This window comes from Oncorhynchus mykiss, chromosome 6, assembly GCF_013265735.2.
Source record: "Oncorhynchus mykiss isolate Arlee chromosome 6, USDA_OmykA_1.1, whole genome shotgun sequence".
NCBI lineage: Eukaryota > Metazoa > Chordata > Actinopteri > Salmoniformes > Salmonidae > Oncorhynchus > Oncorhynchus mykiss.
In genome coordinates, this window is record NC_048570.1 from 80,292,068 (window position 1) to 80,412,067 (window position 120,000).

Genomic DNA, 120,000 nt, shown 5'->3' on the forward strand with positions numbered 1-120,000 from the left:
CTTCAGTCATTTTGTTAATTAACCAAAAATCTATGGCAATCTATCGTAACTTTGGTCATTTATACTTGAATAACTTTAGAATGGTTACAGAGGAAATAGCCTCATTAATGACAAAAAGCATCTCTACATTTAGTATATTATTTTACAGCTTTGTCATTCTATTTTTTCTAATCATCTTATTTAATTATTTCATATGTTTTACATTTGATAAGGCCACACAGAGAGCCAGAGATAATTACAGTACCCAAAAGGGCCACTAGATGTCTTGTGATAGATTACATAAAATCCTTGAAAGATACCAACATTTTGGTAGTTTAGTGGTAAACTTAGAATGTTTCCAGTAATATACCATCCCTTTGCAACCCTAACACACACACACACACACACACACACACACACGCACGCGCACGCACGCACGCACGCACACACACACACACACACACACACACACACACACACACACACACACACACACACACACACACACACACACACACACACACACACACACATACTCTGTATGTTTATAGAGTGAGAGTGGTGAAGTACAGAGCTCTTTCTATTCCACTCCATGCACTGTAGTTCCAAGATGTCACTGGTGTTGTGTTTAGTTAGTAACAGGATCAGTTGGTAAGAGTAGTGGGCTGTAGAGGTCATTTTAGACCAACAGTAGAAACATACATTAGACTAGAGCACAACTCACTATTCTGTGTGGTTATTACAGTTATTGATCTGTGTGTTCTATCTCTATGTTCTAGATGTTGATGAGTGTTCTCTCTCTGTGTTCTAGATGTTGATGAGTGTTCTATCTCTCTATCTCTATGTTCTAGATGTTGATGACTGTTCTCTCTCTGTGTTCTAGATGTTGATGAGTGTTTTCTCTCTGTGTTCTAGATATTGATGAGTGTTCTATCTCTGTGTTCTAGATTGTGATGAGTTTGCTATCTGTGTTCTAGATGTTGATGAGTGTTCTATCTCTGTGTTCTAGATGTTGATGAGTGTTCTATCTCTGTGTTCTAGATATTGATGAGTGTTCTATCTCTGTGTTCTAGATATTGATGAGTGTTCTATCTCTGTGTCCTAGATATTGATTAGTGTTCTATCTTTGTGTTCTAGTTATTGATGAGTTATATATCTGTGGTCTAGATATTGATGAGTGTTCTATCTCTGTGTTGTAGATATTAATGTGTGTTCTCTCTGTGTTCTAGATATTGATGTGTGTTCCCTCTGTTCTAGATATTGATGAGTGCTCTCTCTGTGTTCTAGATATTGATGAGTGTTCTATCTTTGTGCTCTAGATATTGATGTGTGTTCTCTCTGTTCTAGATATTGATGAGTTATATCTCTGTGTTGTAGATATTGATGAGTGTTCTCTCTGTGTTGTAGATATTGATGAGTGTTCTCTCTGTGTTGTAGATATTGATTAGTTATATCTCTGTGTTGTAGATATTGATGAGTTCTATCTCAGTGTTGTAGATATTGATAAGTTATATCTCTGTGTTCCAGATGTTGACGAGTGTTCTCTCTGTGTTGTAGATATTGATGAGTTCTATCTCTGTGTTGTAGATATTGATGAGTTCTATCTCTGTGTTGTAGATATTGATGAGGTCTATCTCTGTGTTGTAGATATTGATGAGGTCTATCTCTGTGTTGTAGATATTGATGAGTGTTCTCAGACCCCAGACATCTGTCTGTTTGGGACCTGCTCCAACACTGAGGGCAGCTTCACCTGTGTGTGTCCTGCCGGCTTTCAGCTGTCCTCGTCAGGACGCAGATGCGTGGGTGAGTTGTGTGTGTGTGTGTTGGTTGCGGCTGAGTTTACTTCTGAACTCAAAACCATTGTCCTGAAATAACAAAGTGACAGGTAAAACATAAAGAAACACACTCAGTCCCTAAGAAATAGTTCACTCAAATTACAACATTACACATTGTTTTATTTACCCTGTAAGCAGTCTATGGCAATCCATGCTTTAGTTTAGTTTCCCTTTTCCCAAACACTAATGTTTTAGCATTTGTGGCACAAATCCCATTCAAGTCATGGTAACGACATTAGCATTTTTCGTGAGGCCTATGGGGGGATTAGAGGAGTACAATAGAGTAACAGATCCCTCTCAGAAGTCTCTCCAACAACACACTCAATTATCTACATCTCAATTCCACTGGAACCACAATCCTTCTTTTCACAGTCCATCATTCTACCTCTTTCCCTCTCTCTCTCTCTCTCTCTCTCTCTCTCTCTCACTTCTCTCTCTCTCTCTCTCTCTCTCTCTCTCTCTCTCTCTCCCTCTCTCTCTCCCCCCCCTCTCTCTCTCCCGCTCCCCCCTCTCTCTCTCTTTCTCTCCCTCCCCCTCTCTCTCTCTCTCTCTCTCTCTCCCTCTCTCTCTCTCTCTCTCTCCCCGCCCCCTCTCTCTCTCTCTCTCTCTCTCTCTCTCTCTCTCTCTCTCTCTCCCCCTCTCTCTCTCTCTCTCTCTCTCTCTCTCTCTATCTCTCTCCCTCCCTCTCTCTCTCCTCTCTCTCTCTCCCTCTCCCCATCTCTCTCTCTCTCTCTCTGTCCTCTCTCTCTCTCTCCCTCTCTCTCTCTCTCCCCCCCTCTCTCTCTCTCCCTCCCCCCTCTCTCTCTCCCTCCCTCTCTCTCTCCCTCTTTCTCACTCACTCACTCACTCACTCACTCACTCACTCACACACACACACACACACACACACACACACACACACACACACACACACACACACAGCTGTGAGCAGGGCAGGGGGATCAGGGCACATAAATATCTCTGTTTCAGAAAAGCTGACAAATCAGTTTCATGGAGAAATGTAACGAGACACTCCTTGACATGTCTGTCATAGTGCCAGGTGTGTGTGTGTTTGATCTATGGGGTTCAGATAGCTTTCTTGTGTAGCGCTTGCAGCAGGCCAGTACTGGTGATGGCAGGTAGCCTAGCGGTTAAAAGTGTTGGGCCAGTAACCAAAAGGTTGTTGGTTTAAATCCTGTACCGACTAGGAGCCAAATCTGCCAATGTGCCCTTGCGCAAGGCACCTAACCCTAGTTGCTCCTATAAGTAGCTCTGGATAAGAGCATCTGCTAAATGCCTACAATGTAAACTAACAGTACAGAGCAGGGAGAGGCACCATCATGTGTTTCTAGTTACAGACAGAGGCCCAACAGACTGATCTATACAACCAGAGAGACTGGCAGCTGCTTGGCCCTGTCTACCACTGGGCACCGTATAACATCTCTCTATTTTCTCTCCTCCCACTCCTTTTCTCTCTCTCTCTCTCCCTCTCCTGCCACTCTCTTTCTTTCTTTCTCTCTCTCCTCCAACTCTATCTCTCTTTCTCCCCCCCTAGATGTCCGTGTGAACTACTGTTATACTAAGTTTGAGAGTGGTCGCTGCCTGGCCCCTAAGCCTCTGAACACCACTAAAGGGGACTGCTGCTGTAGTGCCATGCCTGGTCAGGGCTGGGGAGACCCCTGTGAGATCTGCCCAGGCAAGAATGAGGGTAGGTACACACACTGCTAGGCCCTCAAAAGCCTAAACCACTACATTACTGACTCACTTAATATAAATACATAAATAAATACATAAATCATTCATTCATTCTACTATCTATTGGTATTTTCTCCAGGTGACCAGAGCCAGGTGTTTTTATTTCGTATTTTTATTTGTTTATGTTTACATTGTGTTTGTTTGTGTTCCAGAGGCATTTACATCTCTCTGCCATGCGGTTGGACAGGTGTTTGGCCCTGATGACCAGCCCATGGGTATGTTGACCTTATATGGGCAATACGTCCTGTCATCACTTTATTCAGAGTAGTCCAAGAGTAGTGGAAACTAGCCCTGTGTGTCTTGTAACTAGTGTGCAGCTATGTTGGACAGGTCTCTTCTGAGAAATAAAACTAGATCTGGTCAAGAGGTGAATGAGATGGTTTGCTGACTGTGTGTGTGTGCGCGTGCGCGTGTGCATGCGCGTGTGTGTGCGTGTGTGTGTGTGTGTGTGTGTGTGCGTGTGTGTGATATTCCAGACATTGATGAGTGCACCGCCAACCCCAACATCTGCAACAACGGTCAGTGTATCAACACGGACGGGTCGTTCCGATGTGAGTGTCCCTTTGGCTTCCGACTCGACACCTCAGGGATCAACTGTGAAGGTAGGTGTTAACCTTACACACACACACACGCACGCACACACACGCACGCACGCACACACACACACACACACACACACACGCACGCGTGCACGCGCACGCACGCGCACACGCACACACACACACACACTCTCTACCAGTAATGGAGTAATTGTGAAACATATGGTATTTGTGTTTCGTAGATACTAATGAGTGTGACCTGGGGAACCCGTGTGGAAATGGAACGTGCACTAACGTGATTGGAGCGTTTGAGTGTGCATGTGACGAAGGCTTCGAACCCGGACCCATGATGTCTTGTGAAGGTATGCTCACTCTGACACACTTTCTAGCATACTAGGAAGAACCCTATGTAGCATACTAGGAATAACCCTATGTAGCATACTAGGAAGAACCCTATGTAGCATACTAGGAAGAACCCTATGTAGCATACTAGGAAGAACCCTATGTAACATACTAGGAAGAACCCTATGTAGCATACTAGGAAGAACCCTATGTAGCATACTAGGAAGAACCCTATGTAGCATACTAGGAAGAACCCTATGTAGCATACTAGCACACTATATTATACATTTCTGTTCCGTCCCCACAACCTGACCTTTCTCTTATCTTCTCCCTCACCCCCCTCCTCTCTCTCTCCCTCGCTCTTTCACTCTTCACACCCCCCCCTCTCGTCTCCAGATGTGAATGAGTGTTCCCAGAATCTTTTGCTGTGTGCGTTCCGCTGCGTGAACGTGATTGGTTCCTACGAGTGTAAATGTCCAACAGGCTACGTGCTGCGAGAGGACAAGAGGATGTGCAGAGGTAAAGCTAACGCAGGGACTGGAATCTGCTATAGATATCTACTATAGGCCTGTAGGGACTGGAATCTGCTATAGATATCTACTATAGCCTGTAGGGACTGGAATCTGCTATAGATATCTACTATAGGCCTGTAGGGACTGGAATCTGCTATAGATATCTACTATAGGCCTGTAGGGACTGGAATCTGCTATAGATATCTACTATAGGTCTGTAGGGACTGGAATCTGCTATAGATATCTACTATAGGCCTGTAGGGACTGGAATCTGCTATAGATATCTACTATAGGCCTGTAGGGACTGGAATCTGCTATAGATATCTACTATAGGGACTGGAATCTGCTATAGATATCTACTATAGGCCTGTAGGGACTGGAATATGCTATAGATATCTACTATAGGCCTGTAGGGACTGGAATCTGCTATAGATATCTACTATAGGTCTGTAGGGACTGGAATCTGCTATAGATATCTACTATAGGCCTGTAGGGACTGGAATATGCTATAGATATCTTACTATAAGTCTGTAGGGACTGGAATCTGCTATAGATATCTACTATAGGCCGTAGGGACTGGAATCTGCTATAGATATCTACTATAGGCCTGTAGGGACTGGAATCTGCTATAGATATCTACTATAGGCCTGTAGGGACTGGAATCTGCTATAGATATCTACTATAGGTCTGTAGGGACTGGAATCTGCTATAGATATCTACTATAGGCCTGTAGGGACTGGAATCTGCTATAGATATCTACTATAGGCCTGTAGGGACTGGAATCTGCTATAGATATCTACTATAGGCCTGTAGGGATTGGAATCTCCTATAGATATCTACTATAGGCCTGTAGGGACTGGAATCTGCTATAGATATCTACTATAGGGACTGGAATCTGCTATAGATATCTACTATAGGCCTGTAGGGACTGGAATCTGCTATAGATATCTACTATAGGGACTGGAATCTGCTATAGATATCTACTATAGGCCTGTAGGGACTGGAATCTGCTATAGATATCTACTATAGGCCTGTAGGGACTGGAATCTGCTATAGATATCTACTATAGGCCTGTAGGGACTGGAATCTGCTATAGATATCTACTATAGGCCTGTAGGGACTGGAATCTGCTCTAGATATCTACTATAGGTCTGTAGGGACTGGAATCTGCTATAGATATCTACTATAGGCCTGTAGGGACTGGAATCTGCTATAGATATCTACTACAGGCCTGTAGGGACTGGAATCTGCTATAGATATATACTATAGGCCGTAGGGACTGGAATCTGCTATAGATATCTACTATAGGCCTGTAGGGACTGGAATATGCTATAGATATCTACTATAGGCCTGTAGGGACTGGAATCTGCTATAGATATCTACTATAGGTCTGTAGGGACTGGAATCTGCTATAGATATCTACTATAGGCCTGTAGGGACTGGAATCTGCTATAGATATCTACTATAGGCCTGTAGGGACTGGAATCTGCTCTAGATATCTACTATAGGTCTGTAGGGACTGGAATCTGCTATAGATATCTACTATAGGCCTGTAGGGACTGGAATCTGCTATAGATATCTACTATAGGGACTGGAATCTGCTCTAGATATCTACTATAGGCCTGTAGGGACTGGAATCTGCTCTAGATATCTACTATAGGTCTGTAGGGACTGGAATCTGCTATAGATATCTACTTTAGGCCTGTAGGGACTGGAATCTGCTATAGATATCTACTATAGGTCTGTAGGGACTGGAATCTCCTATAGATATCTACTATAGGCCTGTAGGGACTGGAATCTGCTATAGATATCTACTATAGGCCTGTAGGGACTGGAATCTGCTATAGATATCTACTATAGGCCTGTAGGGACTGGAATCTGCTATAGATATCTACTATAGGCCTGTAGGGACTGGAATCTGCTATAGATATCTACTATAGGCCTGTAGGGACTGGAATCTGCTATATATATCTACTATAGGTCTGTAGGGACTGGAATCTGCTATAGATATCTACTATAGGCCGTAGGGACTGGAATCTGCTATAGATATCTACTATAGGCCTGTAGGGACTGGAATCTGCTATAGATATATACTATAGGCCGTAGGGACTGGAATCTGCTATAGATATCTACTATAGGCCTGTAGGGACTGGAATCTGCTATAGATATCTACTATAGGCCTGTAGGGACTGGAATCTGCTATAGATATCTACTATAGGCCGTAGGGACTGGAATCTGCTATAGATATCTACTATAGGCCTGTAGGGACTGGAATCTGCTCTAGATATCTACTATAGGTCTGTAGGGACTGGAATCTGCTATAGATATCTACTATAGGCCTGTAGGGACTGGAATCTGCTATAGATATCTACTATAGGTCTGTAGGGACTGGAATCTGCTATAGATATCTACTATAGGTCTGTAGGGACTGGAATCTGCTATAGATATCTACTATAGGCCTGTAGGGACTGGAATCTGCTATAGATATCTACTATAGGTCTGTAGGGACTGGAATCTGCTATAGATATCTACTATAGGTCTGTAGGGACTGGAATCTGCTATAGATATATACTATAGGTCTGTAGGGACTGGAATCTGCTATAGATATCTACTATAGGCCTGTAGGGACTGGAATCTGCTATAGATATCTACTATAGGGACTGGAATCTGCTATAGATATATACTATAGGCCTGTAGGGACTGGAATCTGCTATAGATATCTACTATAGGCCTGTAGGGACTGGAATCTGCTATAGATATCTACTATAGGCCTGTAGGGACTGGAATCTGCTATAGATATCTACTATAGGTCTGTAGGGACTGGAATCTCCTATAGATATCTACTATAGGCCTGTAGGGACTGGAATCTGCTATAGATATCTACTATAGGCCAATAGGGACTGGATTTAAGCAATAAGGCCCAAGGGGTGTAGCATAGGGCCAATGTACCACGGCTAAGGGCTGTTCTTAAGCACAACGCACAGAGTGCCTTTTGCTATTAGAAACTGGTTACCAATGTAATTAGAGCAGTAAACATTTGTTTGTTATTGTCACGTTCGTCATAACAAGGAGACCAATGCACAGCGTGATAAGAATACATACTTCTTATAATGAAGAATAAACACTGAACAATGTATACAAAACAACACAGACGCAATGATACACACGTACTGACAGGCAACTACACATAGACAATAACCCACAAACCCAAAATGGAAAATGGCAACCTAAATAGGATCCCCAATCAGAGACAACGATAAACAGCTGTCTCTGATTGGGAACCAATTCAGGCCACCATAGACCTACATATACCTAGACATACTAAAACCCCATAGATATACAAAAAACCCTAGACAGGGCAAACACCTAGACAATACAAAAACTAAACCAACCACCCTTGTCACACCCTGACATAGCCAAAATAATAAAGAAAACTAACGAATAACAAATCAAATCAAATCAAATCAAAATCAGGGACTGGAATCTGCTATAGATATCTACTAAGGTCAGGGCGTGAAAGTTATACCCATGGTATACGGTCTGATATACCATGTCTGTCAGCCAATCAGCATTCAGGGTTTGAATCACCTGGTTTATAATATACTATAGATATCTTACTTTAGGGCCTGTAGGTATGGCAGTGACTGGAATCTGCTATAGATACTAAATAGACTGTAGAGACTGTAGGTACAGCAGGGACTGGAATCTGCAATAGATACTAAATCTACTGTAGAGACTAGGTACAGCAGGGACTGGAATCTGCTATAGATACTAAATGGACTGTAGAGACTAGGTACAGCAGGGACTGGAATCTGCTATAGATACTAAATGGACTGTAGAGACTGTAGGTACAGCAGGGACTGGAATCTGCTATAGATACTAAATGGACTGTAGACTGTAGGTACAGCAGGGACTGGAATCTGCTATAGATACTAAATGGACTGTAGAGACTGTAGGTACAGCAGGGACTGGAATCTGCTATAGATACTAAATGGACTGTAGAGACTGTAGGTACAGCAGGGACTGGAATCTTCTATAGATACTAAATGGACTGTAGAGACTAGGTACAGCAGGGACTGGAATCTGCTATAGATACTAAATGGACTGTAGAGACTGTAGGTACAGCAGGGACTGGAATCTGCTATAGATACTAAATGGACTGTAGAGACTAGGTACAGCAGGGACTGGAATCTGCTATAGATACTAAATGGACTGTAGAGACTGTAGGTACAGCCCGGACTGGAATCTGCTATAGATACTAAATGGACTGTAGACTGTAGGTACAGCAGGGACTGGAATCTGCTATAGATACTAAATGGACTGTAGAGACTGTAGGTACAGCAGGGAATGGAATCTGCTATAGATACTACATGGACTGTAGAGACTGTAGGTACAGCTCGGACTGGAATCTGCTATAGATACTAAATGGACTGTAGAGACTGTAGGTACAGCAGGGACTGGAATCTGCTACAGATACTAAATGGACTGTAGAGACTGTAGGTACAGCAGGGACTGGAATCTTCTATAGATACTAAATGGACTGTAGAGACTAGGTACAGCAGGGACTGGAATCTGCTATAGATACTAAATGGACTGTAGAGACTGTAGGTACAGCAGGGACTGGAATCTGCTATAGATACTAAATGGACTGTAGAGACTGTAGGTACAGCAGGGACTGGAATCTGCTATAGATACTAAATGGACTGTAGAGACTAGGTACAGCAGGGACTGGAATCTGCTATAGATACTAAATGGACTGTAGAGACTGTAGGTACAGCAGGGACTGGAATCTGCTATAGATACTAAATGGACTGTAGAGACTGTAGGTACAGCAGGGACTGGAATCTGCTATAGATACTAAATGGACTGTAGAGACTGTAGGTACAGCAGGGACTGGAATCTGCTATAGATACTAAATGGACTGTAGAGACTGTAGGTACAGCAGGGACTATGGGAATGTAGAGAAACATTCAACATTCCATAGTCTGTCGTCAGTACAGCGCAGTTAAACCAGAAATGTCTTTTAGGATTCTGAGGTGACAGTTACTTCTCATCCCCGGTGACGTCACTGTATGAGGCTTCAGCTATCTACCATCTTACATAAGGCTTGGAGTCTCCACCTCACCCCTGCCTCAACTCTCTGTATCGGAATAAGACTTTATAAACACTGTGTGGGAGAGAGAGAGCATAACAAGGGTTTTACAAGGGGAGGAGAGGGAACCAGTGTTGAGTCAGAGACAGGAGGAAGATGTCAGTGTGTGGACTATAGGCTGGTATTTACATGACTATTATAAACAGACCTTTATATACTCAGGGAGGGCTGGAAACACACATCCTCTGTTACCCAGGAAAGCACTTTGTCACACACATACACACATGCACACGCGCACACACACACACACACAAGCTTCGACACACACTCATGCACAAATTCACGCACGTACGCACGCTCACACACACACACTCAGATACAAGCACACACATTATTGTACACACACTCACGGTGTGTGTCCCCTCCCCTGCAGACCAGAATGAGTGTGAGGATGGGCTGGATGACTGTGAGAGCAGAGGGATGCGCTGTAAGAACCTCATCGGGACCTACATGTGTATCTGTAACCCTGGTTACACACGGGCCCCTAACGGAGAGGGCTGCATAGGTAAGACACACACACTAACACATACAATTCTGGTTTTATCACCAGTTCATGGCTGGTCTATGTTATGGGGTTATTCAATTCACATATACACCAAACTTACCAAGACACCAAAGAGGAGTATGATCCCATACAATGTACACACATACAATATTCCTATCATCTACTTGTAGTAGCAAACAATACATGTGCTAATGGATCTGTAGTTCATGTAGGGTTCCATTGAGGTTAGAACCATCATACTTCATGGGGATTTGTCCATCTGGTGAACTACTGCAATAAACTGACATTCATCTCACAATATCTGATATAGTTTTATTCAGACTACCCTGCAGATCTGTTCTGGATTTAATCACTATATCTCCACCGTGTGTGTGTGTGTGTGTGTGTGTGTGTGTGTGTGTGTGTGTGTGTGTGTGTGTGTGTGTGTGTGTGTGTGTGTGTGTGTGTGTGTGTGTGTGTGTGTGTGTGTGTGTGTGTGTGTGTGTGTGTGTGTGTAGATCTGAACGAATGCTCTGCTAAGCCAGGTATCTGTGAGAACGGTCGTTGTGAGAACACGGTTGGAAGCTATCGCTGCAGGTGTGACCAAGGCTTCAGCGCCAACCCTACACAGACTGAATGTATAGGTAAATACACCCCTTTCCCTACATCTCTCTCACTCACACTCTCACTCTATCTCTATCTCTCACTCACTCTCTCTCTCTCCCTCTCATCTAGATAACCGCCAGGGACTGTGTTTCACGGAGGTGTTGACTACACTGTGCCAGATGCAGTCCAGTAGCAGGAACAGTGTGACTAAGTCTGAGTGTTGCTGTGATGGAGGACGAGGCTGGGGCTCTAACTGTGAGCTGTGTCCTCTACCTGGGACCACACACTACAAGAAGATGTGTCCACTGGGGCCCGGATACACAACAGACGGCAAAGGTAGAAATACTCACTCATATCTATACACAACCCTGCACCATGGATGGTACACAATCACTAGTCCACTGAGCTAAAGCCGAGGCAATAGCTCTGTGACATCACATTGTCTTCAGGTCTAACCAAACTACCTCCACTTTATGGACGGTTGGGATCTACCTGAGGACTACTCAGGCAAATGCAGATGAGTGTGTGTTTATTATGATAATGTTGTAGTTGACAGGACGCTCTCTCCCCCAGACATTGATAAGTGTGTATTTATTATGATAATGTTGTAGTTGACAGGACTCTCTCTCCCTCAGACATTGATAAGTGTGTGTTTATTATGATAATGTTGTAGTTGACAGGACTCTCTCTCCCCCAGACATTGATAAGTGTGTGTATATTATGATAATGTTGTAGTTGACAGGACTCTCTCTCCCTCAGACATTGATGAGTGTGTGTTTATGATGATAATGTTGTAGTTGACAGGACTCTCTCTCCCTCAGACATTGATAAGTGTGTGTTTATTATGATAATGTTGTAGTTGACAGGACTCTCTCTCCCTCAGACATATATGAGTGTGTGTTTATTGTGATAATGTTGTAGTTGACAGGACTCTCTCTCCCTCAGACATTGATAAGTGTGTGTTTATTATGATAATGTTGTAGTTGACAGGACTCTCTCTCCCTCAGACATTGATAAGTGTGTATTTATTATGATAATGTTGTAGTTGACAGGACTCTCTCTCCCTCAGACATTGATAAGTGTGTGTTTATTATGATAATGTTGTAGTTGACAGGACTCTCTCTCCCTCAGACATTGATAAGTGTGTGTTTATGATGATAATGTTGTAGTTGACAGGACTCTCTCTCCCTCAGACATTGATAAGTGTTTGTTTATTATGATAATGTTGTAGTTGACAGGACTCTCTCTCCCTCAAACATAGATGAGTGTGTGTTTATGATGATAATGTTGTAGTTGACAGGACTCTCTCTCCCTCAGACATTGATAAGCGTGTATTTATTATGATAATGTTGTAGTTGACAGGACTCTCTCTCCCTCAAACATAGATGAGTGTGTGTTTATGATGATAATGTTGTAGTTGACAGGACTCTCTCTCCCTCAGACATTGATAAGTGTGTGTTTATTATGATAATGTTGTAGTTGACAGGACTCTCTCTCCCTCAGACATTGATGAGTGTGTGTTTATGATGATAATGTTGTAGTTGACAGGACTCTCTCTCCCTCAGACATAGATGAGTGTCGTGTGATGGGGAACCTGTGTGTGAACGGACAGTGTGTCAACAGCCTGGGCTCCTACAGCTGTGTGTGTAAAACTGGGTACACCACAGATATCACTGGCACCCTGTGTGTGGGTAAGACTACGACACTCTAACACTGTCTAAGGTCCAGCCCCAAATCACACTCTATTTCCCACTACCTTTGACCAGGCTTTCTCCTCCCTCTCTCCTGTGTAGATATGGATGAGTGTAACTTCTCTCTCTCCTGTGTAGATGTGGATGAGTGTAACTTGTCTCTCTCCTGTGTAGATATGGATGAGTGTAACTTGTCTCTCTCCTGTGTAGATATGGATGAGTGTAACTTCTCTCTCTCCTGTGTAGATGTGGATGAGTGTAACTTGTCTCTCTCCTGTGTAGATATGGATGAGTGTAACTTGTCTCTCTCCTGTGTAGATATGGATGATTGTAACTTGTCTCTTTCCTGTGTAGATATGGATGATTGTAACTTCTCTCTCTCCTGTGTAGATGTGGATGAGTGTAACTTGTCTCTCTCCTGTGTAGATATGGATGAGTGTAACTTCTCTCTCTCCTCTCTAGATGTGGATGAGTGTAACTTCTCTCTCCTCTAGATGTGGATGAGTGTAACTTCTCTCTCCTCTAGATGTGGATGAGTGTAACTTCTCTCTCGCTTGTGTAGATGTGGATGAATGTGACTTCTCTCTCTCCTGTGTAGATATGGATGAGTGTAACTTGTCTCTCTCCTGTGTAGATATGGATGAGTGTAACTTGTCTCTCCTGTGTAGATATGGATGAGGGTAGCTTCTCTCTCTCCTCTCTAGATGTGGATGAGTGTAACTTCTCTCTCCTCTAGATGTGGATGAGTGTAACTTCTCTCTCGCTTGTGTAGATGTGGATGAATGTGACTTCTCTCTCTCCTGTGTAGATATGGATGAGTGTAACTTGTCTCTCTCCTGTGCAGATGTGGATGAGTGTAACTTCTCTTTCTCATGTGTAGATGTGGATGAGTGTAACTTATCTCTCTCCTGTGTAGATGTGGATGAGTGTAACTTATCTCTCTCCTGTGTAGATATGGATGAGTGTAACTTGTCTCTCTCCTGTGTAGATATGGATGAGTGTAAGTTGTCTCTCCTGTGTAGATATGGATGAGTGTAACTTGTCTCTCCTGTGTAGATATGGATGAGTAACGTGTCTCTCCTGTGTAGATATGGATGAGTGTAACTTGTCTCTCCTGTGTAGATATGGATGAGTGTGTGCAGGCTCCTAAGCCGTGTAACTTCCTCTGTAAGAACACAGAGGGAAGCTACCTCTGCTCCTGTCCCAGAGGATACATCCTGCAGGAGGACGGCAAGAGCTGCCGAGGTGAGACATGCACAGACACACACACAACAACACACACACACACAGTCACAGTGCCAGCCTCACACACACAGTGTGTGCATTTCCGTGTATGTGGTGAGCAGAGATTGTGATCTGTTGCGTCTGGTAGGTCATGTGTTTATCAGTGTGTATGGTCAGTTTGGGGAGTTTATACAAACATAATTGGTCCATATTGCTCATTACCACTCTTGGCGACAGCTATGTTTACCCTAGGGCAGTATCTACACATGCTCACGCACACAGACATGCACACACACTCACACACTCAGACACACATACACACTCACTCACTCACTCACACAGACACATACACACAAACACTCTCAGACACACACATTCAGACACACGCACAAACTTTCCGCCTGGTTTCCACCATGTTTCCGGGGTCTGGTTCTGTGGCAGTTCATCAACAGGTCACTGACAGGAGAAGGACTGGAAACTAACTCTATACAGTTGTGGAGCTGGAATCTAACCTTTACTCTCTCTCTCTATCCCCCTCTCTCTCTACCCCCCTCTCTCTCTCTATCCCCCTCTCCCTCTATCCCCCTCTCTCTCTATCCCCCTCTCTCTCTATCCCCCTCTCTCTCTCTATCCCCCTCTCCCTCTATCCCCCTCTCTCTCTATCCCCCTCTCTCTCTATCCCCCTCTCTCTATCCCCCTCTTTCTCTATCCCCCTCTCTCTCTATCCCCCTCTCTCTCTCTCCCCCTCTCTCTCTCTATCCCCCTCTCCCTCTATCCCCCGCTCTCTTTATCCCCCTCTCTCTCTCTCTATCCCCCTCTCTCTCTCTCTATCCCCCCCTCTCTCTATCCCCCCTATCTCTATCCCCTCTCTCTCTATCCCCCCCCTCTCTCTCTATCCCCCTCTCTCTATCCCCCCTATCTCTATCTCCCTCTCTCTCTATCCCCTCTCTCCCTGTCCCCCTCTCTCTCTATCCCCTCTCTCCCTGTCCCCCTCTCTCTCCCTCTCTCTCTATCCCCTCTCTCCCTGTCCCCCTCTCTCTCCCTCTCTCTCTATCCCCTCTCTCTCTATCCCCCCCTCTCTCTATCCCCCCTATCTCTATCTCCCTCTCTCCCTATCCCCTCTCTCCCTGTCCCCCTCTCTCTCTCCCTCTCTCTCTCTATCCCCCCCTCTCTCTATCCCCCCTCTCTCTATCCCCCCTATCTCTATCTCCCTCTCTCTCTCTCTCCCTCTCTCTCTCTCTCCCCCTCCTCTCAGATCTGGATGAGTGTCAGAGCAAACAGCACAACTGTCAGTTCCTGTGTGTGAACACCATTGGAGGATTCACCTGCAAATGTCCTCCAGGCTTCACCCAGCACCATACTGCCTGCATAGGTAACACACACACACACACACACACACACACAAACTCCTCCCTCCTCCACTCGACTAGGCTTTACAAACATAACCAAATGTAGCCACTTATCTTCCATCTCTCCCCATAAAAAGTCTCTTTAATGTTCTCCGTCTGCTATCACACATCAGATTGGGCTCAACTGAACTGTCGCCATGGCAACTTAACAATGACTTGTTGTGGAATTTTGCAGTCTGTTGCCATGGTTACAACAGGGGTTTTCCATTCCGCACTTCAGCTCCCATGACTTTGTGGCTAGACAGCCTCCCTCCGTTCATTGGTCAATCAGCCAGTCAGTCTGTGGTGAATTATTTTTGCCTAGCCCGAGTAACAAGGTGGGTGAAGGTTGCATATTTGAGACCATTCCATTGGTCCTGCACTGGCCAAGGTCAAACAGATGCACCCAGTCAGTCAGTCAGTCAGTAAATCAGTCGGTAAGTCACTCAGACAGTCTGTTGTTGACCAATGGTCTTTCTCTCTCTACCTCTCGCTCACCCCCCACTCTCCCCTCTCTCCTCCTCTCTTCTCCCGCTCTCCTTCCAGATAGTAATGTCTCTCTCTGGGGCCTCCCGGGTGGCGCAGTGGTTAAGGGCGCTGTACTGCAGCGCCAGCTGTGCCATCAGAGTCCTGGGTTCGCGCCCAGGCTAACCGGCCGCGACCGGGAGGTCCGTGGGGCGACGCACAATTGGCCTAGCGTCGCCCCGGTTAGGGAGGGCTTGGTCGGTAGGGGTGTCCTTGTCTCATCGCGCACCAGCGACTCATGTGGCGGGCTGGGCGCAGTGTACGCTAGCCAAGGTGGCCAGGTGCACGGTGTTTCCTCCGGCGCATTGGTGCGGCTGGCTTCCGGGTTGGATGTGCCCTGTGTTAAAGAAGCAGCGGCTTGGTTGGTTGGTTGGTTGTGTATCGGAGGACTTTCAACCTTCGTCTCTCCCGAGCCCGTACGGGAGTTGTAGCGATGAGACAAGATAGTAGCTACTACAACAATTGGATACTACGAAATTGGGGAGAAAAAGGGGTAAAAAAATAAATAAAAAATTTAAAAAAAAAAAAAAGTAATGTAATCTCTCTGTAGATAGTAATGAATGTCTCTCTCTCTCTCTGTAGATAGTAGTGAGTGTCTCTCTCTCTGTAGATAGTAATGAATGTCTCTCTCTCTCTCTGTAGATAGTAGTGAGTGTCTCTCTCTCTGTAGATAGTAATGAATGTCTCTCTCTCTCTCTGTAGATAGTAGTGAGTGTCTCTCTCTCTGTAGATAGTAATGAGTGTCTTTCTCTCTCTGTAGATAGTAATGAGTGTCTTTCTCTCTCTGTAGATAGTAATGAGTGTCTCTCTCTGTGTATATAGTAATGAGTGTCTCTCTCTCTCTGTAGATAGTAAAGAGTGTCTCTCTCTCTGTAGATAGTAATGAGTATCTCTCTCTGTAGATAATAATGTCTCTCTCTCTGTGTAGATAGTAATGAATGTCTCTCTCTCTCTGTAGATAGTAATAAGTGTCTCTCTGTAGATAGTAATGAGTCTCTCTCTCTCTCTGTAGATAGTAATAAGTGTCTCTCTGTAGATAGTAATGAGTCTCTCTCTGTAGATAGTAATGAGTGTCTCTCTCTGTGTAGATAGTAATGTCTCTCTCTCTGTAAATAGTAATGAGTGTCTCTCTCTGTGTAGATAGTAATGTCTCTCTCTCTGTAAATAGTAATGAGTGTCTCTCTCTGTAGATAGTAATGAGTCTCTCTCTGTAGATAGTAATGAGTATCTCTCTCTGTAAATAGTAATGAGTGTCTCTCTCTGTAGATAGTAATGAGTCTCTCTCTGTAGATAGTAATGAGTGTCTCTCTCTGTAGATAGTAATGAGTGTCTCTCTCTCTCTGTAGATAGTAATGAGTGTCTCTCTCTGTGTATATAGTAATGAGTGTCTCTCTCTCTCTGTAGATAGTAAAGAGTGTCTCTCTCTCTGTAGATAGTAATGAGTATCTCTCTCTGTAGATAATAATGTCTCTCTCTCTGTGTAGATAGTAATGAATGTCTCTCTCTCTCTGTAGATAGTAATAAGTGTCTCTCTGTAGATAGTAATGAGTCTCTCTCTCTGTAGATAGTAATAAGTGTCTCTCTGTAGATAGTAATGAGTCTCTCTCTCTGTAGATAGTAATGAGTGTCTCTCTCTGTGTAGATAGTAATGAATGTCTCTCTCTCTCTCTGTAGATAATAATGAATGTGGGTCGGACCCTGCTCTGTGTGGCTCTAATGGTGTGTGTCAGAACAGCCCAGGCAGCTTCAACTGCGAGTGTACTAGAGGATTCTCAATGGACCCCAATGGACAGAGCTGTGAAGGTCAGCCAATCACTGCCTCTCTCGGGATCAGCTGACTCCATACCCCTAGGCACTTTATATGGATCTGAAATTATCAGATAGGTATAGGCAATATGGCAATAACTCCACTATAAACAGGGATTTGGTAGAAACTTCACCTTTTTGCTTGTACCTATCCAGTACAGTTAGATAACTGTATGGCCACATAACTATTGTAATGCTGTGTGTGTGGGTGTTTGTTTGTGTGTGTATGTGGTTTCCCTGACAGATATGGATGAGTGTGATGGTAACCACCGTTGTCAACATGGCTGTCAGAACCTGGTGGGAGGGTACCGGTGTAGCTGTCCTCAGGGATACCTACAACACTATCAATGGAACCAGTGTGTCGGTGAGTGGTACAGACTCTCTCTCTCTTTCTCTCAATCCTTCTCCCCCCCTGTCTGTCTGTCTTCTGTCTTTCTCTCCCCCTGTCTGTCTGTCTTCTGTCTTTCTCTCCCCCCTGTCTGTCTGTCTTCTGTCTTTCTCTCCCCCCCTGTCTGTCTGTCTTCTGTCTTCCCCCCCCCCCCTGTCTGTCTTCTGTCTTCCCCCCCCTGTCTGTCTGTCTTCTGTCTTTCTCCCCCTCTGTATGTCTGTATTCTGTCTTTCTCTCCCCCCTTGTCTGTCTGTCTTCTGTCTTTCTCTCCCCTGTCTGTCTGTCTTCTGTCTTTCTCTCCCCCCTTGTCTGTCTGTCTTCTGTCTTTCTCTCCCCTGTCTGTCTGTCTTCTGTCTTTCTCTCCCCCCCTGTATGTCTGTCTTCTGTCTTTCTCTCCCCCTGTCTGTCTGTCTTCTGTCTTTCTCTCCCCCCTTGTCTGTCTGTCTTCTGTCTTTCTCTCCCCATGTCTGTTTGTCTTCTGTCTTTCTCTCCCCCCTTGTCTGTCTGTCTTCTGTCTTTCTCCCCCCCTGTCTGTCTGTCTGTCTTCTGTCTTTCTCCCCCCCTGTCTGTCTGTCTTCTGTCTTTCTCTCCCCATGTCTGTCTGTCTTCTGTCTTTCTCTCCCCATGTCTGTCTGTCTTCTGTCTTTCTCTCCCCCCTTGTCTGTCTGTCTTCTGTCTTTCTCTCTCCCTCAACATCAAATCTACATCCCTTTCCTGGAAGTTGAACTTGTTCCTCTCTAGATTACTGGAAGCGCTCCCTCCCTGAGTCACTGTCCTACATGAACACTGTTGTTATAACTGAGTCGCTGGCACTTTAACTTGACTCTACTGATGGGAATTACAGCATTGATATTCAGTGGCCTTTCCCAAAAAGAACACGGCCAATGTTTATCAGCTGAACCGGTACTACAGATGGTTTCCTCATTCCCTTCAAGAGTTTCTCAGTATTGTTTGTGTTCTCTGGCCGAGGTTTGACCCATATTTGACATCTGTTTGTTTTGTTGACTTCCTGTCTGTGTTGTTTGTTTCCTGTGGTCAGATGAGAACGAGTGCCAGAACACTCAGATCTGTGGGGGAGCGTCGTGCCATAACACCCTGGGGAGCTTCCGTTGCCTCTGTCCCACTGGGTTCAACTATGGAGACCAGGGGGGGTGCAGTGACATCAACGAGTGCTCCTCCTCCTCTAATCCATGTAACTACGGCTGTTCCAACACAGACGGAGGGTATCTCTGTGGCTGTCCACCTGGATACTACCGTGCTGGACAGGGGTGAGTGATTGAGACTGTGTGTGTGTGTGTGTGTGTGTGTGTGTGTGTGTGTGTGTGTGTGTGTGTGTGTGTGTGTGTGTGTGTGTGTGTGTGTGTGTGTGTGTGTGTGTGTGTGTGTGTGTTGGAGCAATATCATTATCAATTTTGATGGATAGACGGGTTTGTTGTTTAGCAACAAAACCAACACGTGCGTAACTATGGGACAAAACAGACAGGGTTGGCTTAGATTGTTGACAACATGTAAACTACATTTTGTCTCCGATATTTATTGAAAACATATATAAATGTGCACAATGTCTCTCAAATACATCGTTACAGTTGTTGGTTAGCTAGCTAGCGAATTTTAGCCATATTAGCATTGTAATGAAATCAGTCAAAACCCCTAAAAAAGACATGGTATCAAGAACAAGATGAAACTAGCTGAAACGAGTCACTTTATTGTCATTGTTGGTAGCTATTTGGCCATCCACAATCACAACAACACATAGACCCCTGTCCCATTGAAGTGTGCACATTGTTTTGGTGATGTTGTCAGCTAGCCCATGGATAGGCAAGATGGTGTTTGGGTATGATTTTATGCCCTGTGTGTGTGTGATTGACTCCTTTCTGTGTGTTCCAGGCACTGTGTGTCAGGCGTGGGCTTTGGTAGTGGTGTGAGTCTGGGCCAGGGAGGAGGAGGAGGAGGAGGAGGAGGAGGAGGGGCAGCAGAGGTGGGTGACAACGATCTGTCTCCTGAGGCCTGCTACGAGTGTAAGATCAACGGTTACCCCAAGAAGGGGCGCAAACGCCGCGACACCAACTCAACGCTGGAGCAACCTCTGGACAATGCACAGGTAATGTCTGTCTGTCTTGGTCTGGTGGCCCCTAGAATGGTCATGCTATCATGTCTTGCCTGCTCTTCACTGAATCCGTAGTACATATTAACTGTGTGGTCCTGTGTTGTGTCATCAGGATCCGGAGTGTTGAGTGTTGTCAGTGTTTACATAATCCACCTACTACATGGTCCTGTGTCCTCAGCATCAGGAGACAGTGAACCTGGACAGTGTTACACATCATATATCTGTATATCTGTATGTAACCTGTCCTGTGTCCTCAGCATCAGGAGACAGTGAGTCTGGAGAGTGTTACACAACATATATCTGTATAATACTGTATATCTGTATGTAACCTGTCCTGTGTCCTCAGCATCAGGAGACAGTGAACCTGGACAGTGTTACACATCATATATCTGTATAATACTGTATATCTGTATGTAACCTGTCCTGTGTCCTCAGCATCAGGAGACAGTGAACCTGGACAGTGTTACACATCATATATCTGTATAATACTGTATATCTGTATGTAACCTGTCCTGTGTCCTCAGCATCAGGAGACAGTGAGTCTGGACAGTGTTACACATCATATATCTGTATAATACTGTATGTAACCTGTCCTGTGTCCTCAGCATCAGGAGACAGTGAGTCTGGACAGTGTTACACATCATATATCTGTATAATACTGTATATCTGTATGTAACCTGTCCTGTGTCCTCAGCATCAGGAGACAGTGAACCTGGACAGTGTTACACATCATATATCTGTATAATACTGTATGTAACCTGTCCTGTGTCCTCAGCATCAGGAGACAGTGAGTCTGGACAGTGTTACACATCATATATCTGTATAATACTGTATGTAACCTGTCCTGTGTCCTCAGCATCAGGAGACAGTGAGTCTGGACAGTGTTACACATAATATATCTGTATAATACTGTATGTAACCTGTCCTGTGTCCTCAGCATCAGGAGACAGTGAGTCTGGACAGTGTTACACATCATATATCTGTATAATACTGTATATCTGTATGTAACCTGTCCTGTGTCCTCAGCATCAGGAGACAGTGAACCTGGACAGTGTTACACATCATATATCTGTATAATACTGTATGTAACCTGTCCTGTGTCCTCAGCATCAGGAGACAGTGAGTCTGGACAGTGTTACACATCATATATCTGTATAATACTGTATGTAACCTGTCCTGTGTCCTCAGCATCAGGAGACAGTGAGTCTGGACAGTGTTACACATAATATATCTGTATAATACTGTATGTAACCTGTCCTGTGTCCTCAGCATCAGGAGACAGTGAACCTGGACAGTGTTACACATAATATATCTGTATAATACTGTATGTAACCTGTCCTGTGTCCTCAGCATCAGGAGACAGTGAACCTGGACAGTGTTACACATCATATATCTGTATAATACTGTATGTAACCTGTCTTGTGTCCTCAGCATCAGGAGACAGTTAGTCTGGACAGTGTTACACATCATATATCTGTATAATACTGTATGTAACCTGTCCTGTGTCCTCAGCATCAGGAGACAGTGAACCTGGACAGTGTTACACATAATATATCTGTATAATACTGTATGTAACCTGTCCTGTGTCCTCAGCATCAGGAGACAGTGAGTCTGGACAGTGTTACACATCATATATCTGTATAATACTGTATGTAACCTGTCCTGTGTCCTCAGCATCAGGAGACAGTGAACCTGGACAGTGTTACACATAATATATCTGTATAATACTGTATGTAACCTGTCCTGTGTCCTCAGCATCAGGAGACAGTGAGTCTGGACAGTGTTACACATCATATATCTGTATAATACTGTATGTAACCTGTCCTGTGTCCTCAGCATCAGGAGACAGTGAACCTGGACAGTGTTACACATCATATATCTGTATAATACTGTATGTAACCTGTCCTGTGTCCTCAGCATCAGGAGACAGTGAGTCTGGACAGTGTTACACATCATATATCTGTATAATACTGTATGTAACCTGTCCTGTGTCCTCAGCATCAGGAGACAGTGAGTCTGGACAGTGTTACACATAATATATCTGTATAATACTGTATGTAACCTGTCCTGTGTCCTCAGCATCAGGAGACAGTGAGTCTGGACAGTGTTACACATCATATATCTGTATAATACTGTATATCTGTATGTAACCTGTCCTGTGTCCTCAGCATCAGGAGACAGTGAACCTGGACAGTGTTACACATCATATATCTGTATAATACTGTATGTAACCTGTCCTGTGTCCTCAGCATCAGGAGACAGTGAGTCTGGACAGTGTTACACATCATATATCTGTATAATACTGTATGTAACCTGTCCTGTGTCCTCAGCATCAGGAGACAGTGAGTCTGGACAGTGTTACACATAATATATCTGTATAATACTGTATGTAACCTGTCCTGTGTCCTCAGCATCAGGAGACAGTGAACCTGGACAGTGTTACACATAATATATCTGTATAATACTGTATGTAACCTGTCCTGTGTCCTCAGCATCAGGAGACAGTGAACCTGGACAGTGTTACACATCATATATCTGTATAATACTGTATGTAACCTGTCTTGTGTCCTCAGCATCAGGAGACAGTTAGTCTGGACAGTGTTACACATCATATATCTGTATAATACTGTATGTAACCTGTCCTGTGTCCTCAGCATCAGGAGACAGTGAACCTGGACAGTGTTACACATAATATATCTGTATAATACTGTATGTAACCTGTCCTGTGTCCTCAGCATCAGGAGACAGTGAGTCTGGACAGTGTTACACATCATATATCTGTATAATACTGTATGTAACCTGTCCTGTGTCCTCAGCATCAGGAGACAGTGAACCTGGACAGTGTTACACATAATATATCTGTATAATACTGTATGTAACCTGTCCTGTGTCCTCAGCATCAGGAGACAGTGAGTCTGGACAGTGTTACACATCATATATCTGTATAATACTGTATGTAACCTGTCCTGTGTCCTCAGCATCAGGAGACAGTGAACCTGGACAGTGTTACACATAATATATCTGTATAATACTGTATGTAACCTGTCCTGTGTCCTCAGCATCAGGAGACAGTGAGTCTGGACAGTGTTACACATCATATATCTGTATAATACTGTATGTAACCTGTCTTGTGTCCTCAGCATCAGGAGACAGTGAGTCTGGAGAGTGTGGACATTGAGGACACCCTGCTGTTCAACCTGAACATGTCTGGCCTGTCCAGCCGAGACCACATCCTGGAGTTCACCCCGGCCCTGTCCACGCTCAACAACCACGTGCGCTACTCCATCGACTACGGCAACGAACTGGGCTACTTCAAGATCAGCCAGAGGGAGGGGCTTAGCTACCTGCACCTGTCCAAGAGGAAGTCCCTCCCCCCTGGAGCCTACTTCCTTCAGATCAGTAGCGTGGCCGTGTACAGGAAGAAGGAGCTGGCAGCGCTGGAGGACAGCAACGATAAAGACTACCTCACAGGCCAGCTGGGAGACACACTCACCATGAGGGTGCAGATAGTCCTGCATTAACCTACACTACAGGACTGACTGGGGTGGCTGGTCTGGGCTGGGTGGGGAGTGTATGCCTGTAAACACTGGTCTAGGAACAGATTCATTTACCCTTGATCCATATCTCAACCATTAGGATGGGGAGAGAAGATCTGACCCTGGGTCAGTGGTTATGGGCAACTTCTACCTACTCTGAGAGAGAGCTTGGGACAATCTCAACGCCAAAGAGACTAATGGGTGGGTGGGGGGAGGGGGGATTGCGATGTTTGATTCCCAAAGATGATTCTACATATCATAGATACAACCTTTAGTGCTACAGTGTAGGCCTAACCCACTGGCTACAGTATGGCTGGCTGTCTGAAGAAAGGCTTAGAGAATGAGAATGACATGGAGGGAAGACATGACAATGACACAACAATAACCACTCTAAACTGCTCTGTGCAGGAAGCTCTGGTTTGAATGTTTTTTTTTTTTAAATTTATGAAAAAGGTTTATATGAAATAGGTTTTGTATGATGATATGTGGAATCTGCCACTCTTTTGTGGGACATGTAAGGCAAAAGCCATATCCACCCATAGCCCCTACCCCCAAGACCATGAGGGTAGCTAGGGAGTATGGGGTAGGAGGTAGGGGCTAGCGGTGGATTTGGACTGAGTAGCAGAGTGCAGAAGTCACTGATGCTGAGTGTTCACAGCTTGGCAGAGGTGGAAGTGAAAGGCAGCGTTCAGATTCTCCACCCTTCTCCCTGAAGTGTGCACTTGCTCATTCCCCCTTCATGGTTCACAAAGCATTGGCTGCTAAGGAGAGTTTCCACCATATTAGGTAAACCAGTCCATTCCTTTCAAATCCCTGAGGGGAGAAGGGTAGGGAATCGAACCGTAGCTAAAGTCTTTAGCTAGAAGGACCCCTCTTCCTCATCATAACTATGCTTCTTCATCTTCCCCACTGACTAGACTTCAGCATTACACATATTTACTGGTGCTAGTAACAAATCCACATAGACGTATGAATGCACTGTAATACTCAACACACAGTAGCTGTCTGTCTACTGTCCTTTTAATAAGATGTCAGACGTCTTCTTTTCAACCAAAACCAAAGTAACAGCCTGTCTGCTCTCTATACCACATGTAAATGAAGTGTGTTTATACTGTAATCAATGCCATGTTTAGAATGTTAATCTATGAAGCCTTTTGTAAACTAGAGAACGCCCCTGAGAGGAGGGGGTGTAATGGTGCTTATAATGACCTACTACTTCCTTTGATAAACTGTATACACACACACTCGCAAACACACAACACAAATACACACACACGCCCTCAAACACTCAAAACATACACCGTTCTGATGATGCCAAACCTGTGCCTTCATGATTATGCACTGAGGTCGACGCGGCCACACACTTTTCGTTCGTACAATCAGTGCGCCGTAGCGAAGTCAATCAGACCAGCCGCAGACTCATCCGTCTGTCGCTCTGTCACATCAGTGCTCCGTAGCGAAGTCAATCAGACCAGCCGCAGACTCATCCGTCTGTCACATCAGTGCTCCGTAGCGAAGTCAATCAGACCAGCCGCAGACTCATCCGTCTGTCGCTCTGTCACATCAGTGAGGGTTTAGTTGTAAAGTCACAATAAAAACTTGTTTTTTTGTTTAAAAGGTTTCGTTGTTGTCCCTGTCTCCCTACTTCACTTCCTCTCTTTGCAGATTATGCTATTTATGGGATGTATTTTAACCACTTTAAGGGCCAAAATCCCAGACACAGATTAAGCCTAATCCTGGACTAAAAAGCACTTCTAATGCACATTCATTGAACATTATTTTTAGTGTATGCTTAAATTACATTTCTCATTTAGCAGACGCAATCACCTTGCTCTAGGATACAGACATGGTTGAATTTATTTTTTCACCTAGTCCACTCAGAGATTTGAACCATTGATTAACCTTTCGTTTACTGGCCCAATGCTCTTAACCGCTAGGCTACCTGCTGCCCTAAGAGTCTACCTTTCCTTGGTTCCTTTCATTACTGACAGCTGAAAGGACTGGTGAAATCTCCTCTCCACAATGCTTCCTGCTTCTACCTAGCATCATCTCGGCCTAATGAAAGGATGAGGGAAGGAAGCTATTGTAATTCCAGAGACGATATAAAATGAAGACTACTGAACCACAGCCACCATATCCAGTTCCAACACAACCCAATGACTGCATCTAGAAGGCAAGGGTCCCGTTCCCCTTCTCAGACATTGCATGCATCAACCAATGGTTGCGTACCACGTCACCGACAGTGCTATCGACAGATTGCTATAACATGGTTAGCTGAGACATAAAATACCTATCCAGGCATTGTAAGATCTGGCATGCATCTGCAAGTTAGTCAGCCTGGAACTCTACCCATTTCTCAGTGAAACTCCTCCCTGGTGTGGTTCACATTAGCCTTCTGATTCTACAGTCAACAGATCTAAAATGTAACAGTACAGTGGAATGTTTTGGTTGCTGACATGCTGCCCGAATATGAGCCTATGTGAAGGGTTTGGTCCCTAAGACAGGGAAACTCCCTCGAACTATGAAAATAAATGGTTTAACAGCATCACTTAGTGGTCATTCAGGGTACAGACTTACATAGAATTCTATCCAAACGCCGATATACATAAGTGGGCATAGCCGACATTTTCATATAGGTTTCCCCAATTGGAATTGAACCTGCAACACTGGCATCTCTAGAACCATGCTCTTGCAAACCGAGCCACACAGACAAGAAAATCAGTGATGTTTCATTGCCATAAATGGCCAAATCAGCAGGCATAGACAGTGAAGCAAAGGGATAATAACAATCTTTAATGTAATTATTGTACAACCTCATAACATGTAACAGAACTAAACTAATAAGCTGGTTTATTTACAACGTTGATGTATCAGTTGCTGCCTGTGGAGCCAAATCCTCCAGCCCCACGCTCGGTCTCATCCAGAGTCTGAAACACAGAGGGAAGACACGGTTAATACTACAGCACTGGAGCGAAGGCTATTTTAGTGACCTTCTATGCGAACGAGCCCAGTTTTCCCAAACACAGATTTAGCCTAGTCCAGGACAAAAAGTATGTTCAATGGAAATTGTTAAAGTGAAGAGGTTAAGTCCAGGACGATCAGAGTCGAGAAAAACAGCCCTAAGGGCTGAAGGCTCATTCTCACAGAAATAAGATGCACTTAAAATCGACATTTCAGTCTCAAGTTTAAATGAAATGAGACTGCTTGACAAGGTGTGTCCATTTAAGGTTTGTGTGAAATGGATCGTAAAGCTGTGATCAGCAATTCACTACTAGGTCTGCGCTTGTATGGTAATACTATAAATGGTCATATTCAGTCTATAGAGAAGCGTGAAGTACCTTTAGCTCCTGTAGGTCTGGGTAGCAGATCCTCTCGCACACCAGCTGAGCCACACGGTCCCCTTTTTTCACTGGGACACAGAAAGAAACACCATCACTCCACAGGTCACCCAGTTTCCCAACACTACAATGTTTCACTGGAAAACAGATCTCAATGTGAAATGCATTTGGATTGAGCAATCAGTAAAACAAGTTATTTCAGTTTCTGATGAGGCATTTTAAGTTATTTTTTTCAAAGAGCAAAGGGTATATAATTAACGTAAAAGTAAAAAAAATAATAATGGATGTACCAATTGCAGATGGTCCCTTTAAACATGGATACAAAGTGCTTTCAATGCTTTGAGTTTGGAAAGGTGGTATGTGAATGATTAATGATTATTTTTAAAGCTCACCGTCAAAGGTTTCCTTGCTGAAGTTGAACAGCACCACCCCCACATTACCTCTATAGTCCTCATCCACTACTCCAGCTGGGGGGAGACAGGCACTCCAGTTAGCCTAGCTGTCATGAATGTACCCTGTCAGTTCTATGTTCTAGACTCTGGTTAGAACAGCCAAAGAGTGACTTGGGTTCATGAAATCTCCATCAGAATTATGATTACCACTTTCCTGCCATTTTTATAACCCTATAACCCATCTCTTAGGAAAAATGTTTCATTCATATCTGAAGGTCAAAAAGTAAACTCACCCCCAACATCGATGAAGTGTTTTGCAGCCAGGCCAGACCGTGGTGCTGTGAAAAAAGAGAAATGCATCAAATATGACTAAACTCCTTAACTTTTTATGCTGGAGAAAAGTGAAGGGGAGATGAGAAAGAGGGGTTGAACGAGATGAGTCTGAAAGCAGTCTCCATTGACCGTGTTGGAGAATCACATATGTGATGCATTGTGGGTAAATTGTGACTGACTGATCTACCAATAACAATGAGAAGTTATTTATGTTGCAAGGTGATTTGTCAGTAGGCAGTCAGTCGCCTGCACTTTCAGTTGCAATGAGGGGGTTTGATTAATCTTGGCCGGATGCCTGTGTAGGCATGTATTACACCAGCTGAAAGTTGATTGCATTAGATTTGGAACTGGGCTGCCTCCCAGGCGTCCAGCTCTGGCTGACTGCAATGTTTGCTCAAAACAAAAGTGACATAATTAAGCATGTAGTAATTAGTAGGATTCTGTGTTGCCATGCAAAAGTGATCACTTTCTGGTTCAACCCAGGTCAAAGTAAAATAACTCCCTCACTGTCAAATCAAACAATACCCAGAGAGACCTACCCCCACATACCCGTAGGCCAGGGTGCAATTACATTTTTTCTTTAAAAACATTTAAGTTTGTGTTCTGGTACCCTACTCACCCACTCTGCCATAGCAGCCTGAAGGAACTGCTATCTGGATGTCAGTCTTCACGATAGCCTTGTCCATAGGACCAATACTGTAGTCATAGGCACTGTTAGAAAAAACATCAACAGGTGGCTTACAGTCACTAACTTACAAAGGCAGTGACCTACATCTAACTCCCCTCCCATCCAATCGTTAGTAGGAGAAGCAGGCTAGCACTACCGTTAGCCAACTTTTATCCTGTTAAAGTTGGTCGTATAAACATGAAGCAAGACTAGGCTACCTAGTTAGGTAGCTTGATATGAAGACAACATTATGCATGGTCGTTTGCTAACTACAGTTTTACTTTTGATTGATAGCAGAAAAACAAAAGCCACATGCAGGATACACTCACTGCAACGTTTTGAATTCAAGTAACGTTATCTTGCTTATGTGAATAGCAAGCTAGCTAAGTAAATACAAGCCAGTAAAATGTACAGCGTTCTAATCACTTCCAGTGACCATGTCCCGGACTCTGACCCACCTGAACAGGTCGTAGCCTGCAGCTTTAGCAGAGCCCCGGGTAGGAGCAGTGGCATGTTCAGACAACTTGGAGAACTTCAGCACCGATATCACATTCTCTGCCACTGCATGTGGCTTTGTCCTCTTCAGTGGAGAAACTTCTGCGGCGTCTATCACTTCTGAGCAAGGCATGTTTACAAAGTTTGTGGTAAGAAAGTTGAGTTAATTCCAAAATAATAAGATGGCTATGGTTAGTTTAACGTTAGCTAACTAGTTGAAATATGGCTTGAGTTGTTGCTACTTCTCTGAATCGTCTTAGGAAGGACACATTCCCGCCAATTTCAATTGAATCTGCCTCGCCGTCGTTGAAAAAAATTAGAAAATCTCGCGAGAGTTCTGACAATTTGACGAGCTGTGAGCTGAATGACAGGGAAGCTTTAGTTTACTAATCCTTGAATGATGCATCTTGATTTCGGTAAAATACTCGACTACAAATCTGACAACAGTACAATTACCGGTACCTACAAATGTATTGACTACACATCATGTTAATACTAAAGTTGATAATACAACAACCAGTTAGCATAGCAAAGTAGCTAGCTGCTAGTGCTAGCAAACATGAGCTATTACTGAAAAGCAATGTAGCTAGCCAACGAGCTACCTGCATTCTCGCATCCTTTTCTCCTGGCCAGAGTGGGAGAATACAGATAAAATGTTCTGTGTGAGAGTACTGAAGACTGGGCAGCGATAATCGAAGAACAACACCGCCAGTAGAGCCTCTGCTTTGCAACGAAGTGCTCCATCTTGTTAAAGATACAGTCCTCCCCGGCTGCGGCATCAGCTACAGCGCCTTCAGAAAGTATTCATACCCCTTGACTTATTCCACATGTTGTGTTACAGACCGAATTAGAAATTGATTTTTAAAAAAATCTCTCCCATCTATACACAATATCCCATAACTACAAAGTGAAAATGTTTTTATACATTTTTGCTAATGTATTGACAATTAAATACAGGCAGAGTGAGTATTGGTTGCTGTTAACATACAATACATATATTTGATTATAAACTGGATTAAACACACAGTCCTAATGAGAGGTGTGTGGGTGTTTGAAGTTTTCAACAAGCATGTCTATTCTGGGTTACATTTTTGACAGTGCAACCCTGAGGTCATGCTCAGCATTGAGTCTGTTTCTGTACTTGTTTTTTAAGTATGCCAGGGTTGAGAACCCTGACTCGCATAGGTATGTGGTGCCAAACTAGCTTAGAACATCTACTGCTTTCAGTCTAGACAGGAGACTGCTTCCTGCTGTAGATGAGCAACCCAGAACTGAATGTTTGCCTCAAAAAGCATCTTGCTTCAATTAGTTTATTCCAGAATAAAATGTTAGTATTTTACTAGCAACAGTTCCAACCTAAACTCAATTAACAATATTTCTAGAGTAATATGTACAGTATAGTAGGCCTGATAATGTTTAATCTTCACCTGTACTGTTTCTTAGGGTTGCACTATCAGTAGCTAGCTAGCTTGCTTTGGCTAATATCAGCTAGCTATTAGCTGAAAACAAGGGTGTTGTTTGAAAGAGAAACTCACATCTACTACTATGAGAGATAGCACTCCCTTATTTCTGCTTATCATCATCACCTGTTATAAAATGACAACAATGCCGTGCTAATTGACTTACTTTCCCACTGTCGAAGCACTGTTTCCTGACGCATTCTGCCCTGTTCTGGGTTTACCGTCGTGCTGTGGGTGTTTGGTCAAGACCTGTCGTTTTAATTTGTTCGTTTTGAACATTACTAAGCACTTCCCTGCACAAAACACATTTTGGGCGCTCCTCGTTATTTATCAAAGTTTGTATTAAACCAAGCTAGAGAAACGCATCGCTGTATTTTCGTTTCATGACGATTGAGTTCGTCAGAATTTGTGGCTAGTTTGAGTCCATTTGATGATGGCGAGTGGGAATGACATGTTGACAGGCTGTCAGGTTAGGAAGGCTACGAGTTTCAAAACACTTGCAAGTGAAAATGTGTAATTACTTTTTTCAAGTGTCAAATGTCATTTTTTGTACACATGATTTTTTCACATGTCCTGTGTGTGGTTTGATTTGATCGCCTGTTATGGGCATTTTTACACGCGTTCTTCACATCTGTCCAGAGGGCATTTACAGGTGATTAGAACGTTTGAATATTGTAATTTCAGACGCGTGAAATTGTGCCACGAACGAAGCCAGGCCAAGAGAATGCTCGGCGGAAATGGAGTCCCTAGAGAAAGAACGAGATGGGTGTCAGGAGTGGGGCAGCAGTATTATCATAAGGAGACGTATACTTGGAAACGGGAGGAGGAATGGAGGGAAGAAGGGTGTAAGCTTGAGTCGGATAAAAATGGTGGAAAAAAGGGAGATGGTTTGTTAAAGTAGAATGGTAGAAAGTGTAAGCAGATGGAGCTGGAGAAATTGAAGTGAATGAGGGTGAAGTTATCCAGAGACCGAGGTATGCTCCCAGAATCAGGAAAAACACATGTCTGTGAGACAGTGTTGCCAACTCCTCAGTAAGGAAAGTAGCTATTGGCTGTCCTAAAGTAGCTAGAAGTCGCTAAATGACGTCATCACCAAATGTGCATAATTGGTCATGTAATTGTGATGGATGCTGTAGGAGAGACAAAAAGTGAGTAAAAAAACTAAATATGTTTAGAACTACAAATTAACTTTCTTCTGTCGATTCTTGTTTTTTGTAATGTCCCAATTCCAACCCTCCTCCTTTATCTGGGCTTGGGACCCGGCAAAAGCGACCTAAAAGATACACTCTGGCAGAGTTACTTAGTTTTTTATTTTTCTTAATTTGTTTGGTTTTTAACCTTATGGTCCACTTAGGAGCCTACAACAAGTCACAGTAAAACATGAACATCTTTAACCATTCCATAAAAATAAAAAAAAGTTTTGTATACAATCAACATTAACAATCTAAATGGACCAAAAAGAGACAATAGAAAAAACTGTTAATGGCAATGTGAGAAAATGATGGTAACTAGTCTGGCCCTAATTCAGGTTTTTTATTTTTTTAATGTAACCCAGTGCGGGATCAGTCAGCGGCAGCTTCCAGCATGCGCGCGCGATTCATTTGCAGTCTGGATGCAGAGGGGTGAACATCTCCTGCTCTGACTGCATCTGGGAGGAACCGCTGCGCGAGGACTGTGGGTGCTTTGGGACGGGGGTGGGGCCCACGGGTGGGGCCCACGGCAGCACCCGCTCCTCGTTGATAAGAGTAAGAACGATATGTGGCTTTCACGTCAGAGTCTCCAAAAGTCTCAAATAACACCAGAAAAAGTCGCTAGATTTGTTGCTAGTCGCTTTTTTGAAAAATGTGACGCTAGAGGGGTATGAATACTCGCTAAATATAGCTACAAAGTCGCTAAGTTGGCAACACTGCTGTGACAGTAGGAGTGAAGTTTATTGAAAAAGTGGACTCTTGCCCTTTGGCTGATCCATTTGTGGTTGCGCGGTGTGTGAAAAAAAGAGTTGGGTCATGTGGAATCAGTGAGGGTAACCAGAAGTGGTCTAGTGATAAGTGTGTTTCTGTTGGGTAGAGGGAGAATGCGCTCGGAGTAAAACGAATGGTGGCAAGAAAAGTTCATTGTTTTGTTCTCAAGAAAAGGGCACCAATGAAAGGAGTGATAAACTGGGGTAGCATTGAATATAACAGTTGACCAGCTGAGGGATAAGATTTGCAGTGTATCTGATGTTAGTCGTTTGATGCGGAAAGAGTGGGGAAACAGAAGATACATTGTGTCTGTTCTTTTGAGTTTTGATGTTGAGTCTTTGCCCGACAAAGTGAAGTTAGGATATGTTATCCTGTATGTGCCGAATACATTACGATGTTACGGGTGTCAAGCTTATGGGCATGTGCAGCAGTGTGTAGGAGTTCAAGGTGTGAGAAATGTTCAGAAGGGCATGAGACAAAGGAATGTGTACTATTGGGGAACGTGTTAATTGTAGGGGTACCCATGGAGCTGGGGATCAGAAATGTCCCGAGCGAGAGAGGCAGGTTGAGGTTTCTAGGTTAGAGTAGAGCCATACCAGTCCAGAGTAAGATTGGATTTTTAACATTTATAAAAATGGTTACCAATTGTACTGCAGGGATGGATCGGAAGTCACGTAAAATTGAGTTTGTGGTGGCAGCTGCAGAGAGGCATTTGGGTGTGCGACACTTGACATCAGAAGAGTTACAAGATGTGTTAGGTGGCGATGTCCCATTATTTCAGGATAATGGCATGAGGTAGAAATAAATGCATTTAATTAGTGGAGTAGGGTAGTGTTCATTTTTATTTTATATAATTTTGAATTAGTGAGTAGTGTTAGATGGTAGGGTATTTATTTAGAACCTTTTTATTTTTCAAGCAAAGAATAAAGGGTGTTGTACTACAGTCTAGTAGGTGGCGGTAATGCAACAAATTGGATGCAAACCGATGTTAAACCCCAGAAGAAGAAGAAATTGTGCCTTTGCACACGTTCTGAACGTCTGTGTAGTAACAGGTACATTTCATGTGTCTGAAAGTAGCACATTGAGTTTGACTTCCGGCATGTTGCGATGAATCGCTTTCCCAGGTAGGGAGGAGATGTTTCTAAATATGGATCAAATTGTTACAATTAGTCATTTACAGAATGCAAGGCGTTGGTGAGAAAAATTTAGAGAGAAATTAAAACTACTTTTTCCACATAGCATTATAACTACAAAGCTGACGCTGGCTAGCTAGCTTATTTTCATTGAAATAGCATGGCTAGTTGGCTAGCTAGCAATAGTATTTTGTCTAGCCTGGTATATGGACAATATACCACGGATAAGGGCTGTTATGCTCAATGCGGAGTGCCTGGATACAGCCCTTAGCCGTGGTATATTGGCCATATACCACAAACCCCCAAGGTGCCTTATTGCTATATAACTGGTTACCAACGTAATTACAACAGTAAACAAGTAATATTGACTCACCCGTAGTATACGGTCTGATATACCATGGCTTGCTATCTGTCTCATGTTGTACCGGTCATCAACATGAACAAGATTGAATTCTGTTGAATTGGCAACTGACTAAATTCTTGTTAAGAAGATGTTGCTGTTCAGAATGACATGTGTATGACTGTTGATGTTCACAGGAATCTCCAAATACTATGTTGAATGAGCACCGCGGATGAAAGAGGGGGAGGAAAATAGACAACTTCCTTCTACCACACCTTCACCAAGTCATACAATGTTTGCTTCATAAACAATTGTTACATCAGAAATAAATACAAAATTATTTTAGTTTATTCTGTTTCAGTTTTTTTTAAATGCTGGATGTGAGTAATTTAGCAGGTCCATAGTATAATGTATTGTTTTGAAACTTTTATTTAAATATATATTCAGTCAAAACTCACTTTTTGCTAAAGTAATGTGTTTTCTACTGTTACTTTTTACATACTGATACAGTCTCATTAGTTTTGAGCTAGACTATGATTGGGTAATGTCTACTGTAAATGTCTACTACCCTTTTTTAAATGTTTATGATTGAAATTAGCACCGTTTTTTAATAGTTTGTTTCTACTGTCTGGTGAGGAAGTGGGCAATATGGATACATTGGAGGAGGAAGGGAGAGTTAATGACAAATCAGAACTTGGACAATGTCAGGGAATAAATAGGAAAATGTCCAGCCTATCAATGACAAAATAAACAGCTTCAGAGGTAGCTGTCATGTCTTTGGCATCATTAAAGTTAACTGTTATTTTATCAAATCAATTCTCTGTAATTATTATTACGTGATTAAACGAATCATGTAAATGTAATTAACTAGGAAGTCGGGGCACCAAGGAAAATCTTCAGATTACAAAGTTATAATTTTCCTAATTTAACTCTTCAGATATTATTATATCTGATCAATTAGTCTTCTAATGAATTATTCTTTGCCTCACATTAGTCTCATTCCAAACGTCGTAAATTGTTGGTTATCTGCACGAACCCAGATTTTACTATGAATCATCCATACACCAATTGTCTTAATAATTTATTTACTAACTAACTAAATAATCACAGAAATACATAAACAAACAAGGTGATATGGTTACAAGGAAATGATAGGGGAGGTTCCCTTGTGGGCTAAGCCGATATGATGGCTTGGTGGACAAAGGGAAGTGGGTGTGGACTGAGAAGGGGGCGAAAGACAAAAGAGACACTACGCAGTTGATAATTGAAATGCTAATCCTTTGCACATGAACGCTCACTCATTCGGGAATAATTGGGATCAATTATATATTTACGCCTAGTGTGTTGTCGTGATCTCTGTTGGAATCGTCAGTCCTTCTGTTGGAATGTTCATCAGAGCATCTCCGCTTCCCTGAAGTATTTTGCGGTTAGAATGGATACTTCAGAGTACCATTCAGAAATGTTCTTATAGTATAGATGTTTCGGCGGTTGTCGGTCTCCGCATCTCAGGTTGACATAATTTCTAGCTGCAGACTAATAATTTGTATCTAAGATTTGCTCTTATTCTGTCGTGATCGATAGACTCAGAGTTGAACCATTTCCTGACGTGTAGCCAATGCTCTACGTGGTATGGTTAGGAATTCAACAACCATTACAACCTTAGCTTAGACTGAGGTTTCTGTGGTCTCTACTCAAACCTTTGCCCCCTCAACTGACCGAGGTATGCATGGTCTGAAGAGGATTTCTTCAGGTGGGTTTTTTTATTCATAACAGTAGAAAAGGGCTGTTCCATGATGCCAGATCATGTCTGTGCTCATGGGGGCGGGCCAATGACTTGGTTAAATTTTAAAGGGAATACAATTCTCTTTCATTAAAAGGTTTAACATCACCTTACATATTTTCACAAATAGTTTAATCTTTACTCATTCATTTTATACAATAATTAGATGCAAACCTCATAACGGAGGCACCTGTATAAAGAGAGTTATGGTAATGTGGCTGTATTGTCTTTCATGAGTTCACAAACATGAAACAAAACTGACCGGGTCGTAGCTGGCTTCTCCACCGACCGTTTACACATTCTCCAAAACATGGATATTGTTCAGTTCTCAAGTTCTGTGATGTAGAAGAAGTTCCTTTGTTCTACTGTGAAACTCTCTCTCTATCTCTATACTGCATGGCCAGGAGGAGAGAGTCTCCTCCAGGAAATTACGACCTGAGATAACAGAACCTGGGTGTAGGAGAGGGGGATGCCACGATCTATACCCAGAAAGGGCCATGCCATGACATAGCCTTAACATGCAAAAATCTAATGTTATCTTATGTACTGGACAGAGGCTAGCCAGCTATTCTCAAAACATTGGATTACCAACTTGAGCAGTGACATATCAGTTTGCAGCACATTTTCACATGGACATATATACACGGAATAAAAATATAAATGCATCATGTAAAGTGATTGGTTTCATGAGCTGAAATAAACGATGCCAGACAGTTTCCATATGCACAAAAAACGTATTTCTCTCAAATGTTGCACCCTGGTCCTTCCTCCACTGCCTCCATAACAGTTCATCAATTCCTTTTTAGAAAACATTTTAATTCGGTCTTTGTGGTTTGGAAAGAATAGTGACTATTATTATTATTATTTATCAAACAAATTGAGTTTTGGAAAAGTAGGTACTTTTCACCAGACAATCCCATCTGGTGGATGGAAAGTGTTGTATATAGTGTTGTATAAAGTGTTGTATATAGTGTTGTATATAGTGTTGTATATAGTGTTGTATAAAGTGTTGTATATAGTGTTGTATATAGTGTTGTATATAGTGTTGTATATAGTGTTGTATATAGTGTTGTATACAGTGTTGTATATAGTGTTGTATATAGTGTTGTATATAGTGTTGTATATAGTGTTGTATAAAGTGTTGTATAAAGTGTTGTATAAAGTGTTGTATATAGTGTTGTATAAAGTGTTGTATAAAGTGTTGTATATAGTGTTGTATATAGTGTTGTATATAGTGTTGTATATAGTGTTGTATATAGTGTTGTATATAGTGTTGTATATAGTGTTGTATATAGTGTTGTATAAAGTGTTGTATACAGTGTTGTATAAAGTGTTGTATATAGTGTTGTATATAGTGTTGTATACAGTGTTGTATAAAGTGTTGTATATAGTGTTGTATATAGTGTTGTATATAGTGTTGTATATAGTGTTGTATAAAGTGTTGTATAAAGTGTTGTATAAAGTGTTGTATAAAGTGTTGTATAAAGTGTTGTATAAAGTGTTGTATACAGTGTTGTATAAAGTGTTGTATATAGTGTTGTATATAGTGTTGTATACAGTGTTGTATATAGTGTTGTATATAGTGTTGTATATAGTGTTGTATAAAGTGTTGTATAAAGTGTTGTATACAGTGTTGTATAAAGTGTTGTATATAGTGTTGTATATAGTGTTGTATATAGTGTTGTATAAAGTGTTGTATATAGTGTTGTATATAGTGTTGTATATAGTGTTGTATACAGTGTTGTATATAGTGTTGTATATAGTGTTGTATATAGTGTTGTATACAGTGTTGTATATAGTGTTGTATATAGTGTTGTATATAGTGTTGTATATAGTGTTGTATAAAGTGTTGTATATAGTGTTGTATATAGTGTTGTATATAGTGTTGTATACAGTGTTGTATAAAGTGTTGTATAAAGTGTTGTATAAAGTGTTGTATATAGTGTTGTATATAGTGTTGTATACAGTGTTGTATAAAGTGTTGTATATAGTGTTGTATATAGTGTTGTATACAGTGTTGTATAAAGTGTTGTATATAGTGTTGTATATAGTGTTGTATAAAGTGTTGTATAAAGTGTTGTATATATTTTTTTCACATGGACTTAGAGCTTGATACCTCAGATGATGAAAAATGATGGATAGCTAATTCAAATAAATACCTTTATGAATTATGAAGCCTTTATGTGCTTTTTTCAATACATCAATGCTTTAAAAAATCACAAAATGTGACGTTATCTACCAAATAAGTTGTTTTCTGAAATTATTAAAAAGCTAACTACAAAAACACAATTCCTTACCCAATAGGCTAAACAGGTGTAATGAACATGTGTAAATATGTGCCCATAACAAGCGTTCTAATCACCTGTAAATGCACACTGGACAGGTGTAATGCACAATGACAGTAAAACAGTCATTGAAATTGTTGAGGGGTGATGTCTTTCTGGTTTCATTCTACAAAATGTTCTTTAGGGTCGAGTCTGAAGCTGCTGTACAAACCCAAAAAGTAGAAGATGCAAAAACAAAACTTAAGAACGGGAAGCATAGAAATAGCATACATAGAATGGATCTACCACTTCTTAGACTTGCTTTCAAGTCGAAGGATAGAAAAGTGAGTTAAAGATCTATGTTAATTTGGTCAGGTTGCCCAAAAAGTTACATAATGCCACTTTAATGTTCCACAAAAGTATCATAAAAATATTGAAATTATGCATATACTCTCTAATTTATCCTTCTTTACAATAAAGTAGTAAGTGTTCCACTTTGCCAATCAAGGTGTCCCAATTTGTCAGTATCGACTGAAAAAATGTGGTCTCAGGACAATGTGTTTGAAAAAGTCATCCATCCTGTATTTAATATTGATTTATTTTGTATAAGTTAATAATGGAGTTCTTAAGCTATTTAGAATGGTATCATGTTGAGGGTTAAGACATTGGGATGATTCTGTAAAGTGTTCGGAAAAGCAAATTACAGAAAGTGTCCCACTTTACCAATACTCACCCTATATCATTTACAGTTGAAGTCGGAAGTTTACATACACTTAGGTTGGAGTCATTAAAACTCGTTTTTCAACTACTCCACAAATTTCTTGTTAACAAACTATAGTTTTGGCAAGTCGGTTAGAACATCTAATTTGTGGTTGACACAAGTCATTTTTCCAACAAATGTTTACAGACAGATTATTTCACTTATAATTCACTGTATCACAATTCCAGTGGGTCAGAAATGTACATACACTATGTTGACTGTGCCTTTAAACAGCTTGGAAAATTCCAGAAAATTATGTCATGGTTTTAGAAGCTTCTGATAGGCCAATTCACATTATTTGAGTGTGACCTGTGGATATATTTCAAGGCCTACCTTCAAACTCAGTGCCACTTTGCTTGACATCATGGGAAAATCAAAGGAGCAATTTCCAAACGCCTGAAGGTACCACGTTCATCTGTACAAACAATAGTACGTAAGTATAAACACCATGGGACCACGCAGCCGTCATACCACTCAGGAAGGAGACACATTCTATCTTCTAGAGATGAACGTACTTTAGTGCGAAAAGTGCAAATCAATCCCAGAACAACAGCAAAGGACCTTGTGAAGATGCTGGAGGAAATGGGTACAAAGAATATCTCTATCCACAGTAAATAGATGATACTTCTGATGAAACAAAAGTAGAACTGTTTGGCCATAATGACCATCGTTTTGTTTGGAGGAAAAAGGGGGAGGCTTGCAAGCATAATAACACCATCCCAACTGTGAAGCATGGGAGTGGCAGCATCATGTTGTGGGGGTACTTTGCTGCAGGAGGGACTGGTGCACTTCACAAAATAGATGGCATCATGAGGGTGGAAAATTATGTGGATACATTGAAGCAACATCTCAAGACATCACTCAGGATGTTAAAGCTTGGTCACAAATGGGTCTTCCAAATGGACAATGACCCCAAGCTTACTTCCAAAGTTGTGGCAAAATGGCTTAAGGACAACAAAGTCAAGGTATTGGAGTGGCCATCACAAAGCACTGACCTCAATCTTATAGAAAATTTGTGGGCAAAACTGAAAAAGCGTGTGCGAGCAGGAAGGCCTACAAACCTGACTCAGTTACACCAGTTCTGTCAGGAGGAATGGGCCAAAATTCACCCAACTTATTGTGGGAAACTTGTGGAAGGCTACCCAAAACATTTGACCCAAGTTAAGCAATTTAAAGGCAATGCTACCAAATACTAATTGAGTGCACGTATGTAAACTTCTGATCCACTGGGAATGTGATGAAAGAAATAAAAGCTGAAATAAATCATTCTCTCTACCATTAATTTGACATTTCACATTCTTTAAATAAAGTGTTGATTCTAACTGACCTAAGACAGGGAATTTTTACTAGGATTAAATGTCAGGAATTGTGAAAAACTGAGTTTAAATGTATTTGGCTAAGGTGTAAACGTGTAAACTTCAGACTTCAACTGCACAATTAAATGTGGAGAGTGGAGGCTGTTATAGCAGCAAAGGGGGGACCAACTCCATATTCATTCCCATGATTTTGGTAGTGTATTTCATTTAAGACATTTTCAAAAAATTCTAAAAACATGTTTTCACTTTGTAATTATGGGGTATTGTGTGTAGATGGGTGAGAATTAGTTTTATTTAATCTATTTTGAATTCAGGCTGTAACACAACAAAATGGAATAAGTCACGGGTATGATTACTTTCTGAAGGCACAGGATAACCCACTAATAGACCTTATAACCAGAGAGGAAGAGGCGATAGATCATCTTTTTTGCCAAATAGCTAGATGCTACTTTATCACGTCATGCATGGTTTGTTTGTGGCCCTGGTAACAATAACTAATGGTAGCTAGCTGGAGTGATGTGTGCATCATTCTCCTCCTAAAATGCATTGCATGGTCAATCTGATGTCTGCATTGGCCTGCAGCATTTACGGTGATATGGTCTCTGCCATATGCGCTTCATGGAGCAGCGCAGAGCTGTTGTGAAGGAAGTTGTCAAGGAAGTGAGTGTGTATTTATACAGGACCTCCCGCCCTCACCTACCGTCAACCAATCATGTCAATGCAGAGCTATACAGAGCCCTGCATTGTTACATCATTTGGGAGGCACAATGCAGTGCAGAGCTCAATTTGGCCTCTGCATGCCTCTGGAGGCTCCGCAATTCCATCACACATATGGAGCCTCTGACCACATTTTCGGATCAAGCATAAATTGTCTTTTACCCCCCATGTGTGTCTGTCCCAGGCCAGGTAGCTCCCTCATGCTCCTCTGTTGTGTAATGGAAGACTTGTAGCTTGGGGCTAATAACCAATGATATATATAAACTCTGGATTGCTGATGCTATGAATTGGCCATTAAGAGGCTTTGAAGCCACTGGTCGGCCATATTGTCATTACCCAGTAGGCACAGTCCTCCCTCCATAGCAGTGTTTCTCAACTCTGGTCCTCGTACACCGCCAACAGCACATATTTATGTTGTAGCCCTGGACAAAAGCATCTGATTCAATGTGTCAAGGTCTTGATGATTAGTTGAGTGGTAGAATCAGGTGTACTTGTCCAGGGGGCCATAACAAAAATATGTACTGTTGGGGGGTACTGGAGGACTGAAACACTGCTCCATAGGAATTCATGGATTTCTACAGTATTTCAATTGAATGTTTCAAGGACAAAATGACATGTATTTAAGTATGATTTCTTTGTAATGGGGACACTATCGTTAGTAATCTCAAACATATACTATAAGGAAAATATTTTTTTATATTTTTTTATGTTTGGCTCACATAATATAATTTAAAATTATGCATTAAGGTGTCTATAATATTCTAAATGTGGCAAAAATAAATGTAGACATTAATAAATCCCAAATATTTTTTACTACCGTGTTGGCGTGCCAAGATGGAGGTTCAGTGGCTTCAACACAGCGCCCCCTATCTGTCATCAAGTGTATATATAAATCATTGCCAATAACCAAGGACTGAACACAAGAAAGGTTGGCGTACCCAACTATTGTATTATTCTGCATTATGTTCTACATTTCTACATTTGAGAATAATGTAACCAACCTATTGACTTCTAATGTAATGTGTCTGACCGTCTTGATGGACACAAATTATGAGGAAAAATAAGAGTAACTCAACATTTTATTCCTTCTTCATAATACAGTAATTAAAATATGACAGTTAAATATGATAAGGACTGAGTCTTATAAAAGACAATGGTTAAAACACAGAAATAAATCAAGCATTTCTATATTGAAAATATACAGCACATAAGTTGATTTACATTTTCCTGTTCTGTTTGATAGATTTTCATCACAGTGTGTGTGTGTGTGTGTGCGTGCGTGCGTGTGCATTAAGGTAGTAAGTGATCCCTTCATTATTTCCCGAGACACTCAACTAGTAGCTACTTGTGTGGAATATACACATCTATACAAAGTAGTATACAGTATTTTTCAATGGATATCAAACTAATCTTATTTTTTTTAAATCAAGTTATCAACGCCGCTAGTAGCATTTGAATATATATATATATATATATATTTTTTTATTTATATATTGATCACTTTTTGCATAGGTCATTTGTTTGCTATAATGTTCATTTCCTAGAACACCATCATATTTGTGCATACTAGCCTACATACACAGTGTACAAAACATTAAGGACACCTTGAGTTGCTCGCAGAACAGCCTCAATTAGCGTTCCACAGGAATGCTGGCCCATGTTGACTCCAATGTTTTCCACAGTTGTGTCAAGTTGGCTGGATGTCCTTAGGGTGGTGGACCTTTCTTGATACACATGGGAAACTGTTGAGTGTGAAAAACCCAACAGCATTACAGTTCTTGACACAAACTGGTGCACCTGACACCTACTACCATACCCCGTTCAAAGGCACTTAAATATTTTGTCTTGGTCATTCACCCTCTGAATGGCACTCATACACAATACATGTCTCAATTGTCACAAGGCTTAAAAATCCTTCTTTAACCTGTCTCCTCCCGTTCATCTATACTGATCGAAGTGGATTTAACAAGTGACATCAATAAGGGATCATAGCTTTCACCTGGTCAGTCTATGTCATGGAAAGAGCAGGTGTTCTTAATGTTTTGTGTACAGTGTGTATCATCTGTTGTTCCCCCAAAAGAAGAATTATACATATAGGCTAGCTGCAAGCAGCAATGACCTGGGCCCAAGCCTTTTGACTCTTCCTCAAATATTTTGCCCTTATTTAAGTCATCAAATTTAGCCACAACACCAACTCAGTGTTTAGGGATGTCTATCTGAAAGCAGCAGTGGTGGGATTTGAACCTGGGCCGCCATGGGTTGGCATGTACAAGACGAAGGGACTAGCCCATGCCGGCCTCAGGGTTGAGAACTATGGAGGAGTCTGTATGTATGAACTACAGGTTCTGGTCTTGACTCAATCTTTTGCTCTTAGACTAATCTCATAATATAGAATAATATCATTTATGCCATTTATCAGACACTTATATCTAAAGAAACTTACTGTCATGCTTGCCAAAAATGTTTTACATATGAATGGTCCCAGGTATCAAACCCACTATCCTGGCATTGCAAGCACCATGCTCTACCAACTGTGCTACAGAGGACCACTATCTGGGTAGTGGACAAGTGCACATTTAAGGAAAAAGTATACCGTGTTGAGATGCATAGCCAGCAGGGGGCTCCAACTAGCCTGGGACCAGTCTGTTATCTAACATCCCAGTCCCACTCTGTGTCAAATACCAAAGATTTACCAGATGTATTGGGTCACCAATTTACACCATCCCTCCAAGTTTGGTCTCTATAGGTCGAACTATTTAAGCACTATAGCTCTCTTAAAATTGGAATAATAATAATAATATGTCAGAATAATAATATCCTTAACAAGAACACTAACTGTAAGTTGCTCTGGATAAGAGCATCTGTTACATGACTAATATATATAATAATACGAGTTTTCCGGCCCGATTCAGGGTTTGGACCCCTAATTATGCACCACATGTACAATTCCAACGGGGGGCAGCATAGGCATTGGCAGTGTAATTGACCCATCCCAGGCAGTGTAATTGACCCATCCCAGGCAGTGTCCGGTCCTTGTGCCCATATATCCCTGAGTCCATATGTCTGTGTTGTGTCATCACTATTTGGTCATGCTAGACAAGACGGAAGAGCCTCACTTTCTAACCTTTAACCTTTCCCATAACCTTATCTCTAACCATCACCTTTTCATTTAAACTGATAGCAACTAACTCCTGGATATTGATGAAAGTGCCTTGGTTGTCCCTTGTGGCCATCTAGTGACTGCTGAGAGGGTCGGTCTATGAGTAGAAGGTGAGGACGCTCTTGTGGTTGCCTCTGATCAACATGGTGGGAGGGAGGTTCTTGGTGAGGATGTCCAACCAGGCCATGTAGAGGTGGTCAGAGACTGAGCCTAGACGGGCGATGGGCATACTCCTGCAAAGAGGGAAGTACAGTATTAAACCTAAGTTATCTAAACAGTTGGCTATTAGCAGCAGGGTCACCACTATATGGCCGTAGGTGTCTCAGGGGGATTTCACACATGCGTCTAATACATAGTTGAAACAGGACAGATATAAGCACCAACCAAATGATTATTATTGTTGTTATTATTGTTATATACCTCAGGTAGCTTCATCGTTTTGTGACGCATTGGACTATCATATTTATGTCTTTTTTACAGAGAGATTGATAGATGATGATATGGCTCTTGTTGGTGTCTCTTATAATTAGGGCCTAGAGTTTTTCCTGAACACGTGGTGACCTGACCAGGAAAAACTCTACAGTATATTGTACTTACACTATGATGAGGTTGGCAGCTCGGGAGTTCTCCTGCAGTAGTTCATTCAGCCTGACCTGGAGGTTGGTCTGGAGGAGAGAGGACACAAAGTGGTGGTGGGCCACATGGTTGGTATGACAACCATGTAAGGCTTCAGTGAAAACACAGCTGTCTACTTCTGTTGCTACTGCATCATGGGACTGTTGGATTCTATTGTCCAGATGAATACATTACATTCTACTACAAGAAGATAGAGTTGAGCACAGTGCTTGACTTGGACTGAAAAAGGTTCCGGTACTCATTTTGGGTGCAGGGACTGTTTATATTTAGGTGCAGGAGTTCCACAATACTTTGGAGCTAATATTCTATAAGGGGAAAAGGAGCTCAAGCAATGGAACATTTGAGGTGCTGGTACTCAGCCCCGGTGAGCTGCCCAACTCAAGCACTGGTTGAGCATGTTCATTCATGTTGTACTGCAATGAGCACAGTATGTGGTTGTTAATCAGTAGAAGTTATTGGTCTCTGTGGTGAGCACTGTGCAGTGTTCTGGCTCTACAAGTCTCTATGGTGAGCAGTCACTGGTCTGTCTCTAGACTCCACCTTTTCCTCGAAGGTGTCCAGCTCGGCGTCAGAGATCTTCCAGGGGTTGTCTTTCCTCAGAGCCTCGGCCAGAGTGGTGCTCTTTGACCCCTCGTGAAGACGGAACGGCTCAATCATGTCCTCAAACATCTTCCAGCTGGGGGACGAACACAGACAGCAGTTAGCTGGGTTAATCAGGTATTATTCATTGATCCTATGACTTTATATTTTACCTGTGCATGTTATCATTCATCTTGGCACAGAATGAAATCGACTACTCTGACAACAGAGATGGAGCAGTTTGAAGCTGAGTTGTCTTTTCTTGTGTAAATACTGAATGAGACAAAGTTCTGCGTCTGTTTTATATGGTCATTAACTATCTCACTATAATAGAGCCTTTATCCATTTCCTGACTGGTGTTGCTTTCGGCTGACTGCTGATCACATCCCTGACGTGTGGTTGGTCAGCTGAGAGTGACCTCATGGCTACAGTACAGAATGTCTGGAATCTCTCCCACCACAGCATGTGAGCGACAGTGTGTGTGTGTGAGCAGTCACATCTCCCCAAGGTTGTGTGTGTGTGTGTGTGTGTGTGTGTGTGTGTGTGTGTGTGTGTGTGTGTGTGTGTGTGTGTGTGTGTGTGTGTGTGTGTGTGTGTGTGTGTGTGTGTGTGTGTGTGTGTGTGTGTGTGTGTGTGTGTGTGTGTGTGTGTGTCTGTGTTTATATTACCTGTTAGAGTTGGGGTTTTGGGTGATGTCGTCGATGACGTGGATGTCTGCATATTTGATCCTGAACTTCTCCAGCAGAGACTTCATCCTATAAACACAGACACACACAGAGGCACACACTGATCACCACTGCTATGAGCTGCGATATAACAGGTCTTATTTCCAAAGATGTGCTTGTTTAGCCAGTCTGTTTCTACTCTCTTGCCAACTCCTTATGGAATTGTAATGTGTGGCATGACCATGGCAGAAAAGGATTAGTGACAAGTACAAACAGATCTGGGACCAGGCTAGTGGTTGTTGATGATTAGACTGTATTATCTTCCTCTATTCATAAATTATTGAAATTGATTATACGTACTCATGCCTGTCCTGCTCGACACGTCCCGGCTGGCCAGCGATGAAGATCCTCATCTTGCAGTCCTTGAACTTCTTACGGGTTGTCAGGATGTAGGGCAGCAGTAGGGTTAGACCTGACACACAGACACACAGACAGAGATACAGGCAGAGAAAGAGAGAGCGTGAGGGAGGAAGGTAGGTAGCTATTTCAATCTATAAGCCTATTATGTGAAGATGTTGTGGTCTATAGTGAAGAGAGTGATATAGACATGCTGTGGTCTATAATGAAGAGAGACTTATAGACATGCTGTGGTCTATAATGAAGAGAGGGATATAGCCATGCTGTGGTCTATAGTGAAGAGTATGATATAGACATGCTGTGGTCTATAATGAAGAGAGTGATATAGCCATGCTGTGGTCTATAATGAAGAGAGTGATATAGCCATGCTGTGGTCTAGAATGAAGAGAGACTTAAAGACATGATGGGGTCTATAATGAAGAGAGTGATATAGACATGCTGTGGTCTATAATGAAGAGAGTGATATAGACATGCTGTGGTCTATAATGTTGGAGAGTGATATCGACATGCTGTGGTCTATAATGAAGAGAGTGATATACACATTCTGTGGTCTATAATGAAGAGAGTGATATAGACATGCTGTGGTCTATAATGAAGAGAGACTTATAGACATGCTGTGGTCTATAATGAAGAGAGGGATATATCCATGCTGTGGTCTATAGTGAAGAGTATGATATAGACATGCTGTGGTCTATAATGAAGAGAGACTTATAGACATGCTGTGGTCTATAATGAAGAGTGATATAGACCTGCTGGGGTCTATAATGAAGAGTGATATAGACCTGCTGGGGTCTATAATGAAGAGTGATATAGACATGCTGGGGTCTATAATGAAGAGAGTGATATAGACATGATGTGGTCTATAGTGAAGAGAGTGATATAGACATGCTTTGGTCTATAATGAAGAGTGATATAGCCATGTTGTGGTCTATAATGAAGAGAGTGACATAGACATGCTGTGGTCTATAATGAAGAGAGTGATATAGACATGCTGTGGTCTATAGTGAAGAGAGTGATATAGACATGCTGTGGTCTATAATGAAGAGTGATATAGACATGCTGTGGTCTATAATGAAGAGAGTGATATAGACATGCTGTGGTCTATAATGAAGAGAGTGATATAGACATGCTGTGGTCTATAATGAAGAGTGATATAGACATGCTGTGGTCTATAAGGAAGAGAGTGATATAGACATGCTGTGGTCTATAGTGAAGAGAGTGATATAGACATGCTGTGGTCTATAGTGAAGAGAGTGATATAGACATGCTGGGGTCTATAATGAAGAGAGTGATATAGACATGTTGTGGTCTATAATGAAGAGAGTGATATAGACATGCTGTGGTCTATAGTGAAGAGAGTGATATAGACATGCTGTGGTCTATAATGAAGAGAGTGATATAGACATGCTGTGGTCTATAGTGAAGAGAGTGATATAGACATGCTGGGGTCTATAATGAAGAGTGATATAGACATGCTGTGGTCTATAATGAAGAGAGTGATATATACATGCTGGGGTCTATAATGAAGAGTGATATAGACATGCTGTGGTCTATAATGGAGAGAGTGATATAGACATGCTGTGGTCTATAATGAAGAGTGACATAGACATGCTGTGGTCTATAATGAAGAGAGTGATATAGGCATGCTGTGGTCTATAGTGAAGAGAGTGATATAGACATGCTGTGGTCTATAGTGAAGAGAGTGATATAGACATGCTGGGGTCTATAATGAAGAGAGTGATATAAACATGCTGTGGTCTATAATGAAGAGAGTGATATAGACATGCTGTGGTCTATAATGAAGAGAGTGATATATACATGCTGTGGTCTATAATGAAGAGAGTGATATAGACATGCTGTGGTCTATAATGAAGAGTGACATAGACATGCTGTGGTCTATAATGAAGAGAGTGATATAGACATGCTGTGGTCTATAATGAAGAGAGTGATATAGACATGCTTTGGTCTATAGTGAAGAGAGTGATAGAGACATGCTGTGGTCTATAATGAAGAGTGATATAGACATGCTGTGGTCTATAATGAAGAGAGTGATATATACATGCTGTGGTCTATAATGAAGAGAGTGATATAGACATGCTGTTGTCTATAATGAAGAGAGTGATATAGACATGCTGTGGTCTATAATGAAGAGTGACAGACATGCTGGGGTCTATAATGAAGAGAGTGATATATACATGCTGTGGTCTATAATGAAGAGAGTGATATAGACATGCTGTTGTCTATAATGAAGAGAGTGATATAGACATGCTGTGGTCTATAATGAAGAGTGACAGACATGCTGGGGTCTATAATGAAGAGAGTGATATAGACATGCTGTGGTCTATAATGAAGAGAGTGATATAGACATGCTGGGGTCTATAATGAAGAGAGTGATATAGACATGCTGTGGTCTATAATGAAGAGAGTGATATAGACATGCTGTGGTCTATAATGTTGGAGAGTGATATAGACATGCTGGGGTCTATAATGAAGAGAGTGATATAGACATGCTGTGGTCTATAATGAAGAGAGTGATATAGACATGCTGTGGTCTATAATGAAGAGAGTGATATAGACATGCTTTGGTCTATAGTGAAGAGAGTGATATAGACATGCTGTGGTCTATAATGAAGAGTGATATAGACATGCTGTGGTCTATAATGAAGAGAGTGATATATACATGCTGTGGTCTATAATGAAGAGAGTGATATAGACATGCTGTTGTCTATAATGAAGAGAGTGATATAGACATGCTGTGGTCTATAATGAAGAGTGACAGACATGCTGGGGTCTATAATGAAGAGAGTGATATAGACATGCTGTGGTCTATAATGAAGAGAGTGATATAGACATGCTGTGGTCTATAATGAAGAGAGTGATATAGACATGCTGTGGTCTATAATGAAGAGAGTGATATAGACATGCTGTGGTCTATAATGTTGGAGAGTGATATAGACATGCTGGGGTCTATAATGAAGAGAGTGATATAGACATGCTGTGGTCTATAATGAAGAGAGTGATATAGACATGCTGTGGTCTATAATGAAGAGTGATATAGACATGCTGTGGTCTATAAGGAAGAGAGTGATATAGACATGCTGTGGTCTATAATGTGTCACCGTTGTGTGATGTGTAAAGAGAGGTCGCCTACCTCCGTCATCAAACATCCACCAGACATCGATGGTTCCTTTGCCCTGTTTCCTCTGGAACTGAGTGCTGTTGGACACCAGCCTTTCATTCACTACCACTACCTGGGGAGACTGGGGGGTCGTCACTGATGCTGGGGGAGAGAAAAGAAAAGAGAACACATTAGTAATGTGTTTAATAATACAGTAATAGGCATTTACGACCAAGTATGCTCAGTTCCTATGATCATTCATCTCTCTCTGTGCCTCTCTCTCTGTATGTCTCTTATCTCTTCCCCTCTCTTTTTCCCCAAGGTTGGTGTGTGTGTGTGTGTGTGTGTGTGTGTGTGTGTGTGTGTATGTGTGTGTGTGTGTGTGTGTGTGTGTGTGTGAGTGTGTGAGTGAGTGAGTGATCTGGTACCTCTGGAAGTGAGGCCTTGTGTAGATAAGTTCCGTGACTTCCTGAAGATGGATTTCCCCTTATTCTCCTCAGCCAGCTCTTCTTTCTCCAGATCCTTCTGCTCCTGGGCTTCTCTCTCCATCTCCTCTGGGGGGCGGTAGAGAGACACGTTACAACAGGGTTCTACTCATCATTACATCATTAGTGTACATCGTAGCCATAGCAAAACGTTTTGCGATGGAAAACCAAAATGAAGTTTAGCTCGTCCCTCCCTGTTTCAGTCCATTTCCCCCTGGGTTGTCCCTAGTGAATACAACCCATCACATTAGACCACTGTGTCTCAAACCTCTCCTGGGTTGTCCCTAGTGAATACAACCCATCACATTAGACCACTGTGTCTCAAACCTCTCCTGGGATGTCCCTAGTGAATACAACCCATCACATTAGACCACTGTGTCTCAAACCTCTCCTGGGTTGTCCCTAGTGAATACAACCCATCACATTAGACCACTGTGTCTCAAACCTCTCCTGGGTTGTCCCTAGTGAATACAACCCATCACATTAGACCACTGTGTCTCAAACCTCTCCTGGGTTGTCCCTAGTGAATACAACCCATCACATTAGACCACTGTGTCTCAAACCTCTCCTGGGTTGTCCCTAGTGAATACAACCCATCACATTAGACCACTGTGTCTCAAACCTCTCCTGGGTTGTCCCTAGTGAATACAACCCATCACATTAGACCACTGTGTCTCAAACCTCTCCTGGGGGACCACCACAGAGTTTCAAAAATATATATAATATAATTAGAATTAATTTAACCTTTATTTAACTAGGCAAGTCAGTTAAGAACAAATTCTTATTTATAATGATGGCCTACACCGGCAAAACCCAGATAATGCTGGGCCAATTGTGCGCCGCCCTAATGGAATCCCAATCACGGCCGGTTGTGATACAGCCTGGATTTGATCCCGGGTGTCTGTAATGACGCCTCAAGCACTGAGATGCAGTGCCTTAGACCGCTGCGCCACTTGGTAGCCTACATGTTTGTTCTAACCCTGCACTAACACATCCATCAACTAATCTACTAATTCTCGAGCCCTGGAGTGGTTGAATAAGGTGTGTTAGTGCTGGGCTGGAACTAAAGCCAGCAAACCCTGTATCTCTCCAGGACAGGAGTAACTACTAGATTAGTGCATCTATGACTCCTGGGGAGTGTCTCAAATTGCACTCTATTGCCTATATAGTGCACTACTTCTGACTAGGGCCCATAGCCCTGCAGTGGCTCTGTTGGTAACAGTTTATTCAGTAGATGTTATTGCTAGGAGCTGATTAGATGTGACCTTCATCTACTGCCTCTGATCTATGGACCAAAGAGCTCTCCTTATCAACTCGATCAATGTTGTCAATGTTATCAATAGTCATTGTATGATTGGGGTTGTTATATGGAAACAGCCACACAACAAACCATGAGGAGATGACTTGTGGTGTTTTTCTGACAAAGTGGGTGTACTTTAACCAGTACTATATCTATACAACAGCTCTATTTACATCACAGGCCCCGAGGCTGGAGTATTCTGACTGCTTCTGTTTTATACATTGGTGTGTGTGTGTGTGTGTGTGTGTGTGTGTGTGTGTGTGTGTGTGCGTGCGTGCGTGCGTGCGTGCGTGCGTGCGTGCGTGCGTGCGTGCGTGTGTGTGCATGCATGCGTGTGTGTGTGTGTACTCACCCTGAGCCTTTATGATGTGTGAGACGTCCAGTCCCTGGTTCATCCTTAGTACCACGGTTCCGTACTCAAAGTCAAATGCATCGCTAAAAACACACACCCGGCACAGAACATACACTTTAATAACACACAGTTAGCACTTATCTTGCTTATTTTGTGTGTGTGTGTGTACACTGAGTGTACCAAACATTAGGAACACCTTCCTAACATTGAGTTGCACCCCCCTCCCCACTTTCCCCTCAGAACAGCCTCAATTCATCGGGGCATGGACTCTGCAAGGTGTGGAAAGCGTTCCACATGGATGGTGTCCCATGTCGACTCCAATGCTTCCCACAGTTGTGTCAAGTTGTCTGGATGTCCTTTGGTTGGTGGACCATTCTTGATACACATGGGAAACTGTTGAGTGTTACAGTTTTTTTCGATTGCTAAACGACAGTGGACACAACTGGAGTCTCATGTGCAAAACTCTAACTACAGTCTGCACAGCAGCAGTTCATGTGGACCAAATACTAGTTCGTTTTTCATTGCTTGAACACAGTTTTCAAAACTCTACACACTTATCCCATGACTTTAACCACAACCTGCACAACACTGTGGATTTACAGCACTTTGTTCAAATGCTAACACACTGCTGTCAAAACTGTGAACCACACATTCAAAACGGAATAGATTTCAGCCTTGTGCCTTTCAAACACTGCTGATTGCAATTTCAGCTGAAAGGCTAAGCAGGTGTCTTGTTTTAGACTTGTTAGTGAACACACACACATATTACAGTATATATAGGTAGAGCTCAGAAAGACTCATTTTGGAAATGGAACAAGGAAGATGGGTTCGTGGAGGGAGAAGGGTGGCAGGGAGAGGGCGGATGCGTGGAGGAAGACAAAGAAGACAAAGAGCTGTTATTTCAGATGAAAAAAGGGCTACACTTATAGACCATGTCGTGAACCATGGTCTGTCATTGAGAGAGGCAGGGTTGAGGGTGCAACCCAATCTGCAAAGATCCACAGTGGCATCTGTAATGCGAATTTTCCATCATGCAAACAGGTGAGAGTTACATCCTTACAGTAAATGAAAACATTACAGGAATCTATTTTGTATTGCAATTATAGAATATTTACACAGATATATATTACAGTAAGTTTGACTGTAAAATATATTATTTTACAACAGGACCCATAGGCTGCCCCCAACAGGGGGAAGAGGAAAAATATTTTCAGATGCGCAGGAAAATGCTATTGTTGACATGGTTGTTGTCAACAATGCAATAAAACTGCGGGAGATTCAAGATAGAGTGCTGGCTGATAATGATATATTTGAAAATGTTAATTCTGTCAGCACAACAACTATTGCTCGAGTCTTAAAGAAACACCAAGTTACAATGAAACAGTTATACACTGTACCGTTCGAGAGAAACAGTGAACGGGTAAAAGAGCAAAGATACCAATATGTCCAGGTAAGACGTCTGAGGTTACGTACACAGCTATACAAAATATTTACAATAAAAAAAAACACTAGCATTTCTACAGTAAAACTGTGCACTTACTGTTTTTCAGAGAGTAATGGAGGTGGAAGCACTGGAAAGACCACATTCATTTGTATTTATCGATGAAGCTGGATTTAACCTTGCCAAAACACGGCGCAGAGGAAGGAATGTTATAGGTCAAAGGGCCACTGTGGAGGTTCCAGGCCAAAGGGGGGGAAATATCACCATGTGTGCTGCAATGGCCAATGATGGTTTGCTTCTCAACACACCACTCATTGGCCCATACAACACAGAAAGGCTTATAGCTTTCCTAGAACAGCTCTATGCTCAGCTAGTGCCAGCAGAATAGGGGGAGCCAGTAAGAAACCCCCAAGTTTTTGTCATAGTTTGCGATAACGTTGCTTTTCACCACTCTGCAGCTGTCACAGATTGGTTTGCAGCACATCACAGATTTATGGTTTTGTACCTGCCTGCATATTCACCCTTCCTCAACCCAATAGAGGAGTTTTTCTCTGCCTGGAGGTGGAAAGTGTTTGGTCACCACCCACATGACCAAATGTCTCTTTTGGAAGCCATGCGTGCCGGATGTGAGGACACGAGTCCAGAGGACTACCAGGGATGGATAAGGCACTCCAGAAGGTTCTTCCCCAGGTGCATGGCAAGAGAAAACATTAGATGTGATGTTGAAGAAAACCTGTGGCCTGATGCTAGAGAGAGGCAGGATTAGCCCCTCAATTATTTGTTCGAATTACAGTATGTACTTTTAGTTTCTACCTTTTCTTTCTCATTACTGTAATTCCGTAAATTACTACAGACTATGGAAGCAAACTGCTAATTTTCATTTACCTTAAAGAATTGTTATGTTCTAAAAAATGTAATAAATCATGTGAAAGAATGTCACTCTTTTCTTTGAAGAAAATATTACTTTGTATGAAGTCACTGAAATTGTTCAAACTGTAAAGATGAAAAGTTTGTATTTTCTGTATTGGTGTTTGATGCTAGTGTTTTTACTCTCAGTGTGTTCTGAGTGACAGTGTGTGTTATCTCAGTGAGGGTTGTGCATAGTGTTTGGCTGCACTGAGCGTGTTTTGAGCCATGTGTTAAGAGTTGTGTTGCTTGGAATAAGTTTTGCAGGTGATGTGAACTGTTTAGCTCAGGTGACTGTTGGTAGTGCAGACTGTATTTAGAGTTTTGCACATGTGACTCCAGTTGTGCCCACTGTCGTTTAGCAATCGAAAAAAACTGTAAAAACCCAGCAGCATTGCAGTTCTTGACACAAACCAGTGCAGCTGGCACCTACCACCATACTCTGTTTAAAGGCACGTAAAAGCACGTTCTCACCCATTCTCCCTCTGAATGCCACACATATACAATCCATGTCTCAATTGTCTCAATGCTTAAAAATCCTTCATTAACCCGTCTCCTCCTCTTCATCGTCACTGATTGAAGTGGATTTAAAAGGTGACATCAATAAGAGATCATAGCTTTCACCTGGAATCAGCTGGTCAGTCTGTCATGGAAAGAGCAGGTGTTCCACTCAGTGTATGAGTGTGACTTACTGCAGTACTCCTACATAGCTCTGTACGCCGGCTGTGTCTGCTGTCCTCCAGTCCTTCTTGAAGCCCATCATCAGAATGTTGGGTTTCAGACGACCCAGACCTGATGCCTAGGACAGAGAATGACAACAGGTTATAACACACAGGCTGATCTTGAAAGACTTACACTACCTGCATTCAAGCAGACCTGGGACAAAAACATGGAAAAGACTTCTAGTTTTCCTGCCTGGTACAATAAAACCAATGGAATCATCTCCAAACTGCAAACTTCACCAACCCTGCATGCTGGTCAACTTAAATCAAGGTCGCGTTTGGAAGTATTTGACATGATATGTATTTGACTCCAAGACCGCAAGACTTTCCAGCAAAAATAGTATTTTATTAATGAAAAGTACATTCCAAAACACAGAAGTTGAGAATAGCCTAGTAAACAATACTATAAAGTTCTTTCACAGCCTGATTAATTAACCTCCCTGATCTCTGAAGAGGTACACTGCCTTCGGAAATTATTCCGAACCCTCAACTTTTTCCACATTTTGTTACATTACAGCCTTATTCTAAAATTGATTAAATAAATAATGCTCCAGAGCCCTCAGGACCTCAGACTGTGGTGAAGGTTCACCTTCCAATAGGAAAAAGACCCTAAGCACACAGCCAAAACAATGCAGGAATGGCTTCGAGACAAGTCTCTGAATGTCCTTGAGTGGCCCAGCCAGAGCCCGGAATGAACCCAATTGAACATCTCTGGAGAGATGTGAAAATAGCTGTGCAGCAACGCTCCCCATCCAACCTGACAGAGTTTGAGAGGATCTGCATAGAAGAATGGGAGAAACTCCCCTAATACAGATGTGCCAAGCTTGTAGCGTCATACCCAAGAATACTCGATGCTGTAATCGCTGCCAAAGGTGCTTCAACAAAGTACTGAGTAAATATTACATTTACTTATCCAAATGTAATATTTCAGTTTATTTTAAATAAATTAGCAAACATTTCTAAAAACCTGTTTTGCTTTGTCATTATTGGGTATTGTGTCTAGATTGACGAGGGGGAAAAATAATTTAATCCATTTTAGAATAAGGCTGTAACTTAACAAAATATAGAAATAGTCAAGGGGTCTGAATATTTTCTGAAGGCACTGTATTTGTCTGCAGGATCTCATTCACCATTGTGTTAATCACTGATAGACTATAGTTCTGTTTAATCTGGCTTCTCTTTAAAGCTAGCACTCCTCTTGACCACCCACACCACGCTACACAGTCTTATCTCCGTTCCAATGTGATAAAGACAACCATAAATGGACCATAACTCTATCTTCTCCTCTTCCTACCTCATTAACTAAGACACCAGTTCTGTCTGGGCTGAGCTAGGCTGGACTGAAGGGAGGTAGAAATGCTGTGTAAAACTAGTCAAGACTGGACTACGCTGCTACGCTGCTGTACGCTGCTCAGCTCTGCTACGCTGCTGCTGCTACGCTGCTGTACGCTGCTCAGCTCTGCTACGCTGCTGCTACCATGCTACGCTGCTCTTGTTTCTTATGCTTTAGCACTCATCTCAGCTAGCATAGCCTGGCTTACATGTGAAAATGAAGTAACTTTCATCCCAAAATGTTAGAAAACCAACCTAACCCGTCCTCTAGTCTAGTTAACTTTGAACCATGACATGGTGTTGTCATGGTAACAGTTGAATAGTCATATTATATAGAAAACAGTTTTAACCTCAAAGTAGAAGTTAAACATGATCAGGTAAAATATTGAATTTGGCGTTTACCACTATAGCCCATAAAAACGCATTGAATAACACATTTATAAATGGCAAAAAAAAACAAACAAAAAAAATCCTAAGGAATAAGGTTTTGAATTGTCTGTCCTATATCTAGGAGATATTAGAAATATTCTAATTTTTTGGACACATATTTAACTCCATGCTTCTATCCATTTGTATGGGTTACCTTCAGACGAGGGTATGGGTTACCTTCAGACGAGTCCCGTAACACATGTGGGAGTCATAGAGCAAAACTGAGAACACCATCGTGTTTGTGAGAGTCTCCCTTTTCCATAGTTTGTAGGCTCTTCGGACCCTACAGACTTTTTCATGAGAAGACCGATTTTGGGGATGTCTCATGGTCTGACAAACACCGCTGTAGCTCGGCCACCTTCCACCACAGATGTGGAAGGGTGACAGGCCTGCGGTGGATTGAGATACAGCCCATGCAGAAACTCATCTCTAGCTTAAACTGATGGATTTTGATAGGGATTTCTTAATAATGTTGCTTAGATTGATATACATGTGTCAATAGACTATTAAGGATGAACCATTAGGCTTGATATCTCCATGAATTGATTCATTGTACTCATGTAAGAGGCAATAATAAAAGTAGTATAGAAAGCCTTCCTATCAAAGTGTGTGTGTGTGTGTGTGTGTATCTATTATAAATGATGAATCCATGTGTAGGTTCCTGCAGCAGTCAATAACTACCACAGAGTATGTGTATCTATTAGAGGTCCAGGTAGTAGACGTGGAGGTGTACCTGCATGAGGTTCTCAGTTCCCTGTCTGAAGGAGTCACAGGCCACTGCAGCATAGAAGGCTTTTCTCTTCTTCTTATTCAGCCACATCTGGTTCTTCTCCATTCCAGCGTTCACATCTGTCAATGTCTCTGTTCTGGGGCCCTGGGGAGAGATAGGAGGGGATATTATATTATCTCATAGCGCTGTGTGTGAAGGAGGAATTGAAGGATGAAGAACTCTTACCACAAAGACTTCACATGTGAGACAGAGTCCGTAGTTCTTAGTGAAACAATGAGCCAGGTCCAGGAGTGCCGGTCTGTTCTTAGGTGCTCCTGTCAGCACCATACACTGAGGTCTGAGGAGGGGGGATAACAGTCAGTTATCTAAATCACATTAGTCTTCTTAACATTCTACACTTTCAGGTTAGAATGCAGAGCAGTATTGTACCAGTCCCCTTCTTTTAATTTCACCTCTAACCATGAACAGAGTAGGTTTTCCTCCACTCGCCATCCAACAGCATAGTAAGATGTGTAATACCAGTGGCTTCTGTTGGCTCTTACCTGAAGTTCTTAACATGGTCCTCTACTCCGGTCAGTGACAGAGCGTTGTTGACCGCGCTGACAAACGTCACGGCCTGAGTGGACGAGCCCCAGTTCACATCTGAGGACAACAGAACACACTGATGGTAACACTGAACTTAGAGATGCTACGTATGTCATATGTAGTAGCTATGTACATCTTATGTCATCCCTATGTACTCATTCCTTTATCATAGTATTACTTTTGGCCAGCCCAGGCTTCCCATGTGGTAATGTATACTGGTTCTTTGTGTGTGACTGGTTCATATGTATTCTAATGTCAGCTTGATGCAAATCAATGTCTGTGTCTCACTTGGCTTCTTGACAGTGACGTAGACATATAGGAAGATCTCGATTGCGTAGGTGAGGAGAGCAGCCCACCAGTTGATGACAAACATCACACCACAGCAGAGCACCGCTCCAAACAGAGACAACCACATGTTGTAGTACCTGTACGCTGGCCTCCAGCCTACACAGGGGGGAGAGATCACAGGCAACAGTTAGAAAGTTAGAGAGAGAGAGAGAGTTAAAGAGAGAGAGAGCTAAAAAGAGAGAGAGAGAGAGAGTTAAAGAGAGAGAGAGCTAAAGAGAGAGAGAGAGAGAGAGAGAGAGAGAGAGAGCTAAAGAGAGAGAGTTAGAGAGAGAGAGAGAGAGAGAGAGAGAGTTAGAGAGAGAGAGAGTTAGAGAGAGAGAGGGAGAGAGTTAGAGAGAGAGAGAGAGTTAGAGAGAGAGAGAGTTAGAGAGAGCTAAAGAGAGAGAGAGGGAGAGAGAGAGAGAGTTAGAGAGAGTTAGAGAGAGTACCTGGTGACTTAGCGTATGAAGCGTGGAAGCAGGAGAAGTTGATGAGGGCGTACGATGCCAGGAAGAAGTTGGAGATGATGGGCGCAATGACGTTCAGATCGGCTACACACACACACACACACACACAGAGAGAGAGAGAGACACACACACAAACACAGAGAGAGACACACACAACAGAGATTCATTTGAGTTGTTTGTGACATTACCAATATTAAACTAATTGGCGACTGTGGTTTATCTTAAATGTGTGTAGTGACCTCACTCACCGATGATTATGAAGGCGACAGCGATGATGAAAGTCAGAACGTAGCCTCTGATTGGCTCGTTGTTCTTGCCGTGTCCCTTGGCGAAGAACTTCAGTGCAGTGTAGATGTTGTCTTTACACAGAGCCTGAGAGGAGGAAGAGGAGGAAGAAGAGGAAGAGGGGGGCGAGAAGGTGAGGAGGAGCAGGAAGAGAAGGGTGGATGAAGAGGTGGAGGAGGAGGAAGAGAGAGAGGTAGAGGGGGGAGGAGTGGGAGTTAGCTGATTGTAACATAGTTTGACAATTGTTGTCATCTGGCTAGAAGGAACATGAAAAAGAGAGGGGCTCTGTTTCACTCATCATAGACCTTGTAGTAGTACCTGGAACCCTCAGAGCTGATGAATGAGGATCAAGTAAGCAGACAGGTGATAGACAGTAGTAGTGTGACTGACCTGGAAGACTTTGGGTGCGCTGACGAGGGAGGCGAGGGCGGAGGAGAGGGTGGCAGAGAAGGTTCCTGCTGTGATGAGAGGACCGAACCCTGACACCATGGTCATCACCTGGGGAGGAGGAGACACAGGGGCTGTTTAGTTTCACTGGACTGTGTGTGTGTGTCTGGTTATTTTGTTGTGTTGTTGTACTGAATGTGTAACTGTGTTGTTTGATTGTTGTTACATTGTTGTTGTTGTTCTTGTACCTGGAAGTTGTTCATGGAGCCAAACTTGCAGCTGCTGACATCACAGGAAGAGAAGTTCCATCCCTGCTCACAGGCAGCAGTGTTGCTACCGTTACAGAACATGTCCATCCCTGTGGCAATGGTGTCGTTGATGTTTCCTGTTGCATCACGCACCACCGTGGCAGCTGATCAATCAGAAAACAGAACAGACACAACATTTAGGGAGGGTTTCGTGTGTGCGTTCGTGTGTGTGTGTGCGCGCGTGCATCCTTACAGACACAGAGGGCAACTCCCAGGTATGTGACTCCAGTGATGAGGATGGCCAGCAGGGTTCCTTTAGGGAGAGCATCCTGGGGATCCTGCAGTAGAACCAGAGATAAACAGCAGAAGTGATAGCTGGAGGAAACAGTGGTTTGGGTCTATGGGATCATCATTCTCTGCTGTTTAAAGTGAAGTTGCCTGTTCACAGACACAATAAAGAGTGGAACCACTACTTCAAGGTCTAAGAGCAAGTGACGTCACCGATTGAAAGGCTATTAGCGCCCACCACCGATAACTAGCTAGCCATTTCACATCCATCACTGGCTGTTAGAAACATGGGACAATAAACACTGAGTGGATATGTCCTATCTTCTATTGGATGTTTCGTGGTCCAGGTCTTGTGCTTCTACCTCTCTTTTCACTGATCATCTCTCACTATCTCTCTGTCTCTCTCACTATCTCTCTGTCTCTCTCTCTCTCTCTCTCTCTCTCTGTCTCTGTCTCTCTCTCTCTGACTATCTCTCTCCCTCTCTCTCTCTCTCTCTCTCTCTAAGCTACCAATGACTTCACACAGGAAGAGGTTGTGCTACAGTAAAGCTACCCTAAAGAGAAATATACAGTAGTTTATAAAGCTACCCTAAAGAGAAATATACAGTAGTTTATAAAGCTACTTATAAAGCTACAAACTACTTCGTGAAAATAATCATATCTAAATCTGAAATGTCATAATATAATGTTAAGAAACATGACTGCAAGAACACATCTCTCTGGAGTCGTATGTTAACAGTGAACTGAGATCTGCTGTGTGGTCAGGCAGAGGAACATAGTGGGTCATTTTTTGCCCTTCATACCTTCAGGTCTCCAGAGATGTTAGCTCCAGCCAGGATACCCGTGGCAGCAGGGAAGAAGATGGCGAACACAGAGAAGAACGTCTCTCCATCTCGGAAGTCCGGCGGTAAGTTCTCCATAAATATTTTGGCTGTGGGGGAGAAAGAGAAGAGAATAGATGTGGATGAGAAGGGTGTCTCTGTGTCAAACTGGTGATGCTGCCTCTGTGTGTCATTTGACAGAGTATAGAAAAAGACATGTTCTCCTCCTGACCATGTGACCTGAGCAGGACAAACTCAGGGCTCTCATCATGAAACTAATATAGCTTGATTATAAATGTGAGCATTATAAAGGTTATGTATTTGATGAATTCCTCTATCTATGCGAAGGAAACCTCTGTTGCCTTACCGTCGTAGTTAAAGAATCCTTTAGACTTCTTGTCGGTGGAGGCTGGGATGCCAGTTCCTACGAAGACGTTGACGATGGCTACCAGGAGGATGATCAGCAAACCGATCTGGGCCTGAAGAGACAGGATCAACAGGTTAGTCTGGGTTACAACGTTTTCATATGAAACTAGAGGACAGTTACAAGGTCACACCATTCCTCTCCAACAGCTGAAGAGGAGAAACCGACTGTGATAAGGAACTGAACACATACTGATCTCAGTTACGGTCAATATCAGACATGGAATTGAAAGATGTCAAGTTGATATCAGTTGATTAATTTTCTACTGGAAACATGGGGATTTGAACCACACTGTATGTGGATCTGTCTCTAGCTGTACAGTGAAGTGCAGTGTAGCGTAGTGAGAGTAGCATAATGTAGTGTAGTGTATGTGTTGTGTATTATATCATGCTGCGTAGTATAATGTAGCGTTGAGTAGTGTATTATAATGTAGCGTAGTATAATGTATTGTAGTATAATGTAGCGTAGTATAATGTAGCGTAGTATAATGTAGCGTAGTATAATGTAGTGTAGTATATTATAATGTAGTGTAGTATAATGTAGTGTAGCTTAGTGTAGTATAATGTTGTATAATGTAGCGTAGTATAATGTAGAATAGTGTAGCGTAGTGTAGCATAGTATAATGTAATGTAGTATAATGTAGTGTAGCTTAGTGTAGTAAAATGTTGTAGAATGTAGTGTAGTATAATGTAGAATAGTGTAGCGTAGTGTAGCATAGTATAATGTAGTGTAGCGTAGTATAATGTAGTGGAATGTAGCATAGTATAGTGTAGTACAATGTAGTGTAGTACAATGTGGTATAATGTTGTGTAGCGTAATGTAGTATAATGTAGTGGAGCAATGTAGTATAATGTAATGTAGAGTAGAGTAGTATAATGTAATGTAGTGTAGAGTAGTATAATGTAATGTAGAGTAGAGTAGTATAATGTAATGTAGAGTAGAGTAGTATAATGTAATGTAGTGTAGAGTAGTATAATGTAATGTAGAGTAGAGTAGTATAATGTAATGTAGTGTAGAGTAGTATAATGTAATGTAGAGTAGAGTAGTATAATGTAATGTAGTGTAGAGTAGTATAATGTAATGTAGAGTAGAGTAGTATAATGTAATGTAGTGTAGAGTAGTATAATGTAATGTAGAGTAGAGTAGTGTAATGTAGTGTAGAGTAGTATAATGTAATGTAGAGTAGAGTAGTATAATGTAATGTAGAGTAGTATAATGTAATGTAGAGTAGAGTAGTATAATGTAATGTAGAGTAGTATAATGTAATGTAGAGTAGAGTAGTATAATGTAATGTAGAGTAGAGTAGAGTAGTATAATGTAATGTAGTGTAGAGTAGTATAATGTAATGTAGAGTAGAGTAGTATAATGTAATGTAGAGTAGAGTAGTATAATGTAATGTAGAGTAGTGTAGTATAATGTAATGTAGTGTAGAGTAGTATAATGTAATGTAGAGTAGAGTAGTATAATGTAATGTAGAGTAGAGTAGTATAATGTAATGTAGTGTAGAGTAGTATAATGTAATGTAGAGTAGAGTAGTATAATGTAATGTAGAGTAGAGTAGTATAATGTAATGTAGTGTAGAGTAGTATAATGTAATGTAGAGTAGAGTAGTGTAATGTAGTGTAGAGTAGTATAATGTAATGTAGAGTAGAGTAGTATAATGTAATGTAGAGTAGTATAATGTAATGTAGAGTAGAGTAGTATAATGTAATGTAGAGTAGTATAATGTAATGTAGAGTAGAGTAGTATAATGTAATGTAGAGTAGAGTAGAGTAGTATAATGTAATGTAGTGTAGAGTAGTATAATGTAATGTAGAGTAGAGTAGTATAATGTAATGTAGAGTAGAGTAGTATAATGTAATGAAGAGTAGAGTAGAGTAGTATAATGTAATGTAGTGTAGAGTAGTATAATGTAATGTAGAGTAGAGTAGTATAATGTAATGTAGTGTAGAGTAGTATAATGTAATGTAGAGTAGAGTAGTATAATGTAATGTAGAGTAGAGTAGTATAATGTAATGTAGTGTAGAGTAGTATAATGTAATGTAGTGTAGAGTAGAGTAGTGTAATGTAATGTAGAGTAGTATAATGTAATGTAGAGTAGTGTAATGTAGAGTAGTGTAGAGTAGTATAATGTAGTGTAGAGTAGTATAATGTAATGTAGTGTAGAGTAGAGTAGTATAATGTAATGTAGTGTAGAGTAGTGTAATGTAGAGTAGTGTAGAGTAGTATACTGTAGTGTAGAGTAGTATAATGTAATGTAGTGTAGAGTAGAGTAGTATAATGTAATGAAGAGTAGAGTAGTATAATGTAATGAAGAGTAGAGTAGAGTAGTATAATGTAATGTAGTGTAGAGTAGTATAATGTAATGTAGAGTAGAGTAGTATAATGTAATGAAGAGTAGAGTAGAGTAGTATAATGTAATGTAGTGTAGAGTAGTATAATGTAATGTAGAGTAGAGTAGTATAATGTAATGTAGTGTAGAGTAGAGTAGTATAATGTAATGTAGTGTAGAGTAGTATAATGTAATGTAGAGTAGAGTAGTATAATGTAATGTAGTGTAGAGTAGAGTAGTATAATGTAATGTAGTGTAGAGTAGTATAATGTAATGTTGTGTAGAGTTGTATAATGTAATGTAGTGTAGAGTAGTATAATGTAATGTAGTGTAGAGTAGTATAATGTAATGTAGTGTAGAGTAGTATAATGTAATGAAGAGTAGAGTAGTATAATGTAATGTAGAGTAGAGTAGTATAATGTAATGTAGAGTAGAGTAGAGTAGTATAATGTAATGTAGTGTAGAGTAGTATAATGTAATGTAGAGTAGAGTAGTATAATGTAATGTAGTGTAGAGTAGTATAATGTAGTGTAGAGTAGAGTAGAGTAGTATAATGTAATGTAGTGTAGAGTAGTATAATGTAATGTAGAGTAGAGTAGTATAATGTAATGTAGTGTAGAGTAGTATAATGTAGTGTAGAGTAGAGTAGAGTAGTATAATGTAATGTAGTGTAGAGTAGTATAATGTAGTGTAGAGTAGAGTAGTATAATGTAATGTAGAGTAGAGTAGTATAATGTAATGTAGAGTAGAGTAGTATAATGTAGTGTAGAGTAGAGTAGAGTAGTATAATGTAATGTAGTGTAGAGTAGTATAATGTAATGTAGAGTAGAGTAGTATAATGTAATGTAGAGTAGAGTAGAGTAGTATAATGTAATGTAGTGTAGAGTAGAGTAGAGTAGTATAATGTAATGTAGTGTAGAGTAGTATAATGTAGTGTAGAGTAGAGTAGAGTAGTATAATGTAATGTAGAGTAGAGTAGAGTAGAGTAGTATAATGTAATGTAGTGTAGAGTAGTATAATGTAATGTAGTGTAGAGTAGAGTAGTATAATGTAATGAAGAGTAGAGTAGTATAATGTAATGTAGAGTAGAGTAGTATAATGTAATGTAGAGTAGAGTAGAGTAGTATAATGTAATGAAGAGTAGAGTAGTATAATGTAATGTAGAGTAGAGTAGTATAATGTAATGTAGAGTAGAGTAGAGTAGTATAATGTAATGTAGTGTAGAGTAGAGTAGAGTAGTATAATGTAATGTAGTCTAGAGTAGTATAATGTAGTGTAGAGTAGAGTAGAGTAGTATAATGTAATGTAGAGTAGAGTAGTATAATGTAATGTAGAGTAGAGTAGTATAATGTAATGTAGAGTAGAGTAGAGTAGTATAATGTAATGTAGTGTAGAGTAGAGTAGAGTAGTATAATGTAATGTAGTGTAGAGTAGTATAATGTAATGTAGTGTAGAGTAGAGTAGAGTAGTATAATGTAATGTAGTGTAGAGTAGTATAATGTAATGTAGTGTAGAGTAGTATAATGTAATGTAGTGTAGAGTAGAGTAGAGTAGTATAATGTAATGTAGTGTAGAGTAGTATAATGTAATGTAGTGTAGAGTAGAGTAGAGTAGTGTAATGTAATGTAGTGTAGAGTAGTATAATGTAATGAAGAGTAGAGTAGTATAATGTAATGTAGAGTAGAGTAGTATAATGTAATGTAGAGTAGAGTAGAGTAGTATAATGTAATGTAGTGTAGAGTAGAGTAGAGTAGTATAATGTAATGTAGAGTAGAGTAGTATAATGTAATGTAGAGTAGAGTAGTATAATGTGATGTAGAGTAGAGTAGAGTAGAGTAGTATAATGTAATGTAGTGTAGAGTAGTATAAGGTAATGTAGTGTAGAGTAGTATAATGTAATGTAGAGTAGAGTAGTATAATGTAATGTAGAGTAGAGTAGTATAATGTAATGTAGTGTAGAGTAGAGTAGAGTAGTGTAATGTAATGTAGTGTAGAGTAGTATAATGTAATGAAGAGTAGAGTAGTATAATGTAATGTAGAGTAGAGTAGTATAATGTAATGTAGAGTAGAGTAGAGTAGTATAATGTAATGTAGTGTAGAGTAGAGTAGAGTAGTATAATGTAATGTAGAGTAGAGTAGTATAATGTAATGTAGAGTAGAGTAGTATAATGTGATGTAGAGTAGAGTAGAGTAGAGTAGTATAATGTAATGTAGTGTAGAGTAGTATAAGGTAATGTAGTGTAGAGTAGTATAATGTAATGTAGAGTAGAGTAGTGTAATGTAGCGTAGAGTAGTATAATGTAATGTAGAGTAGAGTAGTATAATGTAATGTAGAGTAGTATAATGTAATGTAGAGTAGAGTAGTATAATGTAATGTAGAGTAGAGTAGTATAATGTAATGTAGTGTAGAGTAGAGTAGTATAATGTACTGTAGTGTAGAGTAGTATAATGTACTGTAGAGTAGAGTAGTATAATTTAATGTAGTGTAGAGTAGTATAATGTAATGTAGAGTAGAGTAGTATAATGTAATGTAGAGTAGAGTAGTATAATGTAATGTAGTGTAGAGTAGAGTAGAGTAGTGTAATGTAATGTAGTGTAGAGTAGTATAATGTAATGAAGAGTAGAGTAGTATAATGTAATGTAGAGTAGAGTAGTATAATGTAATGTAGAGTAGAGTAGAGTAGTATAATGTAATGTAGTGTAGAGTAGAGTAGAGTAGTATAATGTAATGTAGAGTAGAGTAGTATAATGTAATGTAGAGTAGAGTAGTATAATGTGATGTAGAGTAGAGTAGAGTAGAGTAGTATAATGTAATGTAGTGTAGAGTAGTATAAGGTAATGTAGTGTAGAGTAGTATAATGTAATGTAGAGTAGAGTAGTGTAATGTAGCGTAGAGTAGTATAATGTAATGTAGAGTAGAGTAGTATAATGTAATGTAGAGTAGTATAATGTAATGTAGAGTAGAGTAGTATAATGTAATGTAGAGTAGAGTAGTATAATGTAATGTAGTGTAGAGTAGAGTAGTATAATGTACTGTAGTGTAGAGTAGTATAATGTACTGTAGAGTAGAGTAGTATAATTTAATGTAGTGTAGAGTAGTATAATGTAATGTAGAGTAGAGTAGTATAATGTAATGTAGAGTAGAGTAGTATAATGTAATGTAGAGTAGAGTAGTATAATGTAATGTAGTGTAGAGTAGTATAATGTAATGTAGTGTAGAGTAGTATAATGTAATGTAGTGTAGAGTAGTATAATGTAATGTAGAGTAGAGTAGTATAATGTAATGTAGAGTAGTATAATGTAATGTAGAGTAGAGTAGTATAATGTAATGTAGTGTAGAGTAGTATAATGTAATGTAGAGTAGAGTAGTATAATGTAATGTAGAGTAGAGTAGTATAATGTAATGTAGTGTAGAGTAGTATAATGTAATGTAGTGTAGAGTAGTATAATGTAATGTAGTGTAGAGTAGAGTAGTATAATGTAATGTAGTGTAGAGTAGTATAATGTAGTGTAGAGTAGAGTAGTATAATGTAATGTACAGTAGTGTAGAGTAGTATAATGTAATGTAGTGTAGAGTAGTATAATGTAGTGTAGAGTAGAGTAGTATAATGTAATGTAGAGTAGAGTAGTATAATGTAGTGTAGTGTAGAGTAGTATAATGTAATGTAGTGTAGAGTAGTATAATGTAATGTAGTTTAGAGTAGAGTAGAGTAGTATAATGTAATGTAGTGTAGAGTAGAGTAGTATAATGTAATGTAGAGTAGAGTAGTATAATGTAATGTAGTGTAGAGTAGAGTAGTATAATGTACTGTAGTGTAGAGTAGTATAATGTACTGTAGAGTAGAGTAGTATAATTTAATGTAGTGTAGAGTAGTATAATGTAATGTAGAGTAGAGTAGTATAATGTAATGTAGAGTAGAGTAGTATAATGTAATGTAGAGTAGAGTAGTATAATGTAATGTAGTGTAGAGTAGTATAATGTAATGTAGTGTAGAGTAGTATAATGTAATGTAGTGTAGAGTAGTATAATGTAATGTAGAGTAGAGTAGTATAATGTAATGTAGAGTAGTATAATGTAATGTAGAGTAGAGTAGTATAATGTAATGTAGTGTAGAGTAGTATAATGTAATGTAGAGTAGAGTAGTATAATGTAATGTAGAGTAGAGTAGTATAATGTAATGTAGTGTAGAGTAGTATAATGTAATGTAGTGTAGAGTAGTATAATGTAATGTAGTGTAGAGTAGAGTAGTATAATGTAATGTAGTGTAGAGTAGTATAATGTAGTGTAGAGTAGAGTAGTATAATGTAATGTACAGTAGTGTAGAGTAGTATAATGTAATGTAGTGTAGAGTAGTATAATGTAGTGTAGAGTAGAGTAGTATAATGTAATGTAGAGTAGAGTAGTATAATGTAGTGTAGTGTAGAGTAGTATAATGTAATGTAGTGTAGAGTAGTATAATGTAATGTAGTTTAGAGTAGAGTAGAGTAGTATAATGTAATGTAGTGTAGAGTAGAGTAGTATAATGTAATGTAGAGTAGAGTAGTATAATGTAATGTAGTGTAGAGTAGAGTAGAGTAGTATAATGTAATGTAGTGTAGAGTAGAGTAGTATAATGTAATGTATTGTAGAGTAGAGTAGTATAATGTAATGTAGAGTAGAGTAGTATAATGTAATGTAGTGTAGAGTAGAGTAGTATAATGTAATGTAGTGTAGAGTAGTATAATGTAATGTAGTGTAGAGTAGAGTAGTATAATGTAATGTAGTGTAGAGTAGTATAATGTAATGTAGTGTAGAGTAGAGTAGTATAATGTAATGTAGAGTAGTATAATGTAATGTAGTGTAAAGTAGTATAATGTAATGTAGTGTAGAGTAGAGTAGTATAATGTAATGTAGTGTAGAGTAGTATAATGTAATGTAGTGTAGAGTAGAGTAGTATAATGTAATGTAGAGTAGTATAATGTAATGTAGAGTAGAGTAGTATAATGTAATGTAGTGTAGAGTAGTATAATGTAATGTAGTGTAGAGTAGTATAATGTAATGTAGTGTAGAGTAGTATAATGTAATGTAGAGTAGAGTAGTATATTGTAATGTAGTGTAGAGTAGAGTAGTATAATGTAATGTAGAGTAGAGTAGTATAATGTAATGTAGTGTAGAGTAGAGTAGTATAATGTAGCGTAGAGTAGAGTAGTATAATGTAATGTAGTGTAGAGTAGAGTAGTATAATGTAATGTAGTGTAGAGTAGTATAATGTAATGTAGTGTAGAGTAGAGTAGTATAATGTAATGTAGAGTAGAGTAGTATAATGTAATGTAGTGTAGAGTAGTATAATGTAATGTAGAGTAGAGTAGTATAATGTAATGTAGTGTAGAGTAGTATAATGTAATGTAGTGTAGAGTAGTATAATGTACTGTAGTGTAGAGTAGTATAATGTAATGTAGAGTAGAGTAGTATAATGTAATGTAGAGTAGAGTAGTATAATGTAATGTAGAGTAGAGTAGTATAATGTAATGTAGTGTAGAGTAGTATAATGTACTGTAGTGTAGAGTAGTGTAATGTAATGTAGTGTAGAGTAGTATAATGTAATGTAGAGTAGAGTAGTATAATGTAATGTAGAGTAGAGTAGTATAATGTAATGTAGAGTAGAGTAGTGTAATGTAGTGTAGTGTAGAGTAGTATAATGTAATGTAGCGTAGAGTAGAGTAGTGTAATGTAGCGTAGAGTAGAGTAGTGCAATGTAGCGTAGAGTAGTATAATGTAATGTAGTGTAGAGGTGTATAATGTAATGTAGTGTAGAGTAGTATAATGTAATGTAGCGTAGAGTAGTATAATGTAATGTAGTGTAGAGTAGTGTAATGTAATGTAGTGTAGAGTAGTATAATGTAATGTAGAGTAGAGTAGTATAATGTAATGTAGAGTAGAGTAGTATAATGTAATGTAGTGTAGAGTAGTATAATGTAATGTCGAGTAGTATAATGTAATGTAGCGTAGAGTAGTATAATGTAATGTAGAGTAGAGTAGTATAATGTAATGTCGAGTAGTATAATGTAATGTAGAGTAGAGTAGTATAATGTAATGTAGTGTAGAGGTGTATAATGTAATGTAGTGTAGAGTAGTATAATGTAATGTAGCGTAGAGTAGTATAATGTAATGTAGTGTAGAGTAGTGTAATGTAATGTAGTGTAGAGTAGTATAATGTAATGTAGAGTAGAGTAGTATAATGTAATGTAGAGTAGAGTAGTATAATGTAATGTAGTGTAGAGTAGTATAATGTAATGTCGAGTAGTATAATGTAATGTAGTGTAGAGTAGTATAATGTAATGTAGTGTAGAGTAGTATAATGTAATGTCGAGTAGTATAATGTAATGTAGTGTAGAGTAGTATAATGTAATGTAATGTAGAGTAGAGTAGTATAATGTAATGTCGAGTAGTATAATGTAATGTAGCGTAGAGTAGAGTAGTATAATGTAATGTAGTGTAGAGTAGAGTAGTATAATGTAATGTAGAGTAGAGTAGTATAATGTAATGTAGTGTAGAGTAGTGTAATGTAATGTAGCGTAGAGTAGTATAATGTAATGTAGAGTAGAGTAGTATAATGTAATGTAGTGTAGAGTAGTATAATGTACTGTAGTGTAGAGTAGTGTAATGTAATGTAGTGTAGAGTAGTATAATGTAATGTAGAGTAGAGTAGTATAATGTAATGTAGAGTAGAGTAGTATAATGTAATGTAGAGTAGAGTAGTGTAATGTAGTGTAGTGTAGAGTAGTATAATGTAATGTAGCGTAGAGTAGAGTAGTGTAATGTAGCGTAGAGTAGAGTAGTATAATGTAATGTAGAGTAGAGTAGTATAATGTAATGTAGCGTAGAGTAGTATAATGTAATGTAGTGTATAGTAGAGTAGTGTAATGTAGCGTAGAGTAGTATAATGTAATGTAGAGTAGAGTAGTGTAATGTAGCGTAGTGTAGTATAATGTAATGTAGAGTAGAGTAGTATAATGTAGTGTAGAGTAGTATAATGTAATGTAGAGTAGAGTAGTGTAGAGTAGTGTAATGTAGCGTAGAGTAGTATAATGTAATGTAGAGTAGAGTAGTGTAGAGTAGTGTAATGTAGCGTAGAGTAGTATAATGTAATGTAGAGTAGAGTAGTGTAGAGTAGTGTAATGTAGCGTAGAGTAGTATAATGTAATGTAGTGCAGAGTAGTATAATGTAATGTAGAGTAGAGTAGTATAATGTAATGTAGTGTAGAGTAGAGTAGTATAATGTAATGTAGTGTAGAGTAGAGTAGTATAATGTAATGTAGTGTAGAGTAGTGTAATGTAGTGTAGAGTAGTATAATGTAATGTAGAGTAGTGTAATGTAATGTAGTGTAGAGTAGAGTAGTATACTATAATGTAGAGTAGAGTAGTATAATGTAGTGTAGAGTAGAGTAGTATAATGTAATGTAGTGTAGAGTAGTATAATGTAATGTAGTGTAGAGTAGTATAATGTAGTGTAGAGTAGAGTAGTATAATGTAATGTAGAGTAGAGTAGTATAATGTAATGTAGTGTAGAGTAGTGTAATGTAGTGTAGAGTAGTATAATGTAATGTAGAGTAGTGTAATGTAATGTAGTGTAGAGTAGAGTAGTATACTATAATGTAGAGTAGAGTAGTATAATGTAATGTAGAGTAGAGTAGTATAATGTAATGTAGTGTAGAGTAGTATAATGTAATGTAGCGTAGAGTTGTATAATGTAATGTAGAGTAGAGTAGTATAATGTAATGTAGTGTAGAGTAGTATAATGTAATGTAGTGTAGAGTAGTATAATGTAATGTAGAGTAGAGTAGTATAATGTAATGTAGTGTAGAGTAGTATAATGTAATGTAGCGTAGAGTAGTATAATGTAATGTAGAGTAGAGTAGTATAATGTAATGTAGTGTAGAGTAGAGTAGTGTAATGTAGCGTAGAGTAGTATAATGTAATGTAGAGTAGAGTAGTGTAATGTAATGTAGTGTAGAGTAGTATAATGTAATGTAGAGTAGAGTAGTATACTATAATGTAGAGTAGAGTAGTATAATGTAGTGTAGAGTAGAGTAGTATAATGTAATGTAGTGTAGAGTAGTATAATGTAATGTAGTGTAGAGTAGTATAATGTAATGTAGTGTAGAGTAGTATAATGTAATGTAGTGTAGAGTAGTATAATGTAATGTAGTGTAGAGTAGTATAATGTAATGTAGTGTAGAGTAGTATAATGTAATGTAGTGTAGAGTAGTATAATGTAATGTAGTGTAGAGTAGTATAATGTAATGTAGTGTAGAGTAGTATAATGTAATGTAGTGTAGAGTAGTATAATGTAATGTACTGTAGTGTAGAGTAGTATAATGTAATGTAGTGTAGAGTAGAGTAGTATAATGTAATGTAGAGTAGAGTAGTATAATGTAATGTAGAGTAGAGTAGTATAATGTAATGTAGTGTAGAGTAGTGTAATGTAGTGTAGAGTAGAGTAGTATAATGTAATGTAGTGTAGTATAATGTAATGTAGTGTAGTGTAGAGTAGTATAATGTAATGTAGTGTAGAGTAGTATAATGTAATGTAGAGTAGAGTAGTGTAATGTAGTGTAGTGTAGAGTAGAGTAGTATAATGTAATGTAGAGTAGAGTAGAGTAGAGTAGTATAGTGTAATGTAGAGTAGAGTAGTATAATGTAATGTAGTGTAGAGTAGTATAATGTAATGTAGTGTAGAGTAGTATAATGTAATGTAGTGTAGAGTAGTGTAGAGTAGTGTAATGTAATGTAGTGTAGAGTAGTATAATGTAGTGTAGAGTAGAGTAGTATAATGTAATGTAGCGTAGAGTAGAGTAGTATAATGTAATGTAGTGTAGAGTAGTGTAATGTAATGTAGCTTAGAGTAGTATAATGTAATGTAGTGTAGAGTAGTATAATGTAATGTAGTGTAGAGTAGTGTAATGTAATGTAGCGTAGAGTAGTATAATGTAATGTAGTGTAGAGTAGTGTAATGTAATGTAGCTTAGAGTAGTATAATGTAATGTAGTGTAGAGTAGTATAATGTAGTGTAGTGTAGAGTAGTGTAATGTAATGTTGAGTAGCGTAGAGTAGTATAATGTAGTGTAGCGTAGAGTAGTATAATGTAGTGTAGAGTAGTGTAATGTAATGTAATGTAGCGTAGAGTAGAGTAGTATAATGTAATGTAGTGTAGAGTAGTGTAATGTAATGTAGCTTAGAGTAGTATAATGTAATGTAGTGTAGAGTAGTATAATGTAATGTAGTGTAGAGTAGTGTAATGTAATGTAGCGTAGAGTAGTATAATGTAATGTAGTGTAGAGTAGTGTAATGTAATGTAGCTTAGAGTAGTATAATGTAATGTAGTGTAGAGTAGTATAATGTAGTGTAGTGTAGAGTAGTATAATGTAATGTAGCGTAGAGTAGTATAATGTAATGTAGAGTAGTATAATGTAATGTAGAGTAGAGTAGTATAATGTAGTGTAGCGTAGAGTAGTATAATGTAGTGTAGAGTAGTATAATGTAATGTAGCGTAGAGTAGTATAATGTAATGTAGCGTAGAGTAGTATAATGTAATGTAGAGTAGAGTAGAGTAGAGTAGTATAATATAATGTAGCGTAGAGTAGTATAATGTAGTGTAGAGTAGAGTAGTATAATGTAATGTAGCGTAGAGTAGTATAATGTAGTGTAGTGTAATGTAATGTTGAGTAGCGTAGAGTAGTATAATGTAGTGTAGCGTAGAGTAGTATAATGTAGTGTAGAGTAGTATAATGTAATGTAGAGTAGAGTAGTATAATGTAGTGTAGCGTAGAGTAGTATAATGTAGTGTAGAGTAGTATAATGTAATGTAGCGTAGAGTAGTATAATGTAATGTAGCGTAGAGTAGTATAATGTAATGTAGAGTAGAGTAGAGTAGAGTAGTATGATATAATGTAGCGTAGAGTAGTATAATGTAGTGTAGAGTAGAGTAGTATAATGTAATGTAGCGTAGAGTAGTATAATGTAGTGTAGTGTAGAGTAGTATAGTGTAATGTAGCGTAGAGTAGTATAATGTAATGTAGAGTAGTGTAATGTAATGTAGAGTAGTATAATGTAATGTAGCGTAGAGTAGTATAATGTAATGTAGTGTAGAGTAGTATAATGTAGTGTAGAGTAGAGTAGTATAATGTAATGTAGAGTAGAGTAGTATAATGTAATGTAGAGTAGAGTAGTATACTATAATGTAGAGTAGAGTAGTATAATGTAATGTAGTGTAGAGTAGTATAATGTAATGTAGTGTAGAGGTGTATAATGTAATGTAGTGTAGAGTAGTATAATGTAATGTAGTGTAGAGTAGTATAATGTAGTGTAGAGTAGAGTAGTATAATGTAATGTAGTGTAGAGTAGTATAATGTAGTGTAGAGTAGAGTAGTATAATGTAATGTAGTGTAGAGTAGTATAATGTAGTGTAGTGTAGAGTAGTATAATGTAGTGTAGAGTAGAGTAGTGTAGAGTAGTGTAGAGTAGAGTAGTATAATGTAATGTAGAGTAGTGTAATGTAGAGTAGTATAATGTAATGTAGCGTAGAGTAGTATAATGTAATGTAGTGTAGAGTAGTATAATGTAGTGTAGAGTAGAGTAGTATAATGTAATGTAGAGTAGAGTAGTATAATGTAATGTAGAGTAGAGTAGTATACTATAATGTAGAGTAGAGTAGTATAATGTAATGTAGTGTAGAGTAGTATAATGTAATGTAGTGTAGAGGTGTATAATGTAATGTAGTGTAGAGTAGTATAATGTAATGTAGTGTAGAGTAGTATAATGTAGTGTAGAGTAGAGTAGTATAATGTAATGTAGTGTAGAGTAGTATAATGTAGTGTAGAGTAGAGTAGTATAATGTAATGTAGAGTAGAGTAGTATAATGTAATGTAGTGTAGAGTAGAGTAGTATAATGTAATGTAGTGTAGAGTAGTATAATGTAATGTAATGTAGAGTAGAGTAGTATAATGTAATGTAGAGTAGAGTAGTATAATGTAATGTAGAGTAGAGTAGTATAATGTAGTGTAGAGTAGAGTAGTATAATGTAATGTAGTGTAGAGTAGTATAATGTAATGTAGAGTAGAGTAGTATAATGTAATGTAGTGTAGAGTAGTATAATGTAATGTAGAGTAGAGTAGTGTAATGTAGTGTAGTGTAGAGTAGAGTAGTATAATGTAATGTAGAGTAGAGTAGTATAATGTAATGTAGAGTAGAGTAGTATAATGTAATGTAGAGTAGAGTAGTATAATGTAATGTAGTGTAGAGTGGAGTAGTATAATGTAATGTAGTGTAGAGTAGTATAATGTAATGTAATGTAGTGTAGAGTAGAGTAGTATAATGTAATGTAGAGTAGAGTAGTATAATGTAATGTAGAGTAGAGTAGTATAATGTAATGTAGAGTAGAGTAGTATAATGTAATGTAGTGTAGAGTAGTATAATGTAATGTAGAGTAGAGTAGTATAATGTAATGTAGTGTAGAGTAGTATAATGTAATGTAGAGTAGAGTAGTATAATGTAATGTAGTGTAGAGTAGTATAATGTAATGTAGAGTAGAGTAGTATAATGTAATGTAGAGTAGAGTAGTATAATGTAATGTAGAGTAGAGTAGTATAATGTAATGTAGAGTAGAGTAGAGTAGTATAATGTAATGTAGAGTAGTATAATGTAATGTAGAGTAGTGTAATGTAGAGTAGTGTAGAGTAGTATAATGTAGTGTAGAGTAGAGTAGTATAATGTAATGTAGAGTAGAGTAGTATAATGTAATGTAGTGTAGAGTAGTATAATGTAATGTAGAGTAGAGTAGTATAATGTAATGTAGAGTAGTATAATGTAATGTAGTGTAGAGTAGTGTAATGTAATGTAGAGTAGTATAATGTAATGTAATGTAGAGTAGAGTAGTGTAATGTAATGTAGAGTAGTATAATGTAATGTAATGTAATGTAGAGTAGTGTAATGTAGAGTAGTGTAGAGTAGTATAATGTAGTGTAGAGTAGAGTAGTATAATGTAATGTAGAGTAGAGTAGTATAATGTAATGTAGTGTAGAGTAGTATAATGTAATGTAATGTAGAGTAGAGTAGTGTAATGTAATGTAGAGTAGTATAATGTAATGTAATGTAGAGTAGAGTAGTATAATGTAGAGTAGAGTAGTATAGTGTAATGTAGAGTAGAGTAGTATACTATAATGTAGAGTAGAGTAGTATAGTGTAATGTAGAGTAGAGTAGTATATTGTAATGTAGTGTAGAGTAGTATAATGTAATGTAGTGTAGAGTAGTATAATGTAATGTAGAGTAGAGTAGTATACTATAATGTAGAGTAGAGTAGTATAATGTAATGTAGAGTAGTGTAGTGTTGTATAATGTAGTGTAGTATAATGTAGAGTAGTGTTGTTTATTGTAGTGTAGTGTAGTATAATGTAATGTAGCATAGTATAGTATAATGTAGTATAATGTAGCGTAGTGTTGTATAATGTAGTGTACTATAGTTTAATGTAGTATAATGTGTAGTATAATGTAATGTAGCGTAGTGTAGTATCTCACCTTGGCCTCCCACTCCATCCCGGCCACTGAGATCCCCAGCAGCAGTACCACCGAGATACAGCCGATGATCCTGATGTCATTCAGCTCATCTATCATAATGGCATTGTTTTCCTGTAGAGGAGAGGGAAGGAGGGGGAGACAGAGGTGGAGAGAGAGATGCACATGGAGAGGTAGAGAGAGAGAGGGGGGAGAGGGAGAGAGGGACCACAGTCAGTGATCTGACACACACACACACACACACACACACAGATGCTACGTACCTTGAGTAGGTCAACCACAGTCTCTGCGAAGCCCACCACGTACATCGCCACGGCAACAGCGTTAGCGAAGGCGAAGATGAGACCAATGGAACCGCCAAACTCTGGTCCCAGACTACGTGATATCAGGTAGTACGCCCCTCCTGGAAACCAATCAGTAATAACATTCCTCTACTTGTACATACAGTGGACACAGAGCAGGTAGGGAGCAGGGATAATAACATTCCTCTACTTGTACATACAGTGGACACAGAGCAGGTAGGGAGCAGGGATAATAACATTCCTCTACTTGTACATACAGTGGACACAGAGCAGGTAGGGAGCAGGGATAATAACATTCCTCTACTTGTACATACAGTGGACACAGAGCAGGTAGGGAGCAGGGATAATAACATTCCTCTACTTGTACATACAGTGGACACAGAGCAGGTAGGGAGCAGGGATAATAACATTCCTCTACTTGTACATACAGTGGACACAGAGCAGGTAGGGAGCAGGGATAATAACATTCCTCTACTTGTACATACAGTGGACACAGAGCAGGTAGGGAGCAGGGATAATAACATTCCTCTACTTGTACATACAGTGGACACAGAGCAGGTAGGGAGCAGGGATAATAACATTCCTCTACTTGTACATACAGTGGACAGTCATTGAAAACAACCTTTGAGCTCTCCTTGTTTTTTCAACATTGTCTCATGTTTATAATGTGTTGAGTGCCTGTATAAAGCCTCGCTACTGTTATTTTACTGCCGCTCTTTAATTATTTGTTATTTTTCTATTTTTCTTTTTTTCTTACATGTTTTTTTTTACTTAGCACTTATTCTTCTCAAAACATTGTTAGTTAAGGACTTGTAAGTAAGCATTTCACTGTAAGGTCTACCGACACCTGTTATATTCGGCGCATGTGACAAATAACATTTGATTTGATTTGGTTGACTCACCTCCTCGTACCACTCCATTGGTGCAGATAGCAGACATGGAGAGACCTGTGACGGTGGTCACCACACAGCTCAGAGCAATGACCACAATGCCCAGACCTAAAACACAAAATACCTGTTAATCCAACTCACCCCTGCTCAGGCCATTTACAGTCTGTCTACATGTGAAGGCATACAATGTTTTGCGAAGTTTGAATTCCACACTGAAATGTCTTTCTTTTCTTCTTAAAGATGGTCCTCCAGCAATTTTATGTTTTGAGCAAAATCGTTTAAAAACAAAAACACAACTGCAAACTTCAAGGAGTTGGTCTGATGGGAAGTTGTGATGTCATCCGCCTCCTCCCTTGCTTGAGGAACAATAGAGGAGCATTAGAGAACAGAAGAGGAAAGGCCAACCCCCACTTGTGCCATATCATAAGGATACCTGGACCACCTATTGAGATGTGCCTTTTGTTAAGTAAATCAGCTGATAAATGAGCTAAATCAGAAACTGGAGTACGACTTTAAGAACCCGTGTATAAAGGAGTGTAGAGTGCTGTTTTTGTCACATTGTGCTGGTTCTGAAATAATCTACCACCTCCTCTTTCTAACACCTGACCACACCTTCTGTGCCCTCCAGTCACCTCTAACACCTTGAGAAACACAGTGAAGCCTTCTGTCCCCTCCAGGCATCTCTAACACCTTGAAAAACACAAGTGAAGCCTTCTGTCCCCTCCAGTCACCTCTAACACCTTGAGAAACACAGTGAAGCCTTCTGTCCCCTCCAGTCACCTCTAACACCTTGAGAAACACAGTGAAGCCTTCTGTGCCCTCCAGTCACCTCTAACACCTTGAGAAACACAGTGAAGCCTTCTGTGCCCTCCAGTCACCTCTAACACCTTGAGAAACACAGTGTAGCCTTCTGTCCCCTCCAGTCACCTCTAACACCTTGAGAAACACAGTGAAGCCTTCTGTGCCCTCCAGTCACCTCTAACACCTTGAGAAACACAGTGAAGCCTTCTGTGCCCTCCAGTCACCTCTAACACCTTGAGAAACACAGTGAAGCCTTCTGTGCCCTCCAGTCACCTCTAACACCTTGAGAAACACAGTGAAGCCTTCTGTCCCCTCCAGTCACCTCTAACACCTTGAGAAACACAGTGAAGCCTTCTGTGCGTCTGAAATGGTCCATTCTCAGGACTAATGGTGCTGTAGGCCTGCAGGCTGTTAGTTGCAGCAGGCGGTTTACTCTGATATCTGTCATGGTCTCTATCTGCACTGCAGCCAGCGCTCTGAAATACATTAGTTATGCTCCATAAAGAGGTCCTCACCCCTGAGAAACACACACACACATACACACACACACACACATACACACACACATACACACACCTGGTACATTCCAGCTACTTCCTTTGCTTTGACCTCAGAGTGAAGGACACTGGGAGCTGACTGGTTGTCTTTTTGTGTTGTACATATTTTTGCATGTCTACACTCTCAGAAACAAAGAGTGCAACAAAGAATGTCCCAGTAGGTCAGAGGTATTCAAACTTTTCCAGCGGGGAGCCAATTTTTTCCACCAGAATTTCTGGGGACCCCATTTTCCCCCCAATCATTTCTTGCGACCCCAACCCAAATCTAAAGACACAACCTTAAAATGTTCATTGCATATTCATTTCTTATCAACATGAAAAGAAACCAATAAATACATTTTCTCAATAAAATTGTAGCTTTCAAATGATCTTTCTCTAAATGTTTGTATATTGTATACAGTAATACAGTAATAATCTGTACTCCTCATTGTTTAAAATATGATTTTTAAAAACATTTTGGTGACCCTACTGCAGTTACCCCATCGCGACCCCACTGCAGTTACCCTATCGTGACCCCACTGCAGTTACCCCATCGTGACCCCACTGCAGTTACCCCATCGCAACCCCACTGCAGTTACCCCATCGTGACCCCACTGCAGTTACCCCATCGTGACCCCACTGCAGTTACCCCATCGCGACCCCAACTTTGAATAGCACTTCTGTAGGGGAGTATTGGGGAACCATCTGAATTTAAGATGGGTAGAACTCTTTCTGGTTCCCAATACCAACCTTTATCTATTTGGAATCCAGATTATTTTTTTGTAACCTGGTTCTTTTTGGAAACCTAAAGGGTTCTATCTGACCTGAAAAGGAGCCTGCTACATAGCACTCCTTTTTTCTGATAGTGTGTGTGGTGTAATTATCTATTACTCTGTGTTGTACTTACCCCAGCCGGCCTGTCCAAACACCCAGGACAGACGGATGAACAGCATCACACCCCAGATGTTCAACATACATCTCACCTAGAGAGGAGGAAAGACAAGAGGAGCGAGAGGAGAGTTGAGGAGAGACAGGAGGAAAGAGAGGATGAGAGAGGAGGAAAGACAAGAGGAGGGAGAGGAGGAGAGAGAGGAGGAGAGAGGATGAGAGACAGTAGGAGAGACAGGAGGAGAGAGAGGAGAGAGGAGGAGAGATAGGAGAGAGGAGGAGAGACAGGAGGAGAGAGAGGAGGACAGACAGGAGGAGAGCGAGGGGAGGAGAGACAGGAGGAGAGCGAGAGGAGGAGAGAGACAGGAGGAGACAGAGGAGGAGAGAGAGGAGGAGAGACAGGAGGAGAGCGAGGGGAGGAGAGGGACAGGAGGAGACAGAGGCGGCGAGAGAGGACGAGAGAGAGGAGGAGAGAGACAGAGAGTAGGAGAGAGGCTAGGTTAGGTAGAGACTGGGGTTAGCCCTGAGTTACACATAAGGCAGGATCACTTTGACCTTGTCTCTTCGCTTCCAGTCAGATCGTAGTTAGGTTAGATAGAGACCGGGTTATGACAGATCGCTGTGTCGGTGTCTGTGTCTGAGGCTTCCAGACAGATCATGTGACCTGTCAGGGTATCACTGAGGTATGCAGGTTATTGATGCTGGGTTGTGATATACAGCTCAGGAGTGGCCAGGGTGACCCCCAGTGACCCCCAGTAGAAGAAGTTCCCATAACCTGACCACACAGACCAGGACTCCCCATTCACCCTGCTCGATATCCAGCCACACTCTCTAAGACTCCATTCCTACTCACCACGATCCCATTAGGACAGGCCAGTCCCCATAACCAACTGCCTTCACCAGGATCCCATTAGGCCAGTCCCCATAACCAACTGCCCTCACCAGGATCCCATTAGGCCAGTCCCCATAAAACTGCCCTCACCAGGATCCCATTAGGACAGTCCCCATAACAAACTGCCCTCACCAGGATCCCATTAGGCCAGTCCCCATAACCAACTGCCCTCACCAGGATCCCATTAGGACAAGCCAGTCCCCATAACCAACTGCCCTCACCAGGATCCCATTAGGCCAGTCCCCATAACCAACTGCCCTCACCAGGATCCCATTAGACCAGTCCCTATAACAAACTTCCCTCACCAGGTTCCCATTAGGACAGGCCAGTTCCCATAACCAGCTGCCCTCGCCAGGACCCCATTAAGAACCATCCTAATCCTGCCCCAATACAACCCATCTCCACTCCCCAGGACCCTCCTAACCCTGCCCCAAAATAACCCATCACTACTCCCAGGACCCTCCTAACCCTGCCCCAATATAACCCATCTCCACTCCCCAGGACCCTCCTAACCCTGTCCAATATAACCCATCTCCACTCCCCAGGACCCTCCTAACCCTCCCCCAATATAACCCATCTCCACTCCCCAGGACCCTCCTAACCCTGTCCAATGTAACCCATCTCTACTAACCAGGACCCTCCTAACCCTGCCCAATGTAACCCATCTCCACTCCTCAGGACCCTCATAACCCTGTCCAATGTAACCCATCTCCACTCCTCAGGACCCTCCTAACCCTGTCCAATATAACCCATCTCCACTCCCCAGGACCCTCCTAACCCTGTCCAATGTAACCCATCTCTACTAACCAGGACCCTCCTAACCCTGCCCAATGTAACCCATCTCCACTCCTCAGGACCCTCCTAACCCTGTCCAATGTAACCCATCTCTACTAACCAGGACCCTCCTAACCCTGTCCAATGTAACCCATCTCTACTAACCAGGACCCTCCTAACCCTGCCCAATGTAACCCATCTCCACTCCTCAGGACCCTCCTAACCCTGTCCAATGTAACCCATCTCCACTCCCCAGGACCCTCCTAACCCTGTCCAATATAACCCATCTCAGCTCCCCAGGACCCTCCTAACCCTGTCCAATGCAACTGTTATGGGATTTATTATGAATAATGACTAAATGATGTATACATTTAACGTAGAATTATAACTAACAGAATTATACCCTATCTTTCTAGTAGTGTTAAATAATGTTTGTTGATTAGGAAGGGGTTATGTAGCATAGACCTAGGAAGAAAGGAATGTATGTGTGTGTCGAAAGAGAACGAAGAGGGGCATTAACCTATGTTTGAACCGACCTGGCTGTAACTCTGGGGAGATAAGGTAGGACAGGGAGGGCCCCTCCAGAGCTCTTGTATCTGGGGGAGACTGGAACTGTCAGCTGAGTGGTAATAAACTGTGGTGAGACTCATGAGAAAACCCCTATGTTGGTGTGTATGTATGTGTGTAGGGTAAGAGAAAGTTATAAAAGGAATGTCTTTGTATATGTACAGCAGCGCTCTCGTATATACACCTTACTGACTATTGTAAACTGGCCTCTGTATATTTCATTTCAATAAGAACCTTACAAATCCTTAGTAATAGACAGAATAATTTAAGTGAAGTTCAGTTTACAAAGTTCTCATAACAGTAACCCATCTCTACTAACCAGGACTCCCTTTATCCAGCCGAACCTCACGGTTCCATCTTTGTTGTCCAGGGGAATGACAGACTCCACATCGTCTGACGGCGTCCCGTCGCTCCCCTCTCTGTCCTCCACCGTGTTCGTCACTGAGATCCTTCCATTCTAGAGAGAGAAAATAGGACAGGAAAAGACTTGTCAGGGGTACGTATCACTCCAGTCTACCTGGAGGAAGATAAAGAATACGGCTGGTAGAGGAAGAAGGAATTTGTTGAAACTTTAGAGGAAGTTTAGATTAGTTTTGTCTTTAGGAAATCAGAGAGAGTTAGCAGTACAGTAACTTGATGTTAGAATTCTGGGCCTCCTGTTAGATAGGTAAGTCTCTATGAGGTCAGAACCCTGTTGAAATGTTCTCTTTCTAAATCAATCAAACAAGAGACGCAGTGTTCTTGTTCCTGAGTGTGTGTGTGTGTGTGTGTGAGAGAGAGAGTCGTGCAGTTTGATTCTGATGAAGATGAATACATGTTTGGAGAAGCATTATTATACTGTGTGCTTGTCCTTGAAGACTGCACTCTGTGTGTGTGAGAGAGAGAGAGAGAAGGAGAGAGTGAGGGAATAGAACGGAGAGAGAGAGAGAGAGAGAGAGAGAGAAGGAGGGAGAGAGAGAGAGAGAGAGAGAGAGAGAAGGAGAGAGAGAGAATGAGAGAGAGAGAGAGTGAGGGAATAGAACACAGAGAGAGAGAGAGAGGAGGGAGAGAGAGAGAGAGAGAGAGAGAAGGATAGAGAGAGAAGGAGAGAGAGAGAGAGAGAGAGAGAGAGAGAGAGAGAGAGGAGAGAGAGAGAGAGAGAGAGAGAGAGAGAGAGAGAGAGAGAGAGAGAAGGAGAGAGTGAGGGAATAGAACAGAGAGAGAGAGAGAGAGAGAGAGAAGGAGAGAGAGAGGGAATAGAACAGAGAGAGAACAGGGTGGACCCAGTTTAAACTTTTTGTAAGACGAATATGAAGTGTTTAAAGGACACATGAGTACCAAGCTCTTTAATGAGATGCTCAGATCTCTGTCTGGTGTAGGGCGTGGCGTGGCTGTCAGACAGAGATAACAGACTGGCTGTCACCCAAAGGTGTTACAAATCTATAAAACACTTTAGCCTGTCAGTATGTCAACCATTGTGTAGATCTATTCTTATCTCTGTCTTTGACGACTGTTCAGTCCCAGTGTTGGCAGTAGGTTTATAGGGTGTGAAAGATGGTTGAACTGCGGTTAATGAAAGTGGCAGGAATGTTTCCAGTTAAATGAATGATTAAAGGACTATAAACTCCATTTATCTCTCTCTCTCCTCTCTCTTTTCTCTCTATCTTATCTTCCTCTCTGAGACTGTAAAACATATGTTCTTTCCTCCAGAGAGTTCATGTTGTTCTCTTTCAGGACACAGTAGGTCTATAAATGCTTTAAGAGGAATGAGTTGACCAATCCAAGGCCATCCCACTGCACACTCCACCTCATTTCAACGTGGATAATTGGGAAATATTTGGTTGAGACCTTGATCAATGAGATTACAACCTATATTCACCCACTCAAAAAGAAAGCCATAAGTTGAGTTTCCAATGTGTTGTCACTATGCTTGGAACCATCTAAAAGCACAACCAAACAATGTCAGATTTCTGGTTTAGTTATCACCAAAATGTCTATCACTGTGCTTTTAACCATTAAAGTCACAGCAAAAGTTCAAATGGGAAAACAATGTCAGATATTTGGTTGATTTATTTATGTGTTACTTATTACTGTCCTTTATCTAATATCAGAACCAAATGACCTGGATTACAGTTGAGATTACATTAAAAGAACATGGTGCAATGATCAATGCCATTCGAGATTCTGGGCAGATTATTACAGCAATTGTGAATATCTCCACAGACCTGTGAATACCTCTGCATGCTATCTTCAACATGCATGCTTTATATGATGATGGAAGAAGACATTTATAGTTACAGTAACCTCAAACTGTGACCATGGATGTGTTGATCATTTTAAGGGTGAATGTTTCATTAGTTTGTAAGATAGCCTATTTACTGTATTACAATTGAATTGTGTTTGGTTGACAAGGCAACCAAATATGAACATTTAAATGAGATATATCTACTGCTTGGATAGTTCCATCTGTCAACTGGCTTAATCCCATTCTTTAACTTTTATTTTTGGCTGAGTTGGAGATGTGGATCCACCATATAATTTGTCAACAAGTTAATAGGCTGTTTATTGTATTTCAAAAGTGATACTGAATTGTGTTTGGTTGTAAACAACCAAATATCAACATGTGAAGGAGATTTATCTTCTGCTTGCACTGAATTAAAGGCAAATGAAACTTTAAATGCACTTTAAATAAAGTTGAATTTGATTTAGTCCTGTTGTTTAAATGCACTTTAAATAAAGTTGAATTTGATTTAGTCCTGTTGTTTAAATGCACTTTAAATAAAGTTGAATTTGATTTAGTCCTGTTGTTTAAATGCACTTTAAATAAAGTTGAATTTGATTTAGTCCTGTTGTTTAAATGCACTTTAAATAAAGTTTAATTTGATTTAGTCCTGTTGTTTAAATGCACTTTAAATAACGTTGAATTTGATTTAGTCCTGTTGTTTAAATGCACTTTAAATAAAGTTGAATTTGATTTAGTCCTGTTGTTTAAATGCACTTTAAATAAAGTTTAATTTGATTTAGTCCTGTTGTTTAAATGCACTTTAAATAAAGTTGAATTTGATTTAGTCCTGTTGTTTAAATGCACTTTAAATAAAGTTGAATTTGATTTAGTCCTGTTGTTTAAATGCACTTTAAATAAAGTTGAATTTGATTTAGTCCTGTTCTTTAACTTAGATTTTGGATTGAGATGGAGACAATCCAACATTTATTTATCCAACAATGATTCATTTGAAAACAAAGTGGAATTAAAGCCAGACTAAGTTAGTGGTACAGATGGAACTATCCAAGCAGAAGATACATTTCCTTCAAATGTTGATATTTGGTTGCGTTGACAACCAAACACAATTCAATATCACTATCACTGGAAATCCTATTGTCTATTTTTAGTTCAATCCTGGGTTGAATTGAAACAATAGCTGTTGATGACTTTGAAAATGCTACATAGGGCTAAAAAATAGCATAATTGATGACATATGATTGAGACATTATGGTCACATTTAATTTGCTCTGTTAAACCTACCCTTTAGAATGGGTTCGATAGCAACAGTGAATCACACTGGTAAAAGTCAGTGACAAATGTCCTTATTTTATAAAACATTTTTATTTAACCTTCATTTAACTAGGCAAGTCAGTTAAGAACAAATTATTATTTTACAATTACGGCCTACCCCGGCCAAACCCTCCCCTAAACCGGACGACGCTGCACCAGTTGTGTACCGCCCTATGGGACTCCCGATCACGGTGATACAGTCCGGGATCAAACCAGGGTCTGTAGTGACGCCTCTAGCACTGAGATGCACTGCCTTAGACCGCTGCGCCACTCGGGAGCATCATAGCTCAGCAGGGCTTGTTTAAACCCTGGATGTGAGGCCAGAGGGTAGCTGTAGATAAATCAGTTCTCCAGTAGGAGGTGCTGCCTAGCCTATTGTCTTTTCTTATTCTACTAATAGTGGATATAATGTTGAAGATCTGACGTTGTTATAAAGGTACAAATCCAACATATTTTATACAAGTTTTGTCTATGTGGACATTTGGTTACCATGATGACACAATCTTGTGGTTGAAATGTTACCCTCAAAACAGCTGTTGATTACTTTTTTCAAATCCAATGTATTTCCCACATAGATTCAACATTACAATAAATATGTTGAGAAATTAAGCTGAAACAACATTGATTCAACCAATTTGTGCCCAGTGGGAAGTGACTTTCCCTTTTTTAGAACAGACATGACTGTTACCCAATCACTGTTGTGACATGATAGTAATCTGTCACACAGTCAGAGAGAGAAAGAGAAAGAGAGAGTGAGATAAACAAATGAACAGAGAGAAACCAATACAAACAGAGAGAGAGATTTGTGACAAGTTGCCATGAAAACAACATTGTAAATACAACCAATATGTATCTGTTTCCTTTCTTCCCCTACTAGTCGTAGTACAACTATATGTACATTGTTAAAACACATAGCTGATAATATAACATTTGACACGTCTTGATCCTTTTCAAACCTTTATCAGTGAAATGTTTACTGAACATAGATTTTTGTTGTTGATGTTTTCTTTTTTCTTCTTACTTTAGTTAATTATTTATTTAACTTGCTTTGACAATGTAAACATATGTTTCCCTTAACCATAAAGCCCCTTTGAATTGATTTCATTGAATTGAGAGACAAACAGGCCAATGTTGTTGTCAAAACATGTTCCACATAAAAATGTTTTTCATTTACTGAATCTGAATTTCAATGATCTTTCTGAATTGTCTGGATTAAAGGAGAGTTGATTCCAGTTAGAAGTCTGCTGACTTGGTGGAGACAGTTGTGTGATGTGTGTGTCGGTAAGGAAAAGAGAGTGATATACAGATGTGTGTGGAGGGGGTTGTAGAGGTGAGGAGGACACACACACACACTGACCTTCTGGAAGACATCGTGGAGCTCCTGCAGGGACGGTCGGACCGCACGGTTACCGCTCACACTCCCAGCATTCCGGTAGAAGTCGATGTTGGGCACGCGGTCCAGCGTGTCATGACCAAACGCACTGACCACGGACGGACGGACGGCCCGGTGCTCTCCGTTACTGGTCCCATTACCGTTAGAGGTGGTACCACCGGAGAAAGACGTCTCCTCGTAGTTAGGGGGTTCGTCCCCGATCCTGTCATAGGCTTCATTCTCCATCAGACTGGCTGTAAATACAGGCTCCTCACACCTACTGGCTTCTACAGGTCAAACACTACAGAAAAGGAATACTGAGGTCCTTCAGTCCTCTGGTCAGGGCCTAGAGACTGTCTAAGTATCAGAAGCAATCGGCAGCTATGAGTTTGGAGCGCTGGTATGACAGACTAGTGTTGGTTCATCTGATTCTGTTTAGTTAAATCCTTGTGTAGGTCCAGAGCTGACCTATAGACCTGTCATATAGGCTGATGTTGGCTCTGCCACCCCAGCTTTATATCCTCCTGGCCCCTATGCTGGGCTCTGCCTGGGACTCAGCCATTGGCTGAACCAGCGGTTCTACCAACCACTCTCAGAACCCTGTATGTCTCAGATGTCCTTGCTGCATCCTCGGGGCCACAAAGCTTCTGACTAAACATTAACCAAGTAATAAACACCTTGGAAGATAAAGACCTGGAGCTCGCAGTGTGAAATCAAAGCAAGCCTAAATATCTTATATTGAGTGATAATTCACTTAGAATTAGTATTTTTTATAGTTTTTTTGTAGCAAGCTGCATTATCTGACTACATTGGCAGACAATTTTGCTTATTTTAACCGCCGAAAAACCTAATACAAGTAATTTCTCTTATTTCAATATAATTTTATTGATATCTTATCTTGAACAGATTACTTATATTAAAGATGCACAATGCAGAAATCGCTACGCCATTTCCTGGTTGCTTTCAATGAGAATGACAGATCTATAACACACATTTCTATGTGAATTTGGTCCGGTCGCCCAAAAAGTTACATATTGCAGCTTTAAGTCTATAGATTAAAATACGCAAAATGATCTGCCAATGATAGGAATTATTTTAAAAAGTGAATTATCACTCAATATATTTAAAAAAAATGTAGGCTTAAGGTCACGAGGAAAAAGTTTAAAGGTTAAAGACTCTAATGATATGCCACTAAACAATGAATAGGTTAGAGAGGAATGGCAATGTGACTCTAATGGTAGGGGCTTATGATTGACACATGGTGTGGAGAAATAACTTCTGCCTTATTCTCGAATTATGTAAATTGGCGTTGATACTCTGTCAGTGTATACATCTACAGTCTTAGTGTTTGTAAAGCCTATTGTCTGTCTCAATCCCAGTATCTATTTCTATGCTTAATAATGAATTTAAAAAATCAGCAACATGTACTGTTGATAGAACAGAGATAGAAAGAGTGTTGTGGAGGTGGGAATTCTTACAGGAAGGTCACAATGACTGAAACTGTCAGCAAATAATACAATGCAGAATACAATGGGGGACTGTACTGTGAAATGCTTGCTTACGAGCTCGTCCCAACGATGCCTAGTTAAATCACAGTAATCATGTGTGCAGGGAGTCCCTGGCTTAGTTCTTCATGCACAGTCCCTGTTAGGCTTAGTTCTTTATGAACAGTTCATGTTAGGCTTAGTTCTTCATGAACAGTCCATGTTAGGCTTAGTTCTTCATGAATAGTCCTTGTTAGGCTTAGTTATTCATGCACAGTCCTTGTTAGGCTTAGTTCTTCATGAACAGTCCTTGTTAGGCTTAGTTCTTCATGCACAGTCCATGTTAGGCTTAGTTCTTCATGAACAGTCCTTGTTAGGCTTAGTTATTCATGCACAGTCCTTGTTAGGCTTAGTTCTTCATGAACAGTCCTTGTTAGGCTTAGTTATTCATGCACAGTCCTTGTTAGGCTTAGTTCTTCATGAACAGTCCCTGTTAGGCTTAGTTCTTCATGCACAGTCCCTGTTAGGCTTAGTTCTTCATGCACAGTCCGTGTTAGGCTTAGTTCTTCATGAACAGTCCTTGTTAGGCTTAGTTATTCATGCACAGTCCTTGTTAGGCTTAGTTCTTCATGAACAGTCCTTGTTAGGCTTAGTTATTCATGCACAGTCCCTGTTAGCATTCTGCATGAACTCTGAATGCGTTAAGAAGTCAATATGTAGGTACCCTTTAAATAAAGTGTTGCCTATTATTTGTACCCATCTTTTGAAGTATTTTATGACATCACATGTTAAGTATGTTTCACATAATGTACTATGATGTCAGGTAAATAAACCTCAACCTGAAGCTGAACCCAGAGTGGCAGAGCACTAGGAGGTGAACAGGTGGACAGGAAATGAAAGGTGTTAATATGGAAGTTAATATGAGACTTAAAGTGGAACTGACAGCGTTTTAGCAACATTAAATCTATTCATATACACCCCCAGGAAGAATATGATGCCTTTTCTTCTGACAAGCGAGCACATAGGTTCTTCACATTTTCATACTTTCATAGAATGTTTGGGAATGACGCAGGGTAAGGTATTGGTGAAAATTCCATAGCAATCCACAGTAAGAAAGTAAGAAGCTTCAGTAGTCCTTAATGAAATTAGGCACAGAGGCCTGCCTGCCATCATTCACTTTGAACTGGACACAGGCCTGCCTGCCATCATTCACTTTGAACTGGACACAGGCCTGCCTGCCATCATTCACTTTGAACTGGACACAGGCCTGCCTGCCATCATTCACTTTGAACTGGACACAGGCCTGCCTGCCATCATTCACTTTGAACTGGACACAGGCAGTAGTAACAGAACAACTTTACATCATTAGAAATCATTTGCAAAAGCCACGAAATGCAGTTTAATCGTTTTCTGCAAATGTGTAAATACCATGTGAGTCATATCGGAACTTTACAGTCCTATTGATCAAACAACCGTTACACGTTAATTATATTACATACACACACCTTAACACATACTTTTAAATTATGTTATGTGACCAAAACATTTATATATTAAAACATTTTCCTTAAAGCATAATTATTTTTAAGTACTAATGGTACTGTCCCCACCACTAAAAAAATGACTTAAATACATGTAATTCTGTCATTGAAACATTTAAATGAATTACTGTAGAATTCCATTCATTCCTATGGAGGACTGCTTTTCTGAGGAGTGCCAATATGGCTTGTGACTAGATGGACTACAGCTACAGATGAGATTTACAATTGCACTACTGTGAAAGTTGGACTTAACGTTTTGAAGCCAGAGGATGAGTCTGAGTTGACGATTGTTTATTTTCGATGAAAGTACTGATGATAGGTGTAGTCTTTCTTGTATGCATGCGCTTACTGTGACTGTCACCCTGATATTGGCATCAGTAGCCCAGCTACTTCCAACACAGTGGAGGCTGCTGAGGGGAGGACAGCTCATAATAATGGCTGGAACGGGAAAATGGAATGGTATCAAACACATGGAAACCATGTTATTGATGTATTTGATACCCTTCCACCACACATTTGCGGGACTACAGTGCTTGACAAATGGGAACAAATACATCGTGTCCTGGTGTTGTTGCCATTCATGCTTGTATCAAGGTGACATCTAGATGGTTATCAATATTAGTTATTTATTGTGTAGGATGCTACTATCCTATTTAAATAAAATCATTGGAGGTAAAAATAAATTGTCCACGTTAGCTACCACTGGCGACACCGTGAATATAGCTGCCCTGTAGGAAGCACTTCACGTCGGTATTCACCTCCATACAACACCGGCGACACCGTGAATACAGCCGCCCTGTAGGAAGCACTTCACGTCGGTATTCACCTCCATACAACACCGGCGACACCGTGAATACAGCCGCCCTGTAGGAAGCACTTCACGTCGGTATTCACCTCCATACAACACCGGCGACACCGTGAATACAGCCGCCCTGTAGGAAGCACTTCACGTCGGTATTCACCTCCATACAACACCGGCGACACCGTGAATACAGCCGCCCTGTAGGAAGCACTTCACGTCGGTATTCACCTCCATACAACACCGGCGACACCGTGAATACAGCCGCCCTGTAGGAAGCACTTCACGTCGGTATTCACCTCCATACAACACCGGCGACACCGTGAATACAGCTGCCCTGTAGGAAGCACTTCACGTCGGTATTCACCTCCATACAACACCTGTGCAATAGTCATTCGCACCAGCTTGCCTTCTCGACGTTCTTCCCGAGGGCAGTGACGTTAGCTAATTGGCATGTCACTGTGATGTCCATATGAATACTAGCTCGCTGTCATCACAGATAAATGAGGAAACCAATATACAGTCGTGGCCAAAAGTTTTGAGAATGACGCAAATATTAATTTCCACAAAGTTTGCTACTTCAGTGTCTTTAGATATTTTGTCAGATGTTACTATGGAATACTGAAGTATAATTACAAGCATTTCATATGTGTCAAAGGCTTTTATTGACAATTATATGAAGTTGATGCAAAGAGTCAATATTTGCAGTGTTGGCCCTTCTTTTTCAAGACCTCTGCAATCCGCCCTGGCATGCTGTCAATTAACTTCTGGGCCACATCCTGACTGATGGCAGCCCATTCTTGCATAATCAATTCTTGGAGTTTGTCAGAATTTGTCGGGTTTTGTTAATCCACCCGCCTCTTGAGGATTGACCACAAATTCTCAATGGGATTAAGTCTGGTTTCCTGACCATGGACCCAAAATATTGATGTTTTGTTCCCTGAGCCAGTTAGTTATCACTTTTGCCTTATGGCAAGGTGCTCCATCATGCTGGAAAAGGCATTGTTCGTCACCAAACTGTTCCTGGACGGTTGGGAGAAGTTGCTTTCGGAGGATGTACTGGTACCATTCATGGCTGTGTTCTTAGGCAAAATTGTGAGTGAGCCCAGTCCCTTGGCTGAGAAGCAACCCCACACATGAATGGTCTCAGGATGCTTTACTGTTGGCATGACACAGGACTGATGGTAGCACTTACCTTGTCTTCTCCGGACAAGCTTTTTTCTGGATGCCCCAAACAATCGGGAAGGGGATTCGTCAGAGAAAATGACTTTACCCAGTCCAGTCCAATCCCTGTACCTTTTGCAGAATATCAGTCGGTCTCTGATGTTTTTCCTGGAGAGAAGTGGCTTCTTTGCTGCCCTTCTTGACACAAGGCCATCCATCAAAAGTCTTTGCCTCACTGTGCGTGCAGATGCACTCACACCTGCCTGCTGCCATTCCTGAGCAAGAGTGATCTTCAGCCTTGTCCTCGTCAACACTCACACCTGTGTTAACGAGAGAATCACTGACATGATGTCAGCTGGTCCTTTTGTGGCAGGGCTGAAATGCAGTGGAAATGTTTTTGGGGGATTCAGTTTGCATGGCAAAGAGGGACTTTGCAATTAATTGCAATTCATCTGATCACTCTTCATAACATTCTGGAGTATATGCAAATTGCCATCATACAAACTGAGGCAGCAGACTTCGTGAAAATTAAAATTTGTGTCATTCTCAAAACTTTTGGCCACGACTGCACCGTCTATGGTTAAAAGTATATTTACTGTCATCGCTGAGGGAGTCTAACTAACTAGTTAACTGAACTAATGTAAATCTAGGTATCTATCGCAACAGGAACGGAAAGTGCCATGTCACTGTCCAAACTCTCGCGGTATTTCAATGGTAAATCTCATCCGTAGCCATATTCCTTCTAGTCACAACTGCCAATATGGCCGACCGGTGGCTTCAAAGCGTCTCCATGGTCAAAACATAGCATCAGCAATCCAGGGTTTATCACCCCCCAAAAAGCTTAAAATAAGTCATTTATCTTATTTCAAGATATTTTTCAAGATATTTTACCATTAATATGACGATTAGGGTACAATATCTTGAGAAATATCTTGAAGATATCTTGAATATCTTAAAAATATTAGATAAATTACTTGTATTAAGCATTTTTTTGGTTAAAATAAGCAAAATCATCAGCCAATAATTTAGCTTGGTATGAAAAAGCATGAAAAAAAAATATTTTAAGTGAATTTTCACTTAATATAATATATTTTGGTTTGCTTAGATTTCACTTTTTGCTGTGCGGGAGAACAAACTGGCAGAGATCCTTTCGAGACTCTCCTATCAACAGGACCCAAAGAACTGTAATATCCTATGTTTCTCTGAGTCTTGGCTGAACAAGGACATGGATAAAATACTGTACATTAAGCTCAAGGGAGGAGGTGTGTATCCCTTTGTTAACAACAGCTGTTGCACAATCTCTAATACCATGTAAGTATCAAGGTTCTGCTCACCTGAGTTAGAATACCTCATGATAAGATGTAGACTATACTATTTACCAAGAGAGTTTAAATTTACCACCATTTACCACCACAAACCGATGATGACCACACTCAACGAGCTGTATAGGGCCATTAGCAAACAAGAAAATGCTTATCCAGCGGCACTCCTAGTGGCCGGTGATTTAATGCAAGAAAACCGAAATCTGTCTTACCTCATTTCTACAATCATGTCACCTGTGCAACTAGAGACGAAAAAATAAATAATCCGATGGCTTTCAGGAGTTGACCACATCAGTCACCGGCTTCATTAATAAGTGCATCGACAACGTTGTCCCCACAGTGAACGTACATACTGCTTCCCGGGCGCTGATGACGTAAACGTTGATTAAGGCAGCCCCTTCCGTTAAATGCGGAAGACACATTTCGGTTGAATGCATTCAGTTGTGCAATTGACTAGGTTTCCCTTTTCCCCCACCAGAAGCCATGGATTACAGGTAACATCCACACTGAGATAAAGGCTAAAGCTTCCGCGGGACACCAATCCGGACACTTATAAGAAATACCTCTACACCCTCCTACAAACCATCAAACAGGCAAAGCGTCAATACAGGACAAAGATCGAATCCTACAACACCGGCTCTGATGCTCGTCGGAAGTGGCAGGGCTTGCCAACTACAAAGGGAAACCCAGCCGCGAGCTGCCCAGTGATGCGAACCAACCAGACAAGCTAAATGCCTTCTATGCTTTCCCTCAAGGCAAGCAACACTGAACCATACATGAGAGTCCCAGCTGTTCCGGAAGACTGTGTGATCATGCTCTCCATAGCAGATGTAAGACCTTGAAACAGGTTTAACAGGATGCGCACTCAGAGCTTGCGCTGACCAGCTGGCAAGTGTCTTTACTGACATTTTAAACCTCTCCCTGATCCTGTCTGTAAAAACTACAAGTTTCAAGCAGGCCACCATAGTCCCTGTGCCCAAGAATGCCAAGGTAACCTGTCTAAATGACTATCGCCCTGTAGCACTCACATCTATAACCATACAATTATTTGAGAGGCTGGTCATGGCTCAAATCAACACCATCATCCCAGACACCCTGGACCCACTCCAGTTTCCATACAGAAGGCCAAGAACACCCCCATTCACATCGACGGGGCTTTAGTGGAGCAGGTTGAGAGCTTCAAGTTCCTCTGTGTCCACATCACTAAGGATCTATTATGGTCCACACCCACCAAGACAGTTGTGAAGAGGGTATGCCGCTCCCACATTAGGAGGCTGAAAAGATTTGACATGCGCCCTCAGATCCTCAAAAAGTTCTACAGCTACACCATTGAGAGCATCTTGACTGGCTGCATCACCGCTTGGTATGGCAACTGCTTGGCATCCGGCCTCAAGGTGCTACAGAGGGTAGTACATCACTGGGGCCGAGGTCCCTGCCATCCAGGACCTCTACAGGAAGGCCCTAAAAATTGTCAAAGACTCCAGCCACCCAAGTCATAGACTGTTCTCTCTGCTACCACAAGGCAAAACACAACGATGCACCAAGTCTGGAATCAACAGGACCCTGAACAGTTTCTACCCCCAAGTGATAAGATCGTTAGTTAAATAGTTAACCAAATAGCTACCCGGACAATCTGCATTGACCCTTTTGGCACTAACTTTTTGGACTCATCACATACCCTTCTGCTACTATTTATTATCGGTCCCTTTATTCCTAGTTATATGTATCCCACATCGACTCGGTACTGGTACCCCATGTACAGTGGGGAGAACAAGTATTTTATACACTGCCGATTTTGCAGGTTTTCAGACAATCACACATTTATATCGAATGATATAAATTGCCGTTGATACTCTGTCATAAATAATGATCATTTTTGTAGGGGTTGATACATTTGACAGTGTATACATGAAGTGAAGTGTACCTATGATAAAAAATTATAGACCTCTACATGCTTTGCAAGTAGGAAAATCTGCAAAATCGGCAGTGTATCAAATACTTGTTCTCCCCACTGTATATAGCCAAGTTATCATTATTCATTGTGTATTAATTATTACCTTTACTATTACGTGTTTTACTTTTCTATTATTGCTTTATTTTCTTTCTCTCTGCGTTGTTGGGGAACATTTCATTGTTATTCTACACCTGTTGTTTGCCAAGCATGTGAATAATACATTTGATTTGAGAATTGATGACTAATATTATTTTCAGAAGTGCAGGAGGAAGGGACATGTTGTTCTGTTGGCCCATGTTTATGGGGCCTGTAGTTAGCCTATAGTTAGCAGACCTGAGTTCAAAAACTATTTGAAATCTTTCAAATACTTTTAGTGTTTGCTCTAGCCTTCCTGAACTGCCAGCTGGGTAAGATTTGGGCACTATTATAGTGTGCATTAAACCAGACAAGCTTAATCAAGTACAGATTTAAAGTATTTGAAATTATATTGAATAATATTTGAACCCAGGTCTGATCTTTAATTAATACTATTCATCTCTGGAACAAAGATGCCTCACAATGACTCAGAAGTTGAATGACTGCCTGGCTAGATGACTGCCTTCCTAGATAGATTGATAGAGGCTGGCTGGCAGCATGGAAGTTTACACTTACAGGTAAACCTTGCACGATGGCCAGAAAACATTTCAAGGTTAAAGTCGCTAATGATATGCCAAAACACAATGACTAGGTTAGAGAGGAATGGTAATGTGAGTCATGATCGTTGGAGGTTATAATTGACACAGACGGTGTGGAGAAATAACTTCAGCGTTATTCTCGAATGATATAAATTGCCGTTGATACTCTGTCATAATTAATGATCATTTTTGTAGGGATTGATACATTTGACAGTGTATACATCTGCAGTCTTAGTGTCTGTAACGCCTATTGTCTGTCTCAATAACAATATCTATTTATACTGAACGAAAATATAAACGCTTCAACAATGTCATTGATTTTACTGAGTTACAGTTCATACAAGAAAATCAGTCAATTAAAATAAATCAATTAGAACCTAATCTAAAGATTTGACATGACTGGGCAGGGTCGTTGGGGGGCCTGGGAGGGCATAGGCCCAACCACTTGGGAGCCAGGCCCAGCCAATCAGAAATAGTTTTTCCACACAAAGGGTTTTATTATAGACAGAAATACTCCTCAGTTTCATCAGCTGTCTGGGTGGCTAGTCTCAGACTATCCCGCAGGTGAAGAAGCAGGATGTGGAGGTCTTGGCCTGGTGCGGTTACAAGTGGTCTGAGGTTGTGAGGCCGGTTGGACGCACTGCCAAAATCTCGAAAACGACTTTGGAGGTGTCTTATGGTAGAGAAATGAACATTAAATTCTCTGGCAACAGCTCTGGTGGACATTCCTGTAGTCATCATGCCTATTGCACACTCCCTCAAAACTTGAGACATCTGTGGCATTGTGTTGTGTTTCAAAACTGCACATTTTAGAGTGGCCTTTTATTGTCACTAGTACAAGGTGCACTTTTGTAATGATCATACTGTTTAATCAGCTTCTTGATATGCCACACCTGTCAGGTGGATGGATTATCTTGGCAAAGGAGAAATGCTCACTAACAAGGATGTCAACAAATTTGTGCACAACATTTAAGATAAATAATATTTTTGTGCATCTGGAAAATTTCTCATGAAACATGGACCAACATTTTTTTTGTTCAGTTTATATGTTTAGTAATAAAATAAAATAGAACACACAGAGAGAGAGAGAGAGAGAGAGAGTTGTGGAGGTGGGGAATGTTTATAGGAAGGTCACACCGACCGAAACTGTCTTCAAATAAAATAACATTTTATTTGTCACGTGCACCAAATACAACGGGTGTAGACTATCGTGAAATGCTTGCTTACGAGCCCTTCCCAACGATGCCTAGTTAAATCACAGTAAACATGTGTGCAGGGAGGAGTAACACTTATCTCTGATTTGTATTTTTAATCCCAGCCCCCGTCCCCCCAGGAGGCCTTTTGCCTTTTGGTCATTGTAAATAAGAATGTGTTCTTTACTGACTTGCCTAGTTAAATAAAGGTTAAGTAAAAAGGTATTAAAAAATGAACTGTAATGGAGGTTGTCATACTGGACAGGTTGAGTGGTGCAGTAATAGGATGAGGTTGAGTTCTTCATGAACAGTCCCTGTTAGGCTTAGTTCTTCATGCACAGTCCCTGTTAGGCTGAATTCTTCATGAACAGTCCTTGTTAGGCTTAGTTCTTCATGCACAGTCCCTGTTAGGCTTAGTTCTTCATGCACAGTCCCTGTTAGGCTGAATTCTTCATGAACAGTCCTTGTTAGGCTTAGTTCTTCATGCACAGTCCCTGTTAGGCTTAGTTCTTCATGCATAGTCCCTGTTAGGCTTAGTTCTTCATGCACAGTGCCTGTTAGGCTTAGTTCTTCATGCACAGTCCCTGTTAGGCTTAGTTCTTCATGCACAGTCCCTGTTAGGCTTAGTTCTTCATGAAGAGTCCCTGTTAGGCTTAGTTCCTCATGCACAGTCCCTGTTAGGCTTAGTTCCTCATGCACAGTCCATGTTAGGCTTAGTTATTCATGCACAGTCCTTGTTAGGCTTAGTTCTTCATGAACAGTCCCTGTTAGGCTTAGTTCCTCATGCACAGTCCATGTTAGGCTTAGTTCTTCATGCACAGTCCTTGTTAGGCTTAGTTCTTCATGAACAGTCCCTGTTAAGGCTTAGTTATTCATGAACAGTCCCTGTTAGGCTTAGTTCCTCATGCACAGTCCATGTTAGGCTTAGTTCTTCATGAAAAATCCGTGTTAGGCTTAGTTCTTCATGAACAGTCCTTGTTAGGCTTAGTTCTTCATGCACAGTCCCTGTTAGGCTTAGTTCTTCATGAACAGTCCCTGTTAGGCTTAGTTCTTCATGCACAGTCCGTGTTAGCCTTATGCACTGCACTGCACTTCTTGTAAAAGCGTTCTAAGGCACCTCATCTCAGTGCAAGAGGTGTCACTACAGTCCCTGGTTCGAATCCAGGCTCTATCACACCCAACCGTGATTGGGAATCCCATAGGGTGCCGCACAATTGGCCCAGCATCATCCAGGTTTGTCCGGAGTAGACTATCACTGTAAATAAGAATTTGTTCTTAACTGACTTGCCTAGTTAAATAACGGTAAAAAAATATATAAATCATTTAAAAAAAGCATTCTGTATGAACTCTGAATGCGTTAAGAAGTCAATATGTTGGTACCTTTTAAATAAAGTATAACTATTATTTGTACCCATCTTTTGAACTGTTGCATGACATCACATGTTAAGTATGTTTCACATAATGTACTATGATGTCAGGTAAATAAACCTCAACCTGAAGCTGAACCCAGAGTGGCAGAGCACTAGGAGGTGAACAGGTGGACAGGAAATGAAAGGTGTTAATATGGAAGTTAATATGAGACTTAATAACAGGAACAGCTCCAGGGCCTTTCTCTCTTTCTACAGCCACATGACTCCTGGGTTGTATTCATCAGGCACCAAACGGACAAAACAGGCTGAAACAGGGAGGGACTACCTACATGTGTCCAATAAGAAATGCTTGTTTTAGTTTTCTGCTGCAAAATGTTTTCTGCAGTGTGTTATATTGAATACGACCCCGAGCTGCTGCTGCTGCTGCTAGGGTGTTGTTTAAAAGGCTTCACACGTAAACTTCCTTATTACCCAGAACTACCAGTCATTTATGTAGCTATGAATGACTGGCAGGGCTAATAGATAATATCTGCCTACGTCCCAAATAGCATCCTATTCCCTACATAGTGGATACTTTTGACAAGTGGTCAAAAGTAGTGCACTAGATAGGGAATAGGGTGGGACACAGTCGCTGTGTATCTGACCTTGGCTTTAGCCTGAAGACAAAAACACCCCAGGAGCAGCACGTGTGTCTAATAGCAGATTAGGGATAGTCTAATAACTGATGACAGCTAGGAGACTAAACACAGGCTATATATTGCTATTCAATTGCTACAATATAGGACCTTCATTTTAGTCACAGCAGGAAAATAATTCTACAGCAACAGGAAATGTGAATTATTATCTGGATTATAATTAATTAACATTTTTGTAGGGGTTTAGATACATTTGTCATAGGAGAAAATCAAGTCTGAAATTTCAGAGTACAAATTACCAACTTCAGAAGCCTGAAATACACAAAATGTTCTGCATAGCATGAAAGTAATCCTACAACAGGGTAATCAAGTTAAAGCTGTAATATGTAACTTTTTGGGCTACCTGACCAAATTCCCATAGAAAGTTATAGATCTCTCATTCTCATTGAAAGCACATCTAAGAAGCGGTAGATCCGTTCTAGGTGCGGTATTTCTATGCTTCCCTTCTTAAGTAAAATTTTCAGCTTCAAACAGTTGAAAATACATTATTTTTGGTTATTGAAAATATATTTCACAGCGGTTTAAATGGTGCAATTATGCTCTACATTATACATAGCTTGTTTTGTCACAAACTGAAATTAGGCAAACTATTAGAATTTTAGCAGCCAGGAAATGGTGTAGCTATTTCTGCATATTGCACCTTTAAGATCCTACATCTATATATTGATTGTGCAAATGAAATATGGCATGTTCCTCACAGGGAGACCCAGGTTCTATGAATAGATACATCCTCCCTAGCACTAGGGGCCTATTTCATCAACCCTAATAACCAGGTTTCAGGAACCATACAATAAAATACAATACTGTACATAAACAGAAAATGGACCTAGGCATGGTGGTGAGATCCAAAGGGCACAGGTAATAATAATAATAATGGTTGATAATGGTATAACAGGAAATGGACCTAGGCATGGTGGTGAGATCCAAAGGGCACAGGTAATAATAATAATAATAATGGTTGATAATGGTATAACAGGAAATGGACCTAGGCATGGCGGTGAGATTCGAAGTACACAGGTAATAACAATAATGGTTGATAATGGTATAACAGGAAATGGACCTAGGCATGGTGGTGAGATCCAAAGGGCACAGGTAATAATAATAATGGTTGATAATGGTATAACAGGAAATGGACCTAGGCATGGTGGTGAGATCCAAAGGGCACAGGTAATAACAATAATGGTTGATAATGGTAGATGATAGTCCAGGTCCAGAGTTCAGGCGTGGCAGGGACAGGGTTGGGCAACAGGCTGTACAGGACAGTATGGTACACTAGAGGAGTTTCCCCAAACATGGCTGTCACTAGATGAATAGCTATATGCACATAGCTACAGTATATGTATGTCAGAGCGGCATTTGACTAAGATACAGTGGCATAGTATAGAGTACAGTTTACACATATGAGATGAGTAATGCAGGATACACAGACATTATTACAGTGGCTAGTGATCCATTTCTGACAATGTCCAGTGCCTCCAGTGTATGTCGATAGGCAGCCGCCCCTGATGTACTGGACATGGCTGTTTAACAGTCAGTGGTGTAGTATAGAATACAATACAGTATGAAGTGGATGATGGAATATGTAAACACAATTTACAAGTGGCTAATATACCGTAGAATAGTATGGAGTGCAGTTTATACACATGAGATGAGTAATGCCAGATACGGAACATTATTACAGTGGCTAGTGATCGATTTCTAAAAGTGGCCAGTGCCTCCTAATCTATGTCTATAGGCAGCTGCCCCTGATGTGCTAGTGATGGCTGTTTAACAGTATAATGGCCTTGAGATAGAAGCTGTTTTTCAGTTTCTCGGTCCCAGCTTTGATGCACCTGTACTGACCTCACATTCTGGATGATAACGTGGTGAACAGGCAGTGGCTCGGGTGGTTGATGCCCTTGGTTATCTTTTTGGCCTTCCTATGGCACCGGGTGCTGTAGGTGTCCAGGAGGGTGGGAAGTTTGCCACCGGTAATGCTTTAGGCAGACCACACCACCCTCTGGAGAGCTTTGCGGTTGTGGGTGGTGCAGTTGCCATACCAGGTGGTGATACAGCCTGACAGGATGCTCTCAAATGTGCATCTGTAAAATTTTGTGAGGGTTTTAAGCTGAGGTTGAAGAAGCACTATTGCGCCTTCTTTAACACACTGTCTGTGTGGGTGGACCATTTCAGTTTGTCAGTGATGTGTACGCCAAGGAACTTGAAGCTTTCCACCTTCTCCACTGTGGTCCCATCGATGTGGATAGGGGGGTGCACCCTCTGCCGTTTCCTGAAGTCCACGATCATCTCCTTAGTTTTGAGTGAGAGGTTATTTTCCTGGCACCACACTCACAGAGCCCTCACCTCCTCCCTGAAGGCGGTCTCATCATTGTTGGCAAGCCTACTACTGTGGTTTCATCTACAAACTTGATGATTGAGTTGGAGGCGTGTTTGGCCACACAGTCATGGGTGAACAGGGAGTAGAGGAGGGGGCTGCGCACGCACCCTTGTGGGGCCCCAGTGTTGAGGATCAGTGAAGAGGTGTTGTTTCCTACCTTCACCACCTGGGGGCAACCCGTCAGGAAGTCCAGGACCCAGTTGCACAGGGCGGGCTTCAGACCCAGGGCCTCGAGCTTGATGATGAGCTTGGAGGGAACTATGGTGTTGAATGCTGAGCTATAGTCAATTAACAGTATTCTTACTGTTATGCACGCCTCTATGAAGAGGGAACGCAACACCCTGCTACAACTCAACTCTCCGCAAAGTGAAAGAGGTATGGACTGTAGGTGTGAGTAAGGATGACAAAAGGCAGAGAATTTACAGTTTACCTTGAATGTATTCCTTCATAGAGTAATATGGGGAAAAGGGGCTGGACGGAACCAAAGCAAAGAAAGTAAATCTCAAAGCGCCCTCTCCTATCTTACCTGCCTACCCACTACTTACCTAATTTAGCACCACCTGGTGCCCTAACCAAAATACAGGGGGTGGTCCGCCCAGGTCTTACCTTGTGTGCCTAGACAGTGAATATACTACGGGTATATGTATGCCCTCTTGCCTAAGCACTCCCTGGGTGCCTTCCCCTTCCCCCCTGGGAACAAATGAAACAGAATATTAAACAATGCACTTCACAATGAAACTGAGAAAAAACTAACTCAGGCCATTAAAGAAGCTCTGACAAAGCAACAAACACAGAACATACCAAAGCTGCTACCAACAACAACTAACATAGTACATACCAACGGCCAACATGCTATACCCCTCAGCCATCAACCTCCTCTCTCAGCAATGATCTATATCACATTCAATCTCTCTGCAATCTCCTACCAACAATGATCTCTCTTCTGAACAGAACACTGGCTTTTATATAGCTTCAGAAGGCATTGGAAATTGGAGACAGCTGCGTCCTGACAAGGGGGCGGGGTCAGCTACAATTAGCCGTGGAGTCGACCAATCAGCTGCTGGGGGATTTCAGGAAGCCATCTCCTGAAACACACTCAAATACACAATCTACAACACAGAAACTGGGGAACGTAACACTTACATAGGTATTCCTCTTGTCCAGATGGGACAAGGCAGTGTGCAATGTAGTGGCGATTGCATCATTCTGTGGATCTATTGGGACGGTAAGCAAATTGAAGAGGGTCTAGTGTGGCAGGTAAAGTGGAGGTGATATGATCCTTGACTAGTCTCTCAAAGCACTTCATGGTGACAGAGGTGAGTGCTACGGGATGATGGTCATTTAGTTCAGTTACCTTTGCTTTCTTATGTACAGGGACAATGTTGGCTATCTTGAAGCATGTGGGAACAACAGCCTGGATAGGGAGAGATTGAACATATCTGTGAACACACCAGCCAGCTGTTCTATGCATGCTCTGAGGACACAGCTAGGGATATCATCTGGGCCGGTAGCCTTGCGAGGGTTAACACGCTTAAATGTCTTACTCACGTTGGCCATGGAGAAGGAGAGTCCACAGTCCTTGATAGCGGGCCGCGTCGGTGGCATTGTATTATCCTCAAAACGAGCGAAGAAGGTGTTCAGCCTGTACGGAAGCAAGACATCTGTGTCCGCGACGTGGCTGGTTTTCTCTTTATAATCCATGATTGTCTGTAGACCCTGCCACATACGTCTCGTTTCGGAGCCGTTGAACTAGGACTCAACTTTGTCCCTATACTGACGTTTAGCCTGCTTGATTGCTTTGCAGAGGGAATAACTACACTGTGTGTTCTTCCATATTCCCAGTCTTCTAGCCCTGGTTAAATGCAAAGGTTCGGGCTTTCGGTTTTGCCCAAATGCTCCCATCTATCCATGGTTTCTAGTTGGGGTAGGTTTTAATAGTCATTGTGGGTACAACATCTCCTATGCACTTCCTGATATTTGTATTTATTTATTTATTTCCCCTTTTATTTAACCAGGTAGGCTAGTTGAGAACAAGTTCTCATTTGCAACTGCGACCTGGTCAAGATAAAGCAAAGCAGTTCGACACATACAGCAACACAGAGTTACACATGGAATAAACAAACATACAATCAATAGTACAGTAGAAAAATCTATATACAGCATGTGTGAATGAGGTAGGATAAGAGAGGTAAGGCAATAAATAGGCCATGGTGGCGAAGTAATTACAATATAGCAATTAAACACTGGAATGGTAGAATGTGCAGAAGATGAATGTGCAAGTTGAGATACTGGGGTGCGAAGGAGCAAAATAAATAAATAAATAATACAGTATGGGGATGAGCTATTTACAGATGAGCTATGTACAGGTGCAGTGATCTGTGAGCTGCTCTGACGGCTGGTGCTTAAAGTTAGTTAGGGAGGTAAGAGTCTCCAGCTTCAGGGATTTTTGCAGTTCGTTCCAGTATTTGGAAGCAGAGAACATGAAGGAGAGGAGGCCAAATGAAGAATTGGCTTTGGGGGTGACCAGTGAGATATACCTGCTGGAGCGCGTGCTATGGGTGGGTGCTGCTATGGTGACCAGTGAGCTGAGATGAGGCGGGGCTTTACCTAGCAGAGACTTGTAGATGACCTGGAGCCAGTGGGTTTGGCGACGAGTATGAAGCGAGGGCCAGCCAACCAGATCATACAGGTCTCAGTGGTGGGTAGTATATGGGGCTTTGGTGACAAAACGGATGGCACTGTGATAGACTGCATCCAATTTGTTGAGTAGAGTGTTTGAGGCTATTTTGTAAATGACATTGCCGAAGTCGAGGATCAGTAGGGTGGTCAGTTTTACGAGTGTATGTTTGGCAGGATGAGTGAAGGATGCTTTGTTGCGAAATAGGAAGCTGATTATAGATTTAATTTTGGATTGGAGATGTTTAATGTGAGTCTGGAAGGAGAGTTTAGTCTAACCAGACACCTAGGTATTTGTAGTTGTCCACATATTCTAAGTCAGAACCGTCCAGAGTAGTGATGCTGGACGGGCAGGCAGGTGGGGGCAGTGATCGGCTGAAGAGCATGCATTTAGTTTTACTTGCATTTAAGAGCGGTTGGAGGCCACGGAAGGAGAGTTGTATGGCATTGAAGCTCATCTGGAGGTTAGTTAACACAGTGTTCAACGAAGGGCCAGAGGTTTTCAGAATGGTGTCGTCTGCGTAGAGGTGAATCAAAGAATCACCAGCAGCGAGAGTGAAATCATTGATGTATACAGAGAAGAGTCGGCCCGAGACTTGAATCCTGTGGCACCCCCATAGACTGCCAGAGGTCCGGACAACAGGCCCTCCAATTTGACATACTGAACTCTATCGGAGAAGTAGTTGGTGAACCAAGCGAGGCAATCATTTGAGAAACCAAGGCTGTTGAGTCTGCCAATAAGAATGTTGTGATTGACAGAGTCGAAAGCCTTAGCCAGTTCGATGAATACGGCTGCACAGTAATGTCTCTTATCGATGGCAGTTATGATATCGTTTAGGACCTTGAGCGTGGCTGAGGTGCACCCATGACCAGCTCTGAAACCAGATTGCATAGCGGAGAAGGTACGGTGAGATTCGAAATGGTCCGTAATCTGTTTGTTAACTTGGCTTTCAAAGACCTTAGAAAGGCAGGGTAGAATAGATATAGGTCTGTAGCTGTTTGGGTCTAGAGTGTCTCCCCCCTTGAAGAGGGGGAGGACCGCGGCAGCTTTCCAATCTATGGGAATCTCAGATGATACGAAAGAGAGGTTGAACAGGCTAGTAATAGGGGTTGCAACAATTTCGGCAGATAATTTTAGAAAGAGAGGGTCCAGATTGTCTAGACCGGCTGATTTGTAGGGGTCCAGATTTTGCAGCTCTTTCAGAACATCAACTATCTGGATTTGGGTGAAGGAGAAGCGGGGGAAGTTTGGGCGAGTTGCTGTGGGGAGCGCAGGGCTGTTGACCGGTGTAGGGGTAGCCAGGTGGAAAGCATGGCCGGCCGTAGAAAAATGCTTATTGAAATTCTCAATTATTGTGGATTTATCAATAGCGACAGTGTTTCCTAGTCTCAGTGCAGTGGGCAGCTGGGAGGAGGTGCTCTTATTCTCCATGGACTTTACAGTGTCCCAGAACCTTTTTGAGTTTGTACTACTGGATGCAAATTTCTGTTTAAACAGCTAGTCTTAGCTTTCCTAACTGCCTGTGTATATTGGTTCCTAACTTTCCTTAAAAGTTGCATATCACGGGGGCTATTCGATGCTAATGCAGAACGCCACAGGATGTTTTTGTGCTGGTCAAGGGCAGACAGGTCTGGAGTGAACCAATGGCTATATCTATTCCTAGTTCTAAATTATTTTGTTCTAAGTCCTATTTTTTTTTTACATTTAAGATAGTGAGGAAGGCACTTTTAAAGAATAACCAGGCATCCTCTACTGACGGGATGAGGTCAATGTCATTCCAGGATACCCCAGCCAGGTCGATTAGAAAGGCCTGTTCGCTGAAGCGTTTTAGGGAGCGTTTGACAGTGATGAGGGGTGGTCGTTTGACCGCAGACCCATTACGGATGCAGGAGGGCGAGTTCCGTGCCCCGTACCGGCAGTAGAAAGGGTCCGGATATTGTAGCCGAGGAGTGGGCTTAGTAGTCAACCCGGGTTGCAGTTAGCTAGCTGCCATGATCCAGATGAAAAGGTTCAGAGTTTGAGGTAGGAATCCGGGGATATGGAGAGAAAAATAGGTCCGGTATGCTCTGGTTTGAAACGCGTTGTACGAGAGCTTTCCGAGTTAAAGGTTAGCTGATGACCTCTAGCAGTGGTTAGCTGACTGATAGCTGGTAGCTAGTTAGCTAGCTAGCTTCAGTTGAGGTATTCCAGTTCGGAAGGTAAATAGAAATACTTTAGAAAAAAAACAGATGCACACCACATTGGGTGAGGCGGGTTGCAGGAGAGTATTTTGAAGTTGAGGTTTAGGAAAAATATTAAAAAGAATGCGAGGAAAAATAAAGATATATACATGGGACGAGACAAGACAAAGACGTCTGACTGCTACGCCATCTTAGAAACAATAGTGTTGTACGAACTGGCGAGAGCTATATATCAGTAATACATAAACTCATTCACCGTATCAGTATATGTGTCAATGTTATTTCTGAAGCTACTCTGAACATATCCCAGTCCACGTGATCAAAACAATCTTGAAGCGCGGATTCGGATTGGTCAGACCAGCATTGAAAAGTCCTGACTAGAGGTCAGAATGGCTGATTAATTAGGGCCGATTTCAAGTTTTCATAGCAATCGGAAATCGGTATTTTTGGGCGCCAATTTAGCCTATTTAAAAAAAAATTATACCTTTATTTAACTAGGCAAGTCAGTTAAGAACACATTCTTATTTTCAATGACGGCCTAGGAACGGTGGGTTAACGGCCTTGTTCAGGGGCAGAACGACAGATTTTTCACCTTGTCAGCTCGGGGGATCCATTCTTGCAACCTTACAGTTAACTAGTCCAACGCTCTAACCACCTGCCTCTCTTTGCACTCCACGAGGAGCCTGCCTGTTATGCGAATGCAGTAGAAGCCAAGGTAAATTGCTAGCTAGCATTAAACTTATCTAATAAAAAACAATCACTAGTTATAACTACACATGGTTGATGATATTACTAGTTTATCTAGCGTGTCCTTCGTTGCATATAATCAATGCAACGCTGGGGGATGATTTAACAAAAGCGCATTTGCGAAAAAAGGACAATCGTTGGACGACTGTACCTAACCATAAACACCAATGCCTTTCTTAAAATCAATACACAGAAGTATATATTTTTAAACCTGCATATTTAACTAAAAGAAATCCAGGTTAGCAGGCAATATTAACCAGGTGAAATTGTGTCACTTCTCTTGCGTTCATTGCACGCAGTTTGGGCAGCCTGGCTCATTGCGAACTAATTTGCCAGAATTTTACATAATTATGACATAACATTGATGGTTCTGCAATGTAACAAGAATATTTAGACTTAGGGATGACACCCGTTAGATGAAATGCCAAACGGTTCCGTATTTCCCTTGTTTTCAAAATGATAGTTTCCGGATTCGACCATATTAATGACCAAAGTCTCGTATTTCTGTGTGTTATGTTGTAATTAAGTCTATGATTTGATAGAGCAGTCTGACTGAGCGATGGTAGGCAGCAGCAGGCTCGTAAGCATTCATTCAAACAGCACTGTCGTGCGTTTTGCCAGCAGCTCTTCGCAAGCACAGCGCTGTTTATGACTTCAAGCCTATCAGCTTAATGGCTGGTGTAACCGATGTGAAATGGCTGGCTGGTTAGCTGGGTGTGCGCTAATAGCGTTTCAAACGTCACTCGCTCTGAGACTTGGAGTAGTTATTCCCCTTGCTCTGCAAGGCTTTTGTGGAGCGATGGGTAACGCTGCTTCGAGTGTGGCTGTTGTCGATGTGTTCCTGGTTCGAGCCCAGGTAGGAGCGAGGAGAGGGACGGAAGCTATACTGTTACACTGGCAATACTATAGTGCCTATAAGAACATCCAGTAGTCAAAGGTATATGAAATACAAATGGTATAGAGAGAAATAGTCCTATAAATACTATATTAACTACAACCTAAAACCTCTTACCTTGGAATATTGAAGTCTCATGTTAAAAGGGACCAGCAACTTTCATGTGTTCTCATGTTCTGAGCAAGGAACTCAAACGTTAGCTTTTTTACATGGCACATATTGCACTTTTACTTCTCCAACACTTTATTTTTGCATTATTTAAACCAAATTGAACATGTTTCATTATTATATTAAGTTAAAATAAGTGTTCATTCAGTATTGTTGTAATTGTCATTATTACAAATACATTTTTAAAAAATCGTCCGATTTATCGGTATCGGCTTTTTTTGGTCCTCCAATAATCGGTATAGGCGTTGAAAAAATCATAATCGGTCCTAGTCCTCACTAGGGGTGTATCCTGTTTGAGTATCTGCCTATAGGAGGGGAGAAGCAAGATGGAATTGTGGTCCGATTTGCCGAATGGAGGGCGGGGGAGGGCCTTATATGCTTTCTGGAAAGTAGTATAGAAACGGTCAAGGGTTTTAGCAGCGCGAGTACAACAATCAATATGTTGAAAGAATTTCAGGAGCTACAATAAATGCATCCTCAGGATATGTGGTTTCCAGTTTGCATAAAGTTTGCATAAAGTCCAGTGAAGTTCTTTGAGGGCCATTGTGGTATCCGTTTTAGTCCATATATCAGTAAAACATCAATCACTTCAATGTTAGTATTCAAGACTACAAGTGATTGAATAGATGTGTGAATTGTTTTATCATATATTTTGTAGACACAGGAAGCATTAATAATGAATTTGTTTAAATAAAGTCGTTTTTATTTGACATGATTTATTCCAACAGCAATGAGTTGTCTCTTCCTCTGGCTCTGAGCAACAGTGGAGTAGATACACCATCATCAGTCATCATGACATACGCACGCACACATACAAGCATGATCACACACACACGTGCGTGCACACACAGATACACACACAAGCATGTGCACACACACACACGGGCAAATATTTCTAAACAAAGGCACGTAAACCCATAGGTCACAGTAAGGCAGATTCACAGCACTGAGATGAACATTCTGTTTCTGTCTGGGTGAGGGCTCTCTCCTCCATTCCTAGGGTTAGGAGGAGTGAGGAAGAGTGAGGAGGATGGTGTGGAGGAGTGAGTATGTGTGAGGAGGAGGAAGGGTGAGTAGATAAAGGAGTGGAAGGAGGGGGTAAGAAGCATGAGGAGGGGTGAGAGAGGTAGTCTTGTGCCAGGGAGGAGGGGTGAGGAGGGGTGAGAGAGGGACTCATGTGCAGGGGAGGATGGGTGAGGAGGGGATGAGACTGTGCCAGGGAGGAGGGGTGAGAGAGGGACTCATGTGCAGGGGAGGATGGGTGAGGAGGGGATGAGACTGTGCAGGGTAGGAGGTGTGAAGAAGGGTGAGGTGTGTGCAGTGTGGACTCCTCCACCATCATTATCCCAGTAACCTTTCCCTCAGGAGACAGCCAGTGACAAGACTCTCCCAACGTTAAAAACCTTTGTCTCCGAGATGACAGCCTCTTCTCTTCTCTTCTCTTATCTCATCAACAGTACATACATACAGTACTCACTCTGAAGACCATTGCTGCATTGATTAGAAACAGTTCTGTACACCATGTCCAGATAAATCACAGTTCAGAGATAGTATCTCTCTGCCAGATCAGTAGGTTTACAAAAGAACATGACACACATGTAATGCACTAGTCATTATCATCGTCAATGTTATCATCATCATTATTATCATCACCACCATCATCATCATCAATGTTATCATCCCCATCATCATCATCCAGGCTGTATCACATCCGGCCGTGATTGGGAGTCCCATAGCGCGGCACATAATTGGCCCAGCGTCGTCCGGGTTTGGCCCAAGTAGGCCATCATTGTAAATAAGGATTTGTTCTTAACTGACTTGCCTAGTTAAATAAAGGTTAAATAAAAAAAATATCATCATCATTATCATCATCCTTCTTCTCCTCCTCATCTTCGCCATCATCAACATTATTAACATCATCTGTTTGAAACTGAGAACAATGTTGGTCAGTCAATATCAGTCTTACTATAATATAACAATCTTGTTCTATAGGACCGTCCTAAATGAACTACACAACAATCCATTAGGATGACAGGCAAACAGCACTTTGATGATTGATTAGCTCTGGTATGGTATTCTTGTATTACCCTGTTTCCATCCGTACATTGCTGTGTTGTGTAGAGTAGAGCCATGTGAAAGATGGGATCCTCTCCTCCATGTTACTCCTGTCTGAATCAGGATCAGAATTAGTCCGTTCTCACCTTTCTCCAAATTAATCACTAGATGTGTGGTTTTCCCTGAGACCTCCATCTTGCCACAGGCATGGTTCTCTGTTCTCTCTAACCAGGCTCAATACCAACTCACATGTTACCCATGTGGAACGCATTGTCTTTCCACAGGTGGCGTCAGTCCTACGTGACGCTGTAGTCCCTCGGACGACGAAAGCAAAGCCTACCTAAGACAATGAGCTGGACAGAGTTTCAGTAAAAGCTCACAGAAACAGCTTCATCTTCAGTTAATTCATTCCAGTTTTCAGGGGCTGGCTGGGATCTAATGTGTCTGTGGTGTGTGTGTGTTTTCTGCGTGTGTGTGTATGAATGCATACTCGTTCCTGTGTGCATGCTTGTGTACGTGCATACGTGCCTCTGCAATCAATGTATGTGATGTGTGTATCCTTCTGTGTTAGGTCAGTGCATATTCAAATGTCCCTTTCTCCAGGCCCTCTATCCCATCAGACCAGTTGGAGGAGGGCATGCTACTGTAGGGGTCCAGAAGGATCCTGAAACACCGGACTATGAGCAGGCCCAGGACCAGCAGCAACATCCCTATGAAGGCAAATGCTGCCTTCTGCTCCGACAGGATCAAGGAGTTGAGAAGCATTTCACTGTCACTCATAGCAGTCGGGGAGTGGTTATAGTGGAGGCTACACATGGGTGGTGTTCACTAGCACCAAACTGAAGAAAACGGACTGAAACAGGGGGGACTACCTGGACTTGTCCAATGAGAAACGCTTGTTTTTGTTTTCCATTTTGCTACAGTGTACACTAATGAATATGACCCTGGTGAACACACGCTCATAGCAGGAAGCTAGCTTCACATGGTCAACACACGCCCAGACGGGGAGAAGCCTGCATGCTACCTGGAGAGAGAGAGAGAGAGAGGCAGAGAGTGGAGAGAGCGAGAGAGAGAGAAAGACCGAGACAGGGAGAGAGCAGAGGAAGAGAGGGGGTTGGTGCTGTGTTGGAGTCGTTTACCTTTAGATTGTTCACTGTATATCTGCACGTTTTGGCATAAAAGGATCCCATAAGGAGACTAAATTCCTGTACTGTTTAGAATTTACTATAACACACAATTTAATATAAATAATTTACTTTGGCAACTGTACGTATCTAAACCACCAAATGAAACCACCCAATATGATTGAACTGAATGAAATGAAACATTAATAAATAGTCATCTATAAATAGCTGCTCTGTAAATATCTAATCAAACACAACGTTAAAACATCCACACGCTCCAGCTCCTCTGTTCATTGTACACATAACTGAAGTCGGCAGACCGCTAACATGGACATACACACCAGAGAGACAGAGGAAGACAGACAGAGACACGACAATCTAACGTTCAGTCATAACATCAAAAACACACAGTCCGCACCACAGTAACATGCGGTTCAAAGCCTATGTCGAATTCAGTTCGACTTATTCTCCATTGATGCCGTAACTAAATGAAAATGCATCATGGCATAAACCATATAAGCGATAGGATATCAAACAAAAACCTGACATCACACATGCATTGTGATGCATAGTATAATAAGGAGAAATCCTCTGTACCTGTTGCTTGTTGTGAGTAGCAGCTGGCCAGATGGTGTAATCTCATCACAAAAGGAGGTGATGTAGACTGAAAAGGAGGTGATGTAGACTGACAACACATGATAACAGAAAGGAGAAAAGACAGAGGTCTGTGAGGAATGAGGACTGCTCTCATACGATACCAACACTAGCCTCTTTCTGCCTGGGGTATGACTGAGCAGCAGGTGGCAAGAGAGAGAGAGGAGAGAGAGAAAATAGTGGGAGAGAGGGATAGAGGAGAAAATGAGAAAGATGGATCCGAGAGAGGGAGAAGATAGTGGGAGAAAGAGTGTAAGAGAATGAGAGTTATAGCGAAAGAGAGAGGGAGGGAGAAAAGGAGAGAGAGCGAGAGTGAGAGAGCAGGAGAGAGAGAGAAAGAGAGCAGGAGAGAGAGAGGGAGGGAGAAAAGGAGAGAGAGTGAGAGAGAGAGGGAGGGAGAGAGGGAGGGAGAAAATGAGAGAGAGAGAGAGAGGGAGGGAGAAAAGGAGAGAGAGCAAGAGAGGGAGGGAGAAAAGGAGAGAGGGGGGGAGAAAAGGAGAGAGGGAGGGAGAAAAGGAGAGAGAGAGAGAGAGAGAGAGAGAGAGAGAGAGGGAGGGAGAAAAGGAGAGAGAGAGAGAGAGAGAGAGAGAGAGAGAGAGAGATAGGCGATGTGCTGTTGACAGAAGATGTGATGTGGTTGGGTAGAGAAGAGGTAGGCAGCAGGAAGGCAGGCAGCTCACTGTCGTGACATTCTTTCCAACCTGTTGCTGCTGTTTCTGTTTCTGTTTCTACTGGAGAACTGCTGTTTCCTAGAGCACGCTACGCACACACACACAGCCCTCCCTCCGTAAATGTATCTCTCCATCCATAGTCCTCTCATTAGATACACAAGACTAACCCCCATCTGCTGGTCAGATGGCTCAGCATCAGGTTCGCTGCCTCCTCCTCCTCCTCTTCATTATCATTCTGTCTCTCTACCTCTCCCTCCAAAAGCACGTTCCCCCCTCCTGCTGCATGGCAACCATTTGTTAGTCTCACACAGCCAGTCAGTCTGCTGTTTCTCTCTCTCTCTTTCTCTCTCACGCACAGACACACACACACTCTCTCCCTCTGCTGCACTAGTACTGGGGCTGCAGCAACAGCCCTCCTCTCCCTCCTCCTCTTTCTCCACCACTGCTTCTTCCCCTCCTCCTTTTCCCACTCCTTCTCCTCTTCTTTATTTTTATTTTCTAGATCCATCCGAATATGAGGAATGTGATGGTTTTGCCTGCAGGCCCCTCCAGCTACTGATCTCTATAGGTACTGCTCTGTTAATGCTGCAGGATATACTGCTACATTATGAAGCCATATTCACCCTGTAGGTATACTGCTACACTGAGGTCATATTCACCCTGTAGGTATACTGCTACACTATGAGGTCATATTCACCCTGTAGGTATACTGCTACATTATGAAGCCATATTCACCCTGTAGGTATACTGCTACACTATGAGGTCATATTCACCCTGTAGGTATACTGCTACACTATGTCATATTCACCCTGTAGGTATACTGCTACACTATGAGGTCATATTCACCCTGTAGGTATACTGCTACACTATGAGGTCATATTCACCCTGTAGGTATACTGCTACACTGAGGTCATATTCACCCTGTAGGTATACTGCTACACTATGAGGTCATATTCACCCTGTAGGTATACTGCTACATTATGAAGCCATATTCACCCTGTAGGTATACTGCTACACTGAGGTCATATTCACCCTGTAGGTATACTGCTACACTATGAGGTCATATTCACCCTGTAGGTATACTGCTACACTATGTCATATTCACCCTGTAGGTATACTGCTACACTATGAGGTCATATTCACCCTGTAGATATACTGCTACACTATGAGGTCATATTCACCCTGTAGATATACTGCTACACTATGAGGTCATATTCACCCTGTAGGTATACTGCTACACTATGAGGTCATATTAACCCTGTAGGTATACTGCTACACTGAGGTCATATTCACCCTGTAGGTATACTGCTACATAAGCCAGTCTCCTCCCCAATGGGTTGTATAATATGTAGTGTAATTGGTGCTACTGTTGGCTGGCTGATAATTGAAACAGCCCATCTAATTAAACACTCATTACCAGACACTGCCTGATGACAGAGGGATGGTGGGATGTAGGAATGGAGGGACGTGGATGGAGGGATGAATTGATGATGGGATTGCAAGGTGGAGGAACAGGGGGATGTAGGGATAGAGGGATGGGCTTTTAAAGAACCCTGTGGCTTGTTAAGTCACAATAGAATCACTGTTATCAGATTCGTCATCTGGAATGTGCTTCACCCGCAAGTGAATCTTTGACAATAGAAATATCTTCTGTGTACAATGTAAAACACCAAATAATGCTTGCAGAGCAGAATTAGGCCGATACCAGCCAGAAAAGAGAAGTTAAATTCTACAACCACCTAAAAGGAAGTGATTCCCAAACCTTCCATAATAAAGCCATCGCCTACAGAGAAATTAACCTGGAGAAGAGTCCCCTAAGCAAGCCGGTCCTGGGGCTCTGTTCACAAACAGACCCCACAGAGCCCCAACAGCAACACAATTGGACCCAACCAAATCATGAGAAAACAAAAAGATAATTACTTGACACATTGAAAGAATTTACAAAAAACTAGAATGCTATTTGGCCCTAAACACAGTGGCAGAAAACCTGACCACTGTGACTGACCAAAATGAAGGAAATCTTTGACTATGTACAGACTCAGTGAGCCTTGCTATTGAGAAAGGCTGCCGAAAGCAGATCTGGCTCTTAAGAGAAGACAGGCTATGTGCTCACTGCCCACAAAATGAGGTGGAAACTGAGATGCACTTCCTCAGCTCCTGCCAAATGTACTGCCGTATTAGAGACACATATTTCCCTCAGATTACACAGACCCACAAATAATTTGAAAACAAATCAGATTTTGATAAACTCCCATATCTACTGGGTGAAATTCCACAGTGTGCCATCACAGCAGCAAGATTTGTGACCTGTTGCCACAAGAAAAGGGCAACCAGTGAAGAACAAACACCATTGTAAATACAACCTAGATTTGTTTATTTATTTTCCTTTTGTACTTTAACTATTTGCACATCATTACAACACTGTATATGACATAATATGTAATGTGAAATGTTTTTATTCTTTTGGAACTTTTGTGAGTGTAATGTTTACTGTACATTTGATATTGTTTATGTAACTTTTGTTTATGATCTATTTCACTTGCTTTGACAATGTAAACATATGTTTACCATGCCAATAAAGCCCCTTGAATTGAAATGTAGTGTCTTTATCAGAGAGAGTTGGACAGCGGGTCACTGACATAATCAACTGTAAAACAATCACTGCAGCATTTTTCCTATTTTGTTGCATTACAACCTGTAATTTAAATAGATGTTTATTTGGATTTCATGTAATGGACATACACAAAATAGTCCAAATTGGTGAAGTGAAATGAAAAAAATAACTATAAAAAAAAAAGTTAAAGTGGTGTGTGCATATGTATTCACTCCCTTTACTATGAAGTCCCTAAATAAGATCTGGTGCAACCAATTACCTCCAGAAGTCACAGAATTAGTTCAATAAAGTCCACCTGTGTGCAATCTAAGTGTCACATGATCGCTGTACACCTGCGGAACCTGTTCTGAAAGGCCCCAGAGTCTGCAACACCACTAAGCAAGGGGCACCCCCAAGCAAGCAGCACTATGAAGACCTAGGAGCTCTCCTAACAGGTCAGGGACAAAGTTGTGGAGAAGTACAGATCAAGGTTGGGTTATAAAAACATATCAGAAACTTTGAACATTCCACAGAGCACCATTAAATCCATTATTAAAAAAATGAAAGAATATGGCACCACAACAAACCTGCCAAGAGAGGGCCGCCCACCAAAACACATGGAGCAGACAAGGAAGGCATTAATCAGAGGCAACAAAGTGATCAAAGAAAACCCTGAAGGAGCTGCAAAGCTCCACAGCAGAGATGGGAGTATCTGTCCATAGGACCACTTTAAGCCGTGCACTCCACAGAGCTGGGCTTTACTGAAGAGTGGCCAGAAGAAAGCCATTGCTTAAAGAATAAACAAACACATTTGGCGTTGGCCAAAAGGCATGTGGGAGACTCCCCAAACATGTGGATGAGGGTACTATGGTCAGATGAGACTAAAATGTTGCTTTTTGGCCATCAAGGAAAACGCTATGTCTGGTGCAAACCCAACACCTCTCATTACCCAGAGAACACCATCCCATTTTTCATTGGCGGGGACAAGGAAACTGGTCAGAATTGAAGGAATGATGGATGGCGCTAAATACAGGGAAATTCTTGAGGGAAACCTGTTTCAGTCTTCCAGAGATTTTAGACTGGGATGGAGGTTCACCTTCCATCAGGACAATGACCCTATGCATACTGCTAAAGCGACACTTGAGTGGTTTAAGGGGAGATATTTAAATGTCTTGGAATGGCCTAGTCAAAGCCCAGACCTCAATCCAATTGAGAATCGGTGGTATGACATAAAGATTGCTGTACACCAACGGAACCCATCCAACTTGAAGGAGCTGGAGCAGTTTTGCCTTGAAGAATGGGCAAAAATCCCAGTGGCTCGATGTGCCAGGCTTATAGAGACATACCCTCAGAGACTTGCAGCTGTAATTGCTGCAAAAGGTGGCTCTACAAAGTATGGGGGGGGGGGGGGGGGGGGGGGGGGGGGGGGGGGGGGGGGGTGAATAGTTACGCATGCTCAAGTTCTGTTTTTTTGGTCTTATTTCTTGTTTGTTTCACAGTGGTAGGCATGTTGTGTAAATTAAATGATACAACCCCCCCCCCCCAAAAAAAAACTATTTTAATTCCAGGTTGTAAGACAACAAAATAGGCAAAATGCCAACGGGGGTGAATACTTTCACTAGCCACTGTATGCATATTATCATGCTCTGCCTTTCTTCTCCAGGTCTTTAGGCTATTTATTGTACAAGAGAGAATGTGCTCCCACTCAACTTATACCTAGTAAATTACCTTTGGGGCTTGAGGAGGCAACTGTATTCACATCCTCAATCTGCGTGACCAAACCTTTACTGCTGTTCCCCTTTTAAGATGTCATTTTTTGATAACACTGCATATTGTAGCCTACTCCAGGAAAGTCCAAAGTAATTGTAAAATATAGTGTCTGTAAAATGTATATAGGTTCAGAACTGTTGTGAAATAGCACAGTTAAAATATGGCAAATAGAATTGTGTGGACATCAGAAATAGATGAAGGCCAGGACTAAAAACAAACAAAATATAACTATTGTAAAATAGATTGTGTCTGTAAAATGTACATAGTATGTATAAACTGGAAGTAGAAGCCTAAGTGTTATTGTTTATTAGTTTACTCCAACTAGGGGAGGGATGGTAGGGTTTGCAGGAAATAAAGGAAAATATATATTTTTTAAATGTGTATGTATGTTTATATATATATATTATGTGGGTTTGTGTGTGTGTGTATATACCCCCAAAAAAGATGGGTGATTGGAAAATATGCAGACAATTACATTGATGGAAGCTACAATCTGTCTGCAATATTAAAGCTGATCTACCCCCTATAGAAATATAATTAAAGTCCTAAGTAATTACAATAGAACATTAGTAGATTGAGATTTGATCGTGCCAGATACCTTTGCAGAATGAGCAGATACTGTACGCACACATAGCATATTATCACCAGTGGAAATATTGGGTTATCAATGATGAGATTAATCTCAAAATAAGTAGAAGATACATTATATATACAGAAGTATGTGGACACCCATTCAAATGAGTGGATTTTACTATTTCAGTTACACCCGTTGCTGACAGGTATAGAAAATCGAGCACACAGCCATGCAATCTCCATAGACAAACATTGGCAGCCATCAATCCACGGTTTCTGGTTAGGGTAGGTTTACTGCCAATGTGACCAGTGAAGCGAAATCTTAACTCTACAGCATACAATGACATTCTAGACCAGCGTTTCTTAAAGTATGGGTCGAGACCCAAAGTGGGTCGCGGACCTGTTAATGGTTGGTCGCGACGTAAATGTATAATTATTTCATTAATTGAATTCATTTGGCCAAGTGCAACCGCGCTATCCGTTCAGTGCGCTCTCTGCTTATCAGCGGTCTCAGTTTGGGGAGAGGTTGTAGAGGGAGATGCCCATGTGCTTCGCTGTTTACCGGATCTTTTTTCTGCAGTTTTCTAGAAGATCACTCCACGACCCACACGCTGCAGCGCTGTTGTTCAAGCCACTGATTGTTATTCCCGCTCGCCATCACTCACCGCTATCATGAAATGGACTCCTACTAGCCACAAGTTCTGACTGAGCAAATACAGTGATTACTTTTTGTCTCTTTCATACAAACTTTGAGAAATATCGAGGAGCGCCCACAATCTGTTTTGTGTGGGGAAGTGCTTAGTAATGAGTCTCTCGACACGACCAAATTAATAAAATGACATGTCCTGACCAAACATCCTGGCACAACATGACGTTAACGTTATACAGGGAGTTATTTCAGAACAGGGCAGAATGCGTCAGGAGACAGTGCTTCGACAGTGGGAAAGTAAGTCAATTAGCACGGCATTGTTGTCATTTTATAATAGGTGATGATGATAAGCAGAAATAAGGGAGTGCTATCTCTCATAGTAGTAGATGTGAGTTTCTCTTTCAAACAACACCCTTGTTTTCAGCTAATAGCTAGCTGATATTAGCCAAAGCAAGATAGCTAACTACTGATAGTGCAACCCTAAGAAACAGTACAGGTGAAAAATTATCAGGCCTACTGTACATTTTATTGTAGAAATTATTGCTGAAAACAAGTTTAGGTTGGAACTGTTGCTGTTACAAGTAATACATTTGATTCTTAACTGGAATAAACTGATTGAAGCAAGATGCTTTTTGAGACCAACACTCACACAGTTCTGGGTTGCTCATCTACAGCAGGAAGCAGTCTCCTGCCTGACTGAGAAAGCAGTAGATGTTCTGATCCAGTTTGGCACCACATACCTATGCGAGTCAGGGTTCTCAAGTACAGGAACAGACTCAATGCTGAGCATGACCTCAGTGTTGCAGTCAAAAACTGAGCCCAAAACTCCCACAAACTTGTTTTCTGGTCTACATCTGTGTTAGGGGATCAATCCGTTTATTCCAGTTAAGAATCAAATGTATTACTTGTATTTTAACAGCAACAATTCCAACCTAGACAGGTATGTAAAGAGTGTTTTTAATGGGGGGAAAAACACAACTATATTTTTGGGTATTTCATTGTTATTTGTCTTTGTATGAATTGCATTCTTTTTAGGCATAAGGGAAATGAAATGTTCTGATGTTTACCTATAGTTGCATATTTTCCTCAGCTTGGTAGCCAGGAAAACACAGAATTTCTCATTTGGGTCCCAGGCTGAAAAAGTTTAAGAACCCCTGTTCTAGATGATTCTGTGCTTCCAACTTTGTGGCAACAGTTTGTGGAAGGCCCTTTCCTGTTTCAGAATGATAATGCACCTGTGCACAAGCAAGGTCCATTCAGAAATGGTTTGTTGAGATCGGTGTGGAACAACTTGACTGGCCTGCACAGAGCATTGACCTCAACCCAATCGAAAACCTTTGGGATGAATTGGAACACAGACTGCGAGTCAGGCCTAATCACCCATCATCTGTGCTTGACTTCACTAATGCTCTTGTTGCTGCGGGGACTTTCTAACATCTAGTGGAAAGCCTTCCCAGAAGAGTGGAGGCTGTTATGGCTGTTATTGCAGCAAGGACGGGGGGGGACCAACTCCATATTGATGGCCATGATTTTGGAATGAGATGTTTAACAAGCAAGTGTCCACATACTTTTGATCATATAGTGAATGTCAGGAGAGGGGAACATTAGGGGAAAGGGGGATACCTAATCAGTTGTACAACTGAATGCCTTCAACTGAAATGTGTCTTCCGCATTTAACCCAACCCCTCTGAATCAGAGAGGTGCGGGGGGCTGCCTTAATCGACATCTTCGGCGCCAGGGAACAGTGGGTTAACTTCTTTGCTCAGGGGTAGAACGACGACCTCGTCACCTTTCGTTTACTGGCCCAACGCTCTAACCATAAGGCTACCTGCCGCCCCACATTACTAGACTCATTAGTGCGCTTTGATCTTTGGCTCAGTGCTAATGTAACCTTTAGACCTGGTACATCGCTCTCTCTCTGCTCTGATCTCTCTCTTTCTCTCTCTCTCTGCTCTATTTGATCTCTCTCTTTCTCTCTCTCTCTGCTCTATTTGATCTCTCTTTCTCTCTCTCTGCTCTATTTGATCTCTCTTTCTCTCTGCTCTATTTGATCTTTCTCTTTCTCTCTCTGCTCTATTTGATCTCTCTTTCTCTCTCCGCTCTATTTGATCTCTCTATTTCCCCCTCTCTCTCTCTCTCTCTCTCTCTCCTCTATTTGATCTCTCTCTCCTCTATTTGATCTCTCTCTCTCTCTCCTCTATTTGATCTCTCTCTCTCTCCTATTTGAGCTCTATTTCTCTCTCTCCTCTATTTGATCTCTCTCTTTCTCTCTCTCTCTGCTCTATTTGATCTTTCTCTTTCTCTCTCTGCTCTATTTGATCTCTCT

At 41.1% G+C, this 120,000-nt stretch overlaps 3 protein-coding genes and 1 long non-coding RNA gene across 8 annotated transcripts in view; 2 read left to right on the forward strand and 2 right to left on the reverse strand.

Moving 5' to 3' along the window:
- Positions 1-25,468, forward strand: part of LOC110526764 (fibrillin-1) — a 151,353-nt gene extending 125,885 nt beyond the window's left edge. For 3 of the 4 annotated variants that reach the window (XM_036981024.1, XM_036981027.1, XM_036981026.1), the window contains 17 exons: positions 1,657-1,782; positions 3,349-3,501; positions 3,701-3,763; positions 4,025-4,150; positions 4,330-4,449; positions 4,826-4,948; positions 10,467-10,598; positions 11,096-11,221; positions 11,313-11,519; positions 12,749-12,874; positions 13,997-14,119; positions 15,354-15,470; positions 17,686-17,814; positions 18,062-18,181; positions 19,245-19,473; positions 20,093-20,306; positions 23,453-25,468. In XM_036981024.1, coding sequence (XP_036836919.1) covers positions 1,657-1,782; positions 3,349-3,501; positions 3,701-3,763; positions 4,025-4,150; positions 4,330-4,449; positions 4,826-4,948; positions 10,467-10,598; positions 11,096-11,221; positions 11,313-11,519; positions 12,749-12,874; positions 13,997-14,119; positions 15,354-15,470; positions 17,686-17,814; positions 18,062-18,181; positions 19,245-19,473; positions 20,093-20,306; positions 23,453-23,833 — 2,615 coding nt within the window. In that variant the 3' untranslated portion in view covers positions 23,834-25,468. Of the gene's footprint in view, positions 1-1,656; positions 1,783-3,348; positions 3,502-3,700; positions 3,764-4,024; positions 4,151-4,329; positions 4,450-4,825; positions 4,949-10,466; positions 10,599-11,095; positions 11,222-11,312; positions 11,520-12,748; positions 12,875-13,996; positions 14,120-15,353; positions 15,471-17,685; positions 17,815-18,061; positions 18,182-19,244; positions 19,474-20,092; positions 20,307-20,569; positions 20,636-23,452 lie in introns of those variants that run through there. The other variant, XM_036981025.1, reaches the window with a different exon arrangement.
- A 1,152-nt stretch (positions 25,469-26,620) lies between these two features.
- Positions 26,621-31,003, reverse strand: LOC110506796 (deoxyuridine 5'-triphosphate nucleotidohydrolase). 2 transcript variants are annotated; one of them, XM_036981071.1, is made up of 7 exons: positions 30,700-31,003; positions 29,037-29,193; positions 28,531-28,622; positions 27,872-27,916; positions 27,579-27,653; positions 27,187-27,257; positions 26,621-26,775 (listed from the first exon to the last, which is right to left on the reverse strand). In XM_036981071.1, exons 1-7 carry the CDS (start codon positions 30,731-30,733, stop codon positions 26,719-26,721), a joined length of 531 nt encoding a protein of 176 aa, XP_036836966.1. In that variant the 5' UTR covers positions 30,734-31,003; the 3' UTR covers positions 26,621-26,718. The 2 variants fall into 2 exon arrangements, with proteins under 2 accessions (XP_036836966.1, XP_036836965.1); XM_036981070.1 differs by lacking the exon at positions 30,700-31,003 and adding an exon at positions 29,676-29,862.
- Positions 31,004-32,929: 1,926 nt separating this feature from the next.
- LOC110506798 lies at positions 32,930-34,314 on the forward strand. The gene is made up of 2 exons (XR_002471038.2): positions 32,930-33,618; positions 34,165-34,314. It is a non-coding gene; the product is annotated as an uncharacterized LOC110506798 (long non-coding RNA).
- Positions 34,315-42,735: 8,421 nt separating this feature from the next.
- LOC110517805 (solute carrier family 12 member 1-like) lies at positions 42,736-86,906 on the reverse strand. The gene is made up of 26 exons (XM_036981072.1): positions 86,331-86,906; positions 81,761-81,898; positions 79,228-79,303; positions 76,996-77,091; positions 76,055-76,194; positions 75,795-75,905; positions 60,852-60,963; positions 60,467-60,594; positions 59,629-59,713; positions 59,376-59,539; positions 59,131-59,238; positions 58,704-58,827; positions 58,438-58,539; positions 57,950-58,105; positions 57,619-57,718; positions 57,302-57,413; positions 57,080-57,220; positions 54,556-54,662; positions 51,517-51,599; positions 49,808-49,933; positions 49,413-49,541; positions 46,205-46,316; positions 45,848-45,934; positions 45,141-45,276; positions 44,562-44,629; positions 42,736-44,197 (listed from the first exon to the last, which is right to left on the reverse strand). The coding sequence occupies exons 1-26, from the start codon at positions 86,589-86,591 to the stop codon at positions 44,062-44,064; spliced, it is 3,138 nt and encodes a 1,045-aa protein (XP_036836967.1). The 5' UTR covers positions 86,592-86,906; the 3' UTR covers positions 42,736-44,061.
- Between the last annotated feature and the right edge of the window lie 33,094 nt (positions 86,907-120,000).

Excerpts from the sequence above, each read along its gene's own strand:
- LOC110506796 (XM_036981070.1), bottom strand. The coding sequence starts at position 29,817 with ATGGAGCACTTCGTTGCAAAGCAGAGGCTCTACTGGCGGTGTTGTTCT. Across the intron at positions 27,654-27,871 it reads ACACTTCATCGATGTTGGGG|CTGGAGTAGTGGATGAGGAC; the intron begins GTGAGTTTACTT and ends GTCTCCCCCCAG. Across the intron at positions 27,258-27,578 it reads CAGCAAGGAAACCTTTGACG|TGAAAAAAGGGGACCGTGTG; the intron begins GTGAGCTTTAAA and ends TCTGTGTCCCAG.
- LOC110517805 (XM_036981072.1), bottom strand. The coding sequence starts at position 86,591 with ATGGAGAATGAAGCCTATGACAGGATCGGGGACGAACCCCCTAACTAC. Across the intron at positions 77,092-79,227 it reads GTTTGGACAGGCCGGCTGGG|GTCTGGGCATTGTGGTCATT; the intron begins GTAAGTACAACA and ends TTTGTGTTTTAG. Across the intron at positions 58,106-58,437 it reads TTCATACGCTAAGTCACCAG|GCTGGAGGCCAGCGTACAGG; the intron begins GTACTCTCTCTA and ends CCCCCTGTGTAG.